Source organism: Cornus florida, unplaced genomic scaffold (genome assembly GCF_030987335.1).
Source record: "Cornus florida cultivar Cherokee Brave unplaced genomic scaffold, ASM3098733v1 CherokeeBrave_3.0.0_Hap2_Chr02, whole genome shotgun sequence".
Taxonomy (NCBI): Eukaryota; Viridiplantae; Streptophyta; class Magnoliopsida; order Cornales; family Cornaceae; genus Cornus; species Cornus florida.
Window position 1 is genome coordinate 44,232,669 of NW_026775572.1, and position 144,179 is coordinate 44,376,847.

The 144,179-nt window shown below is 33.1% G+C and overlaps 9 protein-coding genes across 9 annotated transcripts in view; 6 read left to right on the forward strand and 3 right to left on the reverse strand.

Moving 5' to 3' along the window:
- Positions 1–3,698: 3,698 nt before the first annotated feature.
- Positions 3,699–6,752, forward strand: LOC132296145 (WAT1-related protein At1g25270-like). The gene is made up of 7 exons (XM_059794374.1): positions 3,699–3,871; positions 4,695–4,757; positions 4,923–5,039; positions 5,267–5,507; positions 5,888–6,046; positions 6,153–6,304; positions 6,602–6,752. Exons 1-7 carry the CDS (start codon positions 3,699–3,701, stop codon positions 6,750–6,752), a joined length of 1,056 nt encoding a protein of 351 aa, XP_059650357.1.
- A 26,027-nt stretch (positions 6,753–32,779) lies between these two features.
- On the forward strand, positions 32,780–41,482 carry LOC132294824 (probable protein S-acyltransferase 22). The gene is made up of 9 exons (XM_059792824.1): positions 32,780–33,432; positions 33,536–33,649; positions 36,471–36,833; positions 37,148–37,216; positions 37,300–37,371; positions 37,998–38,126; positions 38,557–38,637; positions 38,891–39,073; positions 40,305–41,482. The coding sequence occupies exons 1-9, from the start codon at positions 33,391–33,393 to the stop codon at positions 40,992–40,994; spliced, it is 1,743 nt and encodes a 580-aa protein (XP_059648807.1). The 5' UTR covers positions 32,780–33,390; the 3' UTR covers positions 40,995–41,482.
- A 10,343-nt stretch (positions 41,483–51,825) lies between these two features.
- LOC132294825 (uncharacterized) lies at positions 51,826–53,175 on the reverse strand. Its single transcript, XM_059792825.1, has one exon. It carries the CDS (start codon positions 53,040–53,042, stop codon positions 52,044–52,046), a length of 999 nt encoding a protein of 332 aa, XP_059648808.1. The 5' UTR covers positions 53,043–53,175; the 3' UTR covers positions 51,826–52,043.
- Positions 53,176–57,386: 4,211 nt separating this feature from the next.
- LOC132294827 (uncharacterized) lies at positions 57,387–59,271 on the forward strand. Its single transcript, XM_059792828.1, has 2 exons — positions 57,387–58,038; positions 58,922–59,271. Exons 1-2 carry the CDS (start codon positions 57,526–57,528, stop codon positions 59,006–59,008), a joined length of 600 nt encoding a protein of 199 aa, XP_059648811.1. The 5' UTR covers positions 57,387–57,525; the 3' UTR covers positions 59,009–59,271.
- A 1,119-nt stretch (positions 59,272–60,390) lies between these two features.
- Positions 60,391–62,129, reverse strand: LOC132294826 (probable xyloglucan 6-xylosyltransferase 5). Its single transcript, XM_059792826.1, has one exon. The coding sequence runs from the start codon at positions 61,926–61,928 to the stop codon at positions 60,579–60,581; it is 1,350 nt and encodes a 449-aa protein (XP_059648809.1). The 5' UTR covers positions 61,929–62,129; the 3' UTR covers positions 60,391–60,578.
- Positions 62,130–72,527: 10,398 nt separating this feature from the next.
- Positions 72,528–73,930, forward strand: LOC132296146 (26S proteasome non-ATPase regulatory subunit 11 homolog). The gene is made up of 2 exons (XM_059794375.1): positions 72,528–72,682; positions 73,591–73,930. The coding sequence occupies exons 1-2, from the start codon at positions 72,528–72,530 to the stop codon at positions 73,928–73,930; spliced, it is 495 nt and encodes a 164-aa protein (XP_059650358.1).
- Positions 73,931–78,279: 4,349 nt separating this feature from the next.
- On the reverse strand, positions 78,280–80,484 carry LOC132296147 (uncharacterized). The gene is made up of 2 exons (XM_059794376.1): positions 80,398–80,484; positions 78,280–78,864 (listed from the first exon to the last, which is right to left on the reverse strand). The coding sequence occupies exons 1-2, from the start codon at positions 80,482–80,484 to the stop codon at positions 78,280–78,282; spliced, it is 672 nt and encodes a 223-aa protein (XP_059650359.1).
- Positions 80,485–87,426: 6,942 nt separating this feature from the next.
- Positions 87,427–96,903, forward strand: LOC132294828 (uncharacterized). The gene is made up of 5 exons (XM_059792829.1): positions 87,427–88,015; positions 89,970–90,069; positions 90,153–90,288; positions 96,433–96,528; positions 96,626–96,903. The coding sequence occupies exons 1-5, from the start codon at positions 87,619–87,621 to the stop codon at positions 96,761–96,763; spliced, it is 867 nt and encodes a 288-aa protein (XP_059648812.1). The 5' UTR covers positions 87,427–87,618; the 3' UTR covers positions 96,764–96,903.
- Positions 96,904–141,943: 45,040 nt separating this feature from the next.
- The window catches only part of LOC132294829 (serine/threonine-protein kinase VIK), a 13,845-nt gene continuing 11,609 nt past the window's right edge, over positions 141,944–144,179 (forward strand). Inside the window, exon 1 of the mRNA XM_059792830.1 lies at positions 141,944–142,519. Coding sequence (XP_059648813.1) covers positions 142,214–142,519 — 306 coding nt within the window. The 5' untranslated portion in view covers positions 141,944–142,213. The remainder of the gene's footprint in view (positions 142,520–144,179) is intronic.

Consider the following 144,179-nt stretch of genomic DNA (forward strand, 5'->3'; position numbering starts at 1 on the left):
AGATAGAAGTGTGATAAAATAAAATAAAAATATTTATCCAAGTAACAAAAATGTAAATTAAAAATAGAAGCTCATTTGTGATATATATGACATATGAAGATATATTTTCATATTCCTTGCTTCACATTGAAAAGTATTAAATTAAATAAATTATAGTTTATCAAAATTTTCTTAACCTGATCAAATAATTTTTTATTTTTTTTATTTTTTATAATTTATTATAATCTTATTAATATGCATTTGCATGTGATCTTTTGCTAGGAAATCATAAAATAAAATAAAACAATCATAATTTATATTAACATCAGCTTCAACATTAATTACAAAAACACTTAGGCTCCATCTAATTGAGCGTAAAATATTTTTTGTTGTATTTTTTGGTTGTCTTAAAATGTTTACGAATTTTTTTTTAAACCTAACAAAAAAGTTATTCATCAATTTTCGAAAATCTATTTTACACGTCCCACTCGATAAATTCAACATCAACCTTAACCTAAACCTTTACCAAATACCAAAAAAAAAACAAAAAATTATTTTACTTGAAAAAATAATATTTTAAGAAGAAAATATTTTACATGGATGGATAGATTAATACGACTATGTAGCTAATTTGGTCATATGTTAAATGATTAATTTAAGAAAAATGCTATACTTCACAAATTTTAATTTGTGATTTTAACTTGTATTAGGTGGCTGCTTATTTGTCAGCTTATTTAGTTTTTTGTGTGTTTTAAAAGTAAGTGGAAGATTTCACTCTCTTATTTATTGCCCAATTAAAATAAATGGGTATAGCAATTTATTGTAACAAATCGGTACAAGAATCATTTTCCATCGTCAAATAATTAAAACTAAAAGTACTAATTTTTTACCATGAATGAATTACCTCTTTCTCATCAATAAGAATCCTAGCTTACATAATTCACTTAAAACTTTTTATAATTGTATTTTGATTTGGTATTTTATTATTAAGGTTAAATTTGAAAGATATATCCAACAAATATAGAGTAATTGAAAAGTATAGAGAGTATAGAAAAAAAATATATATGTATATATATATAAATACACACACTTATACATATAATAAAAAAATATTAGCAGAAAAAAAAAAAAAAAAAAAAAACACGAGTACGAAATTCATTTAATGTCGTTTTTGTTATCCCCATAAAACACGAGTACGAAACATTATTCAGCCTTCTAGAGAATGTTGTACCAATTTGACAAGTGGTCGTCCTTTTGTTAGATTTTGTATCCACCATATGCGTGTTTTTATTTTGATAAAATGTCTTCACTATAAGCATTATACATAACAAGAGCTCATTCTCTTGGGCAATTTTGTCAACAAAAAAAATAATCTGTCACAAGCACTGTAAATTTGCGATCTGAATTTTGTTCCAGTTGTAATTCAAAAATTTTTTTTTTAAAGGTTGTGAACTCAATTTTAGAACACTTTTGTAATAGGAGGAAAAGAGTGGGAGATAGGAGGATTTAAGAGGTTGAAATTTATAATCTCTTATTTTGTATAATAATTTTATTTGACAGATTTTCACCTTAAATGAAAATTTTAGGTTGAATCACATATAAATTTTTATATTCTTTATGTGTGATGTATTTATTTTTCTATTGATTTTCTTTTTAAATTATATATATTCACCATATTTGCGCAACATGCACCACTCAGACTGGGGTTCCATAGTTTGGTACCATCATAAACCAATTTGGTATTCTGGGTTCTAGAACCGTTTGGAAGGAGGAGATTACTTGCCGAAGATGACTATATCGATATAAAATAATCGAAGACCTCAATTTTCACTATTGTGGGGGTCACATGTTTTGCCACATCAAGTGATAATTAGATATATTCCAATGGTGTTAGACCGTTAAAACGAATTGAATTTGAGTCGAGTTAGTGTAATTCAAATTTGATAAGATTATTGTTAGATTCGATCCAAATTAATTTTTATTAAATGAACATTTGATGAACATTTGATTTTTTTTTTTTTTCCTCTTTTAGGCTCTGTTTGTTTGAGTGTAAAATATTTTTCTTGTAAAATGTTTTCTATGTAATAATTTTTCATATAAAATGTTTTCTTTATTTTTTATTTTTCAGTATTTGAAAAAAGTTTTGAAAATATTTTTTAGAAAATATTATTGGTCTCTTACTTCTAAAAGTATTTTTAAATTAAAATTAAAATTTTTATTTAAATTATTGATTATTCAATTTTTTTCTTAATATCAATTAGTCCAATTATTTTTATACCAACTCTAATAATTATTTGGCAAGAAAAATAAAAAATAAAAAATCAATCAATTTTTAAAAAAATGATTAAGAAACGGAAACAAATTTATCTATCATCAAATGTAACAAGTGAATTTTTTTTTTCTCCACTGTACGTTTAAATTAGTTAAAGTTGAAATAAATACTCCACTGAAGAATTGTAAATAAGGTAGAAATAGTTCACAAAATTTTAATTAACACTTAAAATTAGTTAACGTTGATAAGATAATAGCACCTTCTTTGCATATGAGATTTTAGCTCGGAAAGTTAGTTTAATTTTTAAATTTGAAATATAAAATTTTTGCTGATATATGAGGATGAATTGTTTATGTTTGGGCTTTATACATTATTTGGTGATGTTAGGATGTAGGTAAAATAACGCTACCTCTTCTAAAATTCTTAATTTCTTTAATTTTAATAATTAGATAAGTTGATCAACTTTTTCATTTAATCTATTATTATTCTAAGAAGAGTTTTGTCCCACATCGATTATTAATTGAAAAATTATTAAGTATATATGAATTAAGTAGCACCACAACTTAATTACTTTTAAGTCTTACAGGAGAACATTCAGGAGTTTGTTGTCACTTATCTGGTTTGTTGTCACAGACCCACAAATTTACTCTTTGTCAACTATATACTTTTAAAATATCACAATTGAGCCCCCTAAAATTACTAAACAATTTTATTATTACCTTCCTCACCTTATTTTCCAAATCTACACTACTACACCTCAGAGCTGGGGGGGTATTTTTTATTATTATTAATATACCTTATTAATTTGCTCTTTTTCAACTATATACTCTTAAAATATCACAATTGACCCCCTAAAATTACTAAACAATTTTATTATTACCTTCCTTACCTTATTTTCTGCATTCGTCCCTAACTCGCGCTCATAGTTGAGATGAGAATAGCGAGGGAAGCAAGTAGTGACCTCTTAGCACGTGACCTCTTAGCAATACTAAAAGTCTTTAGTGAACTCTTAGCACGTGGCTTTTGCTTTCTTTGTTTTATTTCTCATGTTGCTTTGGTCAAAAAAAAAATATAAATAAAACTCTTATCACCTGACCTCAACTCTTAGCACGTGACCTCTTAGCACCACCACAAGTCTTCGTAGTGAAGGTTTTGTTTGGTCGAAAAAAAAAAAAAAAAAAAAAAAAAAAAAAAACTCTTACCACCTGACCTCAACTCTTAGCACGTGACCTCTTAGCACTACTACAAGTCTTCGTAGTGAACTCTTAGCACGTGACCTCTTAGCATCTTCGTAGTGAACTCTTAGCACGTCGTGACCTCTTAGCACTAATACAAGTCTTCGTAGTGAACTCTTAGCACGTGACCTCTTAGCACTACTACAAGTCTTCACCTCTTAGGAGAACGTTGTTGTATAAACAGAGCTTAGGAGGTCCAACAACGGCCTTCAATGGCGAAGGTGTTCCCAGTTCTTCTCATGTTGCTTGCAACGATATTTTCTTTGATTGTCAACATATTCAACAAACTCACGACTACCAGTGGTATGTCAACTTCCGTTCTCACCGCATACCGATTCATATTTGGAACCATGTTGCTAGCTCTTTTGGGCATTTACAAATCATGGTACACTACCCCAATTTTAATTGCTTTCTTTGTTTGTTTGGTTTCTAGCTTCGACACTCTTTTTCCTCCTTTATAATAAAAAAAATTTGGAAACCTTTTAATTGCTTTCTTTGTTTGGTTTCTAGCTAACTTCCATACTCTTTCTCCTTCTTTATAATAAACAAAAATTGGAAATTAATTAGGATTTAATCTTTTGTTTTGGATAAGTTGTTTTGGGGTTTCATGTGAGCTACTGGTGTAGAGAGTTGGGTTGTAAGAGAGAGAGAAAGAGAGTTGTTTTGGTCTGATTTTCTGGTATATATGCAAAGGGTTCACATGCATAAAGTTCATTCAATGTACTTGATCATTATTTGAAACATTTGGAGGGAGAGGAATGTCATATTATTACACGAGCGAGGGTCAAGCAAAGTCTGTTTACTCAATAGCTACTGGTGCGTGTACTATTATCTATTGGGCTTAAGCTTGAGGATAAGGAGTCTCTGTTTTGGTTAGATTTTGTTTGTTAGTTTCTGTTTTGTGAGAGCTTTATTACTTCTGTTTTCTGCTGTTTTTGGGAAAAAAATGTTCAAAACTCTGTTTAGATCCTTGTTGAGAGTAATGTTACCATGCTTGATTGATTTTTTGTGCGAATCCAATAAATATTATCTAGCAGAGTATTAAAGCTAACATGTATCCCAGACATATATATATATATCTAGGTTTTTGAACGCAAATATATGGAATTTAAAAAAGTCGTAGCAATTGGTTGGTGTTTTTTTTTTTTTTTTTTTTTTTTTTTTTTAATTTTATCATTTAAATAGATATATATGTCTAAATATTGCAGGGGAATCCGACACAATCTGACATGGAAGCGGATATGCCTTATATTTATGTGTGGGTTGTTTGGGTAAGTAAAATCATACATAGGTTTGCAACTCTCCATAAGACTTGCACACTTTCACAATCAGTTTTATATAAATTCTAATGTTTATTTTTATTATTTAGCCAACACTACTTTCTTTCTGTAGTTTGTCATCAAATTAACAAATTTTCTAATTATTATTAATTTCAGGGGTCCTATGTATCAGAATTTGTACTTAGAGAGCTTGCGTTTTACGTCTGCGACATTTGCCACAGCCATCATCAACCTTACTCCTGTTGTCACATTCATACTTGCAAAAATTCTCAGGTGCTTAATAATCTTAAAATTTATTCTTTACTGTCTTTTTTTTTTTTTTTTTTTTTTTAATTTATTCTTTGCGTAAACGTTTTACGTTTGCGACGTTTGCCACAGCTATCATCAACCTTACTCCTGTTGTCACATTCATACTTGTAAAAATTCTCAAGTGCTTAATAATTTTAAACTTATTCTTTACCGTCTTTCTTTTTCTTCTTTTATTTTATTTTTTTTGGCAGGTTAGAGATCTTAGAACTTAGAACATTAACTAGGAAATTAAAAACAATTGGGATCATATTGAGCTCAGTGGGTGTTGAGCTCCTCACTTTCTATCACCACATGGAGATCAACATCGAGTCGATCAAATTTGACCTACTCTCCCACGTCAAACATGAGATGGAAGAGAATCACAATTTGGTGTTGGGATTAGGTCTAGTTGTAATAGCCACTCTGTGTAACGCAATCTCCTTGATACTTCAGGTAAATACTACTTTTCTTTAAATAATATTATGATTTATGAGACCATTCAAAGATTTTGTTGGATTTGGGTACGTTTTAAGTTGGCTCATACTCGAGCATAGAGCTTGAAATGGAGCACGTACAAAGTCCATTTTTGGATGGCTTTAAATTTTTTAACCGAATTCAAATCGGTTCAGAATTTGAATCGTTCTCATCTTGTGATCCAATATCAACTCCTAGTAGGGTACACGATCCCTCTGGGCCCTCTGCGAGCACCGAGAGGATCTTACACTTTTTTTTTTTTTTTTTTTTTTTTTTTTTTTTTTTTTTTTTTTCTCTCTCTCTCTCTCTCGTAATACCATACTAATGATCATAGTTTTCTTCCTTCACTTTGATTGCAGAAGAAGATTGAGGATGATACCAAGGGCATTTTACTAATCCCCTCTTTGATCAATGTAATGGGTGCAATTCAGGCTACTATATATGCCCTATGTGTGGAGAAGGATTGGGCCCACTGGAAGCTGGGATGGGATATCAGACTTTTGGCTGCACTTTTTGTGGTTATATTTATACAATCAATCATTTGTGATCTTACTTTAAAAAATAAAATAAAATTGATTTGTGATCTTTTATTTGTTTAATGTGTAACAATGGTTTGTTTTGTAGGGAGTTTGTGGGTCTGGGGTGAATACAACAATCATCACATTTTGTGTTTCTAAAATGGACCCAGTATTTGTTTCTGCATTTAGTCCGATGAGCCTCATGCTAATGGTAGTAATTGGGTCCTTGCTGCCGAACGAGAAGCTTTATTTGACAAGGTACACACAATTTTACTTTACTCTACCTTTAATTTTTTTTTTTTTAAATTTTTTTTTGGTATCCTTTACTCTACTGTGGAGTGTAAGAATATTTTTGGAATTTTTTCAAAGGACAATTTTGTTATTTCATTTATATTTTGTTGAAAAAAAGCAAAAGAAAAGATGAATGCGAATATTGTTTTGCATACCAGACAATAAGATTGGATTGAAATGCATTATATTGTTTATTTTTCATGTTTTCTCCTAACCCTGGAAATAAATATCTTTAAAACTAACATGTAATTTTGAAAATTACAGCTTGATAGCAATAGTGATAATAATAATTACCATAGTGATGCTACTTTGCGGAAAACTCAGAGAAATGCCCGCCCACGCCGATGCCAATGCCAATACCGATGCCGTTACCGATGCCGATGCCGAGCGGTTAGAAGGACCTGAATTTGTCTAAGAAGGCTAAGGTTGCATACTCAATTTTTACTAAACAATTAGGCATTAGATATAAAATCTTATTCCACTATCTGTGTTTATTAAAATTTGAATGCATTATTTGTACTAGTTAATACGCGAACTATCTGTTGTGTACCATTATGTAAGAAATACTTTCAAATATTGTAGTTTAGTTGTATTTTCTTGCCTTTCAAAGAAGAGGTAGTTCAAATTCTAATAAGAACATGTGGGTATGTGAGTATATTTCTTGTCAATAAATAAGAAGAAAAAAAATTTAGACATTGGATCCATGCTTGGTCCTCCCTCAGAGAATGGGATCTACTATAATGTATTACAGAAGATATAAAAAGAGAGAGAATTACTAAGAAATGAAGTGTGACTTATTGCTCTTAGCTCTTTCTCTATTAACTATTAGCTCGCTACTTTAGCCAGCAAGCATCAGTTATGCCTTTTTAAGTCATTGCTAATGACGCTCGGTCTTCCCTTTTATTGTGAGATAGTTAGATCACAATCGTTCTGGAACATATTGCAATAGAAATGAAAGAGGAAGAATGACCAAGCAACAAAGTGAGACTTTTGCTTTTAGCTTTTTACATTAAAATTAAGAAATGGTTCTATTTTTATAAGTCATTGTTGTTAATAACGCTCGGTCTCCCTGATGTAATGAGAGAGTACGATCTCAATCCTCCAAGAGAATAGATTATAAAATATATGAAAGAGAATGAGTGACTAAAGAAACAGGGAGAGCGTTACTGTCCTTAGCTTGTGAAACGAACCCTAGCTAACTCGGACAACAAAAAGAGAATTGTCAATGTGCAAAAATAGGGCCAGGTTTCGATTGGGAAGGGAATTGGTCCGCACATCACTTTTTGTTTTGCACACTTTTATTTTTTATTGGTTAGAGGTTAGATTAGATGTTAGAGAGGATTGGGAAAGGGGAGGGTTGGCGGCTCGAACCAAGTCTCTCACACTAACTCGTGAAGTTTCCCACCAACTGGGACACAAAGCACGCCCCAGTTCTCCACTCTATTTGCAGGCCAATATTACAGATGATAGCCTGAACATTTTCCTAGTCTCATTTTTGACGAATCTAATGGCTGCAATCCAATCTGTTGTATATGTCATGTGTTGAGAATGATTGGGCCAAATGAGAGCTATGATGTAGCAGGCTTTGGGCTGTATCTTCTACCGTAGTATTTTCTTAAGGACAATACTTGTGTCCAATTCAGATTGGACTTCATCCAATCTGGCGACGGTAGCTCAGTCAATTTAAACAAATGTCTAGAAGTAAAGTTAAAATTAATTTTGGTATTGCCCAATTATTCGGGTTTGACCCGTTGCTCTAATATTTTTAAAGGGACCAAAATAATCCTATCTTCTCCCTGTTCTTCCTCCTCATTCTCTCTCTACCTCTTCTCCTTCACCCAAATCTCAAAACCCTATATCACGCACCGTTATACACACATATTTGCACACAGAATTGTCGGCAGGACATATATACCTAATATTAATTGGGCCACGTCATAATTTTAAACCCGTTAGACAATACCCAACTAAATTTTAACTTTATTTTTATACACTTGTCTTAAATTAATTGGGCCACGTCACCAGATAAAGTTCATCCAATCTGAATTGGACACAAGTATTAACTTTTTCTTAATCCATCAAATGTAATCTTTTGACCACCAATTACTAAAATTTGGTGATAATTCGGTATCTTTTAAAGTGAAAAATTAAGATTTCAAATTCTCCGAAGAAGTATAAGTATGTGAGTGTTTGTCACAGTTAAAAAAATATGAATAATAATTTGGAGTGGAAAAGTCCAAAACTCCCACTGATTTATTTGGTTAATGTTACTTCCTATTTCTTTAATGTATACCACATGGGTGGGGTGGGGCGGGGTGGGGTCACATATTATAGGGACTTCTTGGGTCTGGGCTGAATACTGCTATCATCACATGGTGCGTTTCAACCATGGGCCCACTGTTTGCTATGGTGCTAATAGCAGAAGTCGGGCCTGTTCTGTGTAACCAGGTGCAGAGAATTTCATATCCAGATAAATTATGGTAATTAGAATTTTATAATAATAAGATTTTTTTTCCTTTCCATTTCAAACAGAACTTGACTCTCTATCATAGGAGTATTTTACAAAGAAAACATAGAATTGGCCCATTTAAACCATGGGTACTTCGCAATAACTACTCGAAGGATAGGAACATCAAGAAAAAATTGTGAAAATTCTTCGAATATGACCTGATAAGCTAGGTCGGACTTAAAAAAAAAAAAAATAGGTTTCTCATATGGTATAAGCAAAAAAGAAAAGAAAAGAAAAGATAAAAAAAGAAAAAGAAAAAGAAAAAGGATTGTGCTACCTCTTTTCTCTCAAACCGGGAAATTAAAAAGTCTCCAAAATTGGAGTTATTGAGGGAGAAGGAAAATAATCACAAACCAAATTCTTAGAACTATAGTGTTTGAAAGAAAATATCAAATTATTTTAACAGGCTTTTAACAAAACAAATATCAAATAAAAACTCAACAACTCAAAACATATACCCACTTTTAATTACTGGTGTTCAAATCTTCACTAATTTGTACTCTTTTATGTATTATGCTTTAGTACTTGCAAAAAAAATAAATGCAAAAAAAATTATACTTGGAAAATATAAATGCAAAAAATTAAAAATTCAAGAATATAAAATACAAAAACAAAAAATTTCAGTGAGAACGGACCCACTGAGCCTATCAGTCCCTGACCACCTCTATATGAAAAGTGATGCCAAAACCTCTGCTTAATGGAAAATGTTAAATAATAAAACACCCGTTACTGCCTTTGATAATAAAATGAAATAGTTTCGATTATTTTTATTTAATGTTTTCCCCTCTACTCTTTTCTGGCTACCAAATGCACCGAACAGTTACACATCATTTTCCATTTTTGTCATTTCTGAGGTGTCCTTTTCTTTCTTATCTTTTTCATCATAGGATAGTTAAATTTTACATTTGAAAGCAAGCCATGCCTGAAAACAACATTGTATTCTCCTTTTAGTTGTAATAATTGACTACTCTCACCTTGTCTATCTCAGAATGACAAAAATGTCCCATGTACTCTCTAAGTCTTCCTAACCTAAATTACTGGAGAAGTAAAATTTAATGAGAAGAAGAGTAAAAATAAGAATTAGGGTGAGTGACCAACAGAATTTAATTTTACAACACAGGTTGGCCAAGAATGGATTTTAGAAAATCGACTGGATAACCAAAATAGAAAATCAGTGGCGGAGTCGGGCACTAATATGATAAAATAAAATTTTGAATTAAAAAAATAATAAATAAGGTGTTTTATTTTTGTAAATTTTAATTATTAAAAAATTCGTGATACCTGTTGGCACGATAAAGGATGGTGACATGGAGTAAGCACGTACGTATTCATATACACATAAAAACAAATACACTAGAAAAAGAAAAAAGAAAAAATAGCAATGCAAAACTCACAGACACAAATTGACATACAAATACAATCTAAATTTTTCAAAAAAGGGGACTAAGGAAGATTAAGCAAATATGTTTTAAAATTGAATTGACAAATTCAAATCAAATGAAAATCAAAATAATTGAAGGTTTTGGATAACATATACAGCGCGCCAAACTCAAGTCCTCATTACACAAAAAAAAAAAGGACATGTAATCCAAAAGAAGAATGCAACAAAATACTCATATTCAAATAAGTACTTCTACATGAGTACAAAAAAACTCAATAATTGTTAATTTGTTGAATAAAACCTAATAATCCTTTGATCATCACTACGCCTAATATTAAATCAATTTAATATGAATTCATTACTATGAGTTAACTGAGTAGAGGATTCAAAACAAGCAAATAACTTAACCAAGCTAATTGATGCTCTTAATTTGTTGCACATGAATTCTCTTCCTCACTACCAAAGTTAATTGACGAAAAATGCTCATTGATACTACTTCTTCTTGTGATCCCTACTCGTAATGCTCTTGTTGACCTCTAATCTTGCTGCTCCCTCAATATTAGAGCTTGATCTTGTAATTTTTACCTCTATATATATAATAGACCTTTATGTTATTGTTCAAAATTTTAAAAGACATCAAATACTATTCAAGGTTGGAAATTTCAAGAGTTACAAAAGTTTTGTATTAAACATGAAAATAATAAACTTTTAATGAAATTTAAGGTTGAAAATTCCAAAGGATATTTTGTAGTCCACTTTTAATGACATTTTTTTAGGTTGAAAATCCTAAAGGTTATCAACCATTAACAAAATGAAATGAAATTCAAGTAATTAGTGTCCACTAATATTTTTTAATGAAATTGGATTTAATGTAAAGTGAAAAAATAAAAAAAAAAAGAAGTTAAGAAATACCTTGGAGATTTCAAGTATCAAAATAAAAATAATACAGTTTTAATAAAATTTAAAACTGAATATTGAATTTTTTTGTTATGAATATTTTTTTTTTCATTAATATCATCTCATATATACATTTATATATTCTTATCTATACTATTAATAGTACATAAATGTTTTGACTGTGCGTTTATTTTATTTTATTTTTCTTATTTTTTATTTATAATAATAAACTATGGATGAATCATATTATGTGTTGTGAATCACTTTTAGAATAATATTTTTTTATGTCATTAAAGTGTTATTAAAGTGGTTTAAATGTATATACACTAAAAAAAAAAAAAATCAAAATTTTTAAGAAATTCTCTACACTTTTATAATACTATAGATATAGATAGATAGATTATAATAATAAACTATGGATGAATCATATTATGTGTTGTGAATCACTTTTAGAATAATATTTTTTTATGTCATTGAAGTGCTATTAAAGTGGTTTAAACGTAAATACACAAAAAAAAAAAAAAAAAAAAAAAAAATCAAAATTGTTAAGAAATTCTTTACACTTTTATAATAGTATAGATATAGATATAGATAGATAGATTATAATAATAAATTATGTATGAATCATTATGTGTTGTGAATACTTTTAAAATAATATTTTTTATATCATTAAAGTGCTATTAAAGTGATTTAAATGTATATACACTAAATAAATAAATCAAAATTGTTAAGAAATTTACTACACTTTTATAATAGTATATATAGATATATATATAGAGAGAGAGAACCAATTTCTTAACCAATTTTTTTTTTTTTTTTTTTGAGAATTTATACATACAAATACACACACATATACTTAGCAAAAGGTTCAGGTGCAATGCACATAAAGGAAAATCATAGTTAAATAATAATAATAATAATAATAATCAAGATATGGTTTATTGGACAATAAATTTGAAATCCTAAGTTATTTTAATATTATTTTGTTATGTTAGACTTGAAATTGTCTCCATCTAAAAATTAATCATTGGATTTGTATGCTTGGTCATCATTTTGTTCAAATTTTAGAAACTTTTATTGCATTTATAATTTTGAAAGTCAAACTAAAGTTGTTGTATTTACTATGTCTACATGTACAAAACGATCAAATTGTTCTACTCCTAATCCAAATCCTACTTGTAATTATCAAGTAATTACCTAAATGGTTGTGATATTTTCTTTGCATCCTAATGATACCAAAAATAACATTATGACCTAAATAGTTAATATTTTATTTGCGCACTAAATATACCAAAATAAATAAGGAAAGAAGCGTCAGCTCCTTCCTTCATTCTTTCACTCTCTTTCCACTTTGCAAAAAGGAAAAAAAGCATTGAGAAGTTTCTATTGATTCATAAATAGATCAATATGATTCTGTCCTTCCTTCATTCTTTCACTCTCTTTCCACTTTGCAAAAAGGAAAAAAAGCATTGAGAAGTTTCTATTGATTCATAAATAGATCAATATGATTATGTTAAAAAGTTAATGTTTTCATTGTCTTTAACTTTTCCTTATATACTGGTAAATACTACATATAATGGAAATAAAATTAATTAATTATTCGGGGATGCCAACAATTATATCCTCTAATAAATGTGAGTTGTGTTCGTCCAAGTGATTCTATTCAACATTATTTTTTACTGATATATATCTACTAAAAGAGTAGCCCATATATGATGAACTTGGAAATGAACTTTTGAAGTGTTTTTTTTTTTTTTTTTTTTTTTTTTTTTTTTTAATCAAATCTCCAAAACTGATACAATATACCGAAGCCAAAATATATATTAAAAATAAAAAAATATAGATGAATATATACCTTCAATCTTATTAGAGTTCGTTTTTTTCTCTTCAAACAAACATTTACGGTTTGTATGTATTTTCCTCTTTGATTTTATGAACCAATAGAAACTTCTCAATGCTTTGTTTTCCCTTCAATTTTGCAAAGTGGAATGAGAAAGAAAGAATGAATTAAGTAGCAGAACAAAGATACCACTTTGGAGAAATCAGAGAGATATAGAGAGAGATCGTCAAAACGCTTCTTTCCTTATTTAATTTGATATATTTAGCATGCAAAGAAAATATTAGTGGTATCTTTAGGGGCAAAGAAAATATTAACTATTTAGTACCGTTAAATAAAATCAGAAGTTTGACTTACTTAACTGATTAGAAATTTTCTAATTGAATTTTTTCACATATTTATTTACAATGGACACCTCATTTTCATCACAACCTTAAAGCTCAAACAACAAAAATTGAAGATTATATGTAGAACAATGCATCAGAAACTGATAAAGCATTACCTCCAAATATTATTTTTTTGGCCATAAATGGAGCATACACAAAAACTTCCATTTAGATTAAAGAGCTGTAATTATTGAGAATTTCAAGAAGTTGTGAGTCACAGTTTTTAAATTAGATAAATATTATAGGGCGAAGGGAGTATTTATTTGCACATTTATATATTACTAATTACAAATAAAATTCTGTATACATTTTTATACGAAAAATGTTCATCTTCTGATTTATGCTTTTTGTATTAATGCAAACACAATTAATGAAACTTCTTGTATTTAAAAAAAATAAAAAAATGTTAATAAGAAAATGGCTTACACTTTTATATTAGTATAACAAATAAAATTATGTGTACACTTTTTATACTAAAATTGTTCATCTTCTGATTTATGCCTTTTTGCAGTAATGCAAACACAATTAATGCAACTTTTCGTATTTAAAAAAAAAAATGAAAGATGTTAAGAAATTAGGAAAATAGCTTACACTTTTTATAATAGCATAGGTATAGACAGTGGCGTTCAATTGCTCAAGATAGAGTAGTATACTCACTTTTAATTCCGACCTTAGAATATAATCTTACCATAATTAATAGTGTTTCCTTTTTATATTTAAGGCAATTGCTTTTTTTTTTATTATTACCATTATATATTATTAATAGGAAATGACAAAATTAATCATGTTTTTAATGGAAACAAATTAAAACCAAATTGGTTAGTATTTTCTTTTATATGAATTTCTTCCCATCCAAATTCTCAAAGCATACCAATTAAAAATAAAATAATTAATTATTTCCAATCCCTTCAACGATAGAAGGTTGAAACATAAAAGGCAACCACATCTAAAAAAAATTAAATAAATAAAATTTCCAATACCTTCACGATAGAAGGTTCATTCCCTTCATTCCTATCTGTTCAGCTAGGGAATTCTCAAAGCATACCAATTAAAAATACATATATTGGAAATAATTTTTTCAATTAAAAATATATATATTGGAAATAATTTTTTAATGTTTTTGGAATTTCTTAATTAGCTTGCTATACATAAGTTTGTTATTTATATTGATTTCTACTTGTTGTTCTTTGATCTCTCTAGTTACTTGAAGAGACTATGTGGCGTTTGGTGTGCAAGAATGAAATGGAATGCAAATAAGAGTTCAAAAATACCTGTTAGTAAAAAATAAATTAAATTAACAAAATGACATTCTTTGATAACTTTTTAAAAATAAATGGTGGTAGTGGCAGTGGTGGATGGTGGTGGAGGTGGAAAAGGGTAATGGTGTAGGTGGTGGTGTTTGAAGGCGGGCGGTGGCGGCAATGGTGGAAGGTGGTGGCAAAAGTGTTGGTGGTGGTGGAAGAAGATAGTGGTGTAGGTGGCAGTGGTGGAAGCCAATGGAGGTGACTGTGTTGGTAGTGGAAGGTGGTGTGGAAGGTGGTGAAAGGCGAAGGTGGAAGGTGGTGGCGGTGGTGGTGATGGAAGGTGGTGGAAGGCGATGGCGGTGGTGGTGGTGGTGGAAAGTTGTGGCAGAGGCGGCGGCGGTGGTGGTGATGGAAGGCAATGGTGGAAGGTGGTGAAAGGTGGTGGTGAAAGGCAGTAGCGACGGCGGTGGTGGTAGAAGGTTGGTGGAAGGCGATTGCGGTGGTGGTAGAAGGCGGTGGTGGTAGAAGGTTGGTGGAAGGCGATTGCGGTGGTGGTAGAAGGCGGTGATGGCAGTGGTGGTAGAAGGTGGCGGCGGTGGTGGTGTAAGACGGTGGCGGTGGTGAAAGGCAGTGGCGACAATGGTGGTAGTAGTGAAAGGTAGTGGTGGTAGAAGATAGTGGAAGGCGATGGCCGTTGTGGTGGCAGCGATGATGGTGGAAGGTAGTGGTGGTGGTGGTGTTAGTGGCAGCGGCGGAAGGTAGCAGTAATGGTGGTGTAAGACGATAGCAGTAGTGAAAGGCGGCGGTGGTGGTGAAAGGCAGTGGCGACAATGGTGGTAGTAGTGAAAGGTAGTGGTGGTAGAAGATAGTGGAAGGCGATGGCCGTTGTGGTGGCAGCGATGATGGTGGAAGGTAGTGGTAGTGGTGGTGTTAGTGGCAGCGGCGGAAGGTAGCAGTAATGGTGGTGTAAGACGATAGCAGTAGTGAAAGGCGGTGGTGGTGGTGGAAGGTAGTGAAAGGTGATGGTGGTGATGGAAGGTGGTAGTGGTGGAAGGCAGTGGTGGTGGTGGTGGTGGTGGAAGGTAGTGGCGGTAGCGATGGTGGCGGTGGCAAAAGGCGGTGGCGGTGGCAATGGTTGAGGCAAAGGAAGGCGGTGGCCAGGGGTGGAAGGAAGGGGAGCCAGCGGGGGCCATGGCCCCCCCCTAATTTTTTGGAAATTTTTTTTTAGTATAGGTAAAAATAAAATAATATAGTATATATAGTATAAAATTTATACTTGGCCCCCTTAAGGAAAAAAAATTTTTATTTCTTTAATTATAATTTAACAAAAGATAGTTTATATAGTGGTTTAATTAACGACTATAGAATCCTGATAAAAATTAATTCATATAAAAATTTAATGTGGCTGTCTTAAAATTTCAACTCAAATACTTTTTTTCCCATAATGTGATTACAAGCACGATTTTTTTCATAACCTTATTATTCTAAAATTCTATCTCATACATGATTCTTTCCATCACTTTTTTTTTTTCTTTTTTTCTTTTTATTCATTTTTATTGAAATGCTTTTATAAGAATTCTATAAGAAATTAATTTTTACAAAATCAAAAACAAAAATTTCACTTGAAGTTTTGAATATCAACAAAAATCAATGATTTAAGAATCTAAATTATAATTTTGTTAATTTGTTTCTGTTTTTTTTTTTTTTTTTTTTTTTTTTTTATCATTGTTATTATTTTGTTAAATTTTCAATTGTTACATTTTTTTTAAAGTTAATTTTTTTTTTTTTCCTTTTCGGTAAATAAAGAGAGTTATTTAATTGAATTTTTTTTTTATAATTTTGGCATAAATCTTATTTGTGTTTGTTCATAAAGTTTGATTAAAAATTTCTTTAAATAACTAGTTTTTTATTTATTTAAATAAATTGAAAAAAGTTTAAATAGATATATTTTTTGTATGAATATAATAAATAGTAAAATATTTTTGCCTACGTAATATATATATTTTTTTTCCAAAGTTCTAGTTAGGTAATGTTGTTTATAATTTCCCCCCCCCCCCCCCCCAACCTCAAAATCCTGGCTCCGCCCCTGGCGGTGGCGGTTGTGGAAAGCGGTGAGTGGTGGTGAAAGTCGGTAGCGGTGGTAGTGGTGGTGGTGGTGAAAGGTAGAAGTGGTTATGGTGGAAGATGGTGGTGATTTTTGGATTTGGAACATGAGGATTTTTTTTATTTTAAAAAAAAAAATTTACTTGGGAAGGAATGATCATTCCATAGGTTTAGTTATGGAATGGATTTTCATTCCATTAATAGATTTTCATTCCAATGAAATGTCCATTCTCACTTTAAATTGCATACCAAATAAATGAATAGTTAGAATGGACATTCCATTCCTGCACACCAAACATAGCATAAGAGAATTATTTTTTTTCTTTTCATGTTAAATAGATTTTGAAAAGTAGATTAAAGTAAAACAGTGTTCAAATGACAGGTTTGATTGCCAACACTGGACCATTTTTGCCAGTCTTTTTAACTACCTAGAGGATAAATTCACCTCATTCACTACTTATCAAAAAAAATAAAATTCTCATTCACTGTTTTAGCGAATCCAAATTTGGGACCAACAATTCAAATATATATATATATATATAGTCCTATTAATAATATATAATGGTAATAAAAAAATAAAAATTGTCTTAAATATAAAAAAGGAAACACCCATTAAATAATGGTATACTACTCTATGCTCACCAGGGAGCAATTGAACGCCACTATAAGTACATACATACATATACATACATACATACATATATATATATATGGTATTTTGTAATTAAATATTTTCTAAAGCTAAAAGGCTTCAGGCTTCTTTATGAAAACAATAATTTTTATTTTATTTTATTTTATTTTATTTTTGGAATGCAGTAAAAAATTTGAAAGGTTAAGAGTAAATTTTTTTTACAAAAAATAGCTCATGAAAATCATTTTTCATTTAGGAAAAAGTGAGTATTTAAAAACACAACTCACCCTTTCAGAAAATAAAACTTATATGCTTGCATATGAAAAATAGTTTTAACTTTTAAGAGTCTTTTATAACAGGTTTTTGTTTAGAGGATAAAATAGAATGGGAGAAATAAAAAAACCATAATTGGTAAATTGAAATTGATGTAAAATACCCTCATTAATTATAATAAAGACCAACCAGTTACTATATTTATACACTAGTAGAGTGTATTATCTAGATACGTAACAGCTCTAAATTTCAATAAGGAGCAGTTGTGATCATGGTCGGCCGATAGGCCCGATGCAAGATCCTTTTTCATTCGATATGCGATTCATATAGATCAGTTTATATTGATTTTATCTGACACCGTTATACCGCGACCGATACTGCGAATCAAAATGTGATATATATGCAAGCAACAATGACGTGCCATTTCTAAATCACAATGACTTTTATAAAAGAATTTCTTTACACACAGTAAATTTTATATATATATATATATATATATATATATATATATATATATATAATTTTAAAAATAGACATTTTTGGAGGAAATGATAGAAAAATAGATGTACTTTTATTTACTCCGTAGGATTTATGTGCGAATGTTTAATTAGTAAGTAATATCATGTTCTCGAACTTTTTTCTTAGTCGGAAAATACATATTACAGTTTAACCAATGAACACAATTGCAGGCTTGCGGGTGGACTTGGGTCATGATTTGGGCCTATTGCGGAGATAAGTGGGACCTGACAGAGACTATGATGATCCATGCAAGGCCGCACATCCCACAAATGAAGAGGGAAGTAAAAATTTTAATTTATATGTAAGAAATTTTTTGCAAGCCATGACAGTGTCTAATGGTAAAGACTTTCCCTTATGTTGGATTGTAAGTTAGGGGATTAGGTACAACCATAAGGGGATGACCTAATGGTAAAAACTTTTCCCTTACAATTTGAAAATTGGGTGTTCGAATCCTCTTGGGTCACTCTCAGAAAATTTTCTTGGTAATTACCCGATACATGTAGGTTAGGAAGTAGATATTGGATGCGCCAGTCTTGCAATGTCATAAGTGTGCCTACCCAATGACAATGAGTTATTTCAAAAAAAGTTGACCCACCTACTTATAAAATTGATGATAACATGTTATGTTTCATTATGTTGGTACACTTATGACATGGCACGTTTGACGTACCCAATATCTATTATGGGTCAAGAGACTGCATGTGACCGGTGATAGATTATGGGTGCTTTAAGAAGTCTAACACTACCATTAGGGATTAGGTACAAATAAACGTATCACGTGATCTTTTTTTTTTTTTTCCTCTCAATTTCTCCTTTCTCTCTCAGAGAGATATAACATACTTAGGCGCCCTTTGACACTAAGAAAATAAAAATAAAAAAACTTTTATTTTCTCTTTTTTGATTGTATTAGAAAACTACAAGAAAAGAAAATATGGAGAATGAAAGAGTTAAAAACTTTATTTTCTCTTATTTGATTTGATTTTATTTATTCATTGGCAATATTTTGATTGTATTGGAGAACTATGAGAAAAGAAAATATGACACAGTGAAAGAGAGAATTTCTATATAGGTACTTTAATTCATGAGCAAAGTTTTAAGTCCAACCAATCACACCGGTCTCGAAAAGGTTGAGCCCAAGCCCATGAAATGCTTCAATACTGAGCCCTATAAATCCACCATAGTTTGTGGTATTTACTCAAGCTTTTCAAAAATATTTATCAAAAGAAAAAATTACAATAAGACTACTTTCAATGTGAGCTTGCGTCTTCAGTCATTATATCAGGATATAATGAGATCAACATCTTGATCAAATAGTTGAATGCAAAACTCAAACATTTTTTTTTTTATTTTCTAGAAACTATAACAAAAGTACATATTTATACTCGGAAGTCACAACATGCTTTTATTAGAAATAAAACTTTCAACCTTTCTCATCATATTATCCATCCGAGGTAGCTGCTCGGAGCCAACTGTCAAGTTGTCTAATCATTTAAATGAATGTAGCATTGTCAAAAATTTATGTAACGGAAGTCTTTGAGGCATTTAAATTGATGTTTAGATGAGTATTTGTCATAGGAGTGAATTACAAGTATGGTTTTTTGCATTATTGCATAAGTCTATTATTATGTACACGTCCTGTTCAAAGATACCATCCAAGTGAAAATCACACCACCATAATAAGCCAAGTAAAAAATATTTATCAACAAGATTAGATATCACTTTTCAACCACTCCAATATTTGAGCTGAATTTTAGTAACTGGTTGGTGACATTTTAGTTTAACTTTCTTATCGCAAGTCACATTATGCAGTGTGTGTGTGTGTGTGAGAGAGAGAGAGAAAGAATTGTGCATGTGGGGGGTGTGTTTGGTAAAGTTAATTTGAGAACATAAGAGCATTTCCAATGGTAAAATGCTAAATTCGGATGTCAAATCTATATTTTGACAGTACTACAGTGTCAAAATGTTACATTTTAACAATTCTGCTCCAATAATACATTTTATGCAAAATGCTATTGTTTGACACAACCACTATTCTTTTCAACTACCATTTTCAACTACCATTTCCACCATTTATATTTGCATAAGTAATGTTAATATTAGGTACATTCCAAGTCAAGTTGTAGACATTAGAAGGAAACTAAAATTAAACTTAATTAAAAAGAATTAAAAATCTAAAATATCTGGTCAAAAAATGACCAAATATATATATATATATATATATATATATATATTTGATTATATTATTATATATTTTTTTTTCTTTTTCAAAAATTTATATATATGTATACTATATATATTTAATTATATTATTATTATTATTATTATTATTATATATATTTAGGGCAAATCATTTCAGCCTCCCCAGTCGCCTCCAGCTCTATTCTCTTTCTCAAATCTGAAATTGCCCTCCCTCTCTCTCCTTATGCAACTGCAAACTACAAAATCAACAAGAATCAGAAGTTCAAAACCCATATCTTTCAGTTTCCATTGCCCGCTGTTCCAGTTTGGGTTCGCCGTTTGCAAGCTTCAGCCACTGTCTCTCAACTCTCGAGCTTGCCCCCTCTCTCTCTCTGCAATTGCTAACTTGTACGTATGGGTTTTGTTTTAATTTTTTTTCTAAATCAACTAATCAAGGTCTATAATTCTTGTTTTGCAAACTAAATCCTATTTGGTGAAATTTTTTATGATCTTTTTTAAATATATGTATATATATATATATATATATATATATATATATATATATATATATCTGAACCCATATCAGCATATCATTTCAGATTGTTCAAAAAATCAAAACCCATAACTTTCAGTTTCCATCGCTCTTCTCTCTCTCTTTTTTTTCTGAAATAGTTATTTCTTGTGCTAGATTTGGCACCAAAAATGGCAAAACTAAATTTTGACAGGTAATATAGCATGCCATTGGAGACCACAATTTTAACCTACCAGCTATATTTTGAATTGGCAGGTCATTGGAGATGTTCTGATGGTCATTTAATACATCAAGTGAAAGGGTAGAGTTGGAATGGAATTTTGGTGCATTAAAAGACCATGTCAGTAAAAATATTTTATAAAATTCGAACAAAAAAAAGGAAAAAAAGGGACCAAAGTAAAAAATAAGGGTTAATTATAACGACACCTCCTGAGGTTTGGGGTATTGATAGACATATATAAGTTAGTCATTTTTTGAACACTCACACCCCCTGTCAAAATTTAATCCAAACAAGCCCTTAAAAGTTGTGAAAAGACGAGATTGCCCTTCAATAAAATATCAATTATTAATCTAAAATATCAAAAATATATATATGACAGAATTACCCTAGGTTACTCTCTCTACCCTTTGCTCCAAAAAACCCAAACTCGATGACTGGTGCCTCGCCTCCCACGCTGCAGTTCCGATCTCTGCCCCGCCGCCGCTGCAATTCCAAGCTCTGCGTTGAGGACTGACGATGATGCCATCAAGCCATTACAAGAATCGTGAATCGTGAATTGTGAACCAGAAAATCGTCGCCGAAATCGCGACTGATTCCTCATTGCAAGCTCGGATTCTGATTCCTCATTACCGGCTCCAAGCAGAGGTGGAGCTAAATTTGCAGAGAATAAAAAGAACGAGATCATCTGGCAACGAATCAAACAAATCATAGTCTCCTACGGTCTTCAAACGTTTTCGGCAATTCCTCTATTGTTGTTCTCCGGCTAAAACTCTCCTCTTGATGACTTCTCTCTTGTCCAAACACATGTCCACTCTCGGATAACAAGTCCCTCTCTTTGTTCTCATCTCTTATAGATAAGCTAAAGAGAGATAACACCGTGTGATCTTTGTATATAAAAGAGCAAGATCGAACAAGAGGCTTTATATCAAACAGACCAACTAAAACGACATAACCCAAATCTAAATAAATAATCCAGGGATGGAGTACTTATTACCAAAATAGCCTCCCAAATCGGTCAAACGGCACTGACCAGATCCTTCCGTCCGTTGTCGTCGATTGCTTTCTCTCTCCACTACAAAATGCCTCTCCTTTGTCGCTCTCATCTCCAAGATTGAAGACTATATCCGTGTATATATATATATATATATATATATATATATATATATAGAGAGAGAAGGAGAGAGCACCATTATAATCTCATATTTATTTATGTTGATGGGGCATAAACACTTCCCTGGAATCACAACTGATTCCTCATCGCCGGCTCGGATTCTGATTTGCCCAGCAATGGCCTCTGGCCAACAAAAACTCCGGCATACTCTCCGACAACGGCCTCTGCCCGAACCCGCACCGTCATCTATTTTTAGCAAAAGGGAGACTTAGTGGGATGAAGCGACAACTGAAAACAGTGGCTGTGATGTTGCGGCTGTGATGGATCCGACGAGGACGAGCTAGCAGAGATTGCAGTGGTAGGTAGAGAGAGAAATTAAAATTTACAATTTCATGGGTTCAATTGATTCAAGGTTGATTTAAACACAAAAGTTGTTACAAATTACAATTTCATGGGTTCAATTAATGGGTTTTGGTTGTGGTGGCAGAGATTGCAGTGGTGAGTAGAGAAAGAAAGGAGGGGTGGGCAGTATTAGCGGTAGCGATGATACGGTCGGGTTCAATGGCTGCCTCTGCCCTATAGATACATGTGTGTAATTTTGAATTGTTGGGTTTGTGTGATGGTGGTGCAACAACGAAGAAGACGGCGGTTGTGGTGACTGGTGAGTGGTGGTTGTGTATATTGGCTGAGGCTATTTTGGTCATTTTATGTTGTCAAAAAAGGTAAACATGTACTTTGATCATGTTTGGGGTGTTATTGTTTAAGTTTGTAAATTTAAAGGGGTCTTCTTGTTTAAAAGGGAGTTTAACTTATATATATTTGTTAATACGGTAAATTTTAGGGGGTGTTGTTATAATTAACCTTTAAAATAATTACTAGTTTACAGTGATCGAGCTTAAAAGTCACAAAAACATTAATGGCTTTTAGTGACTTAATTAAGGATGATTTTTTCAAAACATTAATTACTTATTAATAATTAGTTCCATGACTCATCTTCTCCTTCACGGTACCTCATTCCATCCTTAGTGGCAGCCTTATTAGGCTCGCAAAAATAGATTTTTGCGGGTCTCCAATTGGATCGTGAAAAGTGGGTCCACTTGAAGTCCCTGCCGGAACGGATTGCGGCATTTTGCAAGCGGGCCCGCGCTTGCGGGACCCAATATATATATATATATATATATATATAAATAGTCCAGTGCAACGATCTTAAGGGCCTGTTTTGCGTAGTAGACCTTGGAAAAACACTGGTTTTTTTGGCTCTTTTTAAATGGTCTCTCTCTCTCTCCTTTCTCCTCCACAAGACTAAAATAAGAGATATTAAGGTACTGTTTGACTAAAACAAACAATATCAAAATGGCTTTAAACAAAATAAAAATTCTATTAGATAAGATAATATTTCATAACATCGTGAGGAGAAAAAAAAAAAAAAAAATTCTTAAGATCTTAAAAGCATAAATATAACATAAATTAAACATTTTCTTCAACAAAACAAAATAATAATAATATTTCATAACATCTTAAAAGCATAAAAATACAACATAAATTAAACATTTTCTTCACCAAGACTGTTTCACAATTTTTTTATAAAATTTCTCCTCAACTATGTATTTATCTCTTTGTTGTGAATCTGGACTTGAGGAAAATAGATGTGTGCCACTAAGACTGATAAGTTTTGACTTAAAATGGAAGGTAGGATTGTCTCCTCAAGTGGCGGAGTCCATCTTTTAACATTAGGGCAACGTTCATTGTGACACTTTTGATAGCTACAATTATAAAAATATTATTATTTTTGGAGAGTGATTACCCATCATTGTGGTACATTCAATAGCTAAAATTTGTGAAGTTTAAAACGACGATGTTACTCTTGAAAATGCTAATGTGACTTTTAAAAACATTAACATCACGAATTTTAAAGATGTCAATAGAGATGCTCTTCAAGGACTAGCTATTTTAAAAACTCCATCCTTCTCTAAAAAGGGAAATTGAGAGAGAAATATTCATACCTTTGTGGTGGGCTACGCTATAGAATGAACTATATGCAATTTTTGCATAATAAAATACAGAATTTCATAATCCACTCCCTCCTACTCTGTAATCCTTGATCAGCATGTTACAACTGTTCGATTGAGCATCAAAATTATATAACTACTAAAAATTAAGAAATATATTATAAAAAAAAGTATAAACTTATATATAAAGAATCGGGTTATAATTGTCAGCGCACCACAATCTATCATAAAATAAGAGTGGGAACTCTATCACAAGAGAATCATGTCATACTTGTCAACACACCATAATCTATCACGAGATAAGAGTGTGAACTCCGTCACAAGAGTCAATACTCAAATCTCTTAGTCGATTGATCGCTACGAACATAGTTTTCCATATACTAAATTGTTACGCGTGGTGCTGCCTTGGTAGGTCACGGGCTTCAATCCACGAGAAGAGCTACACGTTAGTAGAGAGAAGTAAAGGGAGATAAGAGTGTAAATTTTGTCATAAGAATTAATACTCAAATCTCTTAGTCCATCGTTCAATACGAACATAGTTTTTCATGTACTAAATTGCTGCGCGTGGTGCCGCCTTGGTTGGTCACGGGCTTCAATCCTTGAGAGGAGCCATACGCTCGTAGAGAGAGGTAAGGGGAGAAAAAATAAGGTAAAAGTGGTGAGGGGTCAAATCATTGCACTGTTATTTCAAATGGATGCTTGAGACGGAAGGCATTAAATTGCTTTACGGTACATCCATTGCCGAAAGGAAGAGTTATGCCCCCTCATGGCATCATTAGTTATCTCTCTCATGTAATAAAACAAGATTTGATAATTTATTTGTGTTCAATTAAGTTCATCTATTGATGTTTTTCAACGGTTTACATTTTAATTTTATTCCAGAAATTAAAGCAAATTGACTAAGGTAGGAATGCTGACAATAACGTCATTAGTGACGTTTAAGTGCTGTTTGATAAAATAGAAAGTTAAGTATTGAAGTTTTTAAATAATAATTAAAAAATAAATATTTTTTTATATCTTTTTTAATTTTCAGAATTCAACATTTTGTAATAAGGGTTAGTTTAGTGTGATTGAATGAAATAATATGGGAATGGAATGAGTCAAAGAATGAAATGGGAATAGAATGAGAATGAAATCCATTCTCATGTTTGATTGCACAGAAAAACATCATATTTTTGTAATATATATATATGCGCGCGTGTGTGTAGCTCACGTTTCATTAAATGTTTTTTTTTATTCATTTATTTATTTAATTTTTTTTAAAGTGGGAATGGAATGGTCATTCATTTAGTTGAAAAGTGAAATAAATTAGTGGAAATCACCATTCTCGGAGAATGAGCAAGAATCATCATTCTAACTTTAAAGTTACTTATCAAACTAAAGAATGGAAACAAAAGCATTCCATTCCCACTTCATTTGATTCCATTCACTCACACCAAACATGGCCTAAGTGATATCCCTCTCACTTAAAATTTTACCTTATTTTATGTTGTATTTTATGCTATATTTGGTCGGAAGTAAGGATTAAGGGAGGATGGCCGGAAGAGAGGGATAAAATAATATTTTTGTGTTTGGTTAGAGGGAAAGAAAGAGAGGGATGAAGCAAGGAGGGATGTATCCCTCCTCCTTTAGTAATTTTCTATCGGCTCAAAATTGGGGAGAATAAGAGACAGAAAAAGAAAAAAAAAAAATGATAACTAACATTTATTAAGTAATTTACATTTTTTATTTTTCTAAAAATTTGAAATGAATATATAATTTTTATAAGTGCATGTAATAAGAATATATTAGTACAAAGAATAGAAAAACTCTCTTTTCCTTTCTTCCAATCAAACAAGGAAAAAATTGTGAATCATCTCTATTTTTTCACCCCCTATAACCAAACGAAGCATAACTATTTTCAATAATATTTAAATTACGTAATCAAACACACTTAATTAAATCAATGCTAAATTCATTCAAAATTAAGTACTGAATTACATTATCAAATAGCACCTTAGTAATATCATTTTGTTACATAACAAAAGGAGGATTCGAGTTTCTTTGAAATGATTGAGGATCAGATTCCAACAACATTGTGGATTTTCTTTGTAAAAGAATAATAAACAAAAAGTCGTAATTCAAGCAAGAAGTTTTTTACTTTTTTTTTTTTTTCCTTCTTTTATTTAATTAGGGTAAAATATAATGACACTCCTGAAATTTGAGATAAGGATAAACATATACAAGTTTGCCTATTTTTTTTTATAATGACACCTCTTCAGGTTTGAAATTTTTGACAAAGAGACATTGACGATGGTGAATTGACTTTATTACCCTTTGAACCCATCTGAGAACCCTTTTCTATATATATATATACACACATACACAAGGGTAAAATATATTTTTCACATGTTTTAAGGCTCTGTTTGGATTACAAATCTCATAAGAGGTTGTCATTATTAAAAAATAAGACAATTTATATATGTGTGTCTTTATCCAAAATCTCAGGGGTATCATTGTAATTTACTCATTTATATAATGGGGTAAGTGCAAAAAACACCCCTCTGAAAGTTGCAAATAACACCCCTGCTGTTCAAAATTGACCCCCCTAATTTCAAAAAGTTGCAAATAAGGGCTTCTGACCAACAAATTTGCCATGTGCCGTACATGTGAGCAAAAGTTAGGCTTTAATACCAAAAATACCCTTTTGCACTACCCAAAATGCCCAAAGGGGATATTTGCACACTTTTGAAAGTGCATGGGTTTTTTTTTTTGTAAATAAGTAACAAAATTTTGAAATTTTGTTATTCTCTCCTCTCTACCGACTCTCTCTCTCTAAATAATTAATTTTTTTATTTTCCTATTTGTATTAATTAATTTTCTTTCTATAAATAATCTATATATAATACACATATTATATATATATAATACTCATTATATTCATATTTCTAATATATCTCTCCTATTTATATTATATTCCCCATTTCTATATATAATACTCATATTTTGTTTATTTTTTCTTTATCTGTAATGCTTTTCTTTTCATATTTGTATTCTTTATTTATTTCTTCTCTCAATATAATATAATTTTTCTTTTCTTATTTTTATTCTTTATTTATTCTCTCTCTCTCTAAAGATTCTATCTCTATTTATATATTAATTTCTTATATATATATTATTAATTTATTACTTCATTTTAAGAATTAAATGAGTTTAATTTTAATTTTTAAGTGATATATGTTAAATGATGTCAAGACTCCCATCATCGATCTCTCACCAACATTTTCATGTTCAGAGCTAGAATTCATATTTTTCTGCTTTGCTAGGTTTGGTTCATCATGACACAAATATATTATTAGTCATTTTATTGTATATTTGAGGTTGGTCTAAATGTTTCATTCTTTTCTTTCACTTAATTTAGTCGTATTATTACTAATTTTTTTTCTAGGAATGGATTAACCAGTAATTTTCCATGGATAAAGGCTTGCGGGTGATCCTACCCCATTTGAGAAAGATTTGAAACCTCTCTTTTGGTAAGGTTCGGCAGGAAATGTGACAAATAAAACACATCTCACATGCAAATATGAACAGTAACATCAAATTATATGCAAAACCATGACCATACACTACAGTTATGGTTCAGAATTTGGTCAAGTCTAGTGCAGGCTGCAGAGTATAATACCTTTTATAATATCAATCTGCTTATAAAACAGACAAATTACGAAATTAAATAACAGCTTTAGACTGTTAAAGCACAATTAATAATAAGAAGGTCTGCTAAAAAAACAAACTTTATTTATTTTTTAAAGACATATACACTAAGAATTCAGGAAAATGCGATACACCTCGTTAACCTAAAATCACACTAACATATTATATACTTGGAAGAGAATAAAAATCTACAAACATGAATGAAAAAAAAAAAAAAAAAATGCAACCACGATAATAATTGGAGCTGCCCACCAGCAAGCAATACCTTGAAGCTCCAAGAACTTTTGACATACCAAAAAGTTGCTACATTAACCAAAATGGCAACAATCCGAAAACAAACACTGAAAATAGTGAGCCAAATGAAATTAGAGCAACAGAGGAGAAAGTTGGGAAAGAGCCTGATGGGGAAAAGGCCATACCCGAACCCCAACTTGGCTGAGTCCAACTCGTTCGCCATTAAAACTACGTTCGAGCAAAAAAATTGAGCAAACCAAACGATGTGAATAACACACCTCATCTGGACGGCATGAATAACAAAAAAATTGAGAAACCGAATATAATCTTGTTGAGATCGCCCCCAAGGACGCTTGTTCCAAACGGAGGATCCAGTTACAGACGAGTCCAGCGAGGAAAACGTAAGTGTTGACGGCGATATTAGGCAACCACTAACCCAGAGGGGTGATTGATTTCTGGTTCCCTGTAGCCCCATTTCACTTGATTGGGCGATTCTGCAATCTTGACGGCTTCGGTGGTAAGAGTGTGGCGTAGTAGGAGGTGGTGTGAGGAGAGATTGGATATTAGGGCTTTCATATATATTTGGTAAGAATGCTTACAGGCGGTTTGATTTGAGATTGATGATACGACGGTCAACGGCAAGGAGAATGATGAGGAGAACGGCGAAGCCGAGGGACAAAGGTGGCTTGAATGAAAACCGTCCTTCACCATGAACATCAGCGAGTTAAGAGAAGAGAGAGAAATTCACCCAAAACAAAAATTAAAGCCGAAAGAAATAAGATTTCATTACCCACATCACCCAAAACGACGTAGTTTAGGTCAATGTCTATTTGGGTAATTTTATCTTCTTCAATTTTTTTATTATTATTGAATAAAGAATATTGGGGGGTATTTTCGTATTTTAACCTTCCTCTCTGACAAAAAGCCTTTATTTGTAACTTTTTGAAATTAGGAGAGTCAATTTTGAACAGTAGGGGTGTTGTTTGCAACTTTTTGAAAATAAAGGGGTGTTTTTTGCACTTATCCCTTTATTTAATATATAAAATAAAAAAAAAGACAAGTTAATAAATGATATGGTACAGTACAACTGTACAAAGATGATGTGGCTTTAATTGCAACCGTGGATAAAGGATCAAGGTGAGTACCTGTAACCTGATGTTTGGTACCCAACTTGATTTGGTCACATCAGAATGAAGACGGTCCATACCAGGTAGGCCCCACTCAATTAACTGAACGTAGGACTGGAGTAAACAGGTGGCAAAATAATGATCGTCTATAATCTCAACTCACATCAGATTGATACTATATATTCACATCAATGCCTATGTAAAGCATACTACAGTTGTAATTATTTTTTGATAGGGTAGTCACGCTTTGGATTTTTTTAGTAAATGAATTATACCTAGCGTTAAAAAACATGAAATGTGTAAAAAACTTTTTGAACGATTGTGTAGTTTTGAGAGTGTTTTCCAAATACAATTGCAATAAAAATTTTAATTTTTATGCCGTCTCAAGGGATCATCCAAATTGAGTTAGGAATGAATTTAAGAATAGAATTTAAAGTCTGCATACATTGATATTATGCGAAAAGCAAAGTCATAGTATAAATTAAATGTCTTCATTCAGGTTGAGTCATTGCATGAATTTTTTCTTTTTTTTAAGATCACATATATAAGCCTCACAATAAATGTATCATTTAAGTTAACAGTACAGTTCGAAAACGATACCTCAATGACTTATCTTTCGAATCCCTGCCACTACCGCTATGCTTCTGAAATTATTGCATTTGAACTTAAATAAATAGCAAAGCCACATCATACATCTATAACTTTTTTTCTTTTTAAAAATTGACAATATATACGTAGTCAAAAGTAAGCATAAATTGATATTTTGTGACAAATGCATAGTTGGAAGGACAAAAGTAGTGAAATGGTATATATATATATAATCATTATTACAATATTTACTAACTCTAGGAGAAACTCTTTGTACAAAAATTAAAATTGAATTAAAGTTCTACAATAATCTCACTCAATAGATATAATAAGTAATAATTTATAATATGTATATTTGTATAAACATTGTACATTGTCTCACTTTTTTAGAATTTCACTAGTCAACATAAAAAATGTTTAATTCATTTTTTTATGAAATACTAATTTTTTTATCTGTCACTCTTCCTTTTCTTTATACACTGGGGAGGGGTGCAGTTGTTAACGACAAATGGTTGTTCAACTGTTCCTTTTGTTTGCTTATTTGATAAATGACTGAATCATTGAATTTTGATATGTCCATTGTTATTAAATAAAAAATAAAAAATGTATTCAAAGTTTCAAACATTGTTATTAAAAAATTAAAAAAATAAATAAATATGTTCTTCAACCCCTATTGAATGGTTTTACTAGGCATAGCTCTGACACATGACTTTGTGGACTAGAAGCAAACCTAAATTTCTCTAGGCACCAACCACCCCTTTTTAGTTAGAGAAAGAATTGCAAATTTGCAACGACTGCTAAAAAAAAAATTTAAATTAAAAAAATAATATTTGTTTGGTCTCTCTGCCCATCTAATGCTTATTAAAAAAAATAATAATTGTGCTGGACAATGTTACTTAAACCTAAAACTGTAACCGAGAAGTCTAGTTCATCCATTAAATGAAATAAATAAGATCAGGACTTAATCTATTTTATCAAAAGAATATGAATTTCTCGACTAGATTTCTCAGTTAGAGTTTTAGGGTTGAGAATTATTATTTAATGTTGCAATAGAATAAGTTAATAAGAATTATTTTTTAATTTTTTTTGTTAAAGCTTTTATTTGTTGCAATAGCATAAGTTAATAAGAATTATTTATGAATTTTTTTGTTAAAACTTTTATTTGAAGGTGAAAATTACACTATTTGAGATGAAATGGCAAAATATGTGCATTAGAAATTTAGATTAAGGATTGGATTAAAACAAACTAGGAGAGGAATCAAGTTGTCATCTTGATTGACTTATTTGATTGTTTGGGCGCGAATGCATTGAAAATGTGCTAGTATTTTTTCATAAGCGAACATTAAGATATATATATGTGTATAAGCATATGTAATGGGTTAAGTGCAGAAAATATCCTTAAAATATATATTATAGTGCATATCACATCTCTCACGTGTAAAAAATACCCTTAAAAATTTAATTTGGTGCAAATAGGTTCATCTGACAAATTTAAACCTTAAATTGACTAAATTACCCTTACTGAGCTATTTTATAAAATATATAAAAATAAATAATTTTGTAAAATAATCGAAAAGAACACTATTGTAGAATGCCCCTCTTGTGAAAAAAACACCCCTAAAGTTTTAATCGGGTACAAATAGGTCCCTTTGACAAATGTAAACCTTAAGTTGACTAAATTATCTTTACGGAACTATTTTATAAAATATATAAAAATAAATAATTTTATAAAATGACCGAGAATGACACTATTGGAGGGCGCCAAAAATGGACAAAGATAAAATATAAAATAAAAATTAAAGTGTAAAAGAAAAGTAAAGAAAAAAATAAAAAAATAAAAAACAAAAATAAAGTGCAAAGTAAAGAAAACAAAATTTTTTCAAACTCCGAAAACTAGTATACATTGATATTGAGATTTTTTATTTTTATTTTATTATTTAACAGTATTGGTATGAAAGAAATTAAAATAAAGAAAAAAATTAGTAGAAAATAGTAAATTGAAATCTTAAAAAATTCAAATAATTGTTCTACAAATTCTCAAAGTTTTTTTTTTTTTTTTTTTTTTTTTTTTTTTTTTTTAGTTTAGAGATAAATATAGACAATTTTTTTTTTTTTTTTTTTAAATATAAGGTAATGTGCACATAACACCCATATACTATAAGATTAGTAACATATATATCCCATTGAATATTTTGGATATTTTTGGAAGAGTAAAAAGGCAAAATGAGTATTACAGTATTAATTTATGTTAGAGGGGATATTTTTGCACAATGTGAAAAGATTAAGAGTGTTTTTTCCTCACATTTTCAAATAGAGAATAAAAATGCTACTCGAAATATACTTTAAAAATATTTTCTGTACTTATCCCGTATATAATATTAAATGGTAGAAGAGGTATTAAAAGCTTTAAAGATGGTTGGTGACCCAAATGTTTTCCAATATATTTTATGTACTATACTTTGAATTCCAATTAAATAAAAAAATACTAAGTAACATCATTAAATTGATGATACAATGCCACTAAAGTATGCCGTGCACTATGTATATATATGATTTTTATTCTATTTTATTATACACACACACATACACACACACATAGAAATTTGTATATTATATCCCTAAAAGTATTAGTTTCCAATTTTTAATTTTTTTATTATATTTTTTCTCTTTTTACTCTTTAAATTTCTTTAATTAACTTTTTTAAAAGTTAAATTTCCCTTATTTAATCATGCTATAATTTGTTTCTTTTAAAAAGATTTTACTTTCCTTTTTTTTTTTTTTCCTTCTTATTCTTATATATTTTTTTAAAAAAAATTCTCACTATACTCCTGAATTCAAATCCTCACTCCACAATAATAAAATATTTTAATGTAAAAATATTATGTGTGGTGTATATAAATATATATATATATATATTTTCGACATTGTTGTATGAGATTTGTTATCCACTTGAAATTGCAAAAGAACCAAACAACTGGCTGCCATACTGACCTACACATTATTTGCCCATGGAAAAAGGTCACGGAAGAAGCAAAAGAAAAGAAAAGAAAAGAAAAGTGAAAGAGTGGTTGTAAGATAATCATAGGCTTGGAGAGAAAAACCAAGCCACCATCAACCCTCTCTCTCTCTCTCTCTCTCTCTCTCTCTCTCACACACACACACACACACACAGACACAGAGTTACAGATCTTTGTCCCTGTAAAAGGTTTTCAACAGACAAGAAAAACCCAAATCCCCTCTCTGTCTCTCTTCACCATCCGTGACCAAGGTGAGTGTATTATTGAGTGAAGCAGACAAAGGTTGCTAGCCATTGTCCATCCCTCCTCTCTTATCATCTCCTTCAGCTCTTTTTGGTGCCCTTTTTCTCTCTGCATTTTCTCACTGATAATACTGGTGGAAAATATTCAAGGACCTTCTGTTTGGCTTGCCATTAGTGATTCCAATCTTTCCCTGAAAATGAGGGAAAGTAAGAGAAAATGCCAAATTAAAGAAGAAAAAAGAAAGTAAACCAAGACAATTTTTTCCCCTCTTGCCCCCATACATTTTCTTGCAATTTCTTTATAGTTGCAACATTCAATTAGAAAATGAGGAAGCATGGATGGCAGCTTCCACACCATCCTCTCCAGGTCCTTTTCCCTCTCTAGCATATATACAGTTATACACATATATGTGAATTTTTATGATGTTCTAATACTGACTTTGGGTGTTTGTTTGTACCCATCTGTGCAGGTGGTAGCTGTTGCTGTATTTATGGCATTGGGGTTTGCTTTCTATGTATTCTTTGCCCCTTTTGTTGGGAAGAAGGTGTTTCAGTATATTGTGATAGGACTCTACACTCCTCTTGTGAGCCATTTCTCATTATATATTTCTTATTCTCCTTTTTTGTCTCTGCATGCATTTTTTGTTTCTTCAATAGTGCTGAGATCTGTGTTTTCCTCTGTTTTTTTTTTTTTTTTTTTTAAATTAGTTTTCTCATCAGTAGTTCTGATGTTCTTTAGCTGCTAAAGGAGGGGAAATTGTGTTGCTTGTTCTATAGATTTTAGTTGTAAAACTAATGGATCCCTAATTGTACACATTCTGAACATATTAAATTGCGAGACCCATATTCTGACAAAGGATTTAATATCCAACTTTCTTCTTCTTCTTCTTCTTTTTTTTAGCAACTTTCTTCCAAAGGTTCTCTATCTGATAATGCAAATGGGTTGCTTGACTTTCAGATTTTAATTGCACTTGTTATGTACTTAAATTTAGTCCATTGAAAGATTGGATTTTGTTCCATTTTCTGACAACATTTAATAATGAACTTGGATTTTGCTATTTAAGTTTCAAATGTTGAAAAATCCCAGAACATTGCAATTTTTAGCAATCACTGTTGTTAGAATAAGGCAATCAAGAGAGTCTCTCATGACAAGAGCCATGACCTTTCTTTAATTACTGGATTGAGAGAGTTTTTGAGATCTAGGAAAAGTTAGATACATCTCTTAATCCAACAGTTAAAAAGAGAGCTCATGACTCTTGTCATGAGAGGGCTCTGTTGGCGGCCTTATTTCAATAACTATTCCTGAAATCCATTTACCCACATATGAATAAGCTCTCCATAAATTCAGCCCAACAATTGGCCAAATCCCGTGGTTGTTTGTTGAATTTTGTTGCACATTGATTGATTTGGAATTTTGGATAGGTATTAGGTTATATGAGTAGTAGTGTTTGACATTCGTTATGAATTTGTTTAATCCAAAGCCTGTCTAACTAGTGTTTTTTACATCATTGTGAACTTCAACTTTGAATTTGTGGAAACTAGCTGTTTCATCTTAGCAGTTGAAACAAGTAATCGTTGGATGCTAGGATAATTTGTGTGTTTGGATTTGTTAAAGGATTTAATTGATGGTTAGGATAATTTGTGTGTTTGGTTTTGTAAAAGGATCTAATTGATGTTTATTGTATTTGCATCGAAAAATATCGTTTTGAGGCCAGTCATACGAAGCGTAGCCTTTTGTAGGAACTTGAGTAAAAAATTACCCATTAATTGATGCAATTGCTGGTTATTGCATCATGATTAGAAGAGTGACTCAAGTTAATCCCCATTCATGCAAACATTAGTACATTTTAAATCTCTTTTGCAGTTTATACTTCTTATCCATACTAAGTTTAGAATATAAAACTCCAGTGGCAAGTTTAGCATCTCCAGCTGTGTCATGGGTGATAAATAATCATTTGTTTCTGTGTGATGCACAAACTATTTATGTACTGGTTGTTCCTATTACTGTTTAAATAGAGTACTGCTACCAACTAAAAGGAAAAAAATTGCTTATCAAACTTGAAACTACTGAACAAAGTGTAGAAAAAAGTTAACAAAGAATCAATCTCTTCAAGATCTTTCATAACTCACCTGTGAGCAATGACATCCTTATTACAAGTCATATCATTTATTCAATCAAACACTGTATTTTAAGTGAACTTCTTCTGAGCTAAGTTTATGCATGGTGTAGCTTTCGGAATATATTTTTTGTTCTCATAAAGCTGAAAACAGTTTAAAATATTTTATATGACAGTTTTCAGAAATTGAGTTAGAAGAAGGCCTAATTTAAGAAATTAATCTTTTGTAGTTCCTTGAAAATTGTTTTATGAATTTCAAAGTTCTTGAAAATTGTTTTCACCATACTAGAATTTAGTCAACCAAATCATACACGTGTGCATCTGGATTACCTTTATACATCAATTGATTTCTTGCTGTGAATATGAACCTTTCTAACTCAATTTACAGTTCACATAGGCTAAATTATCTTTCCTTGTTGCAAAACTAAAATTACAAAAATCATTTCCTTAAAATGTCTCTCTAAGCCAAAGTTCATGTCAACACAACTTAATATCAGACTTCGTACCATAAGAAGATAAATTTTCTAAAACTGAAAGTTGTAGAATTTGGATGCTAATTTGAAGTTATTATGTTGCTTTGTTTTTATCTAATTTATATTTGTGGGATAGTAGACGCGCGAGGTGGGTAATCTCTGTATATTGTAGGTCTCTTTACTTAATAATAGTTATTGTTTACTTGTTGAGAGACTTTCGGTGCTATTATATGTGAGATTAGCACACAAAGACGTATATGCATGTGTTCTAGTTGCATGCTGCTTGATCCAAAAAAAATAAAAATAAAAAGAAGTTGCATACTTCCAAATTGTAGTTGTATATGATTTTCAGCAACAACATTCCCTGGAATGTAGTAATCAACTGACAGTCAATATTTCCCACATGTCTCAAATATACAGTATCAGTGAAACCTTTTCTCTGTAATCAAGCTAGTGGAATTAATAGATTTAATGGCAAATGACCTTATATTGAAGTTCCCTATGGACTTTTTATGAAATAAATGATTATGTTTTAATCACAATTTTTGGTAGGTACATTTTAGTTACAAATTGAAAGTAGAATTCTGAATTCCTTGAATCTGAGATTGCAAGTGTCATTGGTGGGGTAATGTGATTTCTGCAACCTATTTCTACGTACAATATAAGATAGGCCTAGATTAGTCTTCTTTGTAATTCACTGTATATGGTTAAGAATTTGTCATAAATATGAAAACTTATCCCTCATGACTCATCCTATCCCTTTTTGCTGTTGCATTATTGGATTCTTAATAGAACTTTAAATATATTCTTTGCAGATTACATGCGTCTTTGGCCTATATATTTGGTGTGCGGCAGCTGATCCCGCCGATCCTGGAGTCTTCAAGTCCAAAAAATATCTTAAAGTTCGGGATAGAAAAAGGCAGGCCCCATTCAAGGAATCTAAATTAGGTGGGGAATCAAATTCATCAATACAAGATGCCAATGCTGCAACAGTTGAAGCTTATGCTACTGAAATTGAAAAGAAGAATGCACAAGCTCACCGTTCATCTTGTTTTATGGCTCTTTTAGCGTTACTTCCTTGTGCTTCTATGTGCAACTTCTCAAATTCTCACGAAGAATCTTCTGAGCAACAAATGAGCGAAGATGGCATGTTCTACTGTAGTTTGTGTGAAGTAGAGGTGTGTAGGTGCATCTGACATTAAGAGTGATGTCTATGTTTTTCTTAATTGTTGTTTAAACGCTTTCCTTATTCTGTAACAAGGAAAAAAGTACCAGCAGGTGCATCTCAGCTATTATCTTCTCAATGCCATGGTATTGAGAAGCTTGGCATTCCACTTTACTGGTTCCACCAATGATGTTTCCAGAAACATAATTTGATTGTTGCTTTACATATCAAACTCACTGGACCAAGAACCTATCTAGCCTCCACTCCAATATTTATTGATGGATTTTCTTAGTTGCTTATATGATTCAAATAATTATTCGCTTGCAGGTTTTCAAGTATAGCAAGCATTGCAGAGTTTGTGACAAATGCGTTGACCATTTCGATCACCATTGCAGGGTATTACTGGATAATTTATTGGTTGGACTTCTCCTATTTTATTGACATTACTTTTAATGCCTATTTTATCTTCTGTTTTGTAGTGGCTCAATAACTGTATAGGCAGAAAGAACTACAGGCAGTTCTTCACCCTCATGGTTTCGGCCCTTCTATTGGTAAGCATGGGCCTCCATACTACGTGTATTTCTGTCCAATGTTGCCTTCAACTTACCCAGCTTCCAGAATCCACATACCCCAATTCTCACCAGTCTTTGTGCAAACAGCTCTAATTCCCATCAGGGCATACTCTCGTCTTGATTTAGAATTCTGAACAGTGTGGTCATTCAGTTGATGTATTTATTATTTTTACGTACTGATACTATGACCATGTCGAGAATTGTTTTTCGGAACTCTGTGAAGTAAATCTGATTACTTAAGGATAACAACATAAAAAACCGTTTTACCAAGCATGCATTTTTTCCAGCCATCTATCATTATTATGATTATGATAATTATTACTAGTAACTATTTTCCCAGGTGAGATAGTCCCAACGATAACTCAATTATTCAACCACCGTCATCCATATTTACCCGCATTATTAGTTCATGATTAGCTCCCAAATTCTCTAGAATCGGCCTTGGTCTCAAATATTTCTGAAATCCTGAAGTTTTCACCCTCAAATGACATGGAAAATCCATAAAATCGCCTCGAAGAGTAGGTGTGTTTACATATCATTCTTTAGTTTTGTTGATTACTGACAGATATATACATGGTTTTTGCACCTTGGACTTGAAATTGCAGCTTGTGCTTCAGTGTTCAATCGGAATCCTTGTAATGGTCTGCTGCTTTTTTGAGCGCAAGAGATTCTCTGCAGAAATCACCTCAAGATTAGGAAACAGTTTTTCAGTGTTTCCCTTTGTTATAGTTGTGGTGCGTGTTCTATTATTTTCCTTATCCTTTCAAATTAAATTGTTCTGTCTGTTGTTTTGTTTAAGTTGATGGACTACCCATGCTGGTCAACCTTATGAAATTCCCAAGCTTCTGTTAACTCACAATCAACATAAACCCCTGGGGGGAAAAATAGTCGGTCTCAGTGCATAAGACTTAGCAAGTGGAAGGTCTTGAATTTGGTTGGCTTTCTGCGTAAGGGCCAGACATCTTCCCAGGTTTTTGGCAAGCAATATGAGTGGGCAGTGCCCTATCCGTATGAGAAGATTACTTGGCAAAAGCTCTTGATCCGTTATTAGAGAAAAAAGGCAAATGGAAAACCAAGCAAAATAATCCTTCATTCAATATTAGTATCCAGCCCAGTGCTGGTTCTCTTTGCAACTCACAAAATGTAACTTTCACATTGTGACAGGCAGTATGCACCATTTTAGCCACGATTGCGATCCTGCCTCTTGCTCAGCTTTTCTTCTTTCACATTCTTCTCATAAAGAAGGTAAGCCTTGATGTCATCCTTCGTGCCTAATTCTGTAGATTCTGCGATGATGCTCTTCTCTTTTCTTTTCTTTTTTTCTTTTCTTTTTTTTTTTTTTTTTTTTTTTTCCAATATTTATTTTGTTCTTTGGAAAAACATTTCTGGCTATTTTTTCCGTGTTTGGAAAAGCATGTTGGATTGAAATTTATCAGGGAAAACAAAAACCAATTAATTAATATGTTAAATACTCAAATTGTCTACCCTTTCGTGACAGGGTATTAGCACATATGATTATATCATAGCTTTGAGGGATCAAGAACAACAAGGAGTTGGAGTTCAGCAAAGTCCCCAGATGTCACATATTAGCTCCATTACTGGGTTTAGCAGTACAAGTTCCTTTAATAACATCCACCGAAGTGCATGGTGTACACCTCCACGCCTATTTCTTGAGGATCAGGTATGATTGACCAATTCGTTCTTCATCTTGGAGAGAATTTGAATAACATGTTGAATCATAGATATCAAACAATGTTGTGACGTGTTGACTAAAATTATAGGTTAATAACTTATTATATGGCGGACTCTTTGCTGCAGGTCTCTATTGTAACATTTATCATTTATACTGTCTGAAATTAATAGTTTGGGCTGGTCACTACCTTTAAACAGATTGATTTTGTTGTACAAGGTTTTCTAGTTGGAACTTGGAACTGACCTACAGCCACATTTTTGATGTGTTAAAAAGCATGTATTCGTGGAATGACTCAATTATATTTCCATAGAATTCAAGTCCAATTTTCGTATGTCAATTGCCCAATTGTTCAAGTCATCCAAGTGGTAATAGAATTCATAGGAGTAATTTGTCTTTCTACTGTTTGGGAGAAAAAATATCCTTTGAAGAATTTATAGAGTAGAGAAATGTATTTAAAGAAACTAATTTTAAATAGTTTAAGAATAAAATTCATTGCAAATAATTTTTTTAAAAAAAAATAGTTTAAGAATAAAATTCACTTCAAATAGTTTTGGAAAGACAAATTGCAAGGATGACTTTTTGGTACAGTTTTTTTTTGAAAATAATTTTCAAAAACTCTAAAATCTGAAAACAGTTCTCAAAGGCTAGGAAAACAGTTTTCTAGAACAACTTTCAATTTCAGTTCTCAAAGGCTACGAAAACAGTTTTCTAGAACAACTTTCAACAAATTGTTAAAGCAGCGAATTTTCCGAATGGTTTATGTTATTCCAGAATTATAATAAAACCCCCGCCAAGAACCCTTCAGAGATAGTTTGCAAAGTTATATATGACATTTTTCACTTCTCATGGTTTATAGAATTAAATAATATTGAGCCAATATAACTGTGTTTGGATCCTAAACACTTGTGAGTCTGTTGCCTTTTACGGTTGTGCCAACTGATGAGGATATCATGGTCCAGAGGAATGCTGCGGTAATTTCACCAAAGAGGTGAAACATGCCATACCTCATTTTCTGGTGAAATGAAATGACAGCAGAGTACCATTTTACTATTAGATTCAGCATAGTGATTGGGGCTGCTCACGATGCAATGATAATTGAAACAATAAATTCTAGATTAACTTTAGCAACTTTCAATTCTAGTATCAACTTTCTGATATAATTAATATTCAAAACTGTTCGTTTTATATTGATTTTGCTGCAATATTTGGTTCTCTCCAGTTTGATGTAGTTCCTCCAGACACCGCATCTGTTAAGTCATTAGGCAAAAAGATGGTAGGAGAGGAGCCAATTAAGAAAAAGAACCCTGGAGCTGTTAAGATCAGCCCATGGGCATTAGCGCGCTTGAATGCAGAAGAGGTTTCAAAGGTTGCTGCAGAGGCAAGAAAGAAGTCCAAAATTTTGCAGCCTGTGGTGAGACGGGAAGCTCCTTTTGGACAACAAGGAGCAGGCAGCAGTGGCCGTAGGATGGTCCCAAGACCTGATAACAATAACAGAAGACGAGCTGGTAAGTGGGTTCACCTACCGGTGGAGCAACCCATTGAAGAAGCTGCTGATGGCAATGGAAGTGATCTGATTCCCGAGACATCAACCAGTTTGGCGCCTCTTCAACTTGAAGCCAGGAGTGCATTCCGGACAAGCCTACCTACGTCCAGCTCAGCTGGTGTAATAGCTTCCTCTCCAGAGAGCAGCTTGGACTCCCCTGATCCCCACCCATTCTGGATCTCCTCATTAGGTGGTGAAGAGGCAAGGCGGTTCACAGGTCTATCATCAGCAGCTACTCAGAAGGGAATCACATTATCGAGATCAACAAGTGATGGTTATGAGCCATCCGGTGGGGAAGATAGTGACCGAGTACCTTCCAGGACTGTACAGAGGTCGACAAACTGGAGTAAACCGTCGCTAAATTAAAGGCATCATCTCCATCTCGCCAGGCTAACAATAGGGAGGTTTGAACTAGTGAAGTTTATTTAATTATGGAATACGGGTCATTTTCAGTTTACCAAGGTGACACATTTCAATATTCTTTCATATGTTGTCCAAGATCATCCACAATCAATCAGCAATCCCCAGCTTGGCCTCAGTGACATGATTTCTGGCTTTTGAGAACTTGGAATCTAAGTGGCGCGGAGAAAAGTTTTAACACGAGGAATAGAACTTGATTTTGGCTTCAGAATCATTGTAGCTTTTGGTCATTAGTTCTTGAGTTTAACACCGACCAGAAGGCAATGTTGCTTGTGGATCGTTTTACAAGAAGAAAAACTCAATGGTATCTTTGTAATCTCTCTTCTTGATTTGTGCTTTTGGCATTATTTTGGCTTTTTCCGCTATCAGAATTGTAATTTTTGTAACAATCCACATTATTAACTCAGTAATGTCTTGCAAGTTCTACAACTCTATGTGGTCGGAATTGCTTGAGTTGATGCTTGTCTGTCTACTGTTTCCTCTGCAATTTTTAGATGGATAAATTTATTTCCAAAAATATGAGTTAGAAAGGATGCTCCATTGGTTGCTAGAAAAAATTTTGGGGGGATATTATAGTATTATACCATAACATATATTTACAATATAATATATGTGCATATAAATCAATATTTATGAGTATATATATATATAGAAATAGATACTAATATTTTTGGGATGAAATTAGGATTAAGGAAATAATTTTGGGAAAAAAAATAAAAAACATATATAGAATTTTATGAAGAATGAGAAAATTCAGTGAGGGCACTTTCTATATTTTCATTAAAAATATATATATTATTATAAAATAGATATAGAATATAAGAAAGGAAGAAAATCAAGGGCGTGCCCCTCGCTTGGTCCTTAACTACCTCCGTCCCTGCTGCTTCCGACCAACAGTAGGATAAACAAAACAAAAATACACATAATACTCTTTTAATCCCAACAAAGAAAGGAAGAATAATCAATAATCATATCCAACTCAATGTATCAACAAGGCTGTTAAAAAACACTATATCTATTCCTTTTGTTAAACACTTGCATCAACTAAATAAGCACTAAAAGAGTAAATTATTAAAGTAAAAATAGATAACTACTAATTGTATTAAAATTCTTGATTTGATCTTTCTCTAGCTACTCGGCCTGTCCTTTTGTTGTTGTGGATGAACTAGTCAGTCAATAATTATGGACTCCAAAGGGTGCAGGCCATCCAGCTCCGGCGCCAACCTCAGTTTCCCTTGATGACGCGGCTGCTCTTTGACATGCGCCAATTGCAACACCCACCGGATAAAACTTCCTACATTATTGTTGTTGTCGGTGGATGCAAACTTTTCCGCCATAGAAGAAAGGCCGAGCTTCTGAGCCAACGATGATCCAGACACGGACATGATTGATGAAAGTAGGATCAGCGACAGAGAAAACAAACGTACACTAGAATGAAGAAGAGGGTGGTGGGTGTGGGTAGAGTCTTGTGTTTTATATAGAGTAGGTATTCTTCTTATGGAAAGTCGGTGACAGAAAGAGTAACCAAGTTTATTTCTATTCTGCTCTTTCTTTCCTTACCTATGAAGAAACAAACTGGACTGAGAGTGTGTCCTGTTTCAAATAGGAGTTGGAATTTTGAAACATGAGCATTCAGCTTCACCCTCAACTCTTTTATTATTAGGGATTATTACATATAAATGAACTTAGTGGCCCATATTTACCCATACATTGAGTCAAAGTCAATAATTTCTCTAAAATGTGTTTGACCTAAAAGCTAAGGTGGCACATGAAAAAATACTGTTTCATATTTCTGTTACCTAAAATACCCTTCTTCTTATTTTATGTGTTGCCTAAAATGCCCTTTTGCAAAGGTACCATTTTTTTTTTTCCAAAGGTACCACATTTTTGGACTGAAGGTACCACTTTTTGGCGTGCAGGTACCATGTTTTCTAAACACTCATTTAGCTAGATTGGAGAATATTTTGTGTTATTCGTGGCTTTAACGGAGCTGTTTATGGATGTAATGTGCAACCTAATAAGCGGTGTGGGGTTTAATACCATTTTCAATTGCAAAAATACTTGTTTTTGGCGTCGAGGTACCATGTTTTCTAAACACTCTAGCTAGCTTGGAAAATATTTTGTGTTATTCATGGCCCTAATGGAGCTATTTATTGATCCACTGTGCAACCTAATTAGCGATGTAGGGTGTAATATCATTTTCAATTGCAAAAATAAGTCTCTTTTGCGAAGGTACCACTTTTTTTCCAAAGGTACCACGTTTTTAGACTGAAGGTACCACTTTTTGGCGTCCAAGTACCATATTTTCTAAACACTCGTTTAGCTAGATTGGAGAATATTTTGTGTTATTCATGGCATTAATGGAGCTGTTTATGGATGTAATGTGCAATTTCAATAGCGGTGTGGAGTTTAATACCATTTTCAATTGCAAAAAAAAAGTCCTTTTTTTTAGCATCAAGGTACCATGTTTTCCAAACACTCTAGCTAGCTTAGAGAATATTTTGTGTTATTCATGGCCCTAATGGAGCTATTTATTGATCCAATGTGCAACCTAATTAGCGGTGCGTGGTGTAATACCATTTTCAATTGCAAAAATAAGTACCTTTTGAGAAGGTACCACTTTTTTTCCAAAGATACTACATTTTTGAACTGAAGGTACTACTTTTTGGCGTCCAGGTACCATGTTTTCTAAACACTCGCTTAGCTAGATTGGAGAATATTTTGTATTATTCATTGCGTTAAAAGAGCTATTTATGGATGTAATGTGCAACCTAATTAGCGGTGTGGGGTTTAATACCATTTTCAATTGCAAAAATAAGTCTTTTTTTTTTTTTTTTTTGCGTCGAGGTACCATATTTTCTAAACACTTTAGCTAGCTTTGAGAATATTTCGTGTTATTCATGGCCCTAATGGAGCTATTTATTAATCCAATGTATAACTGAATTAGCCAACAAGCTACCAGGTACCATGTTTTCTAAACACTCGCTTAGCTAGATTGGAGAATATTTTGTGTTATTCATTGCATTAATGGAGCTGTTTATGGATGTAATATGCAACCTAATTAGCGGTGTGGGATTTAATATCATTTTCAATTGCAAAAATAAGTCTCTTTTTTTGGCGTCGAGGTACCATGTTTTCTAAACACTCTAGCTAGCTTTGAGAATATTTTGTGTTATTTATGGTCCTAATGGAGCTATTTATTGATCCAATGTGCAACTTAATTAGCCAACAAGCTACCATTCACATCATGGAAGCTCACTATTTCCATCTTAATCCATCAAGGCTTATAAGATGTAATTTCCTCGACTTTTGATATAATTTTTGCTGTAGAGTAATTTCTTAGTGTAACTTAGTTGTTAGTACTATAGCTCAATGTTCATTTGCACTTTTCCATGTTATATATTCTGCACGGTTAGTGAAAATTTTCCAAAGGCCATTTGTTGGTAGGAATCAGTGATTTTTATTATTATTATTTTTTGAAGTTGTCTTTTGTCTCTTAATATCAAATATATATATATATATACCTAGTACAAATCTGTTAATTCTTTCATAGTTGTATTAATTGGACAATTTTTTTTTTTCGTGTTACCCATAATAGTGCTGTCTTTTTGGGCGAATTATAAATTCTTTTTTAATTTTGATGATTCTTTTTAAAATTATTATTATTCAAAGTTTCGAATTGTCTGTTTTTATATTGTTTTTGTTCTTTATTATTATTATACAGTGCCTTAATATCTTAATTTTTATTGCATGTGACAGTTACAGAGACAAAGTGGTTCTTTTGTTCCAACTACACACAGAGACACAGAGAATGCATGTCCATCAAATACACAAACAAGAGAACTCTCACTAGGACCACATAAAGGAAAAGGCCACAAAATGGTTTATCACATAACAAGGAAATACATACCTATATTTACCCAATTGGGAGCTAGAGGATGTGGGATAGGAAGATCTCAAAATCCAAAAAGTACTTGAAATGATGTGGGATATGGGACATATGTAATGTTGAACAGTGTCATTTTTTTTGCTGCTATTTTGCAATCTGTTGGTGTGAGCTATTTTTCTACTTTTAAAGAAGAATAGCTGTGCAACTTTTTATTGTGGAATAGGTTGGTATGTTTTTGCAACCATTGTATGGCGTATTATACTGGCATATACCTTAAATGGAATGAAATGAAGTTCTCTTTTGCATTGGGTTTTTATGAATTAATATTGTATGGCTTATTATATTAGAGCCTTACTGAATTTTCTTCGACTATTACATGAATGTAGTATCAAAAATATTTCATTCCAAAATTGAAGCAGTTGAATGAATAAGGGTAGTTTTGTAACTCTGCAATGGTCAATAAAGTTAAAAATGTCATTTCAGCCATTATAAAGGGCAAAATTGACCTTCTACCCATTTATTCATCCTGACATCAGTACTAAACGTCTGTTACTTAAAGGCAGGGGGTAAGTTGATACGTATGATATTACACCCTACACCGCTAATTAGGTTGCACAGTGGATCAATAAATAGCTCCATTAGGGTCATGAATAACACAAAATATTCTCCAAGCTAGCTAGAGTGTTTAGAAAACATAGTACCTCGACGCAAAAAAAAAAAAGGACTTATTTTTACAATTGTATTAAACTCCACACCGCTAATGAGGTTACACATTACATCCATAAACAGCTCTGTTAATGCCATGAATAACACAAAATATTCTCCAATCTAGCTAAACGAGTGTTTAGAAAACATGGTACCTGGAGGCCAAAAAGTGGTACCTTCAGTCCAAAAACGTGGTACTTTTGGAAAAAAAGTGGTACCTTCGCAAAAGGGACTTATTTTTGCAATTGAAAATGGTATTATACCCTACACCGCTAATTAGGTTGTACAGTGGATCAATAAATAGTTCCATTAGGATCATGAATAACACAAAATATTCTCCAAGCTAGCTAGAGTGTTTAGAAAATATGGTACCTCGACGCCAAAAAAATGGACTTATTTTTGCAATTGAAAATGGTATTAAATCCCACACCGCTAATTAGGTTGTATATTACATCCATAAACAGCTCCATTAACGCCATGAGTAACACAAAATATTCTCCAATCTAACTAAACGAGTGTTTAAAACATGGTACCTGGACATCAAAAAGTGGTACCTTCAATCCAAAAATGTGGTACCCTTGGAAAAAAAGTGGTACCTTCGCAAAAGGGCATTTTAGGCAACACATAAAATAGGAAGAAGGGTATTTTAGGCAGCAGAAATATGAAACAGTATTTTTTTCATGTGCCACCTCAGCTTTTGGGTCAAACACATTTTAGAGAAATTATTGACTTTGACTCAATGTATGAGTAAATATGGGTCACTAAGTCCATTTATATGTAATAATCCTTTATTATTATTACTCCCTCCAAAGGGTGTGTTTTTGGGAAAAACAACTTTTTAAGAGTGTCATTTTTTATAATATTTTTTTTAATAGTAATATGGGATGAATTTCTTAATATGCCCTTATAGCAATTTATGAATAGGGTACAAAAGTAGTTTGTCTTAACCCAATCATTTAATGCAGTGAACTTTCAAATTTGAATTGTGGGATCACAATAGCTTCTTTTAAGAAGTTTTAATTACTTTTATAATTTCAAGACAAAGAGTATATTAGGAATATTAAAAAAATAGTGTATTGAATTTTGAAGCATGATACTTGTTTTGGAACAGTCAAAAAAGTAAAGTAAGACATTTATTTTGAGACGGAAGGAGTATTATTTAAGATAATAATAATGTACTCGGCTTAGAGCCTCTTTTACGAAAGTTTTAGGACATGCCACCACTCAGACAAAAACTTTTTTGTGACTGTCTACAGTGCAATGTGTACATCTAATAGTTTATTATCAGCGTGTGTAATGCACGCGCGGGCATATTTATTACACAAAATGGATGCAATAAAATTTTGAATAAAGTGCAAAAAAAACCCCTAAACTATTGTTCTTTTACAAATAACCCCCTAAACTATAAATTTGTTGTAATTAAAGACAAACACGTTCCAAAAGATTATTTTATCCTTTCTCATTAAAATTTTCGTTTCTTCTTAAATATTTTTGTTATCTTTTCTCTTACGGAGTATCTAAATTTAAATGATATCATTTACCTTAATTTTACTATTAGTATCAATTTAACATAAATTGGGAAAAAACAAAAAAAAAATTTGTAACTACCATTTTCTAAAATTATTAACTTATTATTAAAACTTTACTATTTATAATAAAGCTTAATATACTTGGTTTAAACTCTTTTACTTTGAAAAAATATATTCTTTTTCATACAATATATAATATATTCGTGAAAAATTAATAAATTACTTAAATAAAAAAAACCTTATTTACTAACGGGCAAGTGACCTAGCGGTATCGGCCTCTTACCTTCCAACCTTCCAAAGAGAGGTTAGGGGTTCAAGTCTCAGAAGAGACATGTGTGTGTGAGTACTAACTAGAAAAAAAAAAAAAAAAAATTACCTTATTTTTTATGCAATATATTCGAGGTAGAGCCAAAAATTAAATTCAGGGGGACAGTGTAAAAAAAAAAAAAAAAAAATTCAATAATTACGACAACAAATATAGATTCTATAGATCAAGAGAGAAAGAAGAAAGAAGAAAAATTACTCAAAATAATAACAATATGTCAATCAATGAGTAATTTAAGAAAGATAAATAGTTAACAAAAAAAATTAAAAGGAAAGAATATTGAAAGAAAAAAAAAAATTGGACTTTGATTCAAAAAGGAAAATTTGACTTTTTATAAATGAAATTAAATGAATTTAAAGAGTAAAAAAGAAAAAAAAAAAAATACCGAATTTAAGAGAAAATTTTAGAAAATGAAAATTTTAGGGGGTTCATATATACATGTAAAAATATATAAATTTAGTATATATATTTATAGTAAACCCCAGGCCAGGAGGGGCACGTGCCCTCTCTGGGCATACACGGCTCCGCCCCTGATATTATATTCATGAAAAATTTGGAAATTACTTTAATTGTTTTTAAATTTTCTACTTAAAGATTTATATTTAAACAATTAATTTAAAAAATTAAAGGTAAATTTATGCAAATTTAATGGAGAATATGTCATCAAATTAATATGAATTTTTTTTTTTTTTTTCATAATTTATTTCAATAACAAAAAAAATCAAGTGTAATTCGATAAGAAATGGCATTATAATTATTTAACAAAAAATAGTTAAAACATTGTGGCATTTTGCAACAAAATATGATAATTCAGGGGTATTACGCTCAAAATATAATTTAAGAAAGTTATTTGTAAATTTAAACATAGTTCAAGGGAATTTTTCTTGCACTTTACCCCTAAAAAATTTCTCCACTAGCATGTGCTCTATCGTGTTCATATTAGAGACCGATACTCTTCAAGTGCTTATGGATTAATTATGTTGTAATCTTCCAGCTTGCTGGTTGTGCCTACTTTGGGTTGATAGTTTTAAGTGTTGCATTGTGTGGTCCTGTAGGATTTCGGTTTCCTTTCTTATCCTCGACTGGTGGAAATGGGGACTTTTCTGATGGATTCATGGGGTACACCACAGCTTGGAAATCTGGTATAAGATTTTATTGATTATTAATTAAATAAATAAACGAAAGGAAAAAGAATAAATGAATAATATAATGCTGACAGGGAATTGTAAAGGATTGTGAATTTCACTCCAAAAAAAAAAAAAAAAAACAAAAAACAAAGCACTCAAACAATCCAATCCGGAGCTGAGCTCACAAAACCAACCCCCCCCCCCCCCCCCCCCCCCCCATGTTTTGAGCATTCAGGGCTCCACCTAAAAATTAAAAATAAGGCATCAGTAACATGTAAAATTAATTTAAGAACCAAACAAAACACCTGCTGCACTTTTTGTCTTTCAACAGGACCTTGCTAAAAACATGCCGAGTTTAAAGGACAAGTCATTCCTTGCTGACAATTTCCAAGCAACATTTCTCGCTACAAAGTTACAAGGTAAGCCAAAGTACAGTGAACAGCTAACAAGACGCCTAAAGTGCATTACTACATGTATGCATTATAGATATAAAGTGCATGTAGGTTTCTATGACTAATAATTTCATCGATGGTTTTTAATGCAAAAACGGATCACTAATGGATGGAACACCACCCAAGAGAAGATCAGATTTCAATATGCTGGTGCCCAGGATGGTACCAAAACTTTCCACTACAGGAGCAGTATCCTGTACAGGTAAATATTCCTTTCCATTATATGACCTTCCGAGAAAAGGAAAAATATACATATAAATTATCTCAAATTCTGAATCACCTGTTACCATACTCAATTTACATGAATCTAACAATTCAAGCAACTCTTGAAAATCAAAAGCAAGCCACATAATTCCAACTTAAAATTAAGGTTGGTCGGAACAAGTTCGCGACTTATATCAGAAGGGATACAGTAGGATGTGTAAGACGTATAGCTCATAAGTTTGTGTATGGGTAGAGGACCTTCAATCCAACCAAGAATGTCAACACTGTAAGCAACAACCATCGGAAGAATTATTCATAAATATTTATGTAAGTAATTAAGACCTGGAGATAAATATACGCACTAATCACAAACAAAAGCAGCTAAATTCATTTCCCACTGCACATATACTTGCATTCTATTTACAATCGTACAAAAACAACTCACTAAGAACACAAAAATGTGTAATTCACTCACATCCTCATTCCAAGACTCTAGTGTAGTGCAACATCCTCGTAAGTGCTTTTGATAATCTTGTGAACTTATAAACGTAGTGTGACCTTGTACATATTAATGGATAGTAAGGTCACTTTTGATTGAGACTATAGATTAGTGTACATTCAAAAATATCCAAACCTTCAAATTCCAGATAAAGAAGAAACCACATAAGCATCACAAACAAAAGCAGCTAAATGACAGATAAACCCTACCTCAACTCTTTTTGAGATTGATGTATATCCAAAAACATAAGAAATCTCGAGACTTCTAGAAAAGGAAGAAACTACATATGCACAAGATCACAACCCTATAATTCACCTAAGAACAACAACCCCCCAACAACACACACCCACACACCACCAGGCAAAAAAAAAAAAAAAAACTCAAATTGGATTTTCATGGCCCTACTTTTAGAAGCCGGAGGAAATGTCAGGAAATCCAAATATAGCCCATATCTCCTTGTCATTTTATGCACTTGATGGGATATGAAATACCTTTTACTTTATAAATAGTGTTGTCTTGAATCGGATTTTATTTTATATTGACATTTGAGAATATGTACTAAGACTTCTCTTGTAACCATTTTTAATAAAAAAAATAAAACCTACGCTGATTCACCTTCAAAGGTGTCTGAGCTAAATCAGTCTGCGGGACTTGGACGTTGAACCCATTTCATATGATGGGAGTTTCCGGAGTATTGGGCGTTGCTTTGCTCTGCACTATTCATGGTACTACCGTGCAAGAATTGTATGGGAGTCGGAGGGACTTCCCGAATACTGTACTCCGTGCAGCTATTGTTCATTGGTTCTTGTTATCAGTTGAAGACCCAAGGAAGACTCAGGGTCAAGGAATCTTTCAACAAGCGGAAATTAGCTCCTTCATGCGCCTAGCAGACAGATAGAATACATTCTTACTTGTTCTAGCTTATTACCTTCACACGAAAAAAAAAAATTCTTATACTACTAGTTTGGCCTTTCAAGTGAAATTCCTGGGTCCACCCTACGCCTCAAATAACACCCCTTAGGTTTCAAACTACTTTATGTGTGATCTTTCCACATCGTAGGTTTCCCCATGTTGTTCACAAGCTCTTGGCTCAAACTATCCTTGTCTAAAATACAATATCCTAGTTCCATTTACTTAGGTATATATATAATCGAGCTAAAACATTTTATTGCAAACGCATAACCAAGAAGCTTTAAAAAATAAGATTAATGGACATTAAATGTATACGAAAGTCTCACACTCTCCACATTTATCACATATTTTGATTTTATATGCAACGAATAACAAAATACATCACACGGAACAAAATGCGGCTCAACAAAACACAATTCCCAGATCTGTTCCCGAATATCAGATTTACATGCCTGAATTTTAATATGTCTCTCAATTAACAAATGACAACTCAAACTAAAAGCAATCACTCTAAATATGTTTCATATTTTTTATATTTTTATTCTCTTTCTTAAAAGGACATGCAATAGTTTTAGAATTGTATGGCAGGATGTGCTGTTATACATAAACAGAAAGTGTGCCATCTAGACTATTAGATTCCTTTCTCTTGATGGTCATAATGTTTCTTTGTACTTCCCAGCATGCAACTTTAATCCATTGATTTGAAGGGCTAAGCTGGGTAAACTATTAAATTTTGATGCTTCATTGGTAATTTGGTATGTTAATTTTGGATGCATAATCATTAAGAAAGGTAGTAAAACATTTATTATTCTAATTTTTCTATGTCAATTACCCATATGACACAACGACTCACTACTAGTCCAACTGTGGTTGAACTACAATCTCAAACTAATTGCATACTTTTAAGAAATAGGGTTATCAATGGAAGTTGACTCAGTCTATTGAGTGCTACATGGCACATTAAAATGCAAATTGGTTGTATAACAAGGAGAGACTTACTGTAATAGGATTCAAAAAAACTACTGAAAAGCACATGCTTGTTTTAAATGCTCATTAAAGAACAAGGAGTCAAGTGACATTATAAATTCTACCCAACACACAATTTCTGCATTGCTGTTCTCCAGAGATACATGCATAACATAATAAGAATCCTTTTCATTCAAAAGCATCATCAAGCTTTAACAAAAATTAAATTGACAATCCAGTAGTATCTACAAGTCTCGGATTCGTCATCATCACATTTCTTTGTTATTATACACAGAGTAAAAACAGCAATACATAAGCAAACAACGCCCAACAAACCACAAACTAAAAGTAGAGACATGACAAGCCCACTACTAACCTCAAACCTTATTAAGCTTGAACAACAGAGACAACATGAGGAACCTTCTCATCATCGAAAGGCAAGCTAATATAGTCTCGAGCAAACTCCTCCGCAATCTCCCAAGCCAATTCACCATGAATGGCCTTACAATACATGTACAACACAGTGTTTGCAGCCACATTGTGAAGCATTGCCATAGTCAGAAAACTCGAACTCACCACAATCTGACCAATGAACGCCCAACTCTTCCACCCATCAGTAACACCACTCAAATTCGCCGCAGCCGACACCGCACTGCTCCACACCAGAACCCCAATCAAAGCACCGAAAAACAAGAACAACGACAACGACACCCCTCTCATCCCCCTCACCAAATACGTGCTCCGCCGCAACGGCTCCAACCCCCATTTCGATTCCACAACCACAATCACAAACGCCAATGCCCAATTCACTTGTAAATACACCAACACCACCAAATAAAAAATCAAAGCCACAACATAAACCCCAGCAAAGTAATTCGAATCGTAATCAATCTCAAACCCTAGAAATTCAACCCCTTTGATCATAGAAAACACTACAAGAGCAAACCCAGCACAAATCAAACCGATCACCATATGTGAAACAAACGATGTGGCCAATAGGGGTAGGAAAGAGTAGAAGAGGGATTTGATAGCGGAGGCGATTTTGACGGGTCTGCCGTAGAATCCGTGGAAGGTGCTGTAGGTGATTGAGGCGAGGGCGAAGAGAGAGAAGAGAAAGAGGAAGAGGGTGTAGAGGAGAGGGAAGGCTAGGGTTTGGAGGTTATGGTGGGAGGTGTGCGAGTCAGTGAATTGGAGGAGGAGTTTGGAGTTCCTGGGAGAGGATTGGAAGAGGGTTTGTTCGAGGGTTGGGTACATGATGAGAGAGAAAGAGAGAGGGAGGATGAAGAGGACGGAGAGGGCCAGGAAGTGGCGGGAGTGGGCGTTGATGATGCGCTTCGATTCGGAGAGGACGCCGCAGAAGTTGAGGGTCGGGGCGGAGGTCGACATGGTGGGAGATTTTTAGAGAGAGAAACTTGCAGGGTAGAAAGAGAAAGAGATGGGACGAGACTGTTGAAGCCTTGGAAGTTGAAGAGGAAGGAGGAAATGGGGAACGTATGATTGGATTCTTATGTATAGTTTGTACGTGTATTTGAGTATTATATTCGTTGGGACTTGGGGGAGGGGGAGAAGTATTTGTACTTTGTGGGACCCGCGAGAATTTGTGTTATTACATTAAATTTGGTTTTTTTTTTTTTTTTAAACATTAATTTTGGGTTTCCAAAAAAACTATCGCTTTGGTAATAAATAAAATAAAATAAATAAATAATAAAAAAAAAGAAAAAAAAATACAAAACTGTTCACATTTGGATAAGGGTTTAGTTCTCAATTCTCATGCAAATGATTTGTAGTTTATTTATTTATTTTTCGCAAATAACTTCATTGGATTGTTTCTTTTCATTCGAGACTTGTACTGTTTTAATCTTTTTTTGATCACTAAATTCTAATATTTTCACCATAAAAAATAAAATAAGCATCCTGTTTAGGTATAATTTTGGCATACAAGTTTCTCCAACCGAATAATCAAATGTCTAATTGTCATTTGATATAGAATTATGCAGATGTCAAATTTAGCACACAGTTTTTTAATATGCCAAATGAATTGTTTTGATTATTTATATTATTTTAATATATAAATCCAACGTATCATTAAAACTTGTACAAGAAAAAATAACTTTTTGATTGTTGTTTAATCAAAAAGCAAAATATTAATAAATTAATAAATTTGACATATGAGGCGGAGTTCTTCTATAGTTAGATGTATTAAAATTATATATGCTAACTTATGCCGTTTTTGATAAATATATTAAAATTACATATGCTAACTTACCACATCATACCTCAAATCAATTTAACGTATGAAATTTAAATATTCAAATTGAGATACTTGATATATGCAATCACTTTGGAGAATCGAATTTTTATTTTTTATTTTTTATTTTTTATAAAAGTTAAACAAACTCACATGTCCATGTCTCCACCGATGCTCTAACCTTCGACCTTCCTTTTGCAAACTCTTAATACATGGACCATTGACGAAACATTAACTTGAATATTGAGAATTTGGAAACATCGTTGGAGTTCTTAAAAGATGTTGTAACTGCTCCATCCCCCACTCCTGGGCCCCTCAATGGTTTCAGCTATTTTTGGGGCTTATTCCTTTGCTGTGCTTAGTTTTCTAGTTAGACCTAGTTTTAATTGGGCTAACTTCGGGCCTCTCTCAGGCCCACCTTTGTGATTTTCCACCCATTTATACAATTTGTTTAAACTTCCCAATAAATTTTTAATTTTAAGAAAAAAAGGGAAGAAAAAGAAGAGGGATGGATGTGGGAAATTTATTGCAAAACTATGCAGCATTTTAGTGACCAATCATAGATTCGTAAAGACCTAAATTACTTTGTAGCTGACCTTGAGTGAAAAGTATAGGAAAAAGAAAATGATTTAGAGATTGATTAATAATGAACCTTAATTTATTTACTTTGATAATTAGATCAAACTAACCAACTTGAATATTATGGTTTTTAGAGGAAAAATGATGGATCAAAACCTTTATTTTGTTTGTTTGTTTTTTCCCTTCAAATTTTATTTCTTTGTATGTAAAGGTAATGATAATAAATCACATGTCATATCAAGTTGTGTAATCGTGTAATTTCTTCCTCACTCAAATTTTTTATTTTTTATTTTTTATTTTACCACAAAAGAGATAAAAAAGATATTCCTTTGTTAAGATTGCCATTTTCATTCCACTTGAAAAAAATTATTTCGTTGATGTCCCCCATCAAAGCGTTGTTCTATTTGTAATGAAGATCAAAGTGGTGCATTATTATTATACCACAAAGACTTGCTATAGTGATGATAGAAGGTGGAGGATTAAGTCTTTTCAAGAGAATTAGAAGACTTATTTATTTATTTATTTATTATTATTATTATTATTATTATTTTAAAAAATTAAAAAGAGAGAGTGAAGCATTATTATCATTATTATATTTTACATTTTCTTCACTATTTTCTTTACAAAAGTTAACCAAGGAAGTCAGAGCATCTCCAACCCACCTGCCAATTCAAAATATAGCAAGTGGATTAAAATTATGGTCTCCAATGGCTCGTTATATTACCTGTCAAAATTTGGCTTTCCCATTTTTGGTGCCAAATCTAGCAATTTCTTGTGCTAGAGCTATTTCAGAAGAGAGAGAGAGAGAGAGCCAGAGAGAGAGGGGCGATGGAAACTGAATATGGGTTTTGATTTTTTGAACAATCTGAAATGATATGCCGATATGGATTGATATATATATATATATATATATATATATTTAAAAAAGATCATAAAAAATTTCACCAAATAGGATTTAGTTTGCAAAACAAGAATTACAGACCTTGATTAGTTGATTTAGAAAAAAAATTAAAACAAACTCATACGTACAAATTAGCAATTGCAGAGACAGAGAGAGAAAGAACCGGCCATAGCAGCCGTGTTGGATTGCAGGTAACATAAACCCTTGTACAACCCGAAACTCAACGCGCAAAGGAGAGCCTTATTTACAGTCAGTAGTGAAAGCAAGAATCCAAGGGTTGACTTCTATCTCTAACTTCAGAGAAGATCCGAAGCCTTATGGAATGTGCAAATCTTTTTTCCAGCATTCACCAGTCAGCCTAAACCATATAAGGAAATCCTTGCGGGCGATGGAAACTGAAAGATTTGGGTTTTGAACTTCTGATTCTTGTTGATTTTGTAGTTTGTAGTTGCACAGAGAGAGAGAGCGAGAGGCAATTTCAGAGTTGAGAACGAGTGAATAGAGATGGAGGCGATTTGTGAGGCTGAAATGATTTGCCCTAAAACTATATATATTTGGGAGGCTGAAATGATTTGCCCTAAATATATATATATATATATATTTTTAATATTAATATAATCAAATATATATAATATACATATATATAAATTTTTGAAAAAGATAAAAAATTTATATAATAATATAATCAAATATATATATATATATATATATTTGGTCCTTTTTTGACTAGATATTTTAGATTTTTTTTAATTAAGTTTAATTTTAGTTTTTTTTTAATGTCTATAATTTGATTTGGAATGTGCCTAATATTAACATTACTGATGTAAATATGAAGAGTGGGAATGGTAGTTGAAAAAGAATAGTGATTGTGTTAAAAAATAGAATTTTCATCAAATAGAATAGTTAAAATGTAACATTTTAACACTGTTACACTATCAAAATATAAATTTAGCATTCGAATTTGACATTTTAACATAGCAGATGCTCTCAAGCCTTCAATCTTTTACCTTCTTTTCATTGGTTTACAAATCATGTTTGTTTGCACCCTCAAAATATTTTCGACCATTGGTGGTGATCAGTTACTTTAAAATATTTTTATTCGTCCATATGGCGCTTATCAATTTTGAAGTAGGTTCTAATTCGACCACCTGGTACTGATGGACTAGGAACAAAGCAAAATTCAAAAGGAGAATATTTTCTAGACTTCTATTTAGAAATAGAGTCTAAATTAGCATACAGCTTCATGATTCGGCCTCATAGTGCTTATTAATTGTAAAATAATTTATCATGTCAAGTATTATAGCATATGATTATTTTCAATTATTTTCTACCAAGATGGAAAAAAACAGAAAATTTTGATACAATGGAAGATTCATCAGCAATTAAGCATATGAGTTAGAATGATTCTCTGTAATAAAGAGGGATGAATTATTTAATATATCTTTTAATCTCTTATTATGAAGTAGCTCCCTAAAAGTAGCTGGTTTACGTCATCTATGCGTCACACGGTCATAATTTAAGAAACTTGTCAAGAAGATTTTTATATGCAGGCTACAAATATCTATGTGACAAAGTCAACGATATCTTGAAATCCTTTGATGACTGGGAGAGCCAACTTGATCAAGAACAAAACAAAAATCCCTTAGCCCACATATCAAATTTGTCATCACTGACGGAATATCATAAACTAATGCGTGGATTCAAAATAGCCGGGTATCGTATTGGCGGATCCTTTTGGCATCCCGGGTATTGTAGAATTTCTCTTAATAACAAAAAAAAAAAAATTTAGAATACTTCTAGAATCCTTCTAGTTGTTGATGTGATGATAGAATCACTTAATGAATAATCAATGGTCGAAAGGATCCGGGTACGGTTCCAGTATCGCATGATGGGATGTCAGATGGATGATCCAATGACCGAAAGAATCCGGGTACGGTACAATATTTTTCCGGACGGAAACATAAAACTCAAACTCAAGTCAGTGTCGTCATCAATACTAATGGTATGTTAACTTATGTCTGGGCGAGGCAATGGCTCTGAAACACCCTGCATAAAAATATCTGTGAAATATCTGTAAGCACATACAGGGCATGTGACACTCCCGAGTTTCTCCAACTCCTAATAGACGTCTGTACCAAGATATGGAAAATGCAGAGTCCTCGGATGGACTGAACGAGTGGGAGGAAATTCAATCACCATGGCCACAAACAACAAATTGGGTGAACAACACAGACACTTTGGTGATCACAGACGATTACCTTCACCACCACTCCTCCGTCTTCCCTCCAAGTGACCACGAAGGCCTACCCATCACTCCACAACACAGCCCATCATCATCTCTCCCATCGTTGTCGTCGTCGTGCTCGTCGTCGTCTTCAGTGTCCGGTGAAGGCCATGGATTGATCCCGGTGAGCGTCACCGGTGAAATTGGGAGGCGTTTGAAGCTGCAGCTGGGGCTCCTGAGCTCCGGAATTCATCGGATTGTTTATGCAATTCGTAGTTATGGTGTGTTTAGAGGTGGGTTTCTGACGGTGACCGGAGTGGCGGCGGCTATGGTGGTGTCGCTGTTGTATGTGAAAGTGCAGCGGTGGCGCCGGCGAGTGCTCCAGGAGAACCAGGATCGTTTGGTGCTTCTCGTTAAAGAGAAAGATGAGGTTCGTTTGGAATACAAGATTTGTTATAATAATGTTGTGATTTATATGTATTATCAGATTAATTAAACTTGGGTCTGAATGTTCTAGTCTCTTATTGAGTAAATTTGATTGGCGGGTAGTTTAGTTTATGAATCAAAACGGATAATATTTCAGGTGTTCGCCGAAATGCCTACAAGAATTTAGACAGACATGCACCAAACTAGATTGTGCGCGCGCGCGCGCGCAATAGGGCCTCTGTAAATTTGGCAACTAGGTAACACCGGGCTCGTTCGAAGTATGGCAGGGTAGGCTTTGTTAGTCAGCTTATATTTGTTATTTATTTAGGGATTGTGGTAAATTTATGCTCCATTTGCTTCAAATTATAATGCTTTTATGCAGAAATTATTATTTTTGTACAAGTTCTTTCCATAAAAAAATGTTTTTCCACTTTTCTTTTCAGTGCTTTGTTCAAACTTTGAAAATAGTTTACCAAATCTTGGAAATTGCACTTCCTCTAACTTCCACCAAAAAAAAAAAAAATCTTGGAAAATGCAGTTTAGAGTTCATGTTTCATACTTATCCTGTATACTCTATATCCTGTGCCTGACAAAATCTTTAGGTGGGTGCCCTTCTATTTCATATATTTCCTTCTTCTTCTTCTTCTTTTATTCTTCCCGAGTCTGTTCCCTAGTACCAACCATTTTAATTAAGAAAACCACATCAAGCATATGTACATGTAAAAAATTTAGAGTATGTGCATGTATTTGTATGCATGTTTTGATTATTCTGTACTTATACTTCTATCAGAGCATCTTTAGTGCAGCAGTGTATTTCTCATTTGTTTTTCGAGAACTCCATCATTTCCAGTCCCTTCTTCATTCTGAAAATGATTGTGTGTTTGCAGAAAATCAGCCAGCTCTTGCTTCAAATTGCCCAAATGACTGAAAAATTATCTACACGCAGTAGGGTTCCAGTACTCCGAGTTGGTTGATACATTATGGGTATGTGATCGATGACACATTGTCACCCCACCTCTTTTTACTCTTTCTTCTAGAGCATTGTTAATCCGTCAGCTTATTTATCATACAGTAATGAGAAAAGCAGTGCATTAAAAGTTATTATATGTTTATGAAAGAAATCAGAAATTGAACCTGCATTTCTATTTTTTTTTTTTTCCATGTTAAAAGGAATTTAAGCTTGGTTATGTAATGTATATGACGTACATATAGATTCATCATGTGTTTCTTCTGGTTCTGTATTTACTCCAACAGTCCTGTTCTCCATAGGATGACATCAATCATCATACACTATTATGTAAAAGAAAGAAAAATACTGTAATTAAACTTGGAATAAGAAAATTCTGTATCTGTTTGAAAGTTCTGCAAAAGATGATGTATCGTAAAAGTTTGTTCCCGTTGATTATTGTTTGATCTCTCTCTAGAACTAGGGAAAAATTCAATGACTTCCAAATGAACTTACGGGGTTCCTCTTGAATGTAGTACCGCAGAGTAATGAGTTTATTTCAAATGCAAAACACAAAAGATAATGAAAAGAGTAAGGGAACTCAATGCTAACAAATTATACAGTAAAAGCCGAATATCTATTCTAAGCATTCAAGCTTTAGCTAAAAGAGTAATGAAAATAGTTCAGATTCTTGTATGTATTTGACTGGGTTCCAGATCGATATTGATTGCAGAGTGGTGAATCTCTATTCTAAGCATTCAAGCTTTAGCAAACAGCATTTTTGGCATTGACATCACTCATTCTAAGCAATTGTGGATATAAATTCTAGATGTCATTTACGGTCATGTCACCAATAGGAAGGCAGCATACCGGTGGAGTAAGGAGATTATTGTGCTTAGACAGATAGAGAGAGTGTTTGGCAAATTAGAATCACATTGATAATGTTCACGAGGAGAAAAGGCAAGACAGAGAAAGTTGAGACTAGAAAATGAGTTCCTTCAAGGAAAACCGAGTAGCACCCATTGAAATAATTCTGAACACATGCAGAAAAGACCAATGTTGGCACCGGCAAGATAAACAATCAGGAGGATCACTAACTACAAGTCTACAACATCTAAAAGAAGAGGTCTCAAAACTTGGTAGTCAAAACACAACTGTGGAATAAAATCTACAGGAGCTACTGAACCTACAATCACTGATCAGACTTGAAGTTTCTGATACCGTAGATCCTACAATGGTAGAACCAAGACATCAATCATACAACTACTGCTCAATTGACTTTAGAAATTTGGGAGCCATAAACAAAGATTCGCAAGTTAATTATAAAAAATGACAACATGAACAAAGAGTTCAAAACAAGGATTTATATTCATTCAATTATAAAGAATCTGTTGCTTATAAATTACAGAGGGAGATAAAAATATATATTATAAATCAATCGATACAAAGAATTCAACACCTTGGTGATTCAACTATCCAGACAGTTTTACAAGGGAAGAACAAATCAATGAATAGAAAGAATTCTAAAATGCAGCCATATAGTTGACAAAACTACATTGCATTAGCTTCAATGAATCAAACTCAAAAAACAAAATTACTCACGATTTCTGAGATACACTGCCTCTATGCCTTGCCAGTTGACTATCAAACTGGTTTCGAAGCTCCAAAGGTTTATTAGTCTCATTTCCGATCCACTTGATCTTCGGACTCAACAGACCTCTATGGCTAAATCCAAATAACTTAAGCACCTGATTATCAGCAAAATTGAATGCCCTTTCCATGCTACTCAAACACCTCTTCACCGGATAATCTCCGTAGCTCCCACAAGGCTTGCAACCCACAAAATGTGTCACAAAAGGCCACCTCTCATCGCCCAACCCCGGATGATGCTTCTCAGCCATTTCCTCAAACCTATCCACCAAACCCTCCCAATAACCATGCAAATAATAAGAATTTTCAATGAACACCTTATGCATCCACTTACTCCTCTTTTTAATCAACAAGTATATCAATGCAGACTGATCATCGGCCTCAAATGCCGGCCTCCCCTTCAAATTCTCCGTCAGAATCTTCCCGGCCTCATCACGAACGGGACCTTTCGGACCCATGGGAGCCCAAGCATCAAGCAAATTCAAAGACCATTGGCAATTCCTAAGCAAGAAACTCCCTGTATTCAAAGCTATCCAAGATTTCTGATTGAACAACAATTCAGGATACCCATGAATAACCAGATTATAACCATCATACTTAGATAATGGGATTTCGAAAACCATGTCTGTAAACATGGCATCACTGTCCATCCACCATATCCACTCGACCTCCGGGTGGGACACCATGAGAGTGCGAATCAATGGCAGCTTCGCCCAGTACCCGGCAAGCTCTCTGTCCAGATGAGCCATGTTATACACAATCTCAATTCCATGAATTCGACAATAATCAATCTTGTTCTTTATAGACTTCAATAGATAATGATCCCCAATTGGGTTGTCACAAGGGTTGGGTGGAGACCCAGTTACAAGCAAAATCCGGGCTCTCCCGTTTATATGGTTTGGGAAATTAGGGTTTTCTTTGAGCCAAGTTTTTCTCACCTTGTTCCAATTGGGAATTTTGGGTCCCAGACTGTAGGTGACATTGGAGGGATTGATTTGGGGTTGGGAGTGTTGTTCATCATCGTCATCTGGGTCGTTGTCGTCTGATCTGATTTCGGCGACGACTCGATTGGCTTCTTCGAGGAGGACCTGGTTTCGGGCTTCGGTGGGATCGTTGGGGAAGAGGTGGTTGATGCCAATTGTGCCGCGGAGGACGAGGATGGTGACGAGGCCGCAGAAGATTGTGATTCTAAGGTTGTTGAATCTCTTGCGTATACGGCCGCCGCCGCGCCTGGCAGGGGTGGCGGTGGAGGTTGGGAGGGTGGAAGTGGAAGATCTTTTGAGGGCCGTGTGGCCCATTCCTTAATAACTTCCTAATATGGTACCTGTCACGTTTGGTTTTGTGTGTGGAAGAGAGATTTGAGATGGAGACAATGCATTGTGTTGTCAGTGATCATAATTCCTTAATGAGATTGATTCCATTGTTTGTGTGGGAAAGACGTGCAGGGATGTCTGTGTGTGCGTGAATTTCAACTTAAATCTTCTGCAATAAACATTAGAGCGGTGACATGGCAGTTGGTCCTCAAGACCGGGAAAGAAGGGCTCTTACATCTAATTGGTTGTTTTATATAAAATACTATGTAGATCAAATTGGTATGTTCTTAGTTCGGATTAATTGCCACGTAATTTTTTAAATTGTTAATATTTTATTTGGCTGATAAAGGTATCACAAATATATATGGAAAGGAGCTAAATAGGTTTTGACGATTCCCTCTTTATCTTTGTGATTTTTTCATTCTGCTGAACGCTAAAGATACTAAAAATAATATTTCATTTGTCCCAAATTAAACATTATCTTTAGAAATTGTATAAATAAGTAAATAAAATTCACATGGAATTTAAATACTCCACATACTAGGAGTAATTTAAATGACATCTGTTAAAATGTTCCCATGAAAAAAGAAAAAAAAAAAATTTAAATTAAATTAAAGTAAAATAAAGAAACAATTCACTAAACTACACATACCATTTAAATTAAGGTGTTTTATATATATATATATATTTAACAAACATAATCTTCTTATTTTGAAGGTAAGGTCTTAAATGTTACCCACCCTATCCCATTTACTCTTAAAATTCTAACTTTTTAAGTGATTGAATTCTAATATTTTTTTATTATATTGAAGTGAATGAATTTCTAAATTTCCTTCGGCGGGTCCACTTTAATTTGTTTTATCATTTCAATATAATAAGGATAAATTGAGAATGATAAAATATAATACATTAGTTTTTGAAATAGCACAAATATTGGAACAACTAAAAATGAACTGCTGGGAGAATAAATTTTATGACTATGTCATGAGAATTTTTTTAATGGTAGAGGGATTATCTTACTCAGCATGAAAAATGAAGAAGTCCATGGGACGGTAACCATTTCAAAGACCTTATTTTTAAGTGCGGGACAATTGCAAATGAATATATTTGTTGATACTTTTTAAAATTTAGGTCTTTAGCATTCAGTGACAAGTGTTGTCACTCATTAGTCATCACCATCACTTAAAATATTTCAATTTTTAGTAGCACTGTACATATTTTTCAAATTGAATTATCATTATATATAATATAATGATAATATAGGATAATATAGGATAGATGATACAGAATATGATAAGACAAGAATAAGAAGTTTAAACAGACTTACAGAAAACTTTCTTTATTAAACTTCCAAGCTAGTACAGAAAATTATAACAAGGAGAAGAAAAGGAAAATTCAAAGATACATTGAAGGGAAATCTTGCCCTCTATTTATACATAAAATGGACTTGAAATTAACATTTTGAAGTCCGCATAGTGCATGGGATCGTGTGCTGGAATAATGCAGTCGGTCGGTCCACCACTAAGTTCTGTCTCCTTATCTAATGGAAAGTAGACATCTAATGAAGGAAATACTGTAGAACCAAAGACTTTGGGGAAAAGTTCTTTGTCTTCTTCTGTCGGCAGGATAAGAGGAATCTTTACTTTTTGGGTGGATTCATCTTGTCCATCAAGTGACTGGTGAGAGAGTCCCAATAGTCGGCTACTGTAGGCTCATCTTCAGAAATAAGATCTTCATTGGGATCTTGTGCATACCCAGCGAGACAGGAAAACTGATTACCTTCTTGACTGGTTTGGCTAGAGACTGACACCATGGATGCATCATCTCGTACTGTAGGTGTGGAGGAATCAAAAGATTTAACAAATTTGGTCCTCATAAAATCCATGCATTTAACCATTAAATCGGCTTCGGTAATTAATGGTTGTTGTTTTCTGATCATATCTTTAACAAGTTCAAATGGGTTAAAGATTTCGGGTTCTGGAATAGTTAACTTTGGAACCTTATCCATGTATTCCAGTGTTTTCTTTCTGATATGATGGAGGAGGGCTTGGATAGGGTCTTGAGTCATGCCGGACCACCATTGGTAATAAAAGATCCTCTGAAGGACTGGTAACTCGTCAGTGGTATAACCACATTGGAAATCCCATTTCCAAATCCAAGGGATTCCAAATTCAGTAAAGAACAAGAGGGTGGATTTCCCTACAGGAATATTATCCTGTCCCCGTAATTGAGGATGAAATTGTTGCCATGGCAAGTATAACTGTCGAATTGACTCTGGCAAAATATCCAGATCAGGGCCAAATATAGCCCACCAGGGTATAACCCAATTTGGAAAATCAGCCTTAACTGATTGAGGGCATATCTTGAAGAACCAAGAATGCTTATGCTTCGGATTTTGATAAAATAACGAATATGTCCAATCTGAGATATAATCCCAATAATTGTAACTGTGACCATAGGATATTTTCCTTGGCAAATTAGGATTTAATCCCCAGTCACTAGGCCGTATAAACCTCTTAAAGATAGCTTTACTATAAGTAAGAGGACTATCTTTGGAATTCGGAAATTGCTTCGTGTGGTTGATCTCCACAGAGGAAGTTTCAGTAAGAATGGCTTCATAGATATATCTATGGCGACCATCCGGTGCAGCACATTGTTGAGTTTGGAAATATCTGGATTTCACTTCCCAAGGATCTGGCATCCATTGCTCATCCTGATAATCCAGTACCAATACTGTCTGAATATACCTTTGATTAGGTATCCATGGAGTCTCTTGTTCAAGAACCTCTTTCATGGTTGGTTTCTGTTGTTTCTGTTGTGTACTGCTGCTTCCTTTAGAAGGTGTGTTGAGCAGATCAGTAACATGATCCAAATATGGAAATTGATCATCATTTAGTGGTATAACCACTTTGGCCTTAGCCTTGTTTTTACCACGAGCCTTTGGAGTATTACCCCGGCCCTGTCCATGGAGGGCTGATTCATGAACCCTGCAAAAATTCACGAGTTAGAAAATCAGGTAAAGAATTAGAACTGCCTTTAATATATTCAATAGAAAAATCAAAAGCAGATAAATCAGCTTGCCAACCAGCAAATATCTGTTTGGAAACCAAATTCTTTACATCTTTTTCCAGTACTTGTTTAGCAGCACTACAATCAATGCGTAACAAGAATTTCTGATTGATTAAATCATCTTGGAATTTATAAATGCATTTAACCAAAGAAAGAATTTCCTTTTTGAAGGTTGAATAATTTAATTGTGCATTTTTCCAAGTTCCTGAAGTGAAGCGAACAAGCTCTTCTGTTCCTGTATTTGGATTCTTCTGTTTAAGAATACCACCATATCCAATATTGGATGCATCTGTTTCCACAATTTTGAACCATGAAGAATTGGCTAGAGCTAAGCAAGGAATTTGTTTGGCTCTGAGTTTAATCTTCTGGACGGCCTTGGTGTGTTCCAAAGTCCATAGGGAAGGAGATTTCCTTAACCTGTTGTACAAAATTGCTGTATCCTGTGCAAGATCTCTGTAGTGATTTCGAATATAATTCAAACTACCCAGAAACCTTTGAAGCTGAGTTTTATCCTTAATTTCATCTGAAAATTTAGAAGCAAACTCAATACTGCGATTAATAGGTCTAATTTTCCCATCACAAATTTCATGACCAAGAAATCTGACCTTAGTTAAAAACAGTTTTAGTTTAGGAGCAGAAACTACTAAACCACTGCGGTAAATAACATCTTTGAAAATTTTCAAGTGTTTATAATGCTGATCGATTGATTTTGAAAATATAAGAATATTATCAATATAAACAATAGAAAATTCAGTAAAAGGATTAAATATGTCATTCAAAATATGTTGAAATTCTGAAGGGGCATTTTTTAATCCAAATGGCATTACTGTCCATTCGTACTGTCCAAAAGGTACGCAAAAAGCTGTTTTGTACCTGTCCTCTTCTGCAATCTGTACCTGGTAATATCCAGATTTAAGATCAAATTTAGAAAAGATTACAGCAGATTGTAACCTATCTAAAAGATCTTTGATGTTGGGAATTGGGTATCGGATCCAACTCAAAGCTAGATTAAGTGGTCAATAATCAATAACCAATCGAGGAATTCCTCGTTCTTTTTCAGCATTTTTATTGACATAAAAAGCTCTGCAACTCCAGGGGGAGTAGCTATTAGTGACAAGCTTTTTTGCCATTAGAGAGCTGATTTCAGTTTTGCATAATTCTAAGTAGTCAGCTTTCATGTGGCTGGGACTAGCTTTAGAAGGAATCATGAGATCGGTAAATCCCTTTTCATAGGGTAAAGAAACAATATGCTTCTTTCTTGCGCAAAAAGCATTAGGAATCTCACTACAGATTTCCTTTAGAAAGTTTTGTCGTATTGACTCAATTTTCTGTTGCTCAGTGGGTTGTACCAATCTTTGATTAATTGCTAAGGAGGATACCTCTTTTTGCAAATAATTCAGTTGCTTTTCCTTAAAGATAATATTATCTTTAAGAGCATTGATATGCTTGTTTACTGGTGGGGTCAAAAACTGAAAAGTGATTGACTGACCATGTAAATTAGAGCATATTCCATGAGAATCAATTTTCTCAATTGGCATGATCAAAGCTAAAAAGGGGGTGCCCAAAATAACTTGTTGTGCCATATTCCTGATGAGTAAGAAAGTAGATGGTAAACAAATACCTTCTTTACAAATGAAAACATGATTAAGTTTATACTTAATCTGCATCTTACCACCACTTGCACTGGTAAGACCTTGAGTGGTTTTCTCAAAATATTGAGTAGGAACCAATCCTTCCTGGATACAGTTCATATCTGCACCACTATCAACTAAGGCAATAGCATTAGTGATAGTGTACTCTTGATTAATTACCAAATTGATAGAGATATACCATTTTTGGTAAGTAACTTGATTCAAGAGTTGAAGATAATTCGTACTTTCGGTTTGAGGGACTTCAACCTGGGCTGATGAAGTTTCAGTTACAGATGTTGTTTTTAAAAGAGTAATTTCCAGTTCCATCTTATGTTGACGAGACTTGAACTGGCGAATTTCTTCTTTTAAAAGATTAATCTCCATCTTGAGATCAAGGAGATTAGCAGGACGAGAATTTTGTCCTTGGTGTTCTAATCTGCTTAGAACTTCTTTCATGCTGTAATGATTTTCTGCTCTCAGAAAATCTGGATTATCCGTATCCTCATTAGATCGTGCCAGAGCAAAACCTATTTCAAAGACTTTCATCTTGATTTGAGGATCCTGGATATGATCTATAAGATCCAATAAGGATTGTTGAGTCGAAGTCAAAACATTTAAGCTTAACCCATTCATCTCAACAATTGCCTTATAATAATCATCATGAGAGGGATTACAGGAACATCTAGGATTTCCAATTTCTGCTTCAGAGGAAGAAGAAGACTGTAATTCCATAACAACATCCCCATAATCAGCTGATGATTCTGATTCAGAAGAACTAGTATTAAGTAACAATTTACTTAATTGAAGTCTCAGTTCATCTTCTATGTGAAGACTACTGAGTTTCTCCTTAGTTCTGCACTTGTTTGCATAGTGGCCTATACGTCCACATTTGAAACATTTAGCCTCAACTTTGGGCTTTCCTTTACCTTTTGCTTTAGGAATATATTTCCTTTTAGGCTTAGTATACTGTCTAGAATTATCCTTTTCCTTTGAATAATTCTTTCTTTTGGAATACTTCCTTTTATAAGGTTTTTCAACCTTATTTCTTTTCCTAGGTTTAGGATAAGATAAGGGAGTCTGGTAGGCAAATTGATCACAAAATTCACCTACTTCCTTCCTACCAGTTAATCTTTGTGCTTTTAACTGGGATTGTAACTTCAGATCATTACAGAGAACAAGACCTTCCTGGATTACAATGTTGACTAATCCACCATAGGTATAGTTTCTGTAAGGGATAGAGATACCATTATTCATATCTCTAAGCTTTTTCCTGATTCTTTCAGCAAAGAAGGTTGGTAAACCATCTACAAATTTGGCTTTCCAGTGCTCATGATTTGCATCATTAAGTTGGAGAATCTTTGCCAAGAATACATCTTTGTACCACCGGAAATGAGTTAAAGATGGACATCTTAGATTCTGTAGAAGTTCACGACTCCATTCACTATTAGCGCATTCGGGGCCAACAAAATGTTGGATAATAGTGGTGATGAGGGTGTAAACCGCATCTGGAGCAGATCCGGGTTGTTGGGTAGCTTCATCTTTAACTATCTTGGTAGCAGAAAAGATTTCAGCTTTCTGAATGTCGGTGAGAACATTATCCCACCATCCTTTAAGGATGCCTGTAAAACCAGCAACGACAAATTTAGCAATGGTTGGTTCAGTATTATTGTTGATTTTACAAACTTGGCTATACATCAACATTTGATGAATAACCTCGTAAATCTGATAATCAGATTTCCCATCTATGTTCCATTCATAAATGGTCTTGCCATGAAAAGATTTCTGTGTATGAAAATAATCTTCTTCATACAAGATATCTTGAGGTGTGGGTCTGGGATAATAATATCTACTCGGAGTAGGGGCTGTATTTGAGTGGATATTCTTATCATAGACAATTCTATTTAACTCAGGTATCTGAGGAAAATCAGTTTGGAAGACCTCAATATGAGATAACATATCATCAGAATCAGAACCTATTTCAGATTGATCATGGGATAAAGTCTGAATTTTAAGTCCTTGAATTTTCTGAGTAAGAAGAGTAAGGAATTCTTCATTCTTCTTAGGATGTGAAAGATTGAAGCCTTTAACTTCAATTGCAGGTTTGACCAATGCTTTGGATAAAGAAGCTTCAGGAGGAGAAATCTTATCAGTAATACACTTAGTATTAATTGTATTTAATACTGTGTCTATTCCTGTTTCAATTCTCCCAAGCTGAGATCCTATCGTTTGCAAACAAACACTCGTATATTGTTCTGCCTGTAAACATGAGAAATGTCTTTCTTAGTAGCAGTACAGGATGGATCAATTATTTTAGGTTGGCTATAAGCCTTGGCTTCCACTTTGGCACCACTGTCAGGGTCAATCCTTTTCAGAATTAGATGTTCAGTGGGAGGATGGACAGAGTGATAAACCTTATCTTCAGATGTGGTCCATGTTTTGAGAAAATCATCCCGTATGTTTATATTAACAAGAGAATGATTGGACATAAAGAACCAAGAAACAAAAGGTATAACCATTTTGCATTCTTGTAGAAAATCATAAAATTGAGTTTTAAAAAGCTGTAATTGATTTTGGTCAAAAGCTTTAAAATACCAATTTCTGAATTCTTTATATTGATCCTGTTGAAATTCAGTATTAATGGCAATTCTATCTGGGACAAAATTCATTAAAACTAATATTCATGAGGGTCATTGATGTCTGTAGGATCATCAAATTGATCCTTGACAGATTCATTTCCGATTCCCATTTCAGATGGAGTTGGGTTGAATTCAATTCCAAATTGGCGACGAGACATACCTATTGGTGCTTTCTCGTAGACTCCTCTTGGAATTTGATTCTGAGATTGCTGTATTCCTTTCAGCTTGAGTTGATTTGAACCACGACTTCAGGGAGATCGTCCTTTCTGTAATCCGACGAAATCGAATGGCGAGAAGGAGGACAAGAAACATGATAAGGAAGATGACTTCCTTTAGATGATGTAGATCTAGGTAGATCTATTGATTTTCTGAAATTCAGAAAAACATCACCATCTTGGTCCTAAATAACACAGTCCAAGCTATGATTAGCAATTGGCTTTGCCGGAACTGCGTTGGAAATCGTCCAATGTTCAGGAAATGTTATTTCACTCCAAGGAATCATCCTTTTTGTGGCAACATTTGATGTGTACATATTGGTGTCCCATAACGCTGTCACTCCTTTAGAGTCTTTGCGTATGGCATTTGGACACATAGTATCAAGTACTTTGTAATGGATGCGATAAATAACACTTATCACTTCCGATCCAGGTAAATAATCATACCCATAGGTCTGAACACGAAGACTGACGGCCTCATGGATATTTTTATCTGTTAAAGATAAATTCAGACTAGGATAGACATTAAAATAAACCGGTGCATGATATAGACTGGTTTCCAGTGCACCCATTAAGGAAGGGTGAAATTTCAGACATCGAGCATCCCGAAGGGTTGCCTGAATACAAGCATCCATACCTAACAAGGTTAAAGGTTTAAAAGCAATTTGAATTAAACCTATATGGATGTACTTATATTTGTGCATGTGCCTCTGAAGGTTACGGGAAGACAATAACTTAATTATTGTATCCTTAGTGCTTAATTGCATGGTCTGTTCTATGGTCTTGACAGTCCATAGATCAGTTAAATTAAGCATTCCGATTTTGTAAATGCTCTTAGCACTTACTGGAGGGATAGTCCATCTGTTCAATTTATTTTGAACATTGGTCCATTCCACTAATTCAGTATTTTTTACCAATTCTGAATCCTGGTTTTCCTGTACTCCTGAAGAGGAGGAAGAAGATGGTTTTAACATGTCTGTTAATTATTGTTAATGCTTTAAGGTCTGCATAGTATAAATATTATAATATTATATAATGAACAGTAAGTTACTATTCTGTCGTCGTTCTGCTTAAAAGAAATTCTATTACTCGTCTGTCAACGATTTACTGGAAACAATACCCTGTGCAGCAATTTAATGCAAAAAGCGGGCTTTTATATTCCAACACGACTTTTGGACGACCCATAATTGAATCTGGGATAAACATAAGTTAGACAGAATAATAGTCATATTGTTCATGACATAATTAAGATAATAATCATGCTACCAGTACCTAATAAGCATTAACAATTAAAAGTTAAGCCATCATGGCTCTGATATATATATATATATATATTCATATACTAGAGAGGCTTATGTTTAAGCTGATCTCTGGGCTGCCTTCATCTCTTGTACTGGATCATTTTTTTACTTTAGACATGGTTGGAATTTCTTGCATGTGGCCCTGCTACATCATCTTGCTCGTACGAATCCAAGACATAAATTTTCCGTATATTTTTATCATATCTATCTACATTATGACCATGAGTTTTCAGACCTAGGAAAGCTCATTTCTTTCCCGCCTCAAATTATAGGCAGAGATACTACTTGTTCTACCACACATGCCTAACAAAAAAACGATGCTAGTAGGAATGGAATGGAATTGAATTCATGTACAGTACAGGTGTTGTACCATATCACACGAATTCTATCACTCACATGTGATCACAACTGTACCGCATAGTATCCCAACTCCACAATCTGTATATTAGTTCTTCAACTGTACAATATTCTCGAGATTTCTCATAATTTCCATTTCCATTCCTTTTTACATTGCATAATAGATCGCAGAGTTTCAATATTTGAGTTTTCATTGGTCATCATCCTGACCTACATCACAGTTTCTCACTTGACGTGCGATTTAAACAAGAGTCATGTAGCTTCAGTAGCACCACTGTGAAAAAGAGCAACTTACCCTGTATATATATACTACAGATAATCGACACCAACAAGAGGAACTGATAAACATTACTAAGTCCGTCCATAACTTCTTCGTTTACATCTTAGAAGCTTTACCATCTCCAGAAGTGCAAAAAGTTCCTCTAACAGCTCACCCTGTAAAGATCATGCAAAAAACTGATGCAGTTATAATTGCTAAAATTTTCAAATGACTCTCCAATTAATTTTGGCTAGCTCTTAACATTTCTAACTCTTTAGCGGCAACTAAAAGTATCATTCAAATGAGAAGAATATCATTTACGGAAATGAATTTTACGTCCTGGTAAACAAAATAAGTAATGTAATCCTTATGAATAATGAATACTGATCATCACTCTTTGTATTATATCACCAACGTAAATGTTTGGCGAGAAATAGTTCAATATCACTCCACAAAGGTGCTGTGTGCAACACTTACTATAGAATGTCCAGCAAGGTTATTAAGGAAAATAAACGTCGGTTCCTCAATGGTGTTTTTCTTCCCTGAGCATGAAATTAAGTTAAAAAAAAAATTACTGAGGAAAAAAAAAGGTTTAAAAAGTATATAAAAGAGGAAGTTTAATGGAATTGAGTTGAAAGTCACTTTACTGAACTAAACTTGAATGCTGCCGGACTCTTCGATCTTCTACGTGCACATACCTTTTGGTTGACGGCCGGAGACAAGCACTTCAAATGTGTACCACAAACCAAAAAAAAAAAAGGTTTCAAGCATGAATCCTAGACATACTTCCAGCTGTTTTGTCCATTAAAATGTGTCAAATTTTATAGTTGAGGTTCAATTAATGGCATTTATTGGATTTTATGTGACACCTAATCAGTAATATAATGTTCTTCCAAGCGTTGTAAGTATACTCATCTGAGCATGGTACAAAGGATAAATCAGAGAAAAATTATATAGATTTATACAAAAATGGCAGATAATGGGGAAATTCAATGAGAATGTGAGCAACTGCAGATCACGGAATGTAGGATTACTGGATTTGTATGGCATCTATAACTATTGCAGAGAGCAAGTCAGCAGCATTCATATTAAAACTTAAAAGTAAAGTAAGGTACTATGGCTCTAGACACCCAGTACTACGAGAAATGGCGCCACTTGTCTCTGAGAAACCTTCCGAAAGCCAAGGCTGCACTCACCGCAGCAAGAACAGCTGCAAATGCTGTTTATGTGCCTCCAGCTCAGCAGGGCGTTAATTCACTGGCGGATCCAGCGTAGGGCTGAGCTGGGCTCCAGCCTACCCCAAAAAAAAAAAAAAATTTACTATGGGTATTTTTAGCCCAGCCCAAAAAAAAAAAATTTATTATTAATATTAGCCCACCCAAATAAGCCCAAATCAACTAAGCCACAATACTAAAATAAAGGCCCAAGCCTAACAATCCCTATTAAGGATGAGTATTAGGATATGAAGTAAAACATATTTTGAGATAAAATTGTTGTAGAGGTAGCTCTGAAATTATATATATAGCATAAATTCATAATTTTAACACTTTCAAATCATCATGAAAAATAAGCAGAGCTCCTTTGTTTATCTAGAAAGTATTCAACAAACAAACAAAAAAAATTATGGCATTATAAACTACGAAAATTTGATGATTTTGATCTCTAGTAGATAAGAATTATTAGTATAAAAGAAAACATCTAAATCCAATAATTCACAAATCAAAGGTTGCTAACTTACTAAAGATTTAGATAAAACAAATCTAGATTAGTAAGTGTTAGAATTTCAAATTAATTTATAAAATAAAACCACAAACAAAAATTACAATAATTCAATCTTTAAAACCAAAAAAAATTATAAAATAAAACCACAAACAAAAATTACAATAATTCAATCTTTAAAACCAAAAAAACAAAATATGAAACGTGTTAAAACATAGCACGATGGGAGATGAATTGCCTTGTTTGAAAAATTGACTTCGAGCCTATTATCGACAAATTCGAGTCTTTAAAGACACGTTGAGCACAACTTAGATAGATATTTTGTAATATTTGAATTCAAATATTTATCTAGATTATGTTATAAAAAAATTTGCTTAAGAAATTGTGTTATTAAATTTATAATTTTAGCGCACCCCATTGACAATTTCTGAATCCACCCTTCGGTGTTATTGATTTGCAGAGTGGGATCCTCCATGCAGAAGAGAAGGATTACAAAATTGCTTACAGTTATTTCTATGAGAGCTGTAGCCGATGCTTATTCAAAACGGTCTCTGAAGCTCTTTGAAATTTGTCTTCAGAATTTCAGGCCCCAACTAGAGGAAGACCCTATGCATCTCTCTTCCCTGTATGACACACTATTGGAGCAGAATCTTTGCAGGTTGATCGAGCCTTTCTCGATGGTCGAGATTGCTTATCTGGCCGACCTGATCCAATTGCCTGTAGACCATGTTGAGAAGAAATTGTCTCAAATGATCCTGGATAACAAATTTTTAGGAACTTTAGATCAGGGAGTTGGATGAGTAGTCAAAATGACGATCCCAGGTCTGCGACCTACCATAAGGGTGGCAATTTGCATTCGCATTCGCGGGCCGTAATCGTGTCGTGTTAATTTAAAGGTAGTATACTAAACAGTTCAACTTGGACACGATCCGTTTAATAATCTTGTCAAGAACCCTCAATACTAATCCGATTTGTTTATTAAACGGGTTACACGTGCAACCCGTTTAATGACCTATTTAAAAAAAAATTATATTATTTAAATTATTAATAATACTCAATAAAATAATAAATACTAAACAAATAGATAAATTTTAATCAACCAAATTACTAAATAATTTCTAGTGTACAAAAAATTAAATTATAAGACACAAGTTTACATATTTTAGAACTTAAATAAAAATTTATTCACAACATATATAGTTAATTGTGTATAAACTAAAGAAATTGTAAGGAAATATAGAGAAAGAATGAGAAAAAGTAATGAATAGAAAAATGAATTTTATTCACTCTTTTTCATTGTCGAGCAAGGTTTATGGACATGTCAATTTATACAATAAAGAGGTCCGTAATATACAAAAAAATCTCCTAGAAAAAAGCTTTATTTAATTCTATAAATAGGTGATCCTTTAGATATGGCATAACAAATTGCCAAGTTTGTTTCCAACGGTTTTGCATATATCATGGGATATTTTGACCGTTTGGAGTAGTAATCTTCTTGCTCCTTCTCCATATTGTCATTAGTACTAGGATCTTTATTTTTGATAAGTGAATCATCATTGACTTTATCAAGCCCCCTCAAGCTGGGAAGTGGAAGAAGATGAACTCTCAGCTTGATTCGAAAAGTTTTGAAAGATGACTTTGGAAGAGCCTTAGTTAAGGCATCTGCAATTTGCAGTGGTGAAGGAATATATTTGGTGACAAGATCTCCACGCGTAACTTTTTCTCAAACAAAATGGTAATCTAGTTCAATATGTTTGGTCCGAGCATGGAAAACAGGATTTTTTGTCATGTGAAGGGCACTGATATTATCGCAGAAGAGCTGAGGTGGTTGAACTAGAGGAATCCCCAGGTCGCATAATAAAAACCCGATCCATGTTAATTCAGCAGTAGTGATAGCAAGTGCACGATATTCAGCTTCGGCACTTGAACGGGCAACGGTTGGTTGTTTATTTGAAGACCATGACACACAATTGGAGCCAAGAAAAATACAGTAGCCGGTGGTGCTTTGACAAGTGAGAAGACAACCTGCCCAATCTGCATCACAAAAACCATTTAAAGTGAGAGAGCTTTGAGATAAAAAGCGAATGCCATAAGTTATAGTGCCTTTGAGATATCGAATGATTCGTTTGACAGCTCTAAGATTGGCAAGGGTCGGTTGATGAAAATGTTGGCAAACTTTATTCACTGCATGAGTGATATCAGGGCGAGTAAAAGTGAGATATTGAAGTGCGCCAACAATGCTTCGAAATTCAGTTTCATTGACCAAGTTGTGATCATCTGGTTGGTGGGGTGGTTTAACGGCAATTGGAGTAGATTGATGGGATGAGTCTAGCATATGAGTACGGGAGAGAAGATCTTTGGTGTATTTTGTTTGTGAGAGGAATAGGCCACCAGCAAAAAGCTTGACTTCAATACCCAAAAAGTAATGTAAGGTGCCAAGATCTTTGAGAGAAAATTCACATCCAAGTTTATGAATGATTTGCTGAATAAGAGTATCATTGCTTCCTGTTACAATAACATCATCAACATAGATAAGCAATAACAAAAGGTTATTGTTTTTCTTGTAAATAAACAAAGAGGAATCTGCTTTGCTACAAGAAAAACCAAGTGTAAAAAGACAATGAGATAAACGCTCAAACCAGGCACGAGGTACTTGTTTTAAACCGTAAAGGGATTTATTCAATAAGCAAACATGATTGGGAAAAGTTGGATTGACAAAACTTGGTGGTTGTTCTATGGACACAATTTCTTTGAGGAAACAATGTAAGAAAGCATTTTTGACGTCAAGTTGTTTGATGGTCCAACGTGAGACAACTGTTAGAGAAAGGATGATGCGAGTGGTTGTGGGTTTAACTACAGGGCTAAAAGTTTCGTCATAGTCTAGCCCGGGAACTTGAGTGAAACCCCTTGCAACAAATCATGCCTTGTATCGATCGATCGAGCAATCTTCCTTGTATTTAATGCAGTAGACCCATTTAGAATCAATGATATTGGTGTTGGAAGGTCGAGGAACAAGACGCCAAGTGTTGTTGGAATAAAGGGCTAAAAGCTCTTCTTGCATCGTAGCAAACCAATATGGTGATTTAATAGCAGTTTTAAGAGACTTCGGTTCTTGAGCAAGATTAGTAAGGAGAGCAACGTCTTTACGACTGGACGAGCTAGTGGTGGGGTATATATAATCCTTCAAATAAGCTGGTGGTTAGCGCACACGAGTTGGACGAGAAGTTTGAAGATGAGTTACATTTTGATCTATAATAGAGGGAGCTGTAGATGAGTCTCGTATTCCATGAGAAACATTGTTGTCGTCATCTTGAGAGACTTCAAGGTGTGAGCTATGAAGGTCATTTTGTCCCAAATTGTGACTAACTGGATCAATTGAGGTGTTGTCATCTAGCTCATTGCAACAATCAACTTGGGTACCGCATGAGTTGTTAGCTTGCGTGTTTTCGTTAGCCAAGTTTTGATGAGAATGATGATTGCTTGACTTAGAAAACCACTCTTCTTGATCTGGAAAATTTGTCACTACAAGCTGTGGAATATCACCACTTGAAACTTTGTGAGAATACGGAAATATTTGTTCATCAAAAACCACATGTCTAGATATATAAACTTTATTTGTTAAAGGATCAATGCATTTGTATCCTTTGTGAAGAGGACTATATCCAATAAAGACACATGGAAAGGTTCTTTTAGAAAATTTATTTTGATTTTGGTGCCTTAAATAAGGAAAACATTTACAGCCAAGGACCTTTAAAATACTATAATCGGGATGTCTGCTGAACAATTTAAAATATGGTGTCTCCATATTTAGAGAAGATGATGGGAGACGGTTTATTAAATATGTTGCTATAAGAAAGGCATCTACCCAAAACCTTAGTGGTAGATTTGCATGAAAAATCATGGTGAGACCAGTTTCCACAATATGTCCATGATTTCTTTCCGCAATTCCATTTTGTTTAGGTGTGCCTGAACATGACAATTGTTGAGCTATACCACAAAGAGCAAGATGGTTAGTGAATAGTGTGGAAGTGAACTCACCCCCTCCATCACTTTGAAAATTTTTGATTTTCCTATCAAATTGATTCTCAACAAGTTTTTGAAATTTTAAGAAACTTTCATAAAAATTAGAATTGTGTTTAAGAGGATATAACCAAGTATATCCAGTGCAATCATCAATAAAAATAACATAATAGCGAAAATTTTGAATAGAAGAAATAGGAGCTAGCCCCCATAAATCACAATGTATTTTTTCTAAAGGAAATTGGCACAACTTATTACTATCATGAAATGAAAGTTTGCAGCGCTTTCCTAATTGACAACTAGTACAAATAAAATGTTTATTTAGCCAACTAGAAATGCTTAGCACGTCCTTTTTATTGAGAACTTGTAAAAATTTTGAATAGGGGTGCCCCATTCGTTGATGCCACAAATCCGAAGAAGCTGAAGGAGATTTGACTGCTGCAAGTGCTTCCAATTTTGCTTCTTCAAGAGCATATAATTGTCCTCTTTTATGCCCCTTCGCTAGTGTCCTTTGACTTTGATCCTTTATCACAAAACCATTAGCATTGAATTCAATACTACAAGGATTATCTTCAGTAAATTGACTAATAGATAGTAGATTTTTCTTAAGCTTAGGAACTACAAGGACATTTTTTAAATTTAAATTTCCATAAGGGGTTTTTAAAGAGGCATTACCAGTGTGTGAGATGGATAATTTATTTCCATTTCCTACATAAATAGCATCATGTCCATTATAAGTATGTACTGAAGAAAGCTTACCAACATCATTTGTCATATGTGTTGTTGCTCCAGAATCCACATAGAAACTTGGGTCAGTTTCTTGTAGAGATAGAGCCGCAAAACTTTTAGGCATCTCATCTTCTTGTTGAGCATAGTCATACCTGTAAAAGCATTTAATGGCAGTATGGTTGGTTCTTCCACATATTTGGCATTTGACTTCTTCTTCATCTTATTTGTTGGTGTTGCTTCGTCCATTACCAACGAAGTTTTTCCAACCATTGTTTGATTTGCCATTGCCTTGATTTCCTGAATAGTTTTGAGAGGGATAAAAGTTCTGGTTGTTTGATCGATATGCTTGAGCGAACCCTCTCCCTCTGTGATTAAAACGTCCCCCTCTGTTGTTTCTTCCTCACCCTCTTTGTCCAAAGAAGGCTTGTGCATGATCTACAATTCGCTTCTCTTCTTCACGTTGTTCAGTTATCATTTGCTCATGATTTTGTAAAGAGAGAACAAATTGAGTAAATGAAGGATATGGTGGCTTTGAAAGCATTACCATTCGAAAATCTTGGTATTTAGGACCAAGCCCGCGAGCCAATTTGAAGACTTTTTCGGTTTCGGGAATCGGCTTGTTGATCGATGCAAAGTTGTCACATATAGCTTTGAATTTTTTAATATATTCTGTAATGGATAAGGATCCTTTCTTCAAGCAAGCCAAGGAATCCTTCAAATTCTCTTCTTGTTCTATGGTGTTTGGAAGTAATTGCTCTTCCAAGCTATTCCATATTTGCTTTGATGTTTCACTCCCCATGATCATGCTGTGGGTGTCCTCAGTCAGGATGCCCAGGAGCCATGAAACAAGTAGTCCGTCATTATGGAGCCATTGCATGTATTGCGAATTTGAAACTTTCTTTCCATCTTCTTCGATCATTTCTTTGGCTGGTACATCATCTATAAGATGGTGAGCTATCCCAAGACTTTTAATCAAGGGCAAGACCTGCGATTTCCAGACAAGAAAGTTAGAAGAACTTAATTTTATAGAAACATGGCTAGAACATTGATGGAAGATTTATATTGTGAGTTTTGGTTCATCATGGGAATTGTTTTCAGAAGTGAGGCTTGCCATTGGCTCTGATACCATAAAGAAATTGTAAGGAAATATAGAGAAATAATGAGAAAAAGCAATAAATAGAAAAATGAATTTTATTCACTCTTTTTCATTGTCGAGCAAGGTGTATGGACATGTCAATTTATACAATAAAGAGGTCCGTAATATACAAAAAAATCTCCTAGAAAAAAGCTTTATTTAATTCTATAAATAGGTGATCCTTTAGATATGGCATAACAAATTGCCAAGTTTGTTTCCAACGGCTTTGCATATATCATGGGATTTTTTGACCGTTTGGATTAGTAATCTTCTTGCTCTTTTTCCATATTATCATTAGTACTAAGACCGTTATTTTTGACAAGTGAATCATCATTGACTTTATCATAAACGAGTATTACAGGTCAGGTTGAACTCTTCAATCCAAATACGACACGATTAATTAAACGGGTTAATTGTGTCAATCTGTTTATGACCTGAATCCGTTTAAGGTCTAAAATTTTTAAATTAATTTAAATAAATGAATATGTTAGGTAACTCTTTTTCATGAGTTAATTTTAATAAATTTTAAATGAATAAGATTAAATATTTTAAGTAATTCTTTTTAATCAGTTAATTTTATTTTTTATAAAAGTAATTACACTATTTCTTTTACAAAGTTGATATATATATATATCCTAACATTTTATTAAAAGGATATTATTGTAAAATTAAAAATAAAAATATTTTTTTAGTAAATAAATTAAAAAATAATTTAATTATGAGTATTTATCATCAAACACCTAGACTATAAATAGTATATAAATAAATAGCATAGAATTTTAGGAAAAAAATAAATACCATAGAAAGATTACCATTTTGCCAGTCCCTCTATCCTTGTAAATTGTTTTCCTTCATATTCCATTTTTTTTTAATTATTTTTATTCCTTGTTAGGTTTAATTTTTTTTTTCTTCATAAATATTTTATGACAATCAAACTCCAAAAACACAAAAATTATTTTTTGAAAATAATTTATGCACAAACAAATGGAGCCGAAATGAAAGTAATTTTTTCATTGTATATTTGATTAGCATAAAAAATTTAAAAAATTAAAAATTACCATTTTATGATTTGAATAGTATTAAATATACATAACTAAGTTGGCAAAAATTGTATAATAAAACTGATCAATGCAATTTTTAGCGAGTGATAAATCATTAAGCTGGTAGAATTGTGTGTTGTCTACACCTGGTGAAGTAAAAGGATGCAAAGGTAAACTCAGACCAATATAGTCATCAACTTGCTACCGAGTGTTCTTGTAAAGTTCAAATTTTCAAGAATATGATAACAATGTGAACTATTTTACAATATATATATATATATAGTTATATATAAGTATATTGAGCCTATAAGAGACGTAGTAGAGTCCTAAATCCAAATGAAACCTCTATTGAATTCTCTAAGCTCTTCTTTGGAAGCTCCTTCTTCTCGTTGATCTCTATAACCTCAAGAGTGTCACTCCTAAAACCCATATTAAATTCTCTAAGCTTAGGATTGTAGGAACCTTAAAGAAAAAGTAAGAAACCTAGAGATATAGGGATGTGATCCCTTATAACATATATATATATATATATAGTTCCTAACATATAAATATCACTCCCTACTCTCCAATTATTTTTTTTATTTTTTATTATTATTATTTTTTCTTTCGAGGTAAGAAGTTTGTCTAGAACTTTGAGGTCAAAGAGGAAAACTAATTCATTAAACTATCGGTGCAACTGCCTCTCCTTACTCTCCACTTACTTTCTTCACTCTCTTGCTTAACTTTCAAACTTAGACTAGGAGTATGGATTTATTGGGTTAGGAGTGAGGATTTATTAGACCCATTCTCTTCTTGGCTCCAATAGGCTATTTCAAGTGATCTATTATTCTTATGAACCAATTAGATAGACCATTAAGAGAATGATAATATTACGAAGTTAATTTATAGTATGAACCCTCTATGCATAATTAGTAATGAAAGAGTTTATTCCAACACATTCAATGATAAATACTATATTAAACGACTAAATTAAAAAACAAGATACTACTTTCACGAGCTAACCAATCATGTGGGCCCACAAGAGAAATGTGAGCAGAAAAAATCAGCAACCAATTTTCTAGCCTCTAAGCAGCAACAAAAGCTCCAAGCCAATGAGAGAGAGAAAAAATAATAATAATAAAAAATAAATAAAATAAAAAATAATTTTTTTTTTTTTTTTGTTAAAGGGAAAAAAGAAAAGAAAAAAGGTTGCTGCTTAGAGGCTAGAAAATTGGTTGCTGACTCGGTTCCTGATTCCATGCCATCTGTTCATATACTACAGGTAAAAAGACCACAAGACAATTTTATTTAAAAAAGACATAAAATAAATCAAAATTGTTAATATTGTGAAATTTAGAGAAAATAATATTTCATATAAAGTAAATATATGATTAATTATTTTTAAAAAATAAATATGTGATTAACTATCATATAGATATATCTTAGAAATAAGAATATGGATACAAACGGGTTAGTGGCCTAACGCTGGCTAACGGTATCGATCTCTTACCTCCCAAGGGAAGATGAGGAGTTCAAATCTTTGAAAAGATGTGTGTGTGAGTACCATCAACTAGGAAAAAATAATAATAATAATAATAATATAAGGTGTAAAATTAAAAAGTCTATTAAAAATATGTGATTTACTATCTACTAAAAAATGCATATAACAAATAGGAATTTAGATGGAAAAAATGGATTAATTAATTACAAAATTTTTATATAAACTAATTGAATTTTATATTCATTAAATAGTGCGATAAAATAAGTCTCATAACCAAATTTGGTAATTTTAATTTTAATTTTGAAAACATGTTCTCAAAAGCCTCCATTTTATGGAAAAAAAAAAATTTTTGTTTCCATCTGTTCCCAACTAAAATACAAGGAATATATTTCATCTTATTCCAAAATTATATACATTTTTTTTATATCTCTCCTAAACCTTTTAAACTTATTCTTTATTCTCTCTTTGTATTCACGATCCGTTTTCTCCAAGTTCTTGTTTCACTCTCGGCAACGGACGCTGCACAATAAAGGATTCAATGTCCTCCTTTTTTTTTTCTTGTTTTTGGTTCTTTTCAGAAAATTAACCTTTATAATTCTAACGGTGTTGGATGCTTACTTTCCCACAATAAAAAACCCTAGGTATTTTGGCCAATCACTCACTCCCACTTTCCATCTCTTAATAATGCCTGATTATCTCTTTCTTATTATGATTGAAACCTTAGAGATTGACCAAATCAAAAACCATAAATATATGTTGTTGGACAGGAGGGAAAAAAAAAAACCACAGATATACAATGATTGATAGCTTATAAATAAGGCAATAAATATAATATTATTTTTTTTAGAATGTGCTCATTTTTTAATTTTTTTTTCTACTTAAAGGCTTTAAAAAAATTAGAATAGTGAATTGGATCTTTATTACTTTGTGCAAACCAAACATGTTTCTTTTTTTATTGTTTACATAATTCACTATTCTTGCCAAATGATGATTTTGTTCAGAAAGAAACGTCAAAAAAATTGCATTACAACAAGCTTAATGTGAGATTATTTTTCCATAGCAATGTTTGAATGGGCTTTGCAATCACCCTTAATATAAGCGGTAGCTTACATGATGGACAACAAAATTGCATTACTATCCAAACATAAGTTATACCAAAAAATTGTTCTTTAATCTTATGTATTACTATTTATTAATATCAATACTAATACATAACACTACCTCAATCATATTTATTTATTAAAATTTCAAAAATGCTCTCAATATAATAACTATGTGTTAGATAACACATATTCTAGTTGCATAGAAATGAGCCTATCACCCTTTATATAAGCGTTGTTATTCCACTAAAATATCATAGATATTTACAAATCTTTATAATTGCATATGCTTGTAAAATCTTCTTTAATCGTATCACTACAAATGTTTTAGAAGTGTAGAATTTACAAATCTCTATAATTCTCTACACTTGTAAAATCTTCTTTAATCTTATGTATTACTACAAATGTCTTAGAAGTGTAGAATTTAAAAATCTCTATAATTCTCTACACTTGTAAAATTTTCTTTAATCTTTACAAATGTTTTAGAAGTGTGGAAGATTCTAGATTCAACTCTATGTATGTGCCAAACAGGCGCAAAATCCTTCTCAGCGCTCGCGTGTCACCAGCGTGGCACAATATCTCGATACAAGGTCGTTTTCACCACGCAGTTAAGTCCCTAATGGTTGATCATGTTTTTAATTTAAGTGAGAGATTGTTTGTTTGTGTGAATATATACATTAACATATAAAGTGAACATCTGAAGGATTTTTTTTTCACATTTGCAATTTCTTTTTGTTATTTTTTTAAATTATTATTATTATTATTACTATCATCACCACCACCACCACTACTATTATTTTAGATCTTATTAGTATTATTATTATTATTATTTGAATTATTTTTTAATAATTTATGAGCTTCCATAAACTATTTGTAGGTATATAGATATACATTAAACAACTAATCCATCAATTTATTTTTGTTATTATTTTAAATTATTATTATTATTACTACTATCACTAGTATTGTTATTGTTATTATTATTATTAGTTATTATTATTTTTATTGTTAATTTGCAGGGTTCCAATTTAATAATTATTATTACCACTACTACTAGTATTTACTATTATTATTATTGCTTGCAATATTTTTTTAATAATTTATGAGCTTGCAAAAACTGTTTATAGGCATATGAATCCATCAAGCAACTAATCAAACAATTTATTTTTGTTATTTTTAAATTATTATTATTATTATTGTTATTATAATAATAATATTAGAATTATTAGTTATTATTAATATTAAGAATAATGATAATAATATTATTATTATTGATATTGTTTGTTATTATTAGGTAAAATTGCAAAAAAAAATAAAATAAAAAACCCTCTAAAACTATTGGTTATTAGTTGCAAGATAGTCGTTGAAAGGTATTCTGAGTATTGTACATTTCTTATATTTTATAACTTTTATATAAATTAATAAGCGGGGATATTTTGATAATTTTGAACAAAAAATGTGTTCCAATAGTTGTATAATTGAGAGTTTGATTTGTAACCGGATATAATTTATGGAGTTATTTTTTACTTTTTTGGTAGTACTGTTTGTGTGTTTTTTATTTATTTATTTATTTATTTTTTGGGTTATTTCCTATATATAAATCACTAAGTTCAATTCATGTTGACCTTACAATGATTAGTTAAAGGCTGACTTTACAATGATTAGGTAAAAAGAAGTTGAGATCTTTAGGTTGATGGCATGATTGTTGTACAGAAAAAAAATGAATGCTATGTTTTACAACTAAAAACTATGCCTTCCAATCACAACAACTATCTACTTCACTTGTGCTTTTTGAATATAAAAATATATTTTTAATTAAATAATGTTTAACCACTTATCAGTGAGTAAGGTGAAGTTACCCACTCCTACGTGATCTAATAACAAACTAACACATCACCTTTAATAATAAAATAATTTATACCTTTTTTTACTTTCTCTGATCAATCATTGAATAAATTGTATATAATGTTTTTAGGTGTAGATTATTTTATTTTAAATGTGATTTGTTATTTTATTATTGGACCATATAGGGGTAAGTAACTTCACCCTACTCACCAGTGAGTAGTTAAACATTATCCTTTTTAATTTGTTGGACAAATTATATGCTTAAACAAATTAGACCTCACGCAAAATTAGTGTTTGTACCTTCCGAAAAAAAAAAATAGTGTTTGTCAATTCCCCAACTAGAGAAAGACCCTATGCATCTCTCTTCCCAGTACGACACACTATTGGATCTGGATCTTTGCAGGTTGATCGAGCCTTTCTCGATGGTCGACGTTGCTTATTTGGCTGACCCGTTATTGGAACCGATATATTAAAACGGTGAGTATTGAGATTTAGAGACGCATAATAGCTTCTTGAAGTCTCTCCCACGTGCAACGGAAGACAAATGACAGCACTATCTCATAGATTCAACTAAGCTCAGATATCAAATCTGTGTGTTCATGAAGGTTGTACTTCTTCTTCATGAACCTGGGTATTTATCTCCGTCCGATCAACAGAAAGTATGAAACTCACACACTCAAACTCACTAGTTTGAAAACACTTTTTCAAATCTTGAAAAAATCTTTTTTTCTCTCTTAATTATATTGAGAGTGTATGTATTGTAGAATTCGGCTATTATTTATACTAGTAGAAGTGGGAATGTAATTAACTTGGTATTAATGAACATATATTCATTAGGTTCATAAATAACATATTAACTAAAGTAGATTAAATGTATCAGGTGAAGAACTTTTAAGTTTAGCGTTTATAAAATACTTAAAGTCTTCACAAATATAAATTAATAAAATCAATTTGAAACATAACTCCAACACCTGTAGACCATGTTGAGAATAAATTGTCTCAGATGATCCTCGATAAGAAGTTTGCAGGCCAGGACTTTAGATCAGGGTGCCAGATGCCTCGTCATTTTTGACGATCCCAGGTCATATGCGACCTACCCAGCAACGTTGGAGAGCGTTTCGAATATTGACAAGGTCGTGGATATAGGTTATAGGAGACAGTTCTCTAGCTGCCATTTCTTCTCCTCTTTTTTGAGGCAATATCTATACTTCCTTGTGTAGATTGCATGCTCCATTGATATGATCTCTCCTTCGTTTTCGATGATGGTATGTTGCTACTTGCTAGTTACAGACCAGTGGCTTTAGAAACGAATTTCATCCGGTATTGAAATTTTAAGGAGACTCGATCAAATTGATGAATTTATTAACCATTTAAATTCTCTTTTATTTAAATTCTCATCTAAAGGCTGAAAATGGTTCGTACTGGTATTAATATTGTACCATGGGAGTTGGGGACATAAAGTTGGTTGCATATCTAATTTTATTGAATGTACCTTGTTCTGATCTTAAAATGACAGAGGCTATGAGTCTAAGGACATCTCTCCAAAAAGTGATTCAATGGAATCTAAGCAGAGGCTGAAAGTGATTCAAGGACTCTGGTAAAGAACAATCCAGATAAACAGTATTGGTCTTGAGTTTGTTGAGATTGAAATAGAATAGTTAGGATTAAAAATAAAAATTTAATAAAAAACAGCATGTATTCCATAAACAATTTGAACGTCTAATTAAGCTCCTATTGGCGCTGACTATGGCAGTGAAGACGTGGTTTCAAGTTATAAGCTTCTAATAAAAATCAAACTCAATTTTGGGATCAACGAATAAGTTCAAACAAACTTAAAGCTGGAATTTGTGTGCTTCCTTCCGTCAAATGTTGGGTAATAAAGGACTATTGCCCTTTGCCACCACAAAAAATAAATAAATAAATAATAAAACAAAACAATAATAATAATAATAAATTATTAACATTACAAATAATAATAATAATAATAAAATTACTACATTCATTTTTCAAATGAAATATGTAGTACTTACTTTGGGAAGAATAAGAATAAAAATGAGTACACTGAGCCAGTTTGGGATTGCTGTTAGAATGTTAAAAGCGCTTTTAATAATAGAGTTGTTATAAAAGTGCTGTCAGTAAAATGTAGTTAAGTAGGAGTTGTTATATTGTATAAAACACTTTTTTATACTTGAAGCACTTTTAAAATTGTTTGGTAATAATATTATTTAAAGCACTTTTATTACTAATTTTACTATATTACCATTACATTAAACATATGATAATTCCCTAATATTAAATATTATAAAATTTCATTGAGTTGAATGATTTATAAAGACGAACTTGTATTTTTTTTTATTTTTTAAATATCACATATTTTGTTTATTACAAAGTCCACGCATTGTTTTCTATTTGTTTATTACAGAGTCCAAAATAAACTAGGATCACATATTTTGTTTATATATTTTTTAAATATCACATATTTTATTTATTACAGAGTCCAAAATAAATTAGGATCTTTGTTTGTTATAGAGTCCCACGCATTGTTTACTATTTGTTTTTAGAAGCCTAAAAGGGATAAAATCGTATTAATAAAAACACGTACCTCTACCCGTAAGACAGTTTTAAAAGCTACGATTCTTAACTTCAAGTAAACGTGCTTTTTAAACCTAACCTCTATTATCTTTAAGAATTTTTTTTTTTCACCAAACACTTTACGCCGCAATTTTTTAAAATAAAAGTACTTTTAGAGAAGCACTCCAAACACCCGCTTAGTATCGAAGAGTTAGGAGTATATTTTTAAATTTTCCAAAAACAAAAATATTTTTAATACGTAGTAATAGTCTTCCAATTTGTGAGGCACCGAGTTTGACTCGTGACTCGTCCGCTTCTACAGATTCAGTTCCTCGTGGCCCACATGGGGCGAAGAAAAAATATCGGCGTAAACTGAGATTCACAAAGGCAACTCCATTTCCTTCTCCTTCCTTCCAACCTCTCTTCCTTCTTTCAGTCCTTCACGCACACACCATCTCCAATTTCTCTATCTCACACCAACTACATAAAAATATATATATATATATATATAATTGAAATATAGCTCTGTCCTTCACCATCATATCAAAGACATACTTAACACCTCTCAATGGATTCTCTCTCATCGGTCTCGCCTTCTCTCGTTCTCCCTCCCAGTAATCCCCTCCGCCACCACCGCCGTCGCCGAATCTCCGTCTCCTCTCACCTAATACGCCACCGTCCCTCTTCTCTCTCCTCCTTCGTTAGCCTCCCCTACTCCCCTGAATCTCCCAGGAGGAGGCTCGCTGAATTCTCTTGCAAATCGGCCTCCCGAGGAGTGTCCGGAGAACAAGAAGGAGATGGAGAGGGTGAGGGCGAGGACTACAGGAAAGAGGATTTGGAGAGGGCACTTCGCTTGGACGGGACGATTCCGGGCACTTCGGATGAGTTCGTCAAGCGAGTCTCGTCCCGCGCTTACGATATGCGTAGACACCTCCAGCAATCATTTGCTAGCAGCAGCTACGATGGTATTGTTTGATTTCCTTTTTGTTTCTTGGAATTGCGTCCATTTCTGTGCCTTTGGCTTTTGATTGATGGTTTGCTTGAGCTTGTATTTGTTCTGGTAGCATTTGCTTTACTCATTTGGTTCATAGTGCTTTTTGTAGTGGTATTGTTTGATTCCCTTTTTTGTTTCTTGGAATTGTGTCAATTTTTTTAAGCTTTTAGCTTTTGATTGATGGTTCGTAGTTGTTCCTGTACTATTTGCTTTACTCATTTGATTCATAATGCTTTATGTAGTTATGTTAATGTGTAGATTTGCTATGCAAGTTCAGAATATATTGAGGTTCTTAGATGTTATTAGTTGTTGTCTAAGCTAATTAAGCCTTTGGATGAAGCTATTTTGATTTTGAGAAGTCCTACATTTGGGGAAAAAGGGTTATTACTTGGTTCGATGATAAAAGCTCAGGCTAGGGTTGACAAGGGTGGCTGACAATTTTGAGTGCGCGGGTTTGAGTACGAGAGCAGCCACTTATGTAAACGAGTGTCTAGTGTTAGGCTTGTCTCTAGGATGTCTGTGAACGATGCACCCTAGTTATTTTGGCAAAAATAATTGATGCAAGGGGATGTTCCTGTTTATTAGGAAATTATTCCAAGATTGCTCTTCATACTGTCTTACTATTGAAAATTGCGATTTTTTAAATTTATTTTTATTTCTTCTGTCTGTCTCATGAGTAGGTTGCAATTGACACTCAGTCCATATCCCATTTTAGTTACATCCAATTAGTGGCCTTTTTCCCTAATTTGTTTATTGTCCAACATCTTTAAGAGTTGCTAATAGTTAATGGCATTTGTTCTGGCATTAAGAAAATGTGATTTTAAACTCATTGCCTTTTGAGAAACTAATCATTACTTGCTAACGTGCGTACAGGAACCCAATTATCTGACCGAAAAGGTTGCTTTAATCACTCTATGAAATAAGTCATTTCTTTTTTCTTATCACTTTCTTAAAAATCACGTCCAAAATATAGATTTGTGAAGCAATCCATTTGTAACTATCCCTTTGTCCGGAGAGATGTATGGACTTTATGTTAAAACATTAGTAGGAAGAAGTTTGAACCTCTAAATTGTTTTATGCAAAAGGATTTTTAATTAAACTAATATAGAGTACAAATCTGCAGTATTTAGAAAAAAGATTAATTATTTCTAATGTATGTTCTTATCCACCAAAATAAATATATAAATAAATAAATCAATTACACTGATTGCATGTTCCTCCTGAAGATGAGGCAACCCCCCAGCTTGTTCCTGTTGCTTAGAAGCACAATAAAAGGGCTGCAAAGTAAAGCAGTTTTTGGTAACCAAAATTTGTGCATGAGTAGGTTATCTGGTACATTTACAATATTGAATTCATAAATCTAGCCTTTTACCACCTCTAAATAAATCTGTCCTGGTTCATAGACCAAAATTTGAGCACGAGTGTCTGATTCATGGCTGTGGCCTTTATGTCCTGAAATCAACTCGTTAGATGGTCGGTTTCACGTTTCTTTTTGTCAAGATGTTGTCCAGGCCTTATCCTAAAATGCTTCCTTTTACCACCTTCAGCAATATTTTCTTGGTAAATCTCTAGCCTTCACTGTTTCACATCTGTAAGTTTTGACAACAGTATGTGCATAAATGTTGGAACAAGTATGCAAATACATGACGAAGTATTACTCAGACGTATCTATTGTTGCCTCTTAAGCACTCGGTCTTTCCTGTTGATTCTGTTCCTTTTTTGGCAAAATCTTCACTTTCGCCCTCTCTTTTCTATGCTTTCTGTGTGTTATTGTTTGTGTAAATTCCATGGTGGAATCTGTATATTTCACATATTTTAGTGAACTATTATCTTTAAAAATTTCCGGGTGCTCATTGGCTGCAGGATGTCATGTTCATTCTCTTTCGACAAGGCCTAATACATACTTGTTTTCTCTTCTTGTTCAGTGCTAGAGGCTAACCCGTGGAGAGAGTCTCCAAAGCCTGTATATGTACTAACACAAAGGGAAAACCAATTATGCACAATGAAAACTCGAAGAAATCGCAGGTTCATGTTGTTTTTATTTTGTTTCTCTTGAGTAATTGTTACATTAGACATGACCCAAGCTCATAGAATGTTCTTCATGACAGTGAAGTTGAAAGAGAGCTTGGGTTATTGTTTTCCAAAGGAGGGAAGTGGAGATCTGGAATTGGAAATCAGGCCAAGCAGTCGGGGACTAGCACAAAGTTTCAGATGCTTGTTGAGGATGTCAGGGAGGGAGTCCTTGTAAGTTCTTAAATGTACTCTTGCTTTAATTGCTTGCGTATTATATTCCATTGTCTGTTGTGTTGAGATGATATTTTTTATGGTGTCTGAGGGAGGGTCCTAGGACCTCCAAACGATTGAGACATAAGCCTTGAGTCGAAATGTTGTTTCAAAATTCATTAGTTTTTAGTCAAATATTATCTTAATAGAGGGAAAAAGTTGAATGTTGGTGTGAATGTCAATTGCTCATCTGTTTGTGTGTTTGATGGTCCTTGAATTTAAGATTACAATGGCACTAGATTAAGAAAAAATGTTTAAAAGGATTTTGGTAATGAAAGGCTCAAAAAAGTTAAATTAAGTTTCTGAAAGGTTGAGTATACTTTGGGACATTTTGGTAATGCAAAGGCTAAAAAAAGTTGAATTAATTTAGGTTGAGCGTACTTTGGGATTGATTGTCCCATGGAAATAGCTTGTGTCCTTTAAGATTGCTTATAGCATTTGAAAATTACTAATTTGTCATCTATTGGAGCAATAAAATGACTGTTGAGGTGGCTCAAATTTATTGGCTTAGTGATAGAGTGCTGGTGAATGGTGAGTCAATATTTGGTCAATGGCAGTGAGGTTGTGTGATACCCCCGGATTTCCGGATGCGGGTTGGCCAGGCCTATGCTCGATTACCCGAGGATATCAAACCAATTAGCAATAAATGAACACAGAATACAATTAAAATAAACAGGAATAAATAAAACTGCTGAAAAGAAAATAAGAAGATAATCCAAAACTAAAACCTCAGAATAAAATTTTATAAATAAAAAAATTATTCTGATACATCCAACTTCTCCATTTTTAATATAACTCGGGAATCCATTTGGTGGACCCCTAATAAAAACCAACACTGGAAAAAAAACAACCAAAAAGAAGTCCAATGCTAAACCATGAAGAAACCTCCTACGTCGTCGGTGGAATAAGTAGCTGTCTCTGCTCAGCACGAACACGCTCTAAGACTTGGAACCGTCCATTACCTGAAAAATAATAGTGGGTCAAGCCCACGAACAAGTTCTATCCTAACTACAATCCAAATAGAGACCCAATACGCAGATACATCCTAGATGTCCCAACCATAACTATATAGTCCGTAAATAGATATATGTCCACACTACAGGACTCTCACTGGACTATGACGAGGGTCTCAACCTGAATAGAAGGCAATATGCAAAACGCACCTGAGTGGGCAGGACTACCTAAGCCTAACAGGGTATACCTCAACCAGCATAGCCAGCTACGCATCCTACTGCATATACACTTCCTAACCGACGATCATGAGACTCAAGCTCATACCGCGGTATCATAAATATATATTTAAAGTCCGATCCTATCCATCTATAAAAAATCCAGTTAGTCGTTCGGCTTGTTCAGCCGCACAGACTAACATAAATTATATGTATATAAATTCCCTTCAAATAATATGTTGTGTCGGTCAACTGTTCGTCGTCCAGACACGACACATAATTAGGATTTAAATGTTTTAATTAAATCCCTATCATTCCTATTACAAAAATATAAACAACCATCCAATATGTCGTTCAACTGTTTTAGTTGACAGGACATGAAACTATGTAGGATTTAACTGTTTTAGTTAATCCATTCCGTATGTATGAATGGGTAGGAATTAACGTTGTGACCTAATCTATCCCTCCGTATGCCACCGTCCCATACCGGTGCATACCATGCAAATGATCCGTAAATGATGCAACATTTTAAGCATTACATCAAATAAAGTCCATCTAATCTACATAGTTGATAAATACAGATTTGAAATAGTTCATCAACTAAATATCCATAATAATAACAATGTAATTAATGAGACCAAGTTTAATTGTTTGCCAATTTAAAATCCAGCATCTATCCAATTAATTGACAGAAAATATATAATTAATTCTTCAGTTAACTCCAGTCCAACAACCATAAGATTGACAGAACCTAAGTAGTAGTTCAGCAATTTAAGTCTAAACCATAATTCAAATAATTGCAGAGTAGTGCTTAATATTACAGCAATTAAAATCCCAAGCTTAAATCCATGTATTGCAGAAAAGAATTTAGTTTTTCAACCATTAACATCCAAGGTATGCATAGATCAAACTTAATAAATATATAACCCTAGCATGCAACCAAAATAAGATTTATAATCAACTATAGATTCCGCTAAATTGCTAAAATTAAATTAGGCAATTAAACTCCTTCCATTCGTTAACAGTCTGCATCGTTAAATACTTTCCTACGGTTAAATCCATGAGCACAAAGACATTAGTTTCTTAAATGTGGCTCTAATATAGCATGGTATAATGTTTGGAATCCATGTTTCAATCCATTTAATTGCTAAACACAGTTTGAGCAATTAAATCCTTTCTATCCGTTACGTCCATGAACAGCCTACGACTTGTCTTAGACTTTCCTATTTTTTTTTAAAAACATTAGCATATAAATAAATTAATGCATCCTAGGGCTTTAATACTCCATGAAATAATGTTTAAAACCATCCCAATAGCCCCAAACACAACTCTGAACAACCCAATTTGAACCAAACAGTGCGCAACCAAGCTCCAGTACACCACAAGATCACAGAGCCTGCTCTTAAAACCATGGAGCAGGCTCTAACCAGCCTAGAGCCGGATCCCATAACCTTGGAGCCGGCTCTGTGAAGAGGGGAGCCGGCTCCCAACTCCTGGAGCCGATTCTCTCCCCCTCTCTGAGAGCGCTGCTCCTTCTTGCTTCGTCTGCATTGTTTCCGGCTGACTCCAACCCCTCTGTTCTTCATTTATGTTGACTTTAGGAGTCTAATATGCATCCAATAATATCCGTTATTCATTCCAACCAATTTGTATCAAAAAGAACCATAATAACCATTGCCGATTTAATTACGTTTTAACAAAAGGCAATATAGTTCAACTTTCAGAAACCACTTCAATTTAAGTTAAATACATACAGACGAGTAATTTATCATTTGTTAAGCATGTAATATTCAATTAATATCCAATTAAGATCCTAGAGATCATCTAATGATGCACTGAACACAGGCCAAAGGGAGAAAGACAGAATAGAATTTGCCTGTACAGTTTTGTAACCAAAACCTTGTCACCGTCCTTCTAAGCTTTTCCGACGACGTCTGTCTACTGTCAACTCAACCTCCTACTGTTCCACCTTCCTTTCTCTTAGGTCCGTCCGGTGATCCACAGCTGAAACCCCGACGGTACCCTCTCTGTTCTTCTCACAACCTTACTCTGTTTTCTCTCAATATCCCAGGGACGTGAAAAGAGTTTTGCTAACCCTAGCAGACCCTTCTATTCTATATATATGCTAAAACAGAACCCCAATCCATGTATAATTAGAGTAAAACCCTAATTAAATCCTAGTCGGCCCATAGAACAAAACCTAAGTTATAAAGTTATAATCTACGGCACCTAAGTTATAATCTACGGCTCTACATACGTGACTTCCAAAAGACTGTAAGTAAATAACGTAATTAAAAAAAAACCTTATTTAACTTAATTACATAATTAGACAATTATAAAAACCACTTAAAGACACACCATCAAACAAGTTAAATCCAATAATGTAATTAATGCAACCAATTCAAATAATGACAATTAAGTCCATGTATTCAATTAAACAAATAAAAAGTCAATTAATTCAAATATCACACAAATAAATAATTAAATAACTAAAAATGCAACATAATACTTAATTAAAAATACCATAACTATCCTTTTAAAATTAGGGGTATTACAGGATGTGTATTAATTGAATGTGTAAGCAATGAATGGTGTATTTGTGCAGAGGAAGTAACTGCATACTTTGAACGAGAAAGTAAGGTGTCAGAGTGAAATACAAAGAATAAAAAGCTTTGTATTTACAGTGCATTTAATGATCTGTTGCCTGTTGGCTAAGGTTGCTTCAAGGGTGGTCTTGGTTAATTGTACTGTTGGTAAGAGCTCGTCTATAAATACAGGTGTATGGCAGTGAAGAAAAGTATGTGAAGAGCCAAATGAAGAAATAGAGTGAAGTAAAGAGAGAGGAGAGAAATTATTGTGGGGTAAGAGTGAGTGTATACCTTTTGAAGAGAGTGCGTCTTCTTCAAGCGAGTGAGTGTGGAATAACTCTTGGTAATCCGTTGAGTGTTGTAATCTTCTCTAATCTTTTAATAAAGGGTTAAGTGCAAAAAAACCCCTCGCTATATAAAATATGTGCAAAAAAACAACCCTATTAGAAAAAAAGTGTATATATCTCCCTATATTATTCATTTTTTGAGCAAATTGCCCCTTGGTAGTCAATTTTGACCAATTTTTTTATAAAAACCCCAAAATGCCCACTGATTATGTAAGCAAAGAATTTTTTTTTAATATTATATAATATATATATGTGTGTATGAGTCCACTGCCCCCATTTTTTCCGGCGACTGCATTTCTCTAAAGTCAAGTATCAGTGCTTCAACAAAGCATCTGAAAGTACACAAGTGAAAATCATCCCCATCTTTACTTTGTGACGTGCTTATGCATAAACATTGGTTAGCGACATCACCTCCTCTTCGCGGCTGAACCTAATAGGATGATCCAAGGACGAACCAGAGACCGTTTTAAAACCAGAGATTATTACTCCATAAAAATCACTGCACAGAACACAAGGACTTCCTCTGTAGTTTCACAGATCCAATTTAATTATTACACTTGATATTCCATCCTTTAGATCCACAACTATTCATGATATATATATATACGGTATATATATATATCTATATATGTATATTTGTGTAAGTAAATTACCATTGAATCTATTGATAATATGTATGTGTATATCACTTTGTTTTCAATCCTATAGTTTGATGACCATGCATGGTTTAATCTAGAACTTCTATTTGTTGCACTATCGATCACTTGGCAATGATGCGGTAAAACGTGTCCTCACCGCCAAGGCCTCTCACTGTTGTTCGCAGTCGGAATTGACTAGATTGGGAGATGGTGGTGGTTGTGGGCGTGGGGGTTGTGGCGCTGCTTGTGGTTGTGGGTGGAGATGGCGGTGGCGGTTATGGGGATGAGATGGGATGGGATGGGATGGTGGTGCTGCGGCCACTGACTTCCAAAACCAAATTAATTTATCCTTATCAATTCCTTGCCTTGCCTTTTGTTCCACTACCAGAAAAGTCGTTTTCTTGGTCTTTCTTGCTTCAAATTCACAGTATTTAAATGTGAGTTTTTTTTTCTATTACTGATTCTAATGGGCAGGTTATGATGGTGCGGTGGACAAAAACACGGATCCTAAAAGAAGTGGAAAGGATAGTTTTTGAAATTACATAGATGCCCACAATTTTTAATGATGTGGCATGTTTTATTGATGTTATTTTTGTCCAATAAAAATGGGGAAAAACTATATCATCCCACGAGAGATAATATTCTATATGTTTTTCTTATATATTATATTATAAGGGTGTTTTAGTAATTTCTTAGTTTAATTTTGACCAAATTGAAGAATTGTCCTTATTTGCTCAACTTGAAAAATGTGGGGGTGTTTTTTGAGATGCACATTTTGTATATTATGAGGGGGTTTAACCCTTTAATAAAAGTTAGTGTATGTGTGATTTCCATCATATTTTTCTTTTGGCATATTTTTTGTTTGTGAACTTGGGCGGATTAATTTCTATCAGGAACTAATGGTTGGGATTAGTTTAAAGAGCCCACGACTTCAAATATTCGCTGTCACTTTGTGTTGATGGATGTTATTTCCTGCAGTGGCCTCATTTACAATGACAGCTTTGTACATAACATTAGATTATTAACACAATGGGAAGCTCAAGAATGCAGAAGGCTGAGCAAACACGATATTTTGCTAACCTCTTTGTTAGGTCAAGGCATCAGAAACAATGGAACTGTAAACGTTGCCTCGTGCTATTGAAACGTCTGTATATGCATTAGGTCAAGGCTGAGAAAACATGATATTTTTGCACTCTTCTTTTGAATGTTTGTCTATGGAAACTGGGCACAATCCTGTTAATACGTTTTTACATATTCAAACTCAACTTCCTGGAATGTCTAAATATTTGAAAATAGGCATATTAATGCTATATTTTTGTTTTCGCTGCTGGATTCTTAGTTGGAAACACTTTTCTTGTTACAGGTGTTTGAAGATGAGAACGAAGCTGCAAAATATTGCGACCTACTTGAGGGAGGAGGTCAAGGTTGTGAAGGTGTTGCAGAGTTGGAAGCCTCCTCGGTAAGAAAAACATAGTGTGTCTTCAAGCTTGCCTCATTACTTGATGCTTTCTAAAACTTTTATATGAAAAGAAAAAAAACCCCTATTTCCTCTGCAGGTATTTGATATTTGTCATAAAATGAGGGCTCTTGCGGTTTTGTTTCGTCGAGGGAGGACACCTCCTCTACCAGAAAGCCTGAAGCAGAATCTGAGAGCACGCAAACGGTCCCTTGAAGACAAAGAGGACTTAAAATGAAGCGCGGACTAAATTGTACGAGAATTTGTGTTGTCAAAGCCAAAATTGATGTATTTAGCACCCTAATATAGTTTTTTTTTTTTTGGGTTTAATAGGGTAAATTACAATATTTTAGTAATAAATACAATCCAATTTCTAAACACCAGCCTTCATGTTTGCCATTAACAATTGATACTGATCTCGATCTCATCTGACTGTAAAACAACTGGAAAAGAGAGAATAATGCGAGTGTCAACTCTACCTCATGGGTAACGGTCCTCACGTTATGAGCGATTGAGCCATTTTCAGGTTGACCAAGTCATTGGAAAGATGGGGACTATTTCCAAGTGCATCGGTAGAAGACGAAAATTTCCAAGTGCCTCTAAATTGCGGGACGAGCTTCTACAACTAGAAACTTTCATGTAGGTAACCTTACGAGAATTTTTTACGTAGTCCTGGATCAAATCGATTTGATGTACAAATAAAAATAAAAAAAAAAACAGAAAAAAAAAAGAGTAATGATACTTGCACCGAATTGTTGCACTGATTGATTATTTATGCATGGTACATGTAAGTAGAGGGTTCTACTTCTTTATTTATGCATAAATGGACTCATTAAAATAAATAGGTCTGACAATTCATTACAACAAATCGCATAAATAAATAAGTGGGGCTTTCCACTTACATGTATTATGCATAAATAATCAATCAGAAACATTCGGTGCAACAAATCATTACTCTTTCTTTTTCCTTCCTCATAGGGTAATATGAAGTATTGGAATATCCATTTGCCTTTTTTTGATTGTTTAGAGATCTCTAGTTGTTGTTTGTTTTCTTCTTCAATCAAAAAAATTTTAGATGCCAAATTGATAACCCTCTACGACAACCCTAATTTCATAAGTTACAACATACTTCTAAAGCCTAAATAGTCATAGATCTAAAACTTGTGAACAAAAATGATTATATATTTATATTTATATATGTGTGTGAATAGAAAGAGAGAGAGAGAGAGAGAGAGAGAGGACTTAGAAAACCTACAAGGTGGGTGGTGCGCTCGACTTTGGTGGTTGGTCCACGATGAATATGAGTAATAAAGAATTACTATTCGTTAGTCAAACTAATTTTTAATTATTTATTTTATTATATTAAAATTATATAATTTTAAGAAAGATATTTTGATATTTTGAAATATGCGTATGAGGATATTTTGGACCAAAGCAATAAATATTGATGTATTTGTAATTATTTTGCTTAATCCAACCAAAATAGAAAATTAATTTTAAAAACTGATCGATTTGTTATTTAGGGCTCCTAACTTTACCTACGTATAATTTTTCCATTTTTTCTGTATGTTGAATTGTGATTGACTAGTACTATATAATCTCAAATTTTTTAAATGTTAAATTGTGATTGATCAATATTATATAATCTCAAATTTTTTATATGTTAGAATTATGATTGACTAGTACTTGTATAATCTCGATTTATATAATAATTTTTTCACTACTGAAAAACAACGGTGTCGGCTGATTTTTTTATTTGTTAAAGCCATCTAAGGACTTGAGACTTGTATCACTAGATGTCATTAGACTACTTTGACCGTGGAAAAATTAGTCATTAACGTTTCGTTTATGGAGGTGTGGAAATACGAGGTTTAGGTGATGTTTGGTCGATGTAAATGCGGAAATACGACACAATCTAGGTTTCGGTGATTCCAAAATGTAATATGAACTATGAATAGTTGATGGATGCGCTGTTGTTTTAATGAAAACTGTGTTTTTTAATTAGTAAGGTTGTCATAAAATTGTTTTTAGTAACAATATTGTTTAGAAACACTACTAAATATTGGTTTCACAATAATGTCTTTGAATGGAATTGCTTATGTTTGAAAATAGTAAGACAGATAAAATTGTACAAGAAAAAAAATAGTTTCAAAAAATATAAAATTTCTATTAAGCACTCAGTTTTAAAAGTTATAAAAATCTCAACCGTTTTAAACTCTTATTTATTTATTTATTTCTTACTACTAAACACATTTAAAAACAAAATTTTAAAATAGGAATACTTTTAAAATGGTTCAACAGTAATTCCTAAGTAGTGCAAGTCAAATGTTAGGAATATCAATTGTCATGTTACATCAGTACATGTGAAAATTGTTACTACTATACTTATTACTTTTAGGTGTATCCTTTGTTTATTAATTGACTTGTGAATATGAGAAAACCTCTCCAATCATTTCATGGCAACAAGAGAAGTCGGTAGTGTGAAGACAAACCATGGCTACCAAGTATGCATAGGCCGACATTATTGATTTATTAAGGGCTGATGAGATAACCCTTCGTAATTTTAAAAGCGTGAAAATAATAAATAAGGATTACTTGTTGGAGGGATAGATAAATATACAAAAATACCTCTCAATATTATTTATATAATAATAATAAAATATAATTAGAAGTTAAAATTACTTAAATAGACACTTCTCTGAACTACGTCGGGTTATCCTTTTACATGGTGTAACAATAAGGATGCGGAGGCGAATGTAATGGAAATGTTGGATCGGATTCTAGCTACTGTGGATTGGCGAATTCAATTTTCAACGGCTGTTGTTCAACACCTCCATGTTGTTGGGTCTGACCATGCAATTATCTTGTTAGATTTGTTTTTAAAAAAAGGCTCGAAGAGGAAAAGTTTCATGTTTGACGCGAGGTGGGTTCAGGATGAGGAATGTGCTTCCGTTGTTGAAAAGGCTTGGCAATTTGAAGGGTATGGTACCTCGCAATTTTGTTTGAAGGAAAAATTAAAAGGTGTAAAAGAGACCTTGTGCGGTGGAGTAAACAGAAGAAATGGAACTTACACCTGCAAATTCAACAGTTGGAAGCTCAATTGAAAGGGGTAAGAGAGAATGAGGACAATTACTCTGCAAATGCATGCGATCAAGTCCAGAAGAAGATAAATGCAGAATGGAGAAATGAGGAGTTGTATTGGCGCCAAAAATCTCGGAAGGAGTGGTTGTTACATGGTGATAGAAACTCAAAAAAATTTTATATTGTTACCATGAGTAGGAGAAATCGAAATATGATAAAAGGACTAGAGGACTTCCAAGGAAATTGGTTGGATGATGATCAAGCAATTAGAGGGGAAGCAGAGAATTATTTCCACAATTTGTTTACTTCTGCAGGATCTATTGATGATAAGGCTTTCTGGAATTTGTGGGAACCAATGGTTCCTACTGAGATGAACCAGAAGTTAATGCAGAAGGCTACTGAGGGGGAAGTGCATCAAGCTCTAATGGAAATGGCTCCACTCAAAGCACCAGGACCTGGTGAAGTTACACCAATTTTCTACCAGCAACACTGGGATGTGATAAAGGGAGATCTTATAAGTTCTTTTAATGATTTTTTAGAGCATGGTCAGCTTTTGAAAAGCCTAAATGCCACCAATGTTGTGTTGATTCCGAAGGTGAGAGTACCTACTAACATAGCTCAATTTCGACCCATCTCAATGTGCAATGTGGTAATGAGGCTCTTTACTAAAATATTACCTAATCGCTTAAAACCTTTGTTAGCTAGTATTATTAGTGAAGAGCAAAGTGCATTTGTGTCAGTGAGATTAATAACGGATAATATACTTATTGCATACGAGGGAGTTCATTTTTTGAAAACCAGGACTGGAAGGAAAAATAAATTCATGGTAGTGAAGTTGGACATGGCGAAGGCTTATGATAGGATGGAGTGGACTTATTTACGCAAAGTGTTGGATAAATTGGGTTTTGATGACAAGTGGATTACAGTGGTTATGGAAACTGTTTGTACTATCTCCTACTCTATTTTGTTGAATGGTAGTGCAGTGGATCTCTTTGTACCATCTAGAGGGATTAGACAAGGTGATCCTTTATCACCTTACTTATTCCTGTTATATGCAGAGGGACTTACCAAGTTAATTAATAAGGCAGCGGCTGATAGACACTTCTCTGGGATTCGAATGAATAGAGGGCCAATTGTATCTTATTTGCTATTTGCTAATGATTCTTTGGTGTTTTGTAGAGCAAATGACAGGGGACTAAATGTATTGAAACAGTTGTTGATCAGGTATGAGAGATTAATAAGACAACAAATCAATTACTCAAAATCGTCCATTATTTTTAGTGCTAATGTCCTGGTTGATGAGAGGGAAGATTTGAGTAGAAGGTTGGGAGTTGTCATAGGGGGAAGGCTTGACAGGTATTTGGGGCTGCTAGCTGAGATTGGTCGATCCAAAAAACAGATTTTCAAATATCTTGAAGACAGAATGGTTGATAAGATAAAGGGGTGGAAAGATTGTTTCTTTTCTACTGCTGGGAAGACTCTTATTAAGTTTGTTCTTCAAACCCTTCCTATGTATCCCATGAGTTGTTTCAGGCTTCCTGTGGGAGTTTTCAAAAGTTTGATTAATAAAGTTATGCACTTTTGGTGGTCTAGGTCTAAGGAAGGACGGAACTTGTACTGGTTAAAATGGGAACAGTTGTGCAGGAATGAGCAAGAGGGTGGCTTGGGTTTTAGAGATCTCGGAGCTTTTAATATTGCACTTTTAGCTAAACAGGGATGGCGGCTAGCGGTGGAGGATAGTAGTCTACTCTCAAGAATTTACAAAGGAAAGTATTACCCTCACAATTCTTTTTTAGAAGCTAAAATAAGAGGTAATTCAAGTTGGGTTTGGAAGAGCATATGTTCATCCAAAGAGGTTGTGCAGAGAGGCTTGAGGTGGCGAGTAGGTACAGGGACTGCAGTGCAGGTATGGACTGATCCATGGATTCCAAATTCTTCAGGTTTTAAAATTTATTCACCTTGTCCTACGGGGTGTAATGTGCGCATAGTTTAGGACTTGGTGGATCCTTATTCAAAATCTTGGAATATTGTGCTTATTTCTCAGTTTTTTTCTCAAGAAGAGTCTAAGAAAATTTTGTCAATTCCATTAAGTGAAACTATTATCAGGGATAAAAAAGTTTGGCACTTCTCAACTGATGGAAGTTTTACGATGAAGTCTGTATACAGGGTTGCCCTTGAGTGGTTGCAAAGAGCTACTAGATCGTTGGGATATGAGAGAAGAATTGATGGATGTGCAGCTGTTAATGGATTTTGGGACAAATTATGGAAGCTTAAGGTGAAGGAGAAATTGAATCATTTTATTTGGAGTTGTGTCTATAGGATTGTCCTCGTTTGGAAGATCTAAAGAAGCGTCAAGTTGTGGAATCTGATATTTGTTTGAGGTGTAGTTTGGATAGTGAATCTATTGAGCATGTGATGTTGAGATGCCCTTATACTGTTAAAGTGTGGAAATTTTGCCCTATCAGATTGGATCCTAATTGTTTCCATAATAATACATGGGTGCAGTGGTTTTGTGGTCTAATGAAATTGTGGGAAAAGGCAGAGATTTATATTTGAGCTTAATTGTCTATGTTTGTTAGTATTTATGGAAGAGTAGAAATCGATTTTATTATGAGCAGAAAGAGATTGGGGAGAGGGCTCTAATGCAGTTAGTGTTTCACCATTAAATGAGTATCAAGAGGTTATTAAAGGCGGCCATGAAGCTAGGATGAGCAGTTTCTCTCAATCTGATGTTGTGCGATGGAAAGCTCCTGCAAAAAATGGATTGAAGTTGAATTTTGATGCTGCCTATAGAGATCACACCAAAGATGTTGCTATTGGCTTAGTTCTCCGAGATTGTAGAGGTAAGGTTTTAAAGGCGGTCATCCATTTCTTCCCAAACGTGGCTTCTGCATTAGTAGCTGAAGCCATGTCTGCAAGATTAGTCTTAAAGTGGGCTCAAGCATGGGAATTAATAGAAGTGGAGATTGAAGAAGATTGTAGTTTGGTGATTAATCCATCAAAAGTTTCAGTTGATATTGAAGCTATTTAGGGTGATATTCAGGCTTATATAAAACTACATGATCGATGGAAGATTGGTTGGGTGAAGAGGCAGGCAAATGTTTTGGCTTATAGTCTTGCCTAGTATGCTATGCAGAGAAGAGAAACTGTATGTTTTTCTGATATTTTTCCAACTTTCATAGAAGAGAAAGCTTATATGGATTGCATTCATATTTAATTTCATCTAATGAAAGATTTTCTTGCCTTGAAAAAAAAAAAAAACCAACCTTCCTTTTGGGTCATAAAGGAGAAATTATTAGGTAGTTCCGGGACCACCACCTCATCTATGGTCCCGGGCAATCCTAACTGTCCATCTAAAAAAAAGTGTCCACACCAGCAATAGGTCAGCATCTTCTCTCTCCTCCCAACTTTCTCTCTCTACACTCTCAGCCTTATCTTCATCTCAGAATCCACAACACCGGCAGGGAAGAAAACGCTGGGATTGGAGAAATTTATGAGGTCTCCGACAGTGGAGGCGGTTGTTATAGTGACGGTGGAGATGAGGAAGAAAGAGAACATAAATGGTTTTGCAGATAAAAAGAGGTACAAAGCTCTCTTCACCAGATTGCCCTCAACGATACGGGCCAGAGAATTCGTCATCGCCAACCTCCGAGAATTCATCTACCGCCAACACAATCGAAATGGATTTTTTTTTTTTTTATTTTATTATTATTATTTTTTATGTCTGAAATTGCAGAGATGGGTAATATATATATCAACTTTGGCAATTGGGGATGAGCTTTGATTCATTGTGGCAAAGGAGTTTAGAGACAGAGTGCGTTGGGTATTGACCAGAGAGTTGGTCGACGATGATGTGGAGGACGGCGGTGAGGCGACTACTCGTCCAGCGAAGCTAAGAGATCCAAAATGGTAAAGTGCCACCGAAAATTAGGGTTTGAGAAAGGAGAGAGTCACAAACCAAATATCTGTTAGAGTTACTCTGCACAATCAATTGAATTTGATACCAATTGTTATGGCGGAAACGCAAAATAAACAACACTGTTCAAGGAATAAACAAGCAATCACGAAGAATAAAAAAAATCACACACAAGAACACAAGATATACATGGTTCACCCAAATCCTAGGGCTACGTCTATGGAGCACACCAAACAAATTCACTATGAAGAAGATAAAGAATTACAATGGAGAATTTTCTCTTAATCTCTCTCAATTGCTCTCTCTTGTATTGGCACAAATTTATCTCTAATTTTCACACACTCTAAAATCTGATTAAAGTTGATATTTATAGAGTCCCAAACTTGTCCTACAAGAACTTGCCTTTTGTAGAATCCAAAACTAATAAGGAAGTTAAATTAGATCAGGAAACTGAAATTTTCTTAAACTAATAAGGAAGTTAAAGTAGATCAGGAAACTGAATTTTCTTTAAACCAATAAAGAAGCTAAACCAGATCAGGAAACTGAATTTTCCCTAAAATTCAGTACTCTTGAAATTTCCATATAATTAAATCTTCCTAAAAAATAATTACCTAATCAGCTCCACAAAACCACAACAATCTCCCACTTGCAGGTTGAAGCACTTGTAAACCCATTCCATTTTCTTCTCATGCATGTCCCATACATGTCGGTGCACTTCTCTCTGTCTTCAAGCTAGAAGACCGACTGAAGTTGCGCACAACTTCAGTTTCTCCATGGTCACTGTCTTGGTCAATATGTCAGCCGAATTATTGGTGCCAAGTATTTTCTCAAGTGTCAACACCCCATCTTCTAACAAAGATCTGATGAAGTGATACCGAAGTCCTAAGTCCTATATGCTTGGTCTTTGAATGTGATACCCCTCGGATCCGAGACAAGGGTTGATCAGGCCCAGGCCCAAACCCGAGGGAATATCAAACAATTAAAGTATTTTAAAGCGAACACAGATGACAAAATGAAATAATAAAGATGGAATAAAACTGAAAGAAACATTAATTATAAAACCCTCCATGCATAACTGAAATAATAAAACTCCAATCCTCCCAAAACTTCAAGGTTACAACTTGGGAATCCACTGATGGACCCCTAACCAAAAGTTCAACTGAAACCGAAAACTGAAAATAGATAATGCTAGAAACATTGAGAGAAGTCCTACGTAATCAGATGAAGGTGAGACTGTCCTCGACAAGTACGATCAAGCTCTAAGGCTGGAACCGTCCTGCACCTGAAAAGAATAATGAAGGAGTGGGTCAGACCTACGAGCAAGTTCTAATCTAACTGCAATCCATACAGTGACCCGATACGCAGATATACCGTAGACACCTCACAATATCTATCTAGTCCATACGTATAAATATATCCACACTAAGAGACATTCACTAGTCTATAATAGGGGTCTCAACCTAAATAGAAGGCAACATGCGAATACGCACCCAAAGGTGGGCATGAGTACCTAGACCTAACAGGGTACACCTCAACCTATTATAACCAGCTACGCATCCACTGCATATAAGCACCCTAACCAACGAGTCTGAGACTCAAGCTCAACTCCTGGTACCATAAACATATATATAAAGTCCGTCCAAATCCAGGGTATGTAATTCAACTATTTATTAAACTGACATACAATAAACCAACTAGTTAGTCACTCAACTTATTCAGTTGATATGACTTAACTACCATCCGTTAATCTAGGAAGTCATCCAACTTGGTTACAGCTGATCTGACTTAGTCACAATTAGGATTCGATATCTTTCAATCCATTCCATTAATCCATTAGGTTAGGTTTATGCGTTTTGAGCTAAACCGTCCCTAGTATGTCACCGTCCCATACCGATGCATACAATCCTCCATATCCAGGTAAATTACAATGTATACATAATGAACAAGTAATTTATAGTCCAAAACCACCATCCAAATAATTGCAAAAAAGTATTTTATATTTCAGCAATTTAAATCCCAGAATTAAACCATGTAATTGCTTACACAACTAGCATCCAAAGCATGCATAGACCCAATCCAATATATCAATGACTCTATCATGCATTTAGAACAAATTCTATAATCCCATTATAGTCCAACAAATTGCTAGATTAACCTAAACAATTTATTTCGTCCCATCTGATAACAGTGTACTAAGTCATTCGCTTTTATACTGTTTTATCATTTATCTTAGAGACTTAAACCATGCATCAACTAGTTTAATCACACTTAAAATCAAGTAATTAAATCCTCCGAAAAGTCCCCACAATCCATTAGAAGCATCCCAAGGCTCAAACAGTGTCCAGAATACCAAACAGTGCCTTAAAACTAAAAAAAAATAAAAATTAAACGTATATTGCAAAAGGGAGCCTGCTCCAAATTTTGGGAGCAGGCTCTTTCAGCCTAGAGCCGGCTCTAGGAGTCCTTAGAGCCGGCTCTACTTGTTGTGGGAGCCGGCTCCCACATCCATGGAGCCGGCTCTCACTTCCTTTGAGAGCCTCTGTCCCCGTTGCTTCGCTTCAGTCTGTCTGCTCCCTCTCTGATAAACTCCTACCACTCTGTTGGTTTCTAAAGTAGATCTTAAGCATCTTATTAACACCCAGGAGCATCCCAAAGGTTTGATAACAACCATTAGAAACAAATATAGAGGTTAAATTTGCTACCGAACTAACACTTGTTAGGAACAAATCTGAAACTTTGCAATAACAGTTCTAGTTCAACCCCTCTGTTCCTCTTCACTACTGATCTTTAGAGTCCTATAACACCCCATAATCATCCCCATGATTTATTTACAGAGGTTAAAAAAACAATTAAAGAAACAAAAATTGCTAACAACCATTACATGCTTAAACAGAGAACAGAAACAAGACTTGCAAACATTTAACAGAATTTATTTTAACACGCAGAGATCATCAATATTTTATATGGTAAGCATTTAAGTTCTGATTTAATAATTAATTAAACCCTAGAGATTATCTAGGTGCACAGAACACAAGCCAGATGGAAGGAGGAAGAGAAGAACTAGCCTGTAGTTTTAGACTCAAAACTGGTCGCCGTCGTCCTAACTTCCGGCAACCACGGCAACACTGTCTAGCCTCCTATTACTTCTGTTCTTCCCTTTTTCTAAGCCAAATCTTGAAGCCTCGGTTGGAAACCTCACAAACTTGCTCTGCTCTCTCAAAGCCTCACTCTGTAACTCTCTGTCTCTATGTTACGTGAGTAGGGGTTTTCCAACCCTTAATACAGATACAACTATGTATAAATAGGCGTAAAAATCCTAAACCCTAAGCTTTGTTTAATTCAGCCAGAGCCCTAATGTAAAACTCTAGTCAGTCGGCCCATAAAGCAATCTAGGTTATAAGATACTCGGCTACATGCGCGTAACCTCTTAGGGAACCCTACTATTTAAAATTAGACCAGTTAGTAATTTATTTTAATACAGTAACTGATAATAATTTAAACTATAATTTAATCTAATTAAAATATTTAAATAAACCAATTTACACATTAGAATGACCAACTAATCCAATTACAGAAAATACACATATAAACTAAATACACAACCCAATTTAAAAAAATAAGAAACAATTAATGAAAATAAAATTCATAATTAAACAATTAAAACACTTAAACAATAAATACCAACTAAATACATGTCACATAAAATTAATAAATAAAAATAATTAAACCAAATAATCACGCAAAAATACAATAAAAATAATAAATAAATGCCGAGACTATCTTTTTAAAATTAGGGGTATTACATTCTTCCCCCCTAACAAAAATGAATTCCGTCCTCGGAATTCGCTCTAACCTTCTTCCAATATTTCAGGAAACTGCGAGCGAATGACATCCTCCCGTTCCCAAGTGGACTCAGCCTCATTGTGATGACTCCACTGCACACCAACCAAAGGGATAACCTTATTGTGAAGGATTTGATCCCGACGGTCAACAATACGACATGGTGGCTCCAAATAAGTTGCATCCGGCTGCAACTTAATCTCCCCAACATCGATATACTGATACCGATCCTCATCGCGCAGAAATTTTCACAACATGGAAACATGAAATACGTTGTGAACGCGATCCAAGTTATCCGGAAGTGCCAACCGATAAGCCACAGCTCCCACTCGATCCGTAATCATGAATGGACCGACAAACCGCGAAGACAACTTCCCTTTCTTCCCAAAGCGCATAACACCCTTCATAGGAGATACTTTGAGAAGAACCTGATCCCCAACCCGAAACTCCAAAGCACGAGTGCGACGATCCGCATAGCTCTTCTGCCTACTTTGGGCAGTACGCATGCGATCTCGTATAAGAGCAATCTTTTCAGAGGTATCCTTGATGAACTCAGGACCAAAGAATCGATTCTCTCCAACCTCCATCCAACAAACAGGTGATCGACATGGTCGACCGTATAACACCTCAAAAGGTGCCATCCCAATAGTCTTCTGGAAACTATTGTTATAAGCAAACTCCACAAGTGGCAAATATTCCTCCCAGTGGCCCTTGAAATTCAGAACACACGACCGAAGCATATCTTCCATAATCTGATTCACCCTCTCAGTCTGTCCGTCAGTCTGAGGATGATAAGCAGTACTAAGGTGTAACTCCGAACCTAAAGCCTGCTGAAAACTCTTCCAAAATCCAGATACAAAGCTCAAATCCCTGTCCGATATAATAGACAATGGAATGCCATGTAGCTTCACAATCTCTGAAATATAAAGCCTCGCCAACTGCTCCGAAGTGTAGTCAGTGCAAATAGGCAAGAAATGAGCTGACTTGGTCAACCTATCCACAATGACCCATATAGAATTATGCCCCTTGAAAGAATTTGGCAACCCTTCCACAAAATCCATAGATATGCTCTCCCATTTCCACTCCGGAATTAGTAGTGGCTGTAGAGCTCCTGGCGCCCTCTGATGATCAATCTTAACCATCTGACAAGTACTACACTGAGAAACAAAAAGAGCAATGTCCCTCTTCATACCTGCCCACCAAAACTGCCGCTTCATATCTTGATACATCTTATCGCCTCCTGGATGAACAGAGAACTCAGAGTGGTGAGTCTTAATCATCACATCCTTCCTCAAATTATCAGCAGAAGGTACCACTAACCGTCCCTTGTACCTTAAACCTCCATCAGCCCCAACATAGTAGAATGGAACCTCTCCGGAAGCTATCTCTGCGACCTTGTCGACACACTGCTGATCGGTGAGTTGTGCCTGTAAAACCTTGCGAATGATGGAAAGTGTAACCACCATGCAAGCCATAAAAGCATCTGACAACTCATCTACATTCTTCAAAGCATTCCACTCAGTAGTGAATAGAGCAGAAAGACTACCAACAGGTCGGCGACTGAGTGCATCCGCCACTATATTCGCTTTCCCTGGATGGTACTGTATAAAAAAATGATAGTCTTTTACAAACTCCAACCACCTGCGCTGTCTCATATTCAGCTCCCGCTGAGTGAACAAGTACTGCAAACTCTTGTGATCACTGAATAATCTGAAGGATTCACCCAATAGATAATGCCTCTAAATACGCAAGGCAAAGACCACTGCTGCCAACTCCAAATCATGTGTTGGATAATTAAGCTCATGAGGCTTAAGTTTCCGAGATCTATAAGAAATCGATCGCTCCTCCTGCATCAATACACATCCAAGACCCTGCAACGAAGCATCCGTGTAAACAAGATACTCTATCCCGCTCTGCGGAGTAGCCAGAACCGGTGCAGAAGTCAGCTTCCTTTTCAGCTCATCAAAAGCTTCCTGACAGTGTTCATCCCATACGAACTGTACACCCTTCTTGGTCAGATGAGTGAGTGGTCCTGCTATCTTGGAGAACCCCTGGATGAATCTCCTGTAATATCCTGCCAGACCGAGAAAACTCCGAATCTTAGTAGGTGATGTAGGCTGTCCCCACTCAACCACCACTGAAACCTTGGCCGGATCCACTGCTATCCCCTTTTCTGACACCACGTGACCCAGAAATTTCACCTCCCGCTGCCAAAATTCACACTTCTCGAACTTGGCATATAACTGGTGCTCACGAAGCGTCTGCAAGACTATGCGAAGATATCTAGCATGATCGTCCTCCGACCGAGAATAGATCAAGATGTCATCAATAAAGACAATAACAAACTGATCCAAATAAGCCCGGAAGACTCTATTCATTAAGTCCATGAATACTGCAGGTGCATTAGTCGTCCCAAACGGCATAACACGAAACTCATAAGAACCATATCTCGTGAGAAATGCTGTCTTAGGAACATCCTGCTCCCTAACCCTCAGCTGATGATACCCAGAACGCAGATCAATCTTGGAGAAGTATGTGGCTCCCCTTAACTGATCAAACAAGTCATCAATCCTGGGCAAAGGATACTTGTTACCAATCGTAACCTTGTTCAACTCCCTGTAATCTATATACACAGACGAAGCGAACCATCATTTTTCTTCACAAACAGAACCGGTGCTCCCCAAGGTGATGTACTCCTACGAATAAAACCCTGGCTGAGTAACTGCTGAATCTGATCCCTCAATTCTCTCATCTCCACCGGTGCCATCCTATAGGGTGCCTTAGCAATAGGCGCAATGCCTGGAGTTAAGTCTATCACAAAATCAATCTCTCGACTAGGTGGCAATCCTGGAATCTCTTGAAATACATCCGGGAAATCCTGTACAATCGGTATGTTATCCAATGGCACAGTAATCCCCTCCTCATTTTCCTCCTCCACATGGAACAAATAGGTGTTACCACCCTCTTTAGAACGAAGCATAGCTACTACCTACATATCCTGACCAGGTATGGTAAAAATAATAGTTCTATCAAAACAATCAACTTGAGCATGGTAGTGAGACAACCAATCCATCCCAAGTATCACATCATAAGTGTGCATGTCTAGGACCAGTAGATTGGCCAGAAATCTGAGTCTGCCAATATCTAATGTCACAGGCCCATCACTCTCATGTATAATAGTTGTATCACCCAATGGTGTAGAAATACCCTGAGGTCTAGTGCATACCATCGTCCTCATTCCCGATAAAGCAACAAAAGTCTTAACTACAAATGAGTGTGTAGCACCTGTATCAAATAAAACACGTCCATGCAAACCATGAATAGGAAATTTACCCTCAATAGTCTGAGGTGCCTGAACATCCTGTGGCATGAGGTTATACACCCTGCCATAATGCAACTGCTGTGGTACCTGTCCCTAAGTTTGCGGCGGTGGCGGTAAAGCCAGATGTGTCTGTCCCTGAATCCGTGGAACCTGTGGAGCTGGTAGAGGCACTGGCGCCCTCTGTCCCTGCTGCACATACTGTCCCTGTCCCTGTCCTACTTTAGGACACTGCCTGGTGGTATGACCATACTCTCCACAAGTGTAACAACTACCCTGGAAAGTACCAAATGGCCTCCTTTGTCGGTTAGCCTGTGGCTGACCCTGTCCTGCCTATGGTCCCCCATTCTGTTGCCTCAGAATAGGTGCCCCATTCCGGTGAGCGTCTGAACCACCCTTGTGCTTCTTCCAAGGTTGTTGTCCTTGGAACTTGCCTTTGTCATTCTGCCGGTGACCATTGCCATTCCCCTTTTCAGCTGACTGATTAGTAGAGTCTTTATCACTCCGCTTCTCACCACGAGTCTGTCTGATGTCCACAGTCAACTGATACTGTTGTAAAGCGGCGTCTACCACCTGAGCATAGGTAGTATAGGCTGGACTACCTGTAATAGCTCTCTTGATAGACCACATCAGTCCCTTAACGAAACTGTTACGCTTCTTCTCCTCTGTATCCACCTCTTCCGGTGCAAAGAAAGACAAGCGTGTGAATTGCTGCTCATACTCCGCCACTGTCATGTTTCCCTGCTGCAGATTTAGAAACTCGGTCTTCATAGCTGCCCTAACTGCATAGGGAAAATATTTCTCATCAAAACGAGCACTGAACTCATCATAAATCAATGTCATCCTCTCCTCTGGGGTGGTAACTGACTCCCACCACTGTAGTGCATCCCCAACTAACTTGAAAGTAGCAAGCATCTGCTTCTGAACCTCTGTGCACTGAACCAAACGAAGATGACGCTCAATGTCCTGTTTCTACTGGTGAACTGCTCTCGCATCGATTGAGCCTGAGAACACAGGTGGACTCCCCTTTGTGAAAGAGCTCTTAGCCTTTCTCCAAGAATCCGTCTGAACCACTGGTGCTGGTACAGGTGCCTGCTGAACCTGTGGTTGGTTCCAGAGTGCAGCTGTTACCCCAGCCTCTATAGCCCGAGCAACAAGGTCATTGAGGTGTGGAGGAATCTCTGGATCTCTGACCCGACCCTGAGCCTGTTGAACTTCCTCCTGCTCCTCCTGAAACCCTGGCATTTGCTGCTTTTCTTCCATTTGCCGACGTTGTAGACGTTCCTGCTGTCTACGTGCCGCTCTCCTCTGTCGACTGTTCATGTTCTGTCCTCTTCTAGTGTTAACCATGCTGTTAACATAGAAAGATAGACATCAGTACGAGTTTAAACGAACCGTAAAAGAATTCAACGAATCCTAAACATGAGCTCTATAAAAAAAAAGGCTACGCGGAAGTCTTAATACGAAACGTCCTAGAGACACTTGAACCTGGAGTGCTCTGATACCAACTGTGATACCCCTCGAATCCGAGACACGAGTTGATCAGGCCCAGGCCCAAACCCGAGGGAATATCAAACAATTAAAGTATTTTAAAGCGAACACAGATGACAAAATGAAATAATAAAGATGGAATAAAACTGAAAGAAACATTAATTATAAAACCCTCCATGCATAACTGAAATAATAAAACTCCAATCCTCTCAAAACTTCAAGGTTACAACTTGGGAATCCACTGATGGACCCCTAACCAAAAGTTCAACTGAAACCGAAAACTAAAAATAGATAATGCTATAAACATCGAGAAAAGTCCTACGTAATCAGATGAAGGTGAGATTGTCCTCGACAAGCACGATCAAGCTCTAAGGCTGGAACCGTCCTGTACCTGAAAAGAATAATGAAGGAGTGGGTCAGACCCACGAGCAAGTTCTAATCTAATTGCAATCCATACAGTGACCCGATACGCAGATATACTGTAGACACCTCACAATATCTGTAATACCCCTAATTTTAAAAGGATAGTCTCGATATTTATTTATTTATTTTAATTATATTTTTTAATTATTTGACTAATTGCTTATGTGTTTAATTGAATTAGGTATTACTTGATTATTTGATTATGTGTCTATGTATTATTTGTATTTGTCTATATGTTAATTACTTAATTAGATTATGTGCTTAAATGGTATTTTGATTAATTATAAATTAAATGTTTTCTTTTATTTTATTATTTTATTTTATTTTTCTTTTATGGTTATGGTTAGTAGTAATGGGCCAACCAATTGGGTCCCATGGACTACTTGGATAGGAGGTTGGATGTGTATGAATTATTACCCATGGATAATGTATGTGTATATATAGATATATATTATATACATATATAAAAAGGAAAGTAATTTATTAATTATTTTTATGGTAACTTGGGTAGTAATATTTATCTGATGTATATGTTTTATATTTAAATAATAAAAATATGCATAGATTTGATACGTGTTATGTTTTAAGTTACTTTATAATATTATGGTAACTTAAGTATTATTGGATAATCCATTAATAAATAATGGAATGTGTATAATTTATTTATTTAATAAACATATACATAAATTATATACGTAACATATTTTACTTACCTTTTTAATATATATATAAAAGAGAAAGTAATTTATTAATTACTTTTATGGTAATTTGGGTAGTAATATTTAATCTGATGTATATGTTTATTTAAATAATAAAAATATACATAGATTTGATACGTGTTATATTTTAAGTTACTTTATAATATTATGGTAACTTAAGTATTATTGGATAATCCATTAATAAATAATGGAATGTGTATAATTTATTTATTTAATAAAGATATACATAAATTATATACGTAACATACTTTACTTACCTTTTTAATATTTTATTTTTTTTTAAGTTGACTTGGATTGGGAAAAGGGTTAGGGTTATTTTATTTAGTCTATAAATATATAGCTACAGGTTGTAAAAGGGGTTTAGAAATATTCACGTGATATATTCTAGAGAGAGAGAGTTAGAGAAGGAAGGAATGAGGAGAAAAACTCTGTAGAGAGAAGATCAAGGAAGAAGAAGTTTAACTTTCGATCTGAAAGTTTAAGGCAAGTTCTTCTTCTATCTCTTTCCCTTTGATTCGTGTTTCTATACATGCCTAGGAAATTCCAGGATTTATTAAACACATAAAATTAAATAATTATGCATGTTTAATTGGATTAGAACATAGGTTTTATGAAATTGGTTCATATCTGCTCTTGTGTTATGAATTGATAAATGCATGATTTTGATTTGATTTCCGTTGTGAATTTTTATATGTTTACATTATGTATTTTTTCATATCTGTGGAATGATGGAACGTAGAAACATGCCTAGGATTCCTGAACATTAAATAGGAACTAGGTTTGGGTTTAAATAAATTTAAATAGACTCAATCATAATGATGCTTGCTATTTGAATGTTTTAAACAAACGAATGAATTTAATCTTTTAATATGTTTAAGCAATTGAGATTAAATGTGTATGATGAATTGGATACGGAGAATGCTTATTTGACGGTATAATAAAATATCATCATGTATAAGATTCAGTTTGTGTAGGACATATGATATAGGAAGTTTAAATAAATAATAAGTCATTCCTATTTTGTGATAACTTGATATCATATTATCATAGTTATTTCTGGATTATTTGATGTATTTCCTTAATCGTTATATCAATTGTTATATTATGTGGTTTAATGTACCGGTATGGGATGGTGGCATTTTAGGGACGGATTAACTTATCAGTTAAGTCCTACCTATTTTATATAAGGGAATGGATTAACTAAAATGTTAAGTCCTACTTATATTCAAGTCAGGTCAGTTGAACAAGTTGAATGACTTATGGAGGATTAATTTATTATATAAGGGAATGGATTAACTAAAATGTTAAGTCCTACTTATATTCAAGTCAGGTCAGCTGAACAAGTTGAATGACTTATGGAGGATTAATTTATACTGGATAGGATGGTTACTAAATTATATATATATAAGTATGGTGCCATGATATGAGCTTGAGTCTCAGGATCAGTGGTTAGGGTGCGTATATTGCCAGGGATGTGTAGCTAGATATAGTGTAGTTGTGTACCCAGGTAGGTCTAGGTACTCATGCCCACTATATGTGCGTTTTGCATGTTGCCTACTATTCAGGTTGAGACAACCCTATAGTCTAGTAAGGTTTCTTTAGTGTGTATATATATATATATACGGACTACTAGTTACTATTGAATTGACTAGGATGTATACGTGTATCGGATCTCTGCTTGGACTGTAGTAGAGTAGAACTTGTTTGTGGGCCTGACCCACCATTATTTTTCAGGTGTTCGTCACGAATAGAGGTTGTTCGTGCTGAGCGGGGATCAGTCTACTTCATTCTTCCGATGCTACATAGGAGTTCCTTTATGATTCAGTTTGCTGTTTTAGATTACTGTCATTTGTGTAGTTTGGATTTTCTAGGGGTCCATACAGTATGGATTCCAGAGTTGTATTTTGGAGGATCAGTTGTATCAGAAGAGTTTATTAATTAATGAAAATATATTATGAGGTTTATTATTAGATTATCATTTTAGTTTTTTGTCAGCATTTTATTTATTCTTCTTTATTCTTTTGTACTCTGTGTTCGTTTATCATCAATTTGTTTTGAAATCCTCGGGTATTCGGGCGTGGGCCTGGCCAACCCGCATTCGGAAATTCGGGGGTATCACAATATCTATCTAGTCCATACGTATACATATATCCACACTAAGGGACATTCACTAGTCTATAATATGGGTCTCAACCTGAATAGAAGGCAACATGCGAATACGCACCCAAAGGTGGGCATGAGTACCTAGACCTAACAGGGTACACCTCAACCTATTATAATCAGCTACGCATCCACTGCATATACGCACCCTAACCAACGAGTCTGAGACTCAAGCTCAACTTGTGGTACCATAAACATATATATAAAGTCCGTCCAAATCCAGGGTATGTAATTCAACTATTTATTAAACTGACATACAATAAACCAACTAGTTAGTCACTCAACTTATTCAGTTGATATGACTTAACTACCATCCGTTAATCCAGGAAGTCATCCAACTTGGTTACAGCTGATCTGACTTAGTCACAATTAGGATTCGATATCTTTCAATCCATTCCATTAATCCATTAGGTTAGGTTTATGCGTTTTGAGCTAAACCGTCCCTAGTATGTCACCGTCCCATACCGGTGCATACAATCCTCCATATCTAGGTAAATTACAATGTATACATAATGAACAGGTAATTTACAGTCCAAAACCACCATCCAAATAATTGCAGAAAAATATTTAAGATTTCAGCAATTTAAATCCCAGAATTAAACCATGTAATTGCTTACACAACTAGCATCCAAAGCATGCATAGACCCAATCCAATATATCAATGACTCTATCATGCATTTAGAACAAATTCTATAATCCCATTATAGTCCAACAAATTGCTAGATTAACCTAAAAAATTTATTTCGTCCCATTCGATAACAGTGTACTAAGTCATTCGCTTTTATACTGTTTTATCCTTTATCTTAGAGACTTAAACCATGCATCAACTAGTTTAATTACACTTAGAATCAAGTAATTAAATCCTCTGAAAAGTCCCCACAATCCATTAGAAGCATCCCAAGGCTCAAACAGTGTCCAGAATACCAAACAGTGCCTTAAAACTAAAAAAAAATAAAAATTAAACGTATATTGCAAAAGGGAGCCTGCTCCAAATTTTGGGAGCAGGCTCTTTCAGCCTAGAGCCGGCTCTACTTGTTGTGGGAGCCGGCTCCCACATCTATGGAGCCGGCTCTCACCTCTTTTGAGAGCCTCTGTCCCCGTTGCTTCGCTTCAGTCCGTCTGCTCCCTCTCTGATCAACTCCTACCACTCTGTTGGTTTCTAAAGTAGATCTTAAGCATCTTATTAACACCCAGGAGCATCCCAAAGGTTTGATAACAACCATTAGAAACAAATATAGAGGTTAAATTTGCTACCGAACTAACACGCGTTAGGAACAAATCTGAAATTTTGCAATAACAGTTCTAGTTCAACCCCTCTGTTCCTCTTCACTACTGATCTTTAGAGTCCTATAACATCCCATAATCATCCCCATGATTTATTTACAGAGGTTAAAAAAACAATTAAAGAAACAAAAATTGCTAACAACCATTACATGCTTAAACAGAGAACAGAAACAAGACTTGCAAACATTTAACAGAATTTATTTTAATACGCAGAGATCATCAATATTTTATATGGTAAGCATTTAAGTTCTGATTTAATAATTAATTAAACCCTAGAGATTATCTAGGTGCACAGAACACAAGCCAGATGGAAGGAAGAAAAGAAGAACTCGCCTGTAGTTTTAGACTCAAAACTGGTCGCCGTCGTCCTAACTTCCGGCAACCACTGCAACACTGTCTAGCCTCCTATTACTTCTGTTCTTCCATTTTCCTAAGCCAAATCTTGAAGCCTCGGTTGGAAACCTCACAAACTTGCTCTGCTCTCTCAAAGCCTCACTCTGTAACTCTCTGTCTCTATGTTACGTGAGTAGGGGTTTTCCAACCCTTAATACAGATACAACTATGTATAAATAGGCGTAAAAATCCTAAGCTTTGTTTAATTCAGCCAGAGCCCTAATGTAAAACTCTAGTCAGTCGGCCCATAAAGCAATCTAGGTTATAAGATACTCGGCTTCATGCGCGTAACCTCTTAGGGAACCCTACTGTTTAAAATTAGACCAGTTAGTAATTTATTTTAATACAGTAACTGATACTAATTTAAACTATAATTTAATCTAATTAAAATATTTAAATAAACCAATTTACACATTAGAATGACCAACTAATCCAATTACAGAAAATACACATATAAACTAAATACACAACCCAATTAAAAAAAATAAAAAACAATTAACGAAAATAAAATTCATAATTAAACAATTAAAACACTTAAACAATAAATACCAACTAAATACATGTCACATAAAATTAATAAATAAAAATAATTAAACCAAATAATCACGCAAAAATATAATAATAATAATAAATAAATGCCGAGACTATCCTTTTAAAATTAGGGGTATTACATTGAATGAAATGCTGAATTCTTTGCTAGATGTATCGCACTCTGACTATCACTGTGCAAAACATTATTCACTTATTCGAATCCCAACTTTGTCAATAAACCTTGTAACCAAATCATCTCCTTACTGGCCTCTGTCAACATACTCTGCCTCTATAGTAGATAACGTACAATCCTCTGTATTTACGAAACCTAACTAACTGCAGTTACCTACCATGAACACATACTCGGTAGTACTTCTTCTGTAGTCCACCTTACCAGCAAAGTCTGAATCTACATAACCATATAGCTTCACATCGCCCCTTCTGAAACATAAACATTTATCTGTGGTACCCCATAGATATCTCAATATCTATTTTACTGCTTCCCAGTGTAGCTTACCCAGGTCCTTCATGAACCTGCTTACTACTCCCACTGCATATGCAATGTCTAGACTTGTGCACTCCATGGCATACATTAAACTTCCAATGGCTGAGGCATATGGAATTTTAGCCATGAAGTTTTTCTCATCTTCTGTCTTCGGACACTGACCTTGAGATAATAGGAAGTGATTAGCTAAGGGAGTACTCACCGCCTTAGCATTATTCATATTGAACCTCTTCAGAACTCGTTCAACATATTCAGTCTGAGACAACTGCAAAGTACCTTTCTACTTGTCTCTGCTAATTCCCATCCAAAGAATCTGTTTCGCTGCACTAAGATCCTTCATCTCGAATTCACTAGACAACTGCTTCTTCAATTTGCTGATTTCTTCAAAATTAGAACCTGCCACTACCATGTCATCAACATAAAGTAGAAGGATAATGAAACTTGACTTAAACCTCTTGAAATAGCAGCAATGGTCAGCGTTGCACTTGTTGTAGCCATACCGTTTCATAAAACCATCAAAATTCTTATACCACTGCCTCAGGGCTTGCTTCAATTTTCCTTTCAGTTCCATTCCTTGGAAGTTTGCAATCAACACGGTAGTGTCCCTTTTTTCCACAATTCCAACACTCAACGTTACTGAGATATGTGGAATTCCTGAAATTTTGAGACTGTGTTCTTCCATTCCTTGACTTGGATATGCCTCTATTTCTATTACCGTTGTCCTTCTTCTTGTTTGAACCACCCTTGCCTCTGTTTTTAACATTCAATGCCGAACTACTGGTGGAAATCCCTGCTGTTTGCCTTCTGATTTCTTCAATCAGAATCATGCTCACAACTTCATCAAACTTCCACTTGGTCTTCCCTGTAGAGCTACTGATCGCTGTAACTGTGCCACTCAAACTCTCGAAAACTACCATAGAATTAGCAGTGCTCAGACCTCGTCTTTGAAGTCAATATCAACAAACTCGAATTGTCTAACTATTTCGTTGAACGCATTTAGATGTTCGTTGAACTTACCACATTCGACCATATTCATGTTAAATAACTTCTTCATCAAATGCACCATGTTCGCTGCAAAAGGTTGTTCATACATACTAGAAAGGGCTGCCATAAGAGAATCGTCATCATCTCGTTCTTGCTGTTGAAGGCGACTAATTTTGACAACATCAATTTGACGGTTCCAAGAGCCTTCCTATCAAGTAATTTCCATTTTACATCCTTTGTATCCTCTGGCTTTTCTCCCAAAGGTTGATACAGATTTTTCTGAAATAAGAGGTCTTCAATTTGCGTCTTCAATTTGCATATTCCAGAAACTGAAGTATGTGCCATCGAACTTCTCGATCATGGATGCGGATATCTTATCTTCTGATGCCATTACTCCCACTCGAATAGACAGATCTGATCGAAAAACTTTCAGAATTTCGTCGAACACCTTATGTGTCCTAGGTTCTCAACCAAATGCTCTAATACCAGTTATTAGAGTTATTCTGCACAATCAATTGAATTTGATACCAGTTGTTGTGGCGGAAACGCAAAATAAATAACGTTGTTCAGGGAATAAACAAGCAATCACGAAGAATAAAAAAAATCACACACAAGAACACAAGATATACATGGTTCACCCAAATCTTAGAGCTACGTCCATGGAGCACACCGAACAAATTCACTATGAAGAAGATGAAGAATTAAAATGGAGAATTTTCTCTCAATCTCTCTCAATTGCTCTCTATTGTATTGGCACAAATTTATCTCTAATTTTCACACACTCTAAAATCTGATTAGAGTTGATATTTATAGAGTCTCAAACTTGTCCTATAAGAACTTGCCTTTTGTAGAATTCAAAACCAATAAGGAAGTTAAATTAGATCAGGAAACTCAATTTTCCTTAAACCAATAGGGAAGTTAATTTTGTTTTGGTGAAACAATGTACAAAATACTTTTCATAATTAAATTAACTTTTTTGTAACAATATTGTTTAAAATACTTCTAAAATTAATTTACAATAATGTCTTTGAGTGGAATTGCTTATATTTGATAATAGTAGGATATTATTAGAAAAATGGGATAAATATAAAAAATAAAAATTATTAAACTTGTGTAAGAAAAAATAATTACAAAAAAATATACAACCTTTCCTTTTAAGGTTCGACCCTTATGAGATGCAAACAATTCCTTTGAAGTTGTGAGTATCATCAATTAGGTAAAATAAAGTTAAAAAAATAATTTCATTTTAACAGGTTTGCTCAGCTGAAATCTCAACCATTTAAAAGTGTTGTAATTTTTTTTTTTTTTTGGACATTACTTGCTTCCATTCCAATCCAATCCTATAAGTAGGAAATTCCTTCAGCTTAGTGATGTGACTCAATAAATAATAAAGTTTTGATACATAGACCCTAGTCATGTAATATTAAAAAAGAGACCAAATTGAAACAAATCCTTTTTTAATAGGGAATATTTCGCGCCAAAAATTAATATTTTTTCTCACGATTTTTGACACCTAGAAATTTTGGTTCACTCTTTTTTTCTAATCACATCACTCAGAAGGAATTTCTTATTTATAGGGTAGGAGGCAAGTATTAAATGGGTGCTACTAAACACATTTAAAAACAAAATTTTAAAATAAAATTACTTAGGGCCTGTTTGGTATGAGTTTTTTTTTTTTTTTTTTTTTTTTTTTTGTGTTTTTGTTTTTGTTTTTGTCTGGTACTGTAACAGTGAATAGTGGAAAAAACGTGTTTGGTAAAAATCATTTTGTTTTACACAGTATCGAAACATTTCATAAATAGTGGCAAAAAATTGAAACACTGAAGTGTTTTTATATGTTTATGCACGGTATCATTTGGTATTATAGTGATGAACAATAATTTTTTTTTTTTACACGACATTTAAAAACTTATCATTATATTTTCAAACTTGCAACACTTTTTTACCAAATATATTTTTATTTTTTACTTTAAAAATTTTAACAACAAATAAACGTTACCAAACATATTTTAAATTATTCAAAACACTTTACAAGGATTTTATTATATGTTAAAACAAAACGTGGTACCAAACACGTTTATTTTATCCTAAAGAGTGCTAAGAATATCAATTGATTCAATTGTCATTTTACATCAGTACATGTGAAATTTGTAACAATTACTTTTTACTTTTATTTTATCCTTTGTTTTATTAATTGACTTCTGAGTAAGAAGACACAATGGAATGTAAATCTCTCACCAATCATTCATGACTACAATAGAAGTCAGTAGTGTAAAGGACAAACCATGGTTACCTAGTATGTAGAGGCCGACATTATTGATTTATTAAGGCAACTCAATAAAAATCAACTTATGATGGCATCAAGTACTTCCAATTCATAGTAGTGGATAAGACCATCATTAGCAAAACCAATAAAATTCTAATTGCAGACAAAAGTAAAATAAACTTATTTAAAATACTATAAAGAGCAAATTTTTACAAAGACAAAATCACACCAAACATTTAGAACATCTATAGCGATATGTTAAAATATTATTTTACATAATGTTAAAATATTATTTTGTGTAAAATATATATTTCTACTTATGATGTATAAATTTTTTTCATCTCCAGTAGTCTTAATATATATTGCCACATCACCAATATGTAAAAAAGTTGTGTAAAATATACAACCTTTTTACACGGCCAAATCAACATATTTTCTTTTTTATCCCTTTTTCTCATTTCATTAAAGAATCAACCATATATTAAATAAGTTTGTAAAAGATATGTGGGTCCTGGCACGGTACATGGTTGATTGCTATTGGGCGATATATTTTTACTATAAAACAATCGTTGGAGCTAAAGCTAAATAATTCAAAATTTTTGTGTAAATCCATCATGACACATCAAATTTACACAAAAAAAATATACACAATGGTTGGAGATACTCTTAAAGGAAAAAATTGAAGAAAATCTTTTGTTATTACTTATGCTTTATTTAGTTAGAAAGAAGGAAGATGATGAGCAGTGAAAAGATAGGAAAAAATTAATAAATTTTCTTCATTGGTTGGAGATGAGGCAAGATAGAAAGAATAATAGAATCAATGAATCACTTAATCATTTACAAGTTTTCATTCCTAAAAAAATGGGGAAAAAAGATAAAAGAAAAAAATTGGAGCTATTATAAAAATTTTAAATTACAATATTATTCTTCATAAATTACAATACTAGATAATGATGGGTATAATGGTAAATATAATTTAAAACTTTCTCTTCCCTACTCTTCTAACGAACACAATAAGTTTTCAACTTCTTCTCTACTTTTCTATTCAACTAAACAAAAAGAGAAAAAAAGACATAATCTCTTCTTTAGGAATGCATTATCCATCCATTCTTCTCTCTCTTCAAAATTTTCCCTCCTACCGAACTAAGCATTAGCTATGCCTCTATGAATTCAAGAAATTGTCTAATCTCACCGTTTTAAGTATTGTCTGCATATCCCTCTTCCTCCTTTTTGCATTAGCATTTATACAACAAAAAAATGTCTGATTTTTTGGAAAAAAAAAAAAATCATCTCCCATTACTCTCTTACTGGACGACATCCCGTGAGCATATAACGGTGGTGATTAACGCCACCTCCCTAACATAGTCTTGTCATCACCAAGTTAGCAAGTCAAGAAATTAAATTTTCCCTAAAATTTAGTACTCTTAAGGTTTCCATATAATTAAATCTTCCTAAAAAAAAAATTATCTAATCAGACTCTACAAAACCACAACAATATCCACCGTTTTGAGCTCTAACCGGTTGAAGAGGACCTCGAATACAGCTCCGACAACGATGGCGTAGTTTTGTCACTCGACGTTGGTCGGTGCGCCTATAGCTTCATCGACCAGTTACGGCTGTTCAAGAATAGCTCGTCGGCAGAGCTCATCGTTCCGGCTAATGCAGAACCAATTGACCCATATCTAGCAAAGAACTAGAACGCGAACAAGTATTTTATAACTCATTTAAAGTATCGTACATAGAAGTATACATATTATATATATATATATACATATTATATATATATATCATGGTTCATCAGTCGATGCATGACGTATCTGTCGATACGTAACCTTTTTTTAAATTCAATATGTGATCTATATCAGCCCGTTTATACTATTTATACTTTGTTTGAATTCATTACCATGATATATGTATGTGTGTGTGTGTGTACTTGGGAAAAAATTAATAAAGGTAATTTAGCTTTGAATGGTGTTAATTCTTGATTTTAATTCATATAAAATAATTTTAAATCATTGAAAATGTATATAGATCGAAATAATCAATAGTGTACCAAATTATGTTAATTGAGAGAAGGAAAAGACTTGTGATTTAGGAAAATATTAATAAAGATAATTTATCTTTAAAATGCATTAATTTTTTGTTTTAATTCATATTAAATAATTTAATATTAATAAAAAGTAAATTAATTTCCAAAATTCTTATATATACATATATATATATATATATAAAATGGTTACACTTCGACTATGTAAGTACTATAAATATACTATTCAATGTTGGCAACTCAAGTGACACAAGTATTGAATGAATTATAATAAATAATAAAATTTAAATATATCTTAGATGAAGTGATATAAGCATTGTAGATTGATGTGTCATTATTGGTTGAAATAAATAAAAAGTCAAATAAAAAATAGATAGATGGGCAACTCAAGTGGCAAAACGGTTATTTTCGATTTAAAAATAAATAAAAAATATGAATAAGATTTGAATCATAAGGTGATTTAAGGGGCTTACACTTTTAGAATAGTATAAATATATAGATAGATTAGAATGGCGCTTTTTAGAATTCAAAACTTCATAGGAGTTAATAATTATAATAATTGTTAGTAAAAAAACATTTAATGTAAAGTATTTAATGAAAATTATTTAGTAATTTTAAAAAAATTATAAATGTTAAAAAATTTGAGGAAATAAACATTTTATATTATAAATAAATTTTAATAAATAAAAAAATCAAGAAAAATAGATCAATTCACACTATCAAAAAGATATGCAACTCAACGTAATTATATCAAGGACAAAAGATCGGAATGTATTTATCTAATTTAAATATTATATAATCAAATTCAAATAAAAAAAAACTTAATATTTATAACAAACCTAAATAAGATATCATAATAAATTTTTAAGCAATTCTATAATTAACTGTTATTCACTTATTTTAAGTAAATATTAAATAATCTCTTACTAAAATAATCCATTTTATAACTAAATTAAAACTTAAAAATATGGAATTAGGATTTATAATTAACAGTTATATTAAGAAAGAGTTATTAACATGTTTAAGCGTATAAAAATTGTAACAAATAAATTATTAGGATCCCTTCTTGAATAGAAAGATCAAAGATAATTTCATTAAAAGAGGGAGAGAGTTACTTATCCCAGAAGTCGAATCAAATAAATTAGAGATCTAAAAGTTTTAGTGTAATACACACATTGATATATGTAACAACCATATATCAATGCCTAAAATATTCACTAACCTTCCTTGCGGCAAGAAGGTCTCCAATCTATGTAACAACCATCATCAATGCCTGTAAATTCAAGATAAAAACGTGAAATTGATTCAATTAATATATTACAAATTTACAATACGTATCAAATAATTTATTTCATTAAAATAAAGATACAGTAGAAGGTTAATCCAAGCACTACATAATGAAGTTGATTTTTGTTCTAGACCATTAAAATACTCTTACTCACTAGAAGAAAAAAAATTGTCTATTAAATTTGAGTCTTCATAACATCATCATCTTAAGCAATAAAAACCAATGGAAATTTAAGGAATTAAGTATCAAACTCAATATATGTGTCTCGGTCGATCCCTACTTCTTGTCTATATAGATATAGACTAATACAGTGATGTAAGGTTTATCAAACTCTAACGCACTTTCTTCAAACAATCTATAACAATCAAATATAAATGGAGAAACAGGACAATTATAATCAATCAAAATATAGATATAGATATATACAAATAAATATATAGAGAAATTGGAAAGGTATAGAAAAAATCAAAAAGGAAAATAACCTTGAAAGAGTGTAAGATATCAAAGCTTAATGGAGGAGAGAGTCATCACAATGTCGCTGGAAAGGTGAGGTGATGTCCGGATTAGAAAAGATGATTTAGAAAGAGAGAAAAATAGAAAAATGAGGAGTAAGAAATGGAACGTTAGGAGACTCTTTGTGATCGTGTTTAATTAAAGAAAAAATTATTTATGAATCACTATGTACTTTAATGAGATTTTTTATATAAAGAAACTATTTAAAAACGTTAAGAAATTGTCTACACTTTTAGAATAGTATATATAAATAGATATAAATATTAAATAAGGTTATTATATATAGAAATAAGAGAAAAAGCATTTTAGGAATGAAATAAGGTTATTAACTTATTATATATAGAAATAAGAGAAAAAAAATTTAGGAATGAGAGAAAATATACATATATATATATATATATATATATATATATATATTAAATAAATAAGGTTATTATATATATTATATATAGAAATGAGAGAAAAATGAGTGAGGGATAGTTTAGGTAGTGCAACGGGATAATACGGGTATTAAAGGATTATTTTTAGTCACATGATTTGTACATGTCACTTTAAGAGGTTAAAAGCCCGTACTCACTTTTCATATTACAAGGCTGGTTTTAGAACGCAGGGGGTGTTATTTGCATACTTTTAAAACTATCAAGGATTTTCTTCACCCATTTATTAAGGCAACTCAACCCACTTATGATGCCCATCAAGTACTTCTAATTCAAGTTAGTAACGGATAAGATGATCGATGATTAACAAAACCAATTAAACTCTAGTTGCACACAAAAGTAAATGAACTACTTATTAAAATCCTATAAATAGCAATATGTAGGTGCAAATGTTTGTAAATAGAAAATCACACCAAAAACGCAAGAAAAATTAGGAAAATTTCTTATTATTACTTCTATGAATACAATAAATTAATTATGGAGAGAAAAATATGTAAATAATTCTTATGTATTGGTCAAAAACTATAACTTGTATTATAATTTCAGAATTAGGATTATGTTTGTATCTCTAAAACATAGTTAGGATTGGGGATTAAGGATTATTACTAAAAAAAATTTTAAAGCACCTTTAAAAGAATTTAGTCATGGACAATTGCATTAAGCTATTATCCAGGATGACTATTATAACGAGTCGAGTGTTTCGCGATCTAACCCAAAAACTTATTAAGCTATTATTCAGAAAGGCTCACTCGGACCTCTCTGGGTAGGACGTTTGGCGTGACACAGGATTAAAGAACGGATCTGGCTCTGATACCAACTATAACAGGACGAGTGCTTCGCAATCCGACCCAAAAGTTTAAACTGTTAGGTGGGGTAATACCCAACCCATATATATTCATTCACTTTCCCAATCAGATTCGATGTATAACAAGACTCCCCTGATAACAACTATTTTGATGAGCTTCAATGTTGGAGTCTGTCAGTGACAACTATGGTAGAGGGAGACTATGAATCTTTATATTTTTGGAAGGAAAATATTGAGAGAAAAAAACTAGCCTTGGAAGAGACAGTGATGTTGGTGGGATACGACACCATACTACCATTTGTAATAGAATCTTGATTTTATTTTTTTTTTTTTTTTTTTTCGTGAAGTCTAGCATTGCTCTTCTTTTTATATACAAGATATAATATCATTTGCTGGAGGATATAATAATATTATTCTTATTCAAATAAATAAAAGAAATACTAGTAAGAAGGATATATATACATACTACCATTTGTAATAGAATCTTGAAATTTTTTTTTTCTTTTTCGTGAAATCTAGCACTGCTCCTCTTTTTATATACAAGATATAATATCATTTGCTGGAGGACATAATGATATTATTCTTATTCAAATAAATAAAAGAAATACTAGTAAGAAGGATATATATATATATATATATTATTTCTTCTTAATCAAGCAAGTTATTGATTAAGAAGAAATAATAAATGGATTTTAAAAAATTCTCTACTTTCTTCTCCTATCACTTCTTATTCTATTAAGTAATAGTATCATAAAAAATTCTCTCCTCTCTGTCACTTCTTCTTATGCAGGAAAAGTCGTGATTGGAAACGACTAAAGCGAGAATCTAAATATTCCATTTCCGTTGAAAAAGTAAAACCACTTTCTTTGCCTTCATTTCAATGTCCCTTCTCTGGACCTGAATTCAAATTCAGAAAAAAGAAAAAAGAAAAAGAAAAGAACTCTCAGCCAAACACACACATACTCTGATTCTCAGATTCAATTCCACAAACAATTGAAGGACATTGCAATCAATTCCGATCTGATTCGAGTTCAATGGGCAGTAGCCAAGGGAGCTACCAAACTAGTCCTTACCCTAGAAGGGAGATTGATGTCCATTTTCGGGTTGACTGAGTCATTTGAAATATGGGGACTATTTCCAAGTATATTGGTAGAAGACCAAAAATTCTTGGTACATTGGTAAAAGTTCTAAATTGTTGGACACGTTTTAAGTTTGAAAGCCGACGTGGACCCAACTGGTGTTCTCACTGAAATTTATTATATTATTATTTTATATCTTAATTTTTTAAAATTTATGAAGACGCTCTAGGTAAAATTATAATTTCCTCATTGGAATCCTCTTTTTTTTTTTTTACTTTAAATTCAAAAGAATTTATGAAAATTCCACCACTAAAATTACAATTCGGTCCCACATAATTTTTTTTTTTTTTTTTTGCATTTAATGCTTTACATTTTTTAAAATTTATAAAAAGACCTAATTGAAATTATAAAAATGGACCCACATGACAATGAAATCCCGGATGTAATAATTTTTCCGACACTTCAAAACAACGCGGTTTCATGTTTTTTCTAAGCTATCGAGAACTTGAGACTTGTATCACTAGAAGCCATCTAGGAGGAATTGAGACTCGTATCACTAGATGTCATTAGGCAACTTTGAAAGTGTGGAAACGTTAGCCATTGATGTTTGGTCTATGTAGGTGTGGAAATACAACACGATCTAGGTTTAGATGATTCCAAAAAGTAATACTCCGTATTAACTATGAATAGTTTAGTGCCGCGTTGTTGTTTTAATGAAAAAAGTGATTTCATTATTAAGATTGTTAAAAAGAAATTGTGAGTAAAAAAATACATGTTAATTTTGTTTTGGTGAAGCAATGTACAAAATACTTTTCGTAATTAAATTGTTTTTAAATTTTTTGTAACAATATTGTTTAAAATACTTCTAAAATTTATTTTACAATAATGTCTTTGAATGGAATTGCTTATATTTGATAATAGAAGGATATTATTAGAAAAATGGGATAAAATTGTTTTTATAAAAAATAAAAATGATTAAACTTGTGTAAGAAAAAATAATTACGAAAAAATGTACAACCTTTCCTTTAAGGTTCGAATCTTATGAGATGCAAACAATTCCTTTGAAGTTGTGAGTATCATCAATTAGGAAAAATAAAGTTAAAAAATTAATTTCATTTTAAAAGGTTTGCTCAACTGAAATCTCAACCATGTAAAAGTGTTGCAATTTTTTTTTTTTTTTTTTTTTTTTTGGAGAATACTTGCTTCCAATCCAATCCTACAAGTAGAAAACTCCTTCAGCTTAGTGATGTGACTCAATAAATAATAAAGTTTTGACACATAGACACTAGTCATGTAATATTAAAAAAGAGACCAAATTGAAACAAATCCTTTTTTAATAGAAAATATTTCACGTCAAAAATTAATATTCTTTCTCACGATTTTGGACACCTAGAAGTTCTAGTTCACTCTCTTTTTTTAATCACATAACTCAGAAGGAATTTCTTATTTATAGGGTATGTGTAACGGGTGGGCGCTTGCCCATTTACCCAAAAGCTCGAATTGTTAGGTAAGGCTGCATACCCACCCATTTATACCCAATCTCTTTCCCATCCGATTCCGATGTAGGACAAAATGACCCTTATTACAGTAGGAGACAAGTATTATATGGGTGCTACCAAACACATTTAAAAACAAAATTTTAAAATAAAATTACTTAGGGCCTGTTTGGTATGAGTTTTTTTTGTTTTGGCGTTTTTGTTTTTGTCGGGTACTGTAGCAGTGAATAGTGGAAAAAACGTGTTTGGTAAAAATTATTTTGTTTTGCACAATATCGTAACATTTCATAAATAGTGGCTAAAAATTGAAACACTAAAGTGTTTTTATATGTTTATGCACGGTATCATTTGGTATTGTAGTGATAAATAATATTTTTTTTTTTTTTTTTTTGAAAAATTCTTACATTGCATTTTAAAACTTACCATTATATTTTCAAACTTGCAATATATTTTTTTTAATCAAATATGATTTTATTTTTTACTTTAAAAACTCTTACAACAAATAAACGTTACTAAACATATTTTAAATTATTCAAAACACTTTACAAATATATTATTGTAAGTTAAAATAAAACATGTACCAAATAAGTTTATTTTATCCTAAAGAGTGCTAAGAATATCAATTGATTCAATTGTCATTTTACATCACTACACGTGAAATTTGTAACAATTACTTTTTACTTTTATTTTATCCTTTGTTTTGTTAATTGACTTCTGAGTATGAAAACACAATGGAACGTAAATCTCTCACCAATCATTCATGACCACAATAAAGTCGGTAGTGTAAAGACAAACCATGGTTACCTAGTTTGTAGAGGCCGGCATTATTGATTTATTAAGGCAACTCAATAAAAATCAACTTATGATGGCATCAAGTACTTCCATTTCATATTAGTGGATAAGACCATCATTAGCAAAACCAATAAAATTCTAATTGCAGACAAAAGTAAAATAAACTTATTTAAAATACTATAAAGAGCAAATTTTTACAAACACAAAATCACACCAAACACTTAAAGGAAAAAATTGAAGAAAATCTTTTGTTATTAATTATGTTTTGTTTGGTTAGAAAGAAGGAAGATGATGGGCAGTGAAAAGATAGGAAAAAATTAATAAATTTTCTTCATTGGTTAGAGATTAGACAAGATAGAAAGAATAATAGAATCAATTAATCACCTAATCATTTACAAATTTTCATTCCTAAAAAAATGGGGAAAAAAGATAAAAGAAAAAAAGTGACTATTATAAAAATTTTAAATTACAATATTATTCTTCATAAATTACAATACTAGATAATGATGGATATAATGGTAAATATAATTTAAAACTTTCTCTTCCCTACTCTTCTAACCAACACAATAAGTTCTCAACTTTTTCTCTACTCTTCTATTCAACCAAACAAAAAGAGAAAAAAAGACATAATATCTGATTTAGGAATGCCTTATCCATCCATTCTTCTCTCCCTTCAAAATTTTCCCTCCTACCGAACTAAGCATTAGCTATGCCCCTATGAATTCAAGAAATTGTCTAATCTCACGTTTTATGTATTGTCAGCATATCCCTCTTCCTCCTTTTTGTATTAGCATTTATACAAGAAAAAAAATGTTTGATTTTTTGGAAAAAAATCATCTCCCGTTACTCTCTTACTGGATGACATCCCGTGAGTATATAACGGTGGTGATTAACGCCACCTCCCCAACATAGTCTTGTCATTACCAAGTTAGTAAGTCAAGAAACTCAATTTTCCCTAAAATTTAGTACTCTTAAAGTTTCCATATAATTAAATCTATCTAAAAAATAATGATCTAATCAGACTCCACAAAACCACACCAATATCCACCGCTTTGAGCTCTGATCGGCCGAGGAGGACCTCGAATACAGCTCTGACAACGATGGTGTAGTCTCGTCACTCAACGTTGGTCGGTGCGCCTATAGCTTCATCGGCCAATTCCGGCCGTTCAAGAACAGCTCGTCAGCAGAACTCATTGTTCCGGCCAATGCCGACCCAATTAACCCATATTTGGTAGAGAACTAGAACACGAACGAGTATTTTATAACTCATTTAAAGTATCGTATATAGAAATATACATATTATATATATATATATATATATATATATATATATATATATATATATATATATATCATGGTTCATCGGTCGATACATGACATATCTGTCGGTACTTAACCTATTTTTAAATTCAATATGTGATCCATATCGGCCCGTTTATACTATTTATACTAACTTTGTTTGAATCCATATTACCATGATATATGTGTGTGTGTGTGTGTGTGTATTTGGGAAAAAATTAATAAAGGTAATTTATCTTTGAATGGTGTTAATTCTTGATTTTAATTCATATAAAATAATTTTAAATCAATGAAAATGTATATAGATCGAAATAATCAGTAGTGTACCAAATGATGTTAATTGAGAGAAGGAAAAGACTTGTGATTTAGGAATATATTAATAAAGATAATTTAGCTTTAAAATGCATTAATTTTTTGTTTTAATTCATATTAAATAATTTAATATTAATAAAAAGTAAATTAATTTTCAAAATTCTTATATATATATATATTTATTTATTTATTTATTTCATAAATAAAATGGTTACACTTCGACTATGTAAGTACTATAAGTAGTATTCAATGTTGGCAACTCAAGTGACATAACTATTGAATGAATTATAATAAATAATAAAATTTAAATATATCTTAGATGAAGTGATATAAGCATTGTAGGAATAATAATAAGCAATAAAATTTAAATAAATATGTAAGAGATAGAAATATAAAAAATAGACAGATGTGTCATTCAACTATTAAGAGTATTTGTTGAAATAAATAAAAAGTCAAATAAAAAATAGATAGATGGGCAACTCAAGTGGCATAATTGTTATTTTCTATTTTAAAAAAATAAAAAAATATTAATAAGGTTTGAATCATAAGGTGATTTAAGGGGCTTACACTTTTAGAATAGTATAAATATATAGATAGATTAAATTGGTGCTTTTTAGAATTCAAAACTTAATAGGAGTTAATAATTATAATAATTGTTAGTAAAAAAAAACATTTAATGTAAAGTATTTAATGAAAATTATTTTGTAATTTTAAAAAAATTATAAATGTTAAAAAATTTGAGGAAATAAACATTTTATATTATAAATAAATTTTAATAAAAAAATCAAGAAAAATAGATCAATTCACACTATCAAAAAGATATGCAACTCAACGTAATAATTACCATTTAATCAAGGACAAAAGATTGGGTATTTATCTAATTTAAATATTATATAATCAAATTCAAATAAAAAAAACTTGATGCATCCGATCTTTAAAATGATAAACAAAAAAAATAATAATAATAAAATAGAAAAATATTTATAACAAACCTAAATAAGATATCATAATAAATTTTTAAGCAATTCTATAATTAACCGTTATTCACTTATTTTAAGTAAATATTAAATAATCTCTTACTAAAATAATCCATTTTATAACTAAATTAAAACTTAAAAATATGGAATTAGGATTTATAATTAACAGTTATATTAAGAAAGAGTCATTAACATGTTTAAGCGTATAAAAATTGTAACAAATAAATTATTAGGATCCCTTCTTAAACAGAAAGATCAAAGATAATTTCATTAAAAGAGGGAGAGAGTTACTTATCCCAGAAGTCGAATCAAATAAATTAGAGATCTAAAAGTTTTAGTGCAATACACACCTTGATGTATAAATTATAACCCCGATAAACTACACTCTAAAATATTCACTAACGTTCCTTGCGACAAGGTCTCCAATCTATGTAACAACCATCATCAATGCCTGTAAATTCAAGATAAAAAAAAAAGTGAAATTGATTCAATTAATATATTACAAATTTACAATACGTATCAAATAATTTATTTCATTAAAATAAAGATACAGTAAAAGGTTAATCCAAGCACTACATAATGAAGTTGATTTCTGTTCTAGACCATTAAAATACTCTTACTCAATCACCATCTACGTAGGCATGTGAAAGTCACCATTTCAGAGGTAAAAATATAATTTTCAAGAAAATGAAGATAGGTGGTATTTCATTTGTTTATTAAGAACTATGTGCAAAAAATTGCTTCCCTAGGAAAAAAAAAAAAAAAAAATTGTCTATTAAATTTGAGTCTTCATAACATCATCATCTTAAGCAATAAAAACCAATGGAAATTTAAGGAATTAAGTATCAAACTCAACCCTACTTCTTGTCTATATAGATAGACTAACACAGTGATGTAAGGTTTATCAAATTCTAATCCTCTTTCTTCAAACAATCTATAACAATCAAATATAAATGGAGAAACAGGACAATTATAATCAATCAAAATATAGATATAGATATATACAAATGAATATCTAGAGAAATTGAAAAGGTATAGAAAAAATCAAAAAGGAAAATAACCTTGAGAGTGTAAGATATCAAAGCTTAATGGAGGAGAGAGTCATCACAATGTCGTTGGAAAGGTGAGATGATGTCCGGATTAGAAAAGATGATTTAGAAAGAGAGAAAAATAGAAAAATGAGGAGTAAAAATGAAAACGTTAGGAGACTCTTTGTGATCGTGCTTAATTAAAGAAGAAATTATTTATGAATCGTTATGTACTTTAATGAGATTTTTTATATAAAGAAACTATTTAAAAATATTAAGAAATTGTCTACACTTTTAGAATAGTATATAGATAGATATAAATATTAAATAAGGTTATTATATATAGATATAAGAGAAAAAGCATTTTAGGAATGAAATAAGGTTATTAACTTATTATATATAGAAATAAGAGAAAAAACATTTTAGAAATGAGAGAATATATATATATATATATATATATATATATAAATAAGGTTATTATATATATTATATATAGAAGTGAGAGAAAAATGAGTAAGGGGTAGTTTAGGTAGTGCAACGGGATAGTACGGGTATTAAAGGACTATTTTTAGTCACATGATTTGTACATGTCACTTTAGGAGGTCAAAAGTCTGTACTCACTTTTCATATTACAAGGCTGGTTTTTTAATATAGGGGGTGTTATTTGCGTACTTTTAAAATTACGAAGGGATTTCTTCACCCATTTATTAAGGCAACTCAACCCACTTAGGATGTCCATCAAGTACTTCTAATTCAAGTTAGTAATGGATAAGATGATCGATGATTAACAAAACCAATTAAACTCTAGTTGCACACAAAAGTAAATGAACTACTTATTAAAATACTATAAATAGCAATCTGTAGGTGCAAATGTTTGTAAATAGAAAATCACACCAAAAACTCAAGAAAAATTAGGAAAATTTCTTATTATTACTTCTATGAATACAATAAATTAATTATGGAGAGAAAAATATGTAAATAATTCTTATGCATTGGTCAAAAACTATAACTTGTATTATAATTTCAGAATTAGGATTATGTGTGTATCTCTAAAGCATAGTTAGGAGTGGGGATTAATGATTGTTACTAAAAAAAATTTTAAAGCACCTTTAAAAGAATTTAGTCATGGACAATTGCATTAAGCTATTATCCGGGATGACTATTATAACGAGTCGGGTGCTTCGCGATTCAATCCAAAAGCTTTTTAAGCTATTATCCAGGAAGGCTCACTCGGACATCTCTGGACAGAATGCTTGGCGTGATACCAGATTAAGGAACGGTTCTAGCTCGATACCAAGTGTAACAGGACGAGTGTTTTGCAATCCGACCCAAAAGCTTAAGATGATGGTTGGATAATACCCAACCCATATATATCCATTCACTTTTTCAATCGGATTCGATGTTTGACAAGACTCCCCTAATAACAACTACTTTGATAAGCTTCAATGTTGGAGTCTGTCAGTGACAACTATGGTAAAGGGAGACTATGAATCTTTATACTTTTGGAAGGAGAATATTGAGAGAAAAAAAATAGCCTTGGAAGAGAGAGTGATGTTGGTGGGTGAAATACCACACCATACTACTATTTGTAATACAATCTTGAATTTTTTGTTGTGAAGTCTAACACTGCTCTTCTTTTTATACACAAGACATAATATCATTCGCTGGAGGACATAATAATATCATTCTTATTCAAATAAATAAAAGAAATACTAGTAAGAAGGATATGTATAAATATATATATATATATATATATATTTAACTTGCTTGATTAAGAAGAAATAATAAATGGATTTTAAAAAACTCTCTCCTTTCTTCTCCTATCACTTCTTATTATATTAAGTAATAGAATAATAAAAAAGTCTCCCCTCTGAGTCCTCTCTATCACTTCTTCTTATGCAGGAAAAGTCGTGATTGGAAACGACAAAAGCGAGAATCTAAATATTCCATTTCCGTTGAAAAAGTAAAACCACTTTCTTTGCCTTCATTTCAATGTCCCTTCTCTGGACCTGAATTCAAATTCAGAAAAAAGAAAAAAGAAAAAGAAAAGAACTCTCAGCCAAACACACACATACTCTGATTCTCAGATTCAATTCCACAAACAATCGAAGGACATTGCAATCAATTCCGATCTGATTCGAGTTCAATGGGCAGTAGCCAAGGGAGCTACCAAACTAGTCCTTACCCTAGAAGGGAGATTGATGTCCATTTTCGGGTTGACTGAGTCATTTGAAATATGGGGACTATTTCCAAGTATATTGGGAGAAGACCCAAAATTCTTGGTACATCGGTAAAAGTTCTAAATTGTTGGACGCGCACGTTTTAAGTTTGAAAGCAGGCATGGACCCAACGGGGGTGTTCCCACTAAATTTTTTATATTTTTATTTTATATATTAATTTTTTAGAATTTATGAAGATGCTCTTAGTAAAATTATAATTTCTCACTGTAATTTATTTTATTTTATTTTATTTTATTTTTTTTATATATATACTTTAAATTCTAAAGAATTTATAAAAATTCCACCACTAAAATTACAATTCGGTCCCACATTTTTTTTTTTTTTTTTACATTTAATACTTTACATTTTTGAAAATTTATAAAAGTCCTAATTGAAATTTAAGAAATGGACCCACATGAAAATGAAATCTCGCAGATGCCTCGATATCATAATAGTTAGTGCTTTCGATGAATTTTGAGAGTGTCAGATTTCGACTCTTTGCATCTACTAATATAACTCTAAACCCTTCTTGCTTTGTATAAAAAAAAATAATAATAAAAATAAAAAATAAAAAAAATGAAATTAAATCCCGAATGTAATAATTTTTCCAACACTAAAACATAGCGCGGTTTCCTGTTTTTTTCTAAGCTATCTAGAACTTGAGACTTGTATCACAAGATGTCATTAGGCAACTTTGAAAGTGTGGAAACGTTAGCCATTGATGTTTGGTCTATGTAGGTGTGAAAATACAACACGATCTAGGTTTAGATGATTCCAAAAAGTAATACTCCGTATTAACTATGAATAGTTCAAGGCCGCGTTGTTGTTTGAATGCAAAAAGTGATTTCATTTAGTAAATTGTTAAAAAAAAATTGTTAGTAAAAAAAACATGTTAATTTTGTTTTGGTGAAGCAATGTATAAAATACTTTTCATAATTAAATTATTTTAAAATTTTTTGTAACAATATTGTTTAAAATACTTCTAAAATTAATTTTACAATAATGTCTTTGAATGGAATTGCTTATATTTGATAATAGTAGGATATTATTAGAAAAATGGGATAAAATTGTTTTTATAAAAAATAAAAATGATTAAACTTGTGTAAGAAAAAATAATTAAGAAAAAACATACAACCTTTTCTTTAAGGTTCGACTCTTATGAGATGCAAACAATTCCTTTGAAGTTGTGAGTATCATCAATTAGGAAAAATAAAGTTAAAATATTAATTTCATTTTAAAAGGTTTGCTCAGCTGAAATCTCAACCATTTAAAGGTGTTGTAATTTTTTTTTTTTTGGGACAATACTTGCTTCCAATCCAATCCTATAAGTAGAAAATTCCTTCAGCTTAGTATGTGACTTAATAAATAATAAAGTTTTGACACATAGACCCTAGTCATGTAATATTAAAAAAGAAACCTAATTGAAACAAATCCTTTTTTAACAAGGAATAATTCACGCCAAAAATTAATATTTTTTCTCACGATTTTTGGCACCTAGAAGTTCTGGTTCACTCTCTTTTTTTAGTCACATCACTCCAAAGGAATTTCTTATTTATAGGGTAGGAGGCAAGTATTATATAGGTGCTACTAAACATATTTAAAAACAAAATTTTAAAATAAAATTACTTAGGGCCTGTTTGGTATGAGTGTTTTTTTTTTTTTTTTTTTTTTTTTTTTTTTTTTTTTTTTTTGAGTACTGTAGCCGTGAATAGTGGAAAAACGTGTTGTGTAAAAACTATTTTGTTTTGCACGAAACATTTCCTAAATAATGACTAAAAATTGAAACACTAAAGTGTTTTTATATGTTTATGCATGGTATCATTTGGTATTATAGTAATGAACAAAAATTTAAATATATATATATATATATTACATGATATTACCATTATATTTTCAAATTTGCAACACTTTTTTACCAAATATATTTTTATTTTTTACTTTAAAAGCTTTTACAACAAATGAACGTGGTACCAAACACGTTTATTTTATCCTAAAGAGTGCTGAGGATATCAATTGATTTAATTGTCATTTTACATCAGTACATGTGAAATTTGTGACAATTACTTTTTACTTTTATTTTATCCTTTGTTTTATTAATTGACTTCTGAGTATGAAAACACAATGGAATGTAAATCTCTCACTAATCATTCATGACCACAATAGAAGTCGGTAGTGTAAAGACAAACCATGGTTACCTAGTTTGTAGAGGCCGACATTATTGATTTACTAAGGCAACTCAATAAAAATCAACTTGTGATGGCATCAAGTACTTCCAATTCATATTAGTGGATAAGACCATCATTAGCAAAACCAATAAAAGTCTAATTGCAGACAAAGTAAAATAAACTTATTTAAAATACTAATAGCAAATTTTTACAAACACAAAATCACACCAAACACTTAAAGCAAAAAATTGAAGAAAATCTTTTGTTATTACTTATGCTTTGTTTGGTTAGAAAGAAGAAAGATGATGGGCAGTGAAAAGATAGGAAAAAATTAATAAATTTTCTTCATTGGTTAGAGATGAGACAAGATAGAAAGAATAATAGAATCAATGAATCACCTAATCATTTACAAATTTTCATTCCTCAAAAAATAGGGAAAAAATATATAAGAAAGAAAGTGGAGCTATTATAAAAATTTTAAATTACAATATTATTCTTCACAAATTACAATACTAGATAATGATGGGTATAATGGTAAATATAATTTAAAACTTCCTCTTCCCTACTCTTCTAACGAACACAATAAGTTCTCAACTTCTTCTCTATTCTTCTATTCAACAAAACAAAAAGAGAAAAAATACATAATATCTTATTTAGGAATGCCTTATCCGTCCATTCTTCTCTCGCTTCAAAATTTTCCCTCCTACCGAGCTAAGCATTAGCTATGCCTATGTGAATTCAAGAAATTGTCTAATCTCACCGTTTGATGTATTGTCTGCATATCCCTCTTCCTCCTTTTCTCTTAGCATTTATACAAGAAAAAATGTCTGATTTTTTGGGAAAAAATCATCTCCCGTTACTCTCTTACTGGACGACATCCGGTGAGCATACAACGGTGGTGATTAACACCACCTCCCTGACATAGTCTTGTCATCACCAAGTTAGCAAGCCAAGAAAGAAATTTACTTTTATTTTACCATATGTACGAATACCACTCTATACGTTATACTTTATATAATATATTATACATAGTATATTATTATACAATTTAACTTTACCTTTTGATTGAAATTAAAATAAAATTAAAACGCAAACCTCACTTTAAAACAATGCAACAAAAATTAAAATATGTATACAGAACATGTTATTCAAACAAAATTACAAGGAAGAACAAATCATATAATTATGGGTTATTAGGGTTAGTATTCCAGTGCGGCAGTGCCTCAAAAATAGATCCAAATCACTCAATTTTCAAAACTTTTTCAAATAAAAAATTTCGAACCGTAGTTGCATAGGATTCGGTTGAATTGAACAACTTTAATTCTTGCACTACAAACTAAATCTTACTCCCCTAACATTAAATTCTAAAGAGAATGATTGAACCCAAAAAAAAAAAATGGTGGCTAAGGTTCTATTTTATTTTTATTTTTTTTCTTTTCGCTATTACGATTTCGTGTTCTTCCCCTTTTTTATTCCTTTTTTTTTTTTTTTTCCTTTTCCACCTCTCACATATATGTGTCAAGGAAATCACATTACAAACATATATATATATGCATCGTTTTTTGTAGTTCTTCTTTTGTTATGGATCGTTTTCTAGGTTATTATTTCTTTTTTAGGGTTTTCGGTTTTTTTTTTCAAATTTTAACCAACTAGAACCCATGAAGTGAAAGTTAATTCATTAAATAATAGATAAGTTATATACGAAAGTTTTATGTATATATTAAAAGTTTGGTAAATATGAATTTAACTCAACCGCTAAGTCAACTTTTTTTACACCTCACTAGACCAATCCAGTAAGAGTAACTGGAGAGGAATTTTTTCCCCCTTTTTGGCCTATCAATCCCCAATTATAAGGGATTAGGGCTAATCCCCTATTTGGTGAATCAATTTAGTTTACTGTTGATTTTGGGGATTTTGATATATCATTTGGTCAAATTGATGGCTAGTCAACCTCTTTGGCTCGTTCGACTGTTTAGGTGCGTTGGCACGAGTGTTGACTAGGTGTCGTGTTATGGTTCATCCATGTTTGCACACTTTGTCACATTGTTATTTGTAAGAAAATTTTCCTCCACACACCTTTTGAAAAAGGGTAATTTACACGGACTTCTCCTGTGATTTGCCATAATTACACGAACCTCCCCAAAAAATGAAACTAACGTACACGGACCTTCCTTCCTTGTGATGGACCGTTAAATGCACTAACGGACCTGTCTAATTTATTTAAATGCCCTTGTATTGTTACAATAAAGTACTAAAGTACTATGTATTACAAATGTCCTCGGTGAAGATGGCGGTGAGAGGCTAAATGGAGGCGCATTCGACGTGTTGTTTGAAGTCATTGAAGGCGTTGATGATGTGGTCGAATTGGGCTTGGGTTCGGTTGACAGTGGTGTTAGACTTGCTACAGTAACAACCCAGAAAGCTAAGGAGGACATTGACAATTAGGTCGCCGTCTACGAGAGATACCAAGTTGTCACCGGAGACTTGAAGGACAATAAAGTAGTGGGAGGCATAATCTAAGATATAAGGGTCGCTGCTAAACGAGACGATCCTCACCTGAGAATTTTAGAGACCCAAATCGGAAAAGGTTTAGAATAATGGCCAACCGACCGGTGAATTTTAGTCCAGACCAATCATTAAAATGTTATTGAAGACCCCAATCCGGTGAGTTACAGTACATACCCAACCCCTAAATTGAAACTTGAGTTTCAATTTCTTGAATTTCAACATAATTGCTTGTAATTGGCTAATTTCATAAGAGACCGAGATGAGGTGGAGCAAAAGGCGTTGAAGAACGAAGGAACGGGAGTGGACAAACAGGGATTTACACACCGTAATTTGGTACGGGCTTCGCCAGAATCAATGGAGGAATAAGCCGTCTGTAATGCAACTCCAGTCAAAATGGGTCTTTGTTGGGTTAGTCTAAAGCTCTGTATCTTCACTGGTTCTGTAGATGTGAGTTTCTATGATTTTGTTGCTGCAACATTCTGGGTCTAACCTATTTTTCTTGAATGAAGCTTCTCTGGCTGTTCAGGTAGATGAATCATATTGCTTCTTTGGTCGGTTTGTCGCTAGCCAAAGCTTTCCGATAATGAATCACAGTGCTCCAAGGTTTATATATATATAAAATGGTAGGGACAAGGGTATTATGGGAATTTTAATAAATTTTGTATATGATGTCAGCACATTCCGTCCTTGATTGACGTTAACTTTAATAAAAGGGAGGTACGTGTAAAATATTTTTATTTTTAGGGAAGGTTTGAGTAAATTCCCAAACCACATAAAAGGTTCATGTAATTACGATAAACTATAGGGGAGGCCCGTATAAATTATCCTTCAAAAAATCAATTAAGTTGGACATTATGTTATGAAAAACTAAGACCTTTATTTGTCTTCAAAATTTCTTATTATTACTTTTATACACAAGAAATGTGATTCTTAATTTAAATTTCTCACTCTTTGAATATTTTTAAGAAAATGAATTAATATGTTTTTTTTTTTTTTTTTTTAGTTAAAGAAATGAATTAATATGTTGTTACCAAATGAAGGTTATAACTTGTAATTTCAGGCTTTTGAACTCATTGAAAAACGAGCTAGAATTCCTCTTCTTTTTCTTTTTATTTATCTTCGTGTATTGAAGCAATTTTTTATAATCAATTTGTGACAAACTTGCATGAAACCGACCATGGTAGGTGAATTACTATAAAATATCTATAAATTAAAACATTTAAGAGAATCAATTTTATTTATTTATTTATTTTGTACTTAAGAAAATCCAATTTAAAAACTCCATTTGACACACTTTTTAAATCTTAATGTTACGATCAAGAATGTTTAAGAAGATTTTTTTTACAAAGTATCATTCTTATCCCGATATTAAATTAAAAAGAAATAGTAAGAAGGATATTTTTTTAACTTGCTTGATTAAGAAAAATAATTAATGGATTTTTAAAAATTATCTCCTTTCCTCTCATATCTCAAAAGTCTCTGATTGATTATTATAACAGAGTATATAACTACCACTAGTACAGTTACGCAAGGACAAATAAAAACAAAACCTAAAATAGTGATTGGAAACGACGAAAGAAGGAACCTAATTCCATCTCCGTTGAAAAAGTAAAAATCACATCCTTTCCCTTCATTTCAATGTCCCTTCTCTCATGAGGAGAGTCTTGACCCAAATTCAAATTCCGAAACAAGAAAAATAAAAGAACTCTCAGCCAACCACACACACTGATTCTCAGATTCAATTCTACAAACATTCGATTGATCCATCAAACGAAGGTCTTTGCAATCAATTTCGATCTGATTCGAGTTCAATGAGCAGTAGCGAAGGGAGTTCGGAGCGTGTGGCCGGAGGCGGACAGACGCCGGCGGTGGCGGCGGAGAAGAAGAAGGACAAGGCGAAGGTGAGTAGGACATCGCTGATACTGTGGCACGCTCACCAAAACGACGCCGCTGCGGTGCGGAAACTGTTGGAGGAGGATCCGTCTCTGGTCCACGCTAGGGATTATGACAATCGGACTCCGCTCCATGTTGCCTCGCTTCACGGCTGGATAGATGTCGCCAAGTGTTTGATTGACTATGGAGCTGATGTCAACGCCCAAGATCGCTGGAAGAATACGGTATTATATCATATATATTTATACATGTATAAAATTAATGTAATAATTGTTGTCTCAGGTTCACTTGTTAAGCGTCCTTTGTATTTCTTCTGTCATGTGTTGATTTTGAAATGGTTTTTGTTGTTAATTATGGATTGTTGGTTCTGTTTTGTTGCTTGGTATTCCTAAAGTTGTGGAATTGAACTTCATTGATTCTCTCTCTCTCTCTCTCTCTATATATATATATATATATAATATGTATATCATGCTAATTTTTGTAAGTCTATGTGTGCTTGGTGGAATTTAGTGCTTATAATTCTGATTACTAGGGTCCTGAAAGCTATAAATTGCATGGAGAGTGTATGGGTGAGTGAGAGAGAGAGAGGTTTCTTTCGAGTACGGGGCTTAATCCAGATTCTAAGTTTATTGCACTTTGTTAGGACTAAATTCATAGGAAGCATCTTAAAACTTCAAAGTTTTGCAACATAACATTACCACGATATTCATAAAATTATGGAATTATAAAAGTATAACTATTAATGAGACCAATTAACTGTGGTGATTAAACATAACTCAACATGGGTATTGCCATCTTTTAGGAGGAGGGGCCAGAGTAAACCCAACTCTTCTCAATTGATTTGGAAGTTTTATGCCTTTACCACTATGCATAGGGCCTCATTTACCCTAGATGAAAAATTGACAGAGATGCCTGTGCTAAGGTTATAATGGAAAAGTGGAATTTTGTAAAGCCGGAGGACCTAAAATGTAATTTTGGATTAATTTAATAGGTTACATGATATTTTTACTTTAGAGGCATGTTGTGATTTGTGATGTAAACAGTTTCTGAACTTGTATTGGATCTGATGTAGATCCATGCATGGTTATTTTGCATGGATGGATGAAAATCCAATTGCAATGCTTTTGTTTGTGACATTCACAGTGTCTGAAGGTTTGTAGTTGCAAAGCAATGCTTAACAACTTCCAGCATACTAGTAGACCTTGTGACATTCAGAGTATTATCTTAAACATAAATCATTTTTACCCCATGATTCTGCAAGTGGACAATTGGCTTTGTTTTTTTCTAATCCATAGTTGACTTTTGAAGGAAATGCCTTTTCTATGATTTGGTATCTGAAAGTATCTTTTTGTACCTTCTATTTAAAATTTTTTTTTTCTCCTGTTGAAGTTATTCCAACTTGTTGGTTATCTCTCCTCCTATGTGCCTTTATCGCCATTTTGCTGGTATTTAGGGGAAAAATATTGAAAACTCCATATATACACTAAAAGTGATGGAGTACTAATTAACTGCTCCACATTAGCATCCTTTCAAAATATTTGCATCAACTGTTTCTTTCTTTCGTGGACCTAATTGGCTAATTAGGTGACTCCATGAACTAGTAAATAAATGGTTGTCAAAGGCACAGATTGAGTCATGAATGTGTTGGGTTGGGTGGTAAAGAAATTACTCTACAGTGATACTACTACGGTACTACTACTACTCCTCTCCTCACGTGGAGTCGCAAAAGCCAAATACATTATTGCAGTCCTGACTCCTGACTTTAGAGTCATGATGCATTGTTGGCTCCTCTATATTGTAATTGTCGGTGGTTAGCAGCCCCTTCTTTTTGACTGCTGACTCCAGAAGCGTAAAGACCTTCACTTACCACATAAATAGTTGAGA

Bases quoted from the DNA above. Each gene is read 5' to 3' on its own strand.
- LOC132294826 (XM_059792826.1), bottom strand. From the start codon at position 61,928: ATGGGCCACACGGCCCTCAAAAGATCTTCCACTTCCACCCTCCCAACC.
- LOC132294825 (XM_059792825.1), bottom strand. From the start codon at position 53,042: ATGTCGACCTCCGCCCCGACCCTCAACTTCTGCGGCGTCCTCTCCGAA.
- LOC132294824 (XM_059792824.1), top strand. From the start codon at position 33,391: ATGAGGAAGCATGGATGGCAGCTTCCACACCATCCTCTCCAG. The intron at 37,372-37,997 runs GTAAGCATGGGC...TTGAAATTGCAG, and splicing joins TGGTTTCGGCCCTTCTATTG to CTTGTGCTTCAGTGTTCAAT. The intron at 38,638-38,890 runs GTAAGCCTTGAT...CTTTCGTGACAG, and splicing joins ACATTCTTCTCATAAAGAAG to GGTATTAGCACATATGATTA.
- LOC132296147 (XM_059794376.1), bottom strand. From the start codon at position 80,484: ATGGGTTTTAGGAGTGACACTCTTGAGGTTATAGAGATCAACGAGAAG. The intron at 78,865-80,397 runs GTTTCATTTGGA...TGGAAATCGCAG, and splicing joins GCTTAGAGAATTCAATAGAG to GTCTTGCCCTTGATTAAAAG.
- LOC132294827 (XM_059792828.1), top strand. From the start codon at position 57,526: ATGGAAAATGCAGAGTCCTCGGATGGACTGAACGAGTGGGAGGAAATT. The intron at 58,039-58,921 runs GTTCGTTTGGAA...GTGTGTTTGCAG, and splicing joins TCGTTAAAGAGAAAGATGAG to AAAATCAGCCAGCTCTTGCT.
- LOC132296145 (XM_059794374.1), top strand. From the start codon at position 3,699: ATGGCGAAGGTGTTCCCAGTTCTTCTCATGTTGCTTGCAACGATATTT. The intron at 5,508-5,887 runs GTAAATACTACT...CTTTGATTGCAG, and splicing joins CAATCTCCTTGATACTTCAG to AAGAAGATTGAGGATGATAC. The intron at 6,047-6,152 runs GTTATATTTATA...TTTGTTTTGTAG, and splicing joins TTTTGGCTGCACTTTTTGTG to GGAGTTTGTGGGTCTGGGGT.
- LOC132294828 (XM_059792829.1), top strand. From the start codon at position 87,619: ATGGATTCTCTCTCATCGGTCTCGCCTTCTCTCGTTCTCCCTCCCAGT. The intron at 88,016-89,969 runs GTATTGTTTGAT...CTTCTTGTTCAG, and splicing joins TGCTAGCAGCAGCTACGATG to TGCTAGAGGCTAACCCGTGG. The intron at 96,529-96,625 runs GTAAGAAAAACA...TTTCCTCTGCAG, and splicing joins CAGAGTTGGAAGCCTCCTCG to GTATTTGATATTTGTCATAA.
- LOC132296146 (XM_059794375.1), top strand. From the start codon at position 72,528: ATGGCTCTAGACACCCAGTACTACGAGAAATGGCGCCACTTGTCTCTG. The intron at 72,683-73,590 runs GTAGGGCTGAGC...ATTGATTTGCAG, and splicing joins AATTCACTGGCGGATCCAGC to AGTGGGATCCTCCATGCAGA.